General features: G+C 36.3%; 2 protein-coding genes and 1 pseudogene across 2 annotated transcripts; 2 read left to right on the forward strand and 1 right to left on the reverse strand.

Annotated features, from left to right (window-relative positions):
• Positions 1-1,634: 1,634 nt before the first annotated feature.
• LOC109049192 (vesicular, overexpressed in cancer, prosurvival protein 1-like) lies at positions 1,635-35,921 on the reverse strand. Its single transcript, XM_042751880.1, has 5 exons — positions 35,859-35,921; positions 22,155-22,195; positions 11,208-11,285; positions 9,708-9,841; positions 1,635-3,927 (listed from the first exon to the last, which is right to left on the reverse strand). Exons 1-5 carry the CDS (start codon positions 35,919-35,921, stop codon positions 3,719-3,721), a joined length of 525 nt encoding a protein of 174 aa, XP_042607814.1. The 3' UTR covers positions 1,635-3,718.
• A 26,448-nt stretch (positions 35,922-62,369) lies between these two features.
• Positions 62,370-102,729, forward strand: LOC109070793 (annotated as a pseudogene).
• Positions 102,730-104,021: 1,292 nt separating this feature from the next.
• LOC109070792 (C-C chemokine receptor type 1-like) lies at positions 104,022-106,124 on the forward strand. Its single transcript, XM_042752129.1, has 2 exons — positions 104,022-104,158; positions 104,927-106,124. Exon 2 carries the CDS (start codon positions 104,946-104,948, stop codon positions 105,930-105,932), a length of 987 nt encoding a protein of 328 aa, XP_042608063.1. The 5' UTR covers positions 104,022-104,158; positions 104,927-104,945; the 3' UTR covers positions 105,933-106,124.
• Positions 106,125-144,179: the final 38,055 nt, after the last annotated feature.

A 144,179-nucleotide genomic window follows, 5' to 3' on the forward strand; every position in this document is an offset into this window, starting at 1 on the left:
CGTGTAATCATCCACGTCACTCCAAATCCAGAGGCAGATGTCTGACACCGTACAGTTTCACAGCTGGCCTTGACACCCTGAAGCGGGTGTGATTTGAACACCTCTTCAACCACCAGTTCAGGAGAGTAAAACAAAACCCAGACTGATCTGAACAGAAAACAAACTCCAACATTAGCAGATGGGCTCAGTCGCTCTTTGCATAGTTCAGCTTCAAACGAAACCATGAACAATGGACCACAACGACAAAAACAACACTTTCAATGCAGGTCTTGAATGTACTTGAAATGTACCCAAACCTACTGATGCTTTACGTGTTTTTCAGTCAGTATTAGGCCTCACCAGGAGTTAAATAATGTGTGTAAATAATGCAATAAATGTACTTTCTTATCCAGTCTGTGGAGTTTTGTGTTAACATTGTCATCCCAAAGGTTCACAGTCACAACATCAAGAATAGGACACAGCCAGCATTCAATATATTGATCGTACGAATCAAGTATGCAAAATATGTAACTTTAAAGTCAGTTTTTTTCTCTCTCTCTCTTCACACTCTGTTCCAAGCAATTCACATGTTGAATTAATATTAAGCACATTTAAATAAAAACTTCAGGATCACATTCACATTTACTAGAAATGGTCTCCAAATCAGTCTAATTTGATATATATGCCCCCCCCCCCCCCCCCCCCCCCCAAAAAAAAAAGCAATATTGTTCTTGATAATATTATTCATAATGTTCTTAATGGACTTAATTGTAATCACAAAAAAAGGTTCCTTAAAGGGGTCATATGACGTTGCTAAAAATAATATTATTTGGTGAAATGTGTTTATGCAGTTTAAGGTAACTCCCCCCACACACACTATTTTCCACATACTGTACATTATTGTTTCTCCTCTATGCTCCGCCTTCTGAAATGCGTTGATTTTTACAAAGCTCATCAGTCTGAAAAGCGAGGTGTGCTCTGATTGGCCAGCTATCCAGTGCATTGTGATTGGCTGAATACCTCAAGCGTGTGACAGAAATGTTGCCCCTCAACATACTTCAATATGTTGAGGGGCAGAGACGAGACAAAACCAATAACGAGACAAAACCAATAAAACCCATTATAAACGAGGCATTTGCTGCATCCAGTGGGGACATAATTACTGATTATAATGACTTATACTGTGTTTTTACGCGTTGCGTTACGTATCATGCCGCGTAAACATAAAACCATTTCTGCATTTGTGATCTGAGAAAGGACAAACAACAAGCGCTACTCTACAGCTAAAAACTCACGTTTGAATCATCAGTGACAAATTCTTTAAATATGAAAAGTACTTACAGGCTGTGAGTCAGAAGCGGCAGACTGTCCTTGCAAAGTTGGAATTTCCCCACTTTATAGAAACAGACGCCGTATTGTAGTCTACTCTCACAGGAAACAGTCCTCATTCTCTGTAAAATGCGCTGCACACATCTGAATATTTGGGCTGAAGCTGTTCTGGAACAGTGTTGTAAATACAACTTAACCACTGATTCCTATTCTTGAACAACAAAGTAAAAACAAATTCACAAAGAAACACACACACAATGAACAACATAATGCAAAATTTACATCAAGACAAATACAAAATAACTATAATTCACATATGATAAAATCAATTTTTGGCAAATTTTAATTTGCTTTTAGTTTAATTTAATCCAGTGTTTAAATGTGAAACGGACATTAACCAGTGTTGGCAATGTAAATGTGTTTGCTTCACATTTGATCCTTTTCCATGCTAATGAAGAGGCCTGAAACTAGTTAAAGGTCCCCTGAAATGCTTTGAAACACACAGCGTTATTCTATGTGTTGACATCATTTTAACTGAACCAGGAAGACAGGGGGGGACATATCAAGCAGCCACGCCCCTTTTTTAAATAGCCAATAGCGTTCGTTTATACTATAGCTTGGCCCGACCGTTCAGAGCCGTTGAGCTCCGTAAAGCCTCATTTGACAGGGCATGACAGTGGGCGGGCGCTTTGGATTCTAGAGAGCTTTTGATTGGACAGAAGATTGATGAGAAGATGAAGTGCGATGTGATGTCATGAAAATCTGTGATCCGTTTCTGCGGAAGTGAGAGACTGTAAGTTTTGAATGCTTATATCACCTAAATGCGAATTTTGTCATTGTTCTGGGACATACCAGCTTATTCATAACCTTAAGGCTAACACATTAATACTAAAAGCTAAAAAACTTACAGTTTGATTTCATGGGGACTTTAAGAGTTGTTTTCAAGCAGGTGTTGTGGTAAATGCATCACTCCCTCCAAATAACTCCACTGTATTTCTCACTGAGGGTGAATCCTTACTGTTAATCTGCACACATTTCAATGATAATTGTAGTCCAGTAATTCATTTGCACAGATAAATTCAGGAGAAACTAGCAGAGGGCCATTAACAAGAGTGAACTCTCCAACAAAACCAGACATTTAACCCAAAACAAGCTTTTGCAATTTTCTGGCCCATCCACAAAAACGGCACTATGGCTGTAATGAAGCAGAAAAGATGTGAATAAATTTCTCTTTCGCTTGCTGTGAAGAGTTAACATGGCTTCAGTAGACTCAGTCCATGTGAGTTCATCATCTATTTCAGATTAATACCCAGACAAGAGTTTACTGACCCATTAAACCACTCGGACTGGAACAAAAGAACTGCCAAATTCCTGATTGTATGGAAGCCTGTTTCTGCCACAAAAAAAAAAAAAAAAAAAAAAAAAAAATTGCAACAATTCAGACTTTTCAGAACTCAGAATTGTGTGATATGTGAGAAATAAAGTCAGAATTGCAAAATATAAACTCACAAGTCAGACTTTTCTAGCAAGTTGGACTTTTATTTTTTACAGTTGAGAGTTTATATCTCGCAATTCTGGCTTCTTTTCTCATAATTATTAGATATAAACTTGCAATTGCGAGTTATAAAGTCTAATTCAGAGAAAAAAGTATTCTCTTACAATTGTGAGTTTATCTTGTAATTCCGAGTAACATAAAGTCATAATTGTGAAACAAGTCACAATTCTGACTCATTTTGCACTTCTGACACTTTCTAACAATATTGTGAGTTTGTATCACATTTCTGACTTCTTTTCTCAGAATTGTTAGATATAAACTTGCAATTGCGAGTTATCCTGACTAATTCTGACAAAAAAGTATTTTCTTACAAAACTCTTAAAAAAAAGTCGTCAGAATGAAACTTGCAGTTGCAAAATAAAAAGTCAGAATTGCGAGATTATTAAATTACCTTTTCATTTTTATTCAGTGGCTTAAACAGGCTTCCACATGTTTGAGAGGCTCAGGTAACATGATATTCACTGGCTGCAATGTGATAAAACACTCATCTGAGATCAGAATCGGTCTACAGTACGAGACTCCTGCTGTCTGTGTTCTGAAGTGCGGTCGGCCTCAGGATGGATGTCGTGTGTTTCCACGGGCATCTCATCCTGTCCTCTCCTGCCCCTCAAGACCAGCTTCTCAAAGAAAGGAAGTCGAGACTCTCAGTGTCTCCTGCGCTCCGCATCCCGACAGCTTCTTCAAAGCTCTGTCAGGAGAGAAGTCCGTTTCTAATCCCATCAGGACCTTTGCTCTCTTTGTTGCCCCTCCATAGCGCACCAATCAAATGATAAACAAACTGGGAACGGGCAAGAAAGAGCGTCCTGAAAACACACAAACAAAAGCAGAGTTTTGCGAGAGCGTCAGCGGCGTCTCTCACTGTGAGGACTGGCTGTGGCTCTTCTTCTCGGCGTTCCTGAAGACCTGTTCGTAGGAGGGCGGTGGATGATTGCAGTAGGAGGGCGGCGGCGGGTACGAGCTCATCATGTGTGCTGGGGTCGTCTGACCCGGGTAGACCGGGGTCAGGGCCGTCGTCATGGCGCCGTAGGGGTCACCGTAGCTTTGCATGCCCGGCTGCTGGGAGACTGTTGGAGGAACAATAAATGAATTCATCTCAAGGTTTATTGATGTATGAAATGTCAACATGCTGTTACTGGAATACTGCTGGGAAGCTGATATAACACTCATACTGTGTGACAAGCTTATAAAAGTCTAATAAACTAGCAGCATTTAAACTAGAATCTACAGCGTCTTGCTTCATTCATCACACCCAAAGATAAACTGCAGTGCTTTACAACTATAGGACAGGAAGAGCTAAATAAACTTATCACTGCATCTAAACCAACAACATGTTGATTAGATCCTGTACCCACTTAATTACTGAAAGAGTTGTTACCTGTAGCAGAAAAACCGCTTCTCAATATTATTAACTCGTCATTATCTTTAGGTCACGTCCCAAAACCATTCAAGCTGGCGGTTATTAAAGGTCAGCTATTATGCCCCTTTTATCAAGATGTCATTTTGGTCTTGGGTGTCCCCAGAATGTGTCTGTGAAGCCCAAAATACTCAACAGATCATTATTATAACAGCTAGAAAATGTCATTTTTGGGGTGTGTCTAAAAAGAGCTGTTTTGGAGTGTATCGCTTTAAATGCAAATGGGCTGCATATTCCCGCCCCATCTCCAGAAGAGGGTTGTTGGATTTGTAAGTTGCTTTGGTTAAAAGCATCTGCAAAATTAATTATGTTTTAAATATTTTTAATATGCATCATATTTGAAAAGTTTGAGTTTTTTTTTTTTTTTTTTAATAAATAACAACTACCCTACACCAATACAGAATTTATTTATTCAAAAAATATCAACTGTAGTATTGTGAAATATTATTACAACTACCCTATATTTATTATAGACTTATTTTACTTTTGTGACAGATTTATGATTATGTCTGTATTTTCACAGTCCATCTTGATAAAGATGATGGCTTGTGCTAGTCTAATGTTGATGAGATGAAGGAACTGAAGAACAGCCTCAGGACGTCTCCATCAGTGTTTAACCAGATACAGCTCGCTCCTGTGTGCTGGAGGAATACAGGTAAAGGCTTCTGTACCACTGTAGAGTACCAACTTTTCTATTTAATGGCAGATTTACAGAGAACTTTTAGAGCTATTTATTATGTTTTCAAATGAAATATATAATAAAGATTAAGTGCAACTGCAAGAAACTAGACCTCCAGCAGTTCTGGGGACTTTGATTCAGACTCATATTGATGCCAGTTAGGTTTTGTTTTCGTCTTAAAATGGAGCACAATTGAAGCACTTTGTTTTTCAGTTTCACTATCTACTGTAAGATTAATGAGAGGGAGCTTCTCCTTTTGCATGTTAATTTGTCCTCTGAACAAAACTATTTAAGAAATAAAACCCAAGCATTTCCAGTCTTATTCAGATTCTCATTATTCCACTCAAGCAGCAAATATAATGACTCGCTTCATTTTCCCTCAGTACAGAGAGTTTAGAGAGCCAAACTAATGTAATATATTTTCCTATGTTTTAGTGGTTGGAAATAGTTTATTATGAAACTATATAATTGTACAGCAATGTTTTAAAATAAATAATTTGTAAACCTCTTTGCCTTCAATAAGCAACAGGATTGAATTTTTATGATGACTGATGTCAACGGTAAACTATGTACATTATTTAACATGCTGTTTGATTTTGACACATTCATAATAAAAGAAGGAAAGTGTGCAACAATGCAAATAAACTTTTAAATGTGCAACTGTCACATTGTTTACATTGATTATAAAACTCATAAACTTGAGAGCAAATAGAGAAAAACTTTCAGTAGCTAGATTAACAAATAATCACCCTAAATAAATATTCCCTGACAGTTTAATAATAATGACTTTATGAAGTTCTTCACTGATAAAATAGATAACATCAGAAATACAATAACAAATGTAGATTCTACAGCGTCTAATACTTCAGCTTTATCCATCGCACCCAAAGATAAACTGCAGTGCTTTACAACTATAGGACAGGAAGAGCTAAATAAACTTATCACTGCATCTAAACCAACAACATGTTTATTAGATCCTGTACCCACTAAATTACTGAAAAAGTTGTTACCTGTAGCAGAAGAACCGCTTCTCAATATTATTAACTCGTCGTTATCTTTATGTAACATCCCAAAACCATTCAAGCTGGCGGTTATTAAGCCTCTTATTAAGAAACCACAACTAGATCCTAGTGAACTGGCAAATTACAGACCCATTTCAAATCTTCCATTTATGTCTAAAATTGTAGAAAAAGTTGTGTCTGCTCAATTGTGCTCCTACCTGCAAAAAAAATGATCTCTATGAAGTATTTCAGTCGGGTTTCAGGCCCCATCATAGCACAAAATAATGCACTTGTTAAAATTACAAATGACTTGCTTCTTGCGTCAGACAAGGCTGCATCTCATTGCTAGTTTTACTTGATCTTAGTGCTGCGTTCGACACCATAGATCACGACATACTCATAGATCGATTACAAAACTATACAGGTATCCAAGGGCAGGCTTTAAGATGGTTTAGATCCTACCCCTCCGATCGCTACCACTTTGTTTATTTAAATGGGGAGTCATCTCATTTATCACCAGTAAAATATGGAGTGCCACAAGGATCTGTCCTAGGTCCTCTGCTATTTTCAATATACATGTTGCCCCTTGGTAATATCATTAGAAAATACGGGATTAGTTTCCACTGTTATGCTGATGACCTTGACATAGTCACCACTGATAAACTACTAAATGTAATTCAGAAACGTAAATTTTCTGTGAAGCTGCTTTGCAACGACTTGTATTGTAAAAAGCAAAAAATAATTTATTAATCATTTATTAGCCCTCTGTATTAGCCTTTAACTCTATCAAAGCTGCCAACTAAAACCTGGTTAATTTCACTTGGTAGCCATGCCACATCACAGCTCAAGTACCAAGTATGAGCTTGGCATGTCTGCTTTTGACTCTGACGCTTGTCTTCTAGAGTTCTGTGCATTACTGTAAGCTGTTTTTGCAAACTGAGAAAATAACCCTGATTATTCCTTTAAAGATCCAAATTACACCCTTATTTTGCTGCCAACTGAAGCAACAATTGATATGATGGCGTGTGACGCATCGAATGCATGAAAACATCGAGCAGCACCGTGCACCAGCTTACAAAATAGGTTGTTGGAAACACTGTTTACTCCATCTATTGAGAACAGCAGGGCGTTGCTGGCCATATGTTGGCGACATATCTGCTCACACACCAGAATGGCTCATTTGCAATTTTCTGCTGGTTTGGCACAGAGATGGGAAATAAATCAAGTCTGTGGTGAAGTGCCAACCTTGGCTCTGAGCAAGAGCCGACTAATAATAACTGCCTGTTACCGACTGTAATAGTGAGCAAGAATTCGCTCTGTCTTTCCCAACCTTGTTTGGCTCGGTTAAAGGACAAATTGTAAGATGAGGGACATATTTTATAGCAGCAGCAGCATAATCAGGGAGAGGTGTGTCCTGTCACAGCTTCCCAATACAACATCAGGCTCCGTTCCAAACCCACTGATCTGTTTACACGCGCAGCACCCTGACCTCATTATACACTCATCAGAAACACTCTACCATATGTAGCAATTAGAATTAATGATTCAAAAAAACAACAACACTCCTCCACAAGACTCCAAAAACACTCACAGAGGCTGCAGTTAGCAAAAACAAATAAATAAAATAATAATAATAATAATAATAAAAAAAAATAAAAATAAAAAGCTTGCAAAAACTTTTCAAAATATTTTAAAATAATAAAATAATTTTGTAGTCACCATCTTAATTTAGCATTCACAATCAAGGATTCATCAAACCAATCAAACTTTTCATTACAAACTAAACAAAATATTTATAAATCAAACAAAAAATTCACCCAAAAACTTTCCATTTCTAATGTTACAAAATATTTCTATTTCAAATAAATGCTGTTCTTTTGAACTTTCTATTAATCTGTGAATCCTGAAAAATAAAATGTATCACAGTTTCCACAAAAATATTGTGCAGCACAACTGTGTTCAACATTGATAATAATCAGAAATGTTTCTTGAGCAGCAAATCATCATATTAGAATGATTTCTGAAGATCATGTGACACTGAAGACTGGAGTAATGATGCTGAAAATACAGCTGCACATCACAGAAATAAATTACAGTTTAACAGATATTCACACAGAAAACAGCTGTTTTACTTTATAATAATTTTTCACAATTTTATACTGTATTTTTGATCAAATAAAATCATATTGTGTAAAATCAGTATCTTCAATTTAGGTTGTGCTTAATTTCGTTGTCTACTAGAGTAGCCTATGAAGTAAATGTGCACCTTATTTACTGTCTTAATAGAAGTTCCTTATTCTCTTATTATGTATGATTGATCAGTTCACATTTAAAGAAGAAAGATATATTCATCTTGTAGTCTTTCATCTGTAATGTAATAACTTGCTATTCCTCAGAAATGACTTTTTCTTTCGCCTGCTTGAGTTTAACGAGCGCCTGCCTGCTGTTTCAAGAGGAACACCCACTTTTCACAACGCAGGCCATTCCTGCTGGACATAATGAAGTGCCACACTACATTCTTCTCCTGGAATCTCCTGTACTGCTGTAAACTTGTCACATAATGCTGTTTCCTTTCTATCTGAAGCAGTGGTTCCGTGGATAAGTGTATGTCCTGATATCATTTCCCCTCTCTTAGCCCTACTCTTCCTTGACTGCATTATGAATAAAGGCACAAGATCTGCCAAAATGCAGTTCCAGTCTAGGCAGGACTTGCACTCTGTTATAGTAGAGCTGGAACTATTTTTTTTCTTTCTTTTTTATCAGTTAATTTAAATGTAAAACTTCACCATGATTTATATATATATATATATATAGAGAGAGAGAGAGAGAGAGAGAGAGAGAGGGAGGGGAAATGCGGTTTTAAAATCAAGTTATTAGTAAATATTACAATTAGACACACTGACAATATGTCCTTGATAACAGCTGAGAAAACAGTAATCCGAATGCATGAGGAACCGCTCACGTGTGACATACAACATACCGCTTTTCACACAGAATTTTTGCATTAAAAAAACACAAGACGCAGACAGTGTAATAAGAGTTGAGATGCGAGATGAACTTCTTTATCTCAAGCGCCATGTTTGAACGGTGTTTCACGTGCAATGGTCAGACAGGTCCATAAAATGCACTTTTAGACAAAAGCAGTAGAAAGCTGTGCAGATGCAGTGCTGTGTGTCTGATATCTGATGTTTGCGTGAAAGCTGCTGCAGTTTTCATTCTCTGTTAATAATCACTGCTGCTGCTCTTAGACTTTTATACTTTAAATTGCCTTTTGATTTGATCCCTAAAACTGAATGCCTACGTTTTGGCTAAGAAATGTTATTTATATTAATTATAGGATATGTTTGAGACAAGTTTGTGCAATATTTGCCTTCATATTTCATGCATCCTTTCTGCAAACATATTTAACAAGTAATTTGTTTTACGTTTACAGTATGCTGAACTTCATGTGTTCTGCACTTGGAACAAAACTTTCTTCAGTCAGATGGTTTTGTAAGTTTTTAAGAAATCTGCTACTTGAATCATGTTTAAATTACGATAAGACAACTACATAAGCCTTAAAAAAAAGAAGAAGAACAACAGAAAAACATCAGAATCATGATCTTGAATCGGTCAAATCTTCTGGAAAAAGAAGAAGACAGACAATATTTTTGGCCATATTGCTCTGCCCTACACTTAGGCTTTGGCTGATGATGATGATGATGATGGTGATGATGATGGTGATGATGATGATGATGGTGTGACGCTGACCTGGCGAGCTGACCGGGTGTCTGGTGAAGGACACGTTGAAGGCGGGCTCCTCGCTGAGCACTGACGGATACATCCTCCGGCGAATGAAGAAGCCCGCTCCGCAGCAGAAGAGCACGCCCATCATCAGCAGCAGCCTATGAGAGAGCAGACACACACGACTGACACAACCGCCATCCAATCACACGCCAGCTGCTGCACATCACCCACAAACAGCAGATATTACAGTTCTATACTGTTTCATTGAAGTGCTAAATAAGAAGGGGTCAGAGATGAAGTGTCCCAGTTTGCTGTCTTCATCAAATGAAGCTTACAAAAAAAGTAACACATAGCTTCAAACCACTTAAAAAATAAAAATAAAATGTAAAGAATACAGCTGAAATATTACATCATCATTCAGAGTATCAGATATATTTGTGACCCTGGAGCACAAAACCAGTCATAAGGTTAAATTTTATAAAACTGAGATTTCTACATCATCTGAAGCTGAATAAATGATCTCTCCATTGATGTGTGGTTTGTTAGGAGGACAATATTTGTCTGAGATACAACTATTTGAAAAATCTGGAATCTGAGGGTGCAAAAAAAATCTAAATATTGAAAAAATCATCTTTAAAGTTGTTCAAATTAGCAATGCATATTACTAATCAAAAATTAAGTTTTGATATATTTACAGTAGGACATTTAGAAAATATGTTCATGGAACATGATCTTTACTTAATATCCTAATGATTTTTGTCATAAAAGAGAAATGTATAATTGTGACTCATACAATGTATTGTTGTCTATTGCTACCAATATACCTGTGCTACTGATGACTGCTTCTGTGCTGCAGGGACACATTTAAGTAAAAATAAAACTCTTATTCTAGCCTGTATTCTTGCTGTCAAATGGGAAAAACCTGGTGGTTTGAAGGATTTAAAAAGTGGCAAAGATTAAAAATGATAATTCATGAGTATTTTAAGGCTGAACAGTGATTCTTAAAGACAGTATTTTAATCTATTACTAGTCATCTAATGATTCTTGGTATAGTTTTTTGGTATGTGATCTATTATTACACAGACTGACATTTTAGTGGGTGTAAATGCTTTATATCTTTTCATGAATAATTGTAACCTGATTTAAAATGCATTATGTAGGTTTGTTTTTCATGTGCATTATACTTTTTAAAGGTTTAACAACAAGTATTATAATGTATTACAATTGTAGTTACAATTATTCATGAGATCATACAATACATTATAAGGTGCATTACAAGGCATAAGTAATGCACTGAAACTACTTTTATAATGCATTATATATAAAGGCTTGGAGTAGTGTTATAAAAACACTAGTTCAGTTTTTCAACTTCAAAATTTTACATTCAAGTCAGTGTAACTTGCTGTTTTATAATTATTTGAGAAATTCACTGCCAATTTCTGGGTGAAACGAGTAAATCTTACAGTCAATGAAAAATAAAATAAAGTAATAATGTATAAAAGAAGAAGTAAAGGCCATTCTTACCAGAAATACCAGAGTCTCTGGATGGAAAGCGCTCGGACGCAGCAGCGAGTCCCACAGCATTCCTCATACGAGCGACATCTGCGGAGAGAAACCATGAAGAAGAAAAGATGCAATCAGTTCATTTCCAACCATCGATGCCATCTGATTCACAGAAAACATGAACAATGATGAATGAAGCAGCGCTGAACTGGAATGAAAACAGACACAAGATGAACGATCACAGACGACTCTCCACAGCAGCTGCAGTATCTGCAAACCTTTCATACATTTTGTGCAACTTTAAACAGTTCAGAATCCTGCAGCGATCAGAGGCGTCACCTCACAGTTCTTCTGCAATCAAACCACACACCGCTGGTGACACTGAGTGAAGAACAGACTCACATTCATCACAACGCGATCTTTCCAACTGAAGAACAGGGATTTTCATTTTGTGATTGTGTTATAATGAAGAGCAATTAAAAATGAGTTGAGCCGATGTTATTAGTGGCAGAATGTGGCAGTAATGACCAATAAAACATGATTCTACTATATGGAAATGTTATTATAAAATATATATTATCGTTTTTATTACAAGAATTATTTATTGCATTAAACATTATAATACATACATGAAGGCACAATATCTATCTATCTATCTACTTTTAAGTCCCTTTTGCTCATACAAAACTGCATTTATTTGATCAACATATAGTAAAAATTGTGAAATATTATTACAATGTAAAACAGCTGTTTTCTGTGTGAATCTCTGTTAAAGTGTAATTTATTTCTGTGATGCACAGCTGTATTTTCAGCATCATTACTCCAGTCTTCAGTGTCACATGATCATTAGTTGTGTTCCTATAGTTCTGGAGAAAACACAATCTGATCAGCATTATCAGAGCAGCAGGCTGTTCTCCTTCAGGTCCCGTGGCGAAGTACGTGCTACCGGTTTCAGATAACAGGACAGCAAAAGTCATTCCTCTTTGGTGTGAAAACATCAGCGAGTATGAGCACTGAACGGACAGTGATGTCAAAGGATGAATCCAGTATTTGTTTTAATTCTGAGCTTTTCTAAATGGTGTGATTTATGCAGCTTCTGCTAAACAGGGAATCATTTCAGAGCAAACTTAAAGCCCCGCGCATGAGAAGAGACAGAAGTGTGCTGATTTGCAGTTTAATGCCGGTTTCTTCAGTGACTTCTGTCCCGTCACATCAAACAGAGATCAGCTGGAGCTCTTCAGGAAGAATCAAAGGCCACTTTAGCAGAGCTTCAGCTCGACAGCAGCACTAATGACCGAGACTCACTAATCAAAGCAGAGGAAGGACCGTCTCAGCAGATAAAACCCTGCTCATATAGACTTCTGCGAAAGCCAAGAGCAGTCCAAATCCTGAACAAGCACTTCATATGTTCAGCTCTGTATTCTGTGAAGGACAGCATGTTCCTCTAAAGAACACTGAAAGCACTACACCCTTTTTCCAAGCTGTGCCATATTGTGAAACGAGAAATAAATGAGCCCATCAGAACCACTGAGATCTATTAGCATACTTAATGGGCCATTTATGAGGAGCCAGCGGGAGGAGAAGGAGATTATTACCATCAGAGGAGCAGCATCACCTCCGTCTGCAACAATACATCCATCAGAAAAGACACAGTGTTTAATGCCAACCAGGGTAATGTAATTATTGATTTAATGATTTCATACCATACAGGATGAAAGAAAGATCTAATATAATCTCACTTTAAATATATACAAGCCAAACATTCGGGGGAAGTTGTTTTTTTTTTTGGGGGGGGGACAAAATCAAGAATTTTATTCATTAAGGATGCATTAAATTGATCAAAAGTGACACTGAAGACTGGAGTAATGATGCAGTACATCACAGCACTTCATTACATTTGAACATATAAGTGTCTCTGCAGCACAGAAGCAGTCATCAGTAGCACAGGTATATTTGTAGCAATAGACAACAATACATTGTATGAGTCACAATTATACATTTCTCTTTTATGCCAAAAATCATTAGGATATTAAGAAAGATCATGTTCCATGAAGATATTTAGTAAATGTACTACTGTAAATATATCAAAACTTAATTTTTGATTAGTAATATGCATTGCTAAGAACTTCATTTGAACAACTTTAAAGATGATTTTCTCAATATTTAGATTTTTTTGCTCCCTCAGATTCCAGATTTTCAAATAGTTGTATCTCAGACAAATATTGTACTATCATAACAAACCACACATCAATGGAGAGATTATTTATTCAGCTTTCAGATGATGCATGAATCTCAATTTCAAAAAATTGACACTTAAGACTGGTTTTGTGCTCCAGGGTCACATATTCACATAGAAAACTTTTATTACAATTTAAATCTGACAAAGATACTAAATGCATCATCATAAACGTACTATCTTTGTTTAAATCTATATTGTCTGCTAAATATTCTTTTTGTGTGTGTCCTGCGGGTGGGGGGTTAACTTGATAATCTCCTGAATCCCTACATAATGGAATATGATTGTGATTTATATGCTGCAGACATATCATTATTTATTCATTTATTTATCACTATAAAATGGGACTTCATTTCTGGCATGCCATAGCACTGTAATTTCTATTATTCTGTTTCAGTGGTTATCTCATCTGTTCTGTTCTGTGCAGTGAAGGTTCGTCTCGGCTATAATAATACATCACTATTACATCATTCATAACTAATTCATATGAACTGAATCTGTAGCCCGTGTGTTTCTGCATCTGCATATAGTGGCTATTCTGAAAACAGAATAAACAGACTTAAACAGTCTGCTTCAAATACGCCAATACGTGTAAAACAGTTTTATTTATTACATTTAAAATATCGCTGCATCTCAGAGAATTATAAAGGAGTGTATGTGTTAAACAAAAAGAAAACTCTTTAAAAAAAAATGTGTAAACAATCACAAAATACACTAAAACACAAAATTAAAAAATTAATTAAATAAAACATTAAATAAAAAAAAAAAAAAAAAAAAAATATTAATAATTTGTTGTCATACAAAGGTAAAATTATTTGATTTAAGGAAAAAAAATATGTTTAATTTATTTATTTATTTGTATACATGTTTCTGCACATATTTGCCTTGATTTTGGGAGACAACATTTTTTCAAAAATGTTCACATATCACATTTAAAATATTGCTGGCCCTGTTCAAAATAATAGTAGGTTATATTATTATTTTTGTATTTTATTTATTTATTGCTGTAGGTGTTTTGTTACTAATGAATCACACCATGCAAGCTTTGTGTAAATAGAAGCCAATCAAGTCAGAGTCTCAGCCGGCGTCCTGCTGAAAGCATCAATGTAATCTAAATCTAATGTCACAGAGACGTCTTTAACAATGAATTCTCTCAGGGCCTAATGGATTGGAATAGACTGTGATTTACGTAAATTATAGGACTATCTCAGCGTGTGTCAGACAGTTTACCAGAGCGAAATATACCACTTATCAGTCCTGAGGTGAGCAGACGCTGCTCTGTTCTGTGCTGGTATTAACCTTCACCTGTCTGTGAGTCAGGACACTGCAGTGTTGGACAGTTCAGCTTCACAGAAGGCAGTTCTGACCCCAAGCTCTTCATATCTGAGAGAATGACAGGACTTCAAGCACGAGTCGAGATGTCAGAGCTGATTTTCAGCAAACCTCACGCTTTCAGTCACACAAACTGAAAGGATCCTAAATAAATCCTGTAATTTGAATGACTAAGCAACAGCAACAAAACTGCAATTGACTAAATATAGTATAGTTAATATGTAACCACATTTTTGTTTATGATTGAAATGTACACCACCGTTCAAAAGTTTGGGATCAGAATGATTTTTAATGTTTCTTTAGCTGCATTTATTTGATGAAAAATACAGGAAGAAATGTGATATTGTGAAATATTATTATGATGTAAAATAACGTTTTTCTATTTTAATATACATTAAAATCTAATTTGTTCCTGTGATGCAAAGCTGAATTTCCAGCATCATTACAGTGTTATTATGGATTATAGACTCTATGTATTTGAGTTAAAAGCGTCTTAATGCTGGATTTGTTTCATCTTTTGTCTTCTCCAGATGTGAACTGATGGACTGGAGTGCTGTGGATTACTTGTGGATTATTGTGATGTTTTTATCAGCTGTTTGGACTCTCATTCTGACGGCACCCATTCACTGCAGAGCATCCATTGCTGAGACACTGATGCAATGCTACATTTCTACAAACTTGATGAAGAAACAAACTCATCCTGATCTGGGATGAACTGAAGGTGAGCACATTTTTTATCTAGTGTTCATTTCTGGCTGATCTCTTCCTTCAATATTTCAAAGAGATCGTGTAAATAACATAATTCTTCTTGTGAGCAGAGTCCAGTGTTTGATGTAGAGAATGAAAATAACCCTGTCCCCTACAGTTGTCTGAGCTTGAAAGTTGATGCAGTGACAGGTCAATATGTTTCTGTGACTGCAGCGTTACGCTTCAGCGCTTGAACTGTGATGTTGATGGATGGTGTTTGCATTGCTTTGATTAAGATGTTAAAAACCCATTCATCCAAATGGAGAAACACAAGAGTTTAAAAAACAGTTCACCACCAAAACAAGAATTTCACCAAAATTAATTGAGCATAAATCCTTCCTTCAGAGAATGTGCAAACTTCCCTGCGCCACAAAATGATTTGAGCATGAAATTTTCCTTTAGAAATTTGATAAATAAAAATTATAATTAATGCTGCTTGTGCTCGTCTGACATATTCTTACTCAGTAGACTTAAACACATTTAGACAATATATAATCTTGTTTTTGACACTGTAATATAAAATCCGATTCTTGTGACCCATTGGCATGCTGGGTAAATACTACTGCCACAATGGATGCTGAAGCAGATAACTAACCATTGATGATGACCTTTCAACAGAGCATCTGTAATTGAAGGTCCTAATTACCAGCACACTTTAAAAGTGTCTGCCCTTTGATTTAACGAGCGTAACCGTCCGCATTGAGCTTCTGATGTTTACTGCAAGTCTTAGTTCAGTGAGGTGTGAAGCAGCTCTGACAACAGTCACACTGCTCAAACATTAATTATCAGAAGAAACAAACAAACAAAAACATTATAAAATAAGTATTTTTTCAAATGAATAATAAAAAAAAACAAAAACAATAAAAATTACAATAAAAATAAAAAAAAACCAGCACTTCATCAATAAAAAGCTGACTCATAACTTCAGTCATTTCTTAAATCCTCACAGATTCAGTTTTTATGCTTCCACACAGAATCTTTCCTTGTCACACAGTTTCTGAAAGCTGTCACTCAAACAGCAGAAGCACACACCACATCTACAAAACCATACACTAATCATCAGCCTTTGACTCAGTTTTCAATTTAATAAAACACTTTTTGTAAAACACAACACACAGTTCTCTGTGTAACACACACACATCTAACAGGAATTAATATTATGGCAAAGCTGTTCGCAAATGTTTGCTTTTGAGATGTGTTTGTGATATTTTGAAAGCAGTGCTTCATTCTGCAAGAGATGAGAGGCATTTTACATTTTGTGTGCAGTTCTTGGATTTCTGTGTAATGTTTTGAAAAAAGAGGCAACGTTTTGAAAATAGTTTGTGTAAGCGGTTGAAAAAAGCCACTGCTTCAGCTCACAATAACACAAACACTCCATCCCGTACATCCAAGCAGAAAACGCTCGGCTCTGACTCCTCTAGTACTGCCTGTTCTTGTTTGGCAGAACAAGTTAAAGGATGGTAGGTGATTTGGTTCAGAAACAATTTTTGATATGCTGGTTGAAAGTCTCTTCACATCCCTGAATGTATTCATATCGTCTGCGGAAGCCAAGGACCATAAAATGTTCTCCAATCATCGTCATCAGCACCTTCATTACACCATTGCAGAACAAACAAGAATGTTACAAATGTGTTATTATTGTAATATAGTATGCTAGCTTCTCTATTCTTTTTATTGTTTTATATTGTTAAATAACAAAAAGCAAAAAAAGGCATCTAACTCTAGATTGCTCTGTTCTTTTTCTGTTCTGTTTTCTTTTTATTTATTATATAATAAAAAAAACTAGTGCTGTCAAACGATTAATCGCATCCAAAAAATGTTTACATAATATCTGTGTGTGTTCTGTGTATATTTATTATGTATATACAAATACACACAACTACATATTTTGAAAATATTTACATGCATTTAAATGTCTATATTTATATTAATTTAATTTATATTATAAATATATTTAATATATAAAAATAACATATTTTTGAAATATATATTTATATTTACATAATAAATACACACAGTACACATACATATATTAAACAAAGTTATAAAAGTTATAAACAAAAACTTTTATTTTGGATGCGATTAATCACAATTAATTGTTTGACAGCATTAAAAAAAAACGCTGCGTGTACTGCATTAGTCTAACTGAGACTTGTTATAGCACTTGTATATCACTGCTCTTTTGTTGATTTTGATTGCTTCTGTCGTCCTCATTTGAAGTCACTTTGGATAAAAGTATCTGCTAAACGACTAAATGTTAATGTAATATACTGCACTCTGTACTGTAGTGTTTTGTCACCGGTGAAAGAGACATGAGTTAATCTCTCATCGTGTCACTGGTTAGCCTCTGCTCTATCTGTGTGTGGTCATGTGATTTGAGGGGGTGTGGCTTTGGAGAGTGATTAATACGGAGGGTGGGATCTTATGTTTTTTAAGCTGGCTTGTTATTGTTAGCCTCTCTAAATTGCATGATCACACACAAACACTGAGGAGCACAGAAACTTCTTGTCAAAACAGCTCTGCAACTTTACAGCTTCGATACTGAATCACTACATTAAATAAGCTACATTATTTTGAAGCAAATAAACTCACAGTTTTTTTGTTTGTAGATATTGTAGATACACGCAGATGCAGGTAATTCTCTCTCTCTCTCTCGCTCTCTCTCTCAATCAATTATTCAAATTATTGGTATAATTCATTCAAATAAATGTGAAGATCTGCTTCACCTATGTGTCTGATTTGAAGTGTGCAGAATGCCGTACGAGCTGTCACTGATGAAAATAACCATTATTTGTACCCTTCTGGTCAAATATTACAATGCAAACATCATTAACGGATTTTACTTGTCAATGCTGGCAAATGACCATGGTATAGGAGGAATACGCACGGCTAGCTGTGCATTCAACTATTTTAATGCACTCGGTGGTTAATGTCGGTGGTTCTTTGCTTCCACGTTGTGCATTAAAATCATTTAATGTACAGCCAGCCGTGTAATATCCCTTACATTTGATAACAGCACAATTACAATACTAATATGTATATATATAATTTTTTGCTTTCAAACATTAAACCATAGAGCTTTTATTTTTGTGCAAACTGCATAAAAACCTCTCTTTAGAAATGCTTCTGTTTTGTTGGCAACAGATTCATAAACGCATGATACAAACTAGGGAAGAACATATCCAGCATAATTAAAGTGCTCAATCCACATCCTCAAAAACAAGAGCGTTAGATAACGAGCCTTAAAAAAGAGAATAAACCCAGCAGAACTAACTGAACCTGAAGTCAAGTCTTGATTGTGACGGGCAGTGGAGAGCTCTCAGCCGCTGTCTCATGAGCTCCAGTCAACGGTCCGAATCAAGCGCTCAGACTGGCCTTCATTAGCCATTCTTCAACCTCACATAACTGATCCAGCGGATGAGCCAGCTTCCCTCCTGCCTCCATCGGGACATGCTCACTGAAGTGCAGAGAGAAATTAAAATCACCATAACAAATCTACAATGAACAAAAAATAATTGCACTAAAAATAATGACATTTATCTCATTTATAATAATGCACAGTGATATTTCAGAACATTTAGAAACTAAATTAAACTGTATTGCATGAGGTTAGTGTATAGTGAATTTCTAAAGTAATCTGTTGAATTCTACTGTACTGAATTCCCCAATTTAATGTCATCAATAGCAAGTCTAAATGCATGCAATGCCATGTTGACAGGATCGTCTATGAAGCATGCAAGACTGTGTCCAGGCACACTGAAAGTCTTCATAAATAATAAAGAAGGCCATGTCAATATTTACAGCCGCTCAAAGAAAACTTATGATCTATACTTAAAAAGTGGCACGCACCATATAAGCCATATAACGGCTATAAAACAGAGACTGCACGAAATATTGAACACATAGAGTTAGAATTTACTTCTATGAAAGAGCAGCTCAGAGAAGGGTTTCTTTAAGCCTTTAATCTTTCAGGAGGGATGGAGACAGGGACAGAAAGCTGAATCATCAGAAATAACAGTCTGCTTGCCACGATTTGCCTGTAAACATCTACAGCTTGGGAGGAAATACATTCACTGCCTTAAAAACTAAGAAAGAAGTGTGTTTGAAGTTTAATAGCTTAAGGAGAAACGTTTAGAAATTACTTCAGCAACTTAATCAAGGGATTACTTCATTTATAAGGGCAATACACATTAACTGACATTTCTGTAAAGGTGCCAGTATTAGCCAACAGACTAATTTTTAACTGTAGTCCTTTGGCCAGACATTAACGATGCCATAAAAACATTAAAACACCCCCCACTCTTCTGTAATGACAGGAGAGTGAGTAGATAATGCCAACAAAAGTATCTATTTATTTATTTATTTATTTATTTGTAAAATGTCTTTAGAAAATATTTTTGGATGCAAGATATCTGATCATAAATAAAAGATAAATCGATTTAAAATAAAATCTAAATCAAGATGTGTATTCTTTTGTGTATTCTTGTGTGAAGTAAAACAAAGATTAATGGGGTTTTGTTTTAAAAGAATATAGTACTTCAGGCTTTTTTGTTGTTGTTGTTTTTATTCAAAATTTCATGTTTAATTCAATGTGTTACTCATCATTTCTTTGTAATTATTTGTGAAATTCACAAGCAATTTCTCAGTGAAAATGGTTTCACCATCTATTTGTCAGAAGTGTGGTTGTTTACTGTGAAATTACTGTTTGGGGTCAGTAAGATTTTGTTGTTGTCTTTTAAATAAATGAATACATTTATTCATCAAGGATGCAGTAAATTGATCAAATATGACAGTAAAGACTTTCTAATGTTAGAAAAGAGGAATCACAGCATGCAATGGTCAAAGCTGTCAGCTCGAATCAGAATCGTTAGAAAGGCCTGGTCTGTGTAGATTTCCAGTGCATTCTTCTTTCTTAAAGACATTCTTTCAGACAGTGGAATATTGGACTCTTATGTTCTTATAAATGAGTAGAAACCCTTTATTAGATATTTATAACCATTTCACCATTAGAGCTCCTTTGATCTATAGCTGACATTTACATTACATTTACGCATTTAGCAGACGCTTTTATCCAAAGCGACTTACATTGCATTCAGGCTAACAATTTTTACCTAACATGTGTTCCCGGGGAATCGAACCCACAGCCTTTTGCGCTGCTAACGCAATGCTCTACCACTGAGCCTGTATTAAATCCATGACATGTTTAGATGAAACAAAATTTAACAATTTAAATATTTATAAATTACAACACAGAAAGATAACCTGATAAAAAAATATTCAAATTAAACACACTAACAAAAAGAATTACATCACTGTGTGATTACGTAAACAAACTAGTGAACTGAAACACACTGCCCAAAAGAATCAGTCTGAGGCTCTGGATCACAGGTAACAATGTGGTCAGTAATGTTCGGTTTCTTGCACAGACCAATCGTTTCACTTCATAAGACCTCAATATATCATCAGGAGCCATGGGTATTCATTTTGCGTTGCCTGATATGCTTTTTTGACTCTCAAAGGGATGGTGACCATTGACTTGCATTTTATGAATCATCAAGGCCTATGCTTTCAGCTAAATATCTTCTTTACTGTTTTACTGAAGAACAAAAGTCAGCTACATCTTGAATGGTCTGAGGGTGAGTGAATTAACAGCAAATCTTCTTCAATTTTGGGTAAACTATCCCTTTAATCTGAGTTCAAACACAACATGACTAATCTGAGCTCAGCAGGAAACACAAAGGTCACAGCCATCAAACGGCCAAACGACCTTAAGACAGGTTTTCCTCTGCGTTCGCTGTCATTCAAAGGTGCCAATCATTCAACAGAAAACAGACACCCAGTGCAGAAGAACCAGAGAGGAATCAAAATTCAGGCAAAATTTCAGTGTGTCAGGTTATGTGATGGGTTTGCTGTCTCACATGGATGTGCTTTATCTGCACACCACAATGCAAAGCCATGCAGTCACATCCCCAAATGAACACTGCTGCAGGCATTACAGCAGGACACATTCAGAGATGAAAGCAGGCCAACAGGATGTTCCATTTGGCTTGTTACAAACAGAAAGAACATGCAGCATTATAATTGCAGGCCTGCCGATGAACTGCTCACAGACTCCCAATGGGACACAACATCCAGCCCAGAGCTCTTAAAGAGACAGCTCCACATTTATCATCATTCCGTCACTGTTCCAAACCTGTAGGGACTTTCTTGTACTAGCTGCTCTTTTACATGAGTACAATACATGGGACTGGAGCCTTCAAGCTTCAGATTTTGTTTTTATAACTTTCCACTTGATCATTTTCTGTGAGGCACTTTTTCTTGACATTATATAATTATTAAAAATAAAATATTAAATATGAATACAACAATATTTATTATTATTATTATTATTATTATTTGTTTTAATTTATTATTTTCTTAATATCCAATCATACAAATGAAAAAAAAAGAATCAAATTCACATTTAATAATTTGCATAACATTTTAAAAAGCTTAAAAAAGGCATGTAATGACATCTGAGTTGTAATGCATGCTGATGGTGTTGAGTAAACGTTAGAGGTTATAAAAACAGAAAAAAAAAGAAAAAAAGAAAAACACTGTAGGCAGATGTTGAGAAAGTGTCAGAGAAAGAGAAAAAAAGTGATTGTACTTACATGAAATAGATGGGGTATCCTCCTTCAAAATACCAGCAGTACTTCTCACCTCAAAAAAAATACAAAAAAAATAAAAAAAAAAATAAAAAAAAAAAAACAAACAAATACATAAAGATTAAGATACATCTAATTTACAATTATAAATTATCTCTAGACAATGTTCTGAAAAATGTTACAAAATGATTATTATTTTAATCAAATTTACCACATCCTGGGTAAATCAGCTACATATACGCATGTTTTGCATCCGGATTTGCAGTGGCTCTAAAAGGTTCCTGGACACTAAAGTCACACTTAAAAATGTCTGAATGTCATTGTAGCAGATGCAAAATATCAAAGCAGAGGCTGACATTACGACAGACAAGCACACGCTGTAAATCTGGTGTCCTCGGTGAGGCGGTCGCTCTCAGAAGAACCAAAAGAACATCCTCTGGCTTAAGAGCTCATCGATTCAAGAGGCAGGAACTCTTCACAAACAGCACAAATCAAACAAACCGCAGATAAATAAGCTCAAGAGTCGATCGCTAGCTCATGCTCTAGCAGCCCTTACAGATTGAGAGCGTACAAAATGAGAGTTCTTTTGTACATTCAGTGCAATTTACTCATTTCATTGGAAACTTTAGATTTTGCTGAACAATATAAGAAATAGAAAGAAAGAAAAGAACTGTGTTCCGTCCACAGCATCCACAGGTTTTGTATTACTGTGAAATACTCCATTGTTTGCACTGTTTGGTTGTGCACTGACTGAGCCATCACACCAAAATATCTGTTGAGACTCGGTAGATATTGTGCAAAGAAATGTGAAAATCTAATAGAGGCACTGGAGACTTGATGATGAAACCTTCCGGAAATATGAAGGAATTTTCTGTATTTTCTATATATCCAGATAAAGTCCTGCCAGAAAATTATCAGTAGGCAACATTTCCATTTTTCTACTGATTTATTTATTATTATTATTCTTTTTTTTTTTAATAATGTATGTGCCTTTCTGCATTATTTATTCCAGTAAATAAAGGCAAAAAGCTACAATTATATATATTAAAAAGATAAAATACAGTATATAGTAATATTATACATGATAATATCAAATATAATATGAAAAGGCATACTATAAAAAAAAAAAAAAAAAACATTACAAAAAAGATCAAAAATGTTTAAATTACTTTTACCACAAAAATCCATAAAAATATTGTGCAGCACAACTGTTTTCAACATTGATAATAATCAGAAATGTTTCCTGAGCAGCAAATCATCATATTAGAATGATTTCTGAAGATCATGTGACACTGAAGACTGGAGTAATGATGCTGAAAATACAGCTGCACATCACAGAAATAAATTACACTTTAACAGAGATTCACACAGAAAAATTTTAAGACTATTTCACAATTTTTACTGTATTTTTGGTCAAATAAATGCAGACTTGGTAAACAGAAGAGACTTCTTTCAAAAACATTAAAAAAAATCTTACCAACCCCAAACTTTTTAACATTATAAACTTTAAATGCAAAACCCCAAATATTAATTTTCTGGCATGTGACTCATCCTGCAGCATTTGTGCGACAGACATGAATGACATATCACACCCACTTAGAAGATTTCTACTACTTTTCCAGGAGACTGTACTAACAGTATTTAACTGATTGAGAGAAGCAAAACAATCTGTAGTCGAGAGACCAACATATAAGCACACAGAACACATTAGTAATCATATAAAGACGTCCAGACAACCAAACACAAACGGACTTATCCACAATCAAGCCCCAATCATACTGACTTGACATGAATATAATATGATGTATGTGCAGTGTACTGTAAATAACGTAAAAGCTTATATTTATTCTGCAGGTTTCTGGTTGATTTCATTCATTTTACTGCCTGCAACATAAGAGACACAAATACACGGAATGTTTTAAACGTTACTTTTTCATTCAAAGAGTTTTTCCATCATTTGAATAGTGTATTATAATTAGCAGGCTGTAATCTGCTGCTGTCTTTGTGATCTCTGAGGTGCAGCTCCGTTTAGCTTGTGTTTGTTCTGGCTTTAGATAAACAGCAAACTCCCGTATCTCATTACACAGCCATCTTCATCTTCAGCCACACCATCAACACAGCATGTGTCTGTCAGTCAGAGGATGATGGAAACATCCAGAAACAGCAGCGGGAAATCTGAATCCTAGCAGATGCTTCCTACTGACTGAGTACATGAGATGCACAAATCCCAGAGCGTGCAAATCAACCGTACATGCACTTTAATAATTCGTTTTTCAAAGTTGTAACAAAAAAGGATTAAAGAAACAAAAATTACAAACCATTAAAAACCATTATTGGAACATCTTTTTCCATTTAATTCATTGATCAAAATACAGAAAAAACAGTAATATTGTGAAATATTATTATAATTAAATGTGGTACTTGCCGTTACTTTGTAATTGTTTGAGAAATTGACTAGCAATTTCTTAACGTAAAATTCAAATAAATTGACAAATAGAAATTGCAAAATCAAATCAAACTATTTGAATAAACAAAAAAAAAAAAATAAAACAAGACTTTTTGATTATATAAAAAAAAAAAAAAAAAAAATCTTGACTGTGTCCAACAATCATATCATATCATATCATATCATATATATATATATATATATTGTATTATTATACTAAATGTATGTATATAAATAATATAAAAAAAAACTATCTGATTTAATTCTAATTTGATTTAATATAATGTTTAATTGATAATAATATATAAAAGTATGGTGATTAAACACATTTTCTTTTATAGCATGCTGATTTGATGCTATTTGGTTTGTTTGTTTATTTATTTATTGCACACTGGTTTGCTATGATCTGATTTAATGTTTCTCTCTCTGTTAGGCGTTTTGCTATGGGTTGGCTTTTTCATTTCCAAATAACTTTCCAACCCTTGCTATGTACAGCATTTACATTTCAAAGGCGTTTGTGAAGCTAAAGCATCAAGCCTCATCAGAGCTCCTTACTGTACAGCAGATACTGCGTCTGCAGCTACAGTAATATTGTTTCACCTCATCACTGCCATCATTATACTGGCCTTCAAGAGAAGAGAGAGACACTTGGATATAAGCACTTAGACGGCGATAAATCAATATGCCAGCTTATTCCCTCATAAACTGCAACATAACATCAATAAAATCCAGACAGGTAGTGTTGATGGTAGCTCTGATTCTCAGACTGTTTCTCAGTAATGATGTGCTCGTTAGAGCATGGCCTGCTATTACTGGGACACACTCAGAACTCTACACAACTTGAATAGAGTTATGACTGATATCTGCCTGATGTACCTGCATGTTTTATTGCTCGTATCCACTTGTGCCACTGATGCTGATTGTATTGTATGATCTGCAGAAGGCATTTTGAGTAGTGCTATGAATTTATTTGTTGTTGTTTTATAGTCCTATAACTTACTAAATAAGTAATATGACTGGCTTCTTTTTTAGCCAACTGTAAGATTTTGTGAAAGAAAAACTTGCAAATGCTCAAAAATGTGAAACTTGCTTGTAGTTATCCAGGTATGTTGGATCAAACTGGATTGTATAACCAGTGAAAGTAGTTTGTTTAAATTAAACTTTTAGGAAGCCGACATGTGCTGTTGTGATGTGATATACTGCAACTAAAACCATTATAAACAGCATTTCTTTTTTAAATGAATCCTTTTGTATTACAAAAACATATTATTTGTGGGCCATTTGGACTTTTTAAAATTCATTTGTCACACTACAGGACAATAAAATTGTGTAATGAAGGCAAAAGGGTATTAAAAAAGGTAAAAACAAACTTGGTGACAGGACCTGAGATATGCATTGTTAAAAAAAAACAAGAAAAAAAAAGACATTTACAGATGTGAGAAAGATGTCAGAAAGTTGTATGTTTTGATTTAAAGGTCAGAAGATATAGCTTACATGATTAAAAATCACAAGCATGACATTTGTAAATTAAATCATTTTATATATAGCCTAAAAACAAATTATGAGCTCTGAAATATTTCCAAAATGTTTACAACTCTTGCTTTAGACCATCTATGAAATGTTAAATATTTAAATAAAACGTTAAGGTTACCACTGCATCTGTCTGAAAAAAAGTGATTGATTTATAGTTGATTTATAATTATTTTCAAAGCTTTCAATGCACTCTCATTATCAAAGAACTTCATTGTTGTTTATTAAATTCTAACAAATAAGTTTTTGTTAAAAACTAACCAAAATTAAAAATAATTTGTTTAGAATCTCTGCACAGGAGAGACTTGCAAAACATAAAAAAAAAAACCAAATATACCCAAAAACATCAAAAATATCAGCTTATTGGATATCAGCAAAAATCCAATATCATCACCCCTAATTAAAACCAATTCATTTTTTTAAAAACTCTTTCCCTTATATGTAAATTTAAACTTAAATGATGTTGATTACAAGAACTGCATCAACTGCTTCTGTGTAATTGACTGTTCTGTTGTGCACACATCTAATGAGAAGCGTTGTCTCGTGCTGCAGTCAGTGTGTGAGTTACGCTCATATCCAGCATGCTGCTGTGGTCTGGTTCTGTTGAGGAGCGCTTTACCCGCATCGATTCCCGTCACCGCCTTCAGTGACACTGAGCAAAGGCATGAGCTGCAGACTGCAGGATCAGTCAGAAGTTGACAGAAAAATGCAGGGAGTTTAATTCGGCGTTTTGTGTGGATTGTAGAATTAATAAAGGTATTTGCTCACTTGGTCCTGTGAATCTATATTTACCAGAGACAAAGGTTTCAGCCTGATGCCCCGGTTAATTCTCTGTTAACAGCTGCTCTCTCTCACTGAACAGCAGCCAATGTTAAACACGGCTCATGTTAAAGGGCTGAAGTCTGGTGTAGACGGTTAGTGGTCTCTGCGTTTGGACGGATGTGTTTCGTGGAGCCGCCGACCGTAATAAAGCAGCTCTGCTGAGACTCATTCTGACTCCTGCTCAGTAAACAGCCATTAACCTTCAGTCAGGAAAAGGACCTGCTGAAATGAAGAGTTTGCTTACGCCTGTAATTTCAGGAGTTTTTTTTTTTTTTTTCGTATAAGCAATGACATTATTGAAGGATGACAGTGGAGTGAAAACATAAACAGCTTCTTAAAAAGATGTGCAATTTATAGTTTGTTTGACAATGCTTTGTTTTGTTTTGCATCGTCGTCTGTGCTTCATCTGATCCAGTGTGTAAACATTGTTTCCAGGTTGACGTGCTGTCCAAACGAAAATGTAGTTTAAAACTCATTTTCCAAGTTCTTAGAAATGTGGTCTTTGTATTCATATTTATTAATTTTGAAAAACTTGAGAAAAGAATAAGATTTACAGAGCATGACTATACAGAAACATTTCACACTATTTGGCAACCCTTTCTATCATACTTTATATCATGCACCAAAAAAGAAAAAAGGTTACATTTAATGCCTCTTAAAAATGAAGTAAAATGGTGTAACAAGGTAAAAAGCACTGATATTTTATTTACAGTACACTTAAAATACAAGTGACAGTAGTTATCGTAATTGTTATTTATAATATTATATATATATATTAAGTATGGTTCTACCATACTTCTTGTTACAAGTATGGTAGAACCATCACTTCTACCACAAAAGACTGCTTTGTAAGTAATCTTCCTGATGTATCCCAATTCCTTAGCATATCCAAAAACTCAGAACTACTTGATGATGTAACAGAAACTATGGACTCTTTTTGAGTTGCTCCTTTATGCTTAAGGAAGATTAAGGAAAACAGTCTGACACCGTGGTATAATGAGCACACTCACACCCTAAAGACAGCAGCACGGAAAATGTAGCGCAGCTGGAGGAAAACAAAACTAGAGGTATTTCATATTGCTTGGCGGGAAAGTAACCTATCCTACAGAAAAGCATTAAAAACTGCTAGATCTGATTACTTTCTGTCTCTTTTAGAAGAAAACAAACATAACCCCAAGTATTTATTCAATACAGTGACTAAATTAACGAAAAATAAAGCATCAACAAGTGTTGACATTTCCCAACATCACAGCAGTAATGACTTTATGAACTACTTAACTTCTAAGATTGATACTATTAGAGATAAAATTGTAACCATGCAGCTGTCAGCTACAGTATCACATCAGACAGTGCACTATAGATCCCCTGAGGAACAGTTCCACTCAATCTCTACTTAAGGAGAGGAATAATTGTATAAACTTATTAAATCATCTAAACCACACAACATGTATGTTAGACCCTATTCCATCTAAGCTCCTAAAAGAGGTTCTTCCAGAAGTCATAGATCCTCTTCTGACTATTATTAATTCCTCATTGTTATTAGGTATGTCCCCAAAACCTTCAAACTGGCTGTTATTAAGCCCATCATCAAAAAACCACAACTTGACCCCAAAGAACTAGTTAATTACAGACCTATCTCAAATCTCCCTTTTCTGTCAAAGATACTAGAAAAGGTAGTATCCTCACAATTATATTCCTTCTTAGAGAAAAATGGTATCTGTGAGGATTTCCAGTTCGGGAGGCAGACACACTCTTGCAGTATAAATCTAGATTAAAGACCTATCTCTTTAACCTGGCTTACACATAACACACTAATACACTTCTAATATCCAAATCCATTAAAGGATTTTTAGGCTGCATTAATTAGGTAAACTGGAACCGGGAACATTTCCCATAACACCCGATGTACTTGCTACATTGTTAGAAGAATGGCATCTACGCTAACATTAGTCTGTTTCTCTCTTATTTCGAGGTCACCGTAGCCACCAGATCCAGTCTGTATCCAGGTCAGAGGGTCACTGCAGTCACCCGGGTCCAGTATGTATCCAGATCAGATGGTGGATCAGCACCTAGAAAGGACCTCTACAGCCCTGAAAGACAGCGGAGACCAGGACAACTAGAGTCCCAGAGACAGATCCCCTGTAAAGACCTTGTCCCAGACGACCACCGGGACAAGACCACAGGAAACAGATGATTCTTCTGCACAAATCTGACTTTGCTGCAGCCTGGAATTGAACTGCTGGTTTAGTCTGGTCAGAGGAGAACTGTCCCCCCCAACTGAGCCTGGTTTCCCCCAAGGTTTTTTCTCCATTCTGTCACCGATGGAGTTTTGGTTCCGTGCCGCTGTCGCCTCTGGCTTGCTTAGTTGGGGACACTTCATTTACAGCGATATCGTTAACTTGATTGCAAATGATTGCACAGATACTATTTCCTTATGCGTTGTTGGGGACGTTTTCGTCCACTAGGAGGTAAAGTTGAGTCTTATTTGTCATTTGCATTATTGACACACTGTTTTCCTAATTAATATTGTTCAGCTGCTTTGACACAATCTGTTATGGATAAAGCACTATATAAATAAAGGTGACTTAATTCCAGGGTAAAATGTTTTTATACAAATATCATGAATTAAATAAGTAGTGTTATGGTTTGGGGAAGTCGTGGTCTCGAGTCTCGGGCCACGAGTCACTTTGTCACTTTTTGTCACTTTGTTTTGGAATAATAACCACACAAGACATTTTACAGCCTGAACTGGCCTTGCCTTATAAAAAAATATCAAATTATCTGGAATTTTATTGCACTCACAACCGCTTTGTTGGCTGCTTTGAAACAGTATGTAGGACCAGTTATATTTTTTTTTATATGATAATTTTTTACTTCAACCCTTATTTTATAAGAGAATGGGCATAAATTTAAAACTTTAAAACATGATAATCATAGAGGAGGTGTATTTAAGTTATGAAATGGATGCATTTTCTCAGATTTTTTAATAAATGAGTATATGGCGCAAACAGTTAGAGTTTGGTCACTGCCAGCCAGTCAGTGGAAAGCTTGGCAGATTGACAGTTTCTCTGCACAATATGCATCCGTCTGTCCGTGGGCGAAACGTCTGAGAGGATGCTGTCCGTGTTCTGTGAGGAGTCTCCACATTAACTGGAACCATTTCCAACTCATGCTTTAATAGAGCAGAGAGGATTCAGGTCATTATTGTTGAGGAGGAAACGGAACAGGATTGAGACACAACCAAACTTAACCCAGCAAACTCATAGGATATTGGTCCCTGTTGGCCTCGCTTATGAAACTGTTGTTCTTTAGCCAAAAGCAATTAGAGCATTTGCGATTCTGTGTCTGTTTATTCCAGTCCAGATCTGCGTGTTGAATGAGAAGGCTGGCGTTCGTCCCTCTGCTGAAACTGACAATGTTTCTCTAAACAAAACACACAACTCATGCCCTGAACGCTTGCTCACAAACAGCAGACTGAGAGAATGACTCTGCTTCTTCCCGCTAGATTTCCCTGGTGAAAAGAGCTTGAGATTTGATTAGATTTAGCCTTAAAGCTACTACCATTATGCGGCCGTGCATAAGGACTCTTGGGAGAAAGCTGCAGTCTTAGTCATGGCTTGCTGACGTCCTAAATTGTGACCTTTCGGATCTTGAACAGAGACTTCTACTAATTATGGACCGTTGAGATCAGCTTTATTTTTTCTTCATGCGTAGTGGAATAATGTCTGTCATTTAGCACAGTATGACCAAGACTTTATTTTTATCCCAGAGAGACTCAGAAGGTCTGCCGATGCTCTTTTATCTGATGTAGAAATTTATAGCAATATTTGGGAGAAATGGAATATTGGAAAACTTATTTTTTAAAAAATTTTTTTTTTGGTAACACTTTCGATTAGGGAACACTATACACTATTAAAGGGTTAGTTCACCCAAAAATCACAATTAGGCTGTGTTTTACTCACCCCCGAGGCATCCTAGGTGTATTTGACTTTCTTCTTTCAGACGAATCCAGTCGGAGTTATATTAAAAATTGGCTTTAACCTTTAAGCTCTATCATTGCAGTCAGCAGGTGTTGCAGTGCTTCAGTCCAAAAGAAGTGAAATAAAAAGTGCCCTTCAATAAAAAAAAAGTGTCCCACATGGCTCCGGGGGGTGAACAAAGGCCTCCTGTAGCGAATTGATGCATTTTTGTAAGAAAATTGTCCATATTCAAAATGTAATAATCACTTGAATAAACGGAAGCAGTTCCGGGAGCATGACGTATGAGGTCAGCTTTGCGCATGTGCCGCTCAGAAGTGACGCACGCAGAAACACAGCGGAGAGATCAAAACAACGGTCACTAATTAGAAGTACAAGACGATGATTTGTAAAGAAGAATGTCAGAGGATTTCGATATAAGCCAAGAGGAGACTGGTTTTCATTTGCTAACGTAAGGAAACTTTGCTTCTTTTGATCCTGTTGGTTTTCACGAGACTCACCGGCGCATGCACAGCGCTGACTTCCATACGTCATCCTCCCGGAGCTGCTTCTGTGTACAACTGTTGGATTAAAGTGATTATTATGTTTTTAATATGGACATTTTTCTTACAAAAATGCATCGATCAACCACATAATTACTTATTAAATTACGATAGTATTGTGTATCGACGATAGTCAGAGTTATCGATGATAGCAGATGTCCCTGTCGATAGTCAAGACGATATTAGATTCATTCTCCTATTAATGTATTAAATTATAATAATAGTAATTATTATTATTTTTTTTATAGGCGGTGAATTATAATTCAGCTATCAAACTGCCCAGCTATTTTACTTCAGCACCACATTTCACACACACAATGAGGATTAGAGCCTGTAGCCGGTGAAGAAGTCTCCATCCACAAACAGACGTACATCGTCTGCAGATATAAGGTATTTTATTGCACTTTAACAAGTAATCTGAACAGCCTATATATGCTCAATATTTTAAACGAGCCCTCACTAACTGAGCTTAATGCCACAGTTATGTTAAAATGTATCTCATTCTTGTTTCTGTGGCGGTGCGTCGGGCTCGTCATGGGGCGCACGATCCGGAGCGCTGTATGACTGATGCATCAGTTCAGTTGAAGTTTATTGTACTAGTATAGTTTATATATAGTTTATTTACTCAATAGTATTTACTATTGAGTAAATATAGTTTATTGAAGGAAAACTTATTTAAAGCTGCAGTCTAGGAGTGTCGCGATATACCGGTATTGACAATAACCGTGATATTCAAAGCAACAATTATCGATATCGTGTTAATTTAGTGTGTGACGATATACCGGTATTAGCGATAACTGCAATATTTAAAATGAACAGCTCACTTATGATAACACCACATGCAAATACTCCATCGCCAGTACCTGGTTGAGCTCCCAGGTGGCAGTACTGTGCCTTAACGCTGACACTGTCACACAAGAAGATGACGCAGCGCTGGCAGATACTGCGACGAGAGCCGTGTTCAGCAGAGTAAGTTTCCATTATTTTACTTGTCATAGAATAGGAAATGTTATATTAACCTGTTAACAGCAGTTTTCTGTGTTCATATATTTAAGTAAAGGGTGATTATTTAAATTTTATCTTATTTTTGTATTATAAGTACCGTGTTTTTCTTTACTCGTCTTATTTTTGTATTTGCAATCCATACGGCCTGTGTGTAAGTAACACTTTATTTCTTTGTTCAAATCTATTAACAGTTACACAATTAAATCTGATCTTGAAAAAACATGAGGCGAACCACATTGCTAAATTAATCTCTGTAAAATGTTAAGTTGGTCTCAGTGCCATGCACTTAATGCCTCATCTGCATCATTCTTCAGTAAGGTTCATTAGTTAACATTAGTTGATTACATTAGTTAACATATATAACATAATAACGAACAGTATTTCCACAGCATTTATTAATCTTAGTTCATGTTAATTGATACAGCGTTTAATTATTCTTATTAAAATCACAATTTGTGTGTTGTGTAAACATTAATGTGAACTAACATGAACAATGAATGTTCTCTATTTTTATTAACATTAACAAAGATTAATAAAAGTGTGTAATAAATCTATTGTTCATTCATGTTTAGTTAATACATTAATGTTAACAAATGACATCTTATTGTAAAAGTTGTTACCAGTATTTATTCCTCATACTGTTGAAAACTTGACAGTATTTTTCTCTCTTGTTATTTCATAGGCGCTTCAAAAGAAGATGGAGAAAGCCACAGCGCATCAGCGCGGTTGACACAGAAGAGAGCGTACGCCATCTGCATACTGCTCAGGATTGCCAAAATGAGACACAGAGAGGAATTGTTGAATAAAGTCATTATTTTTATTTCTTCGTGTACAAAAAACGTATTCTCGTCACTGCTCATAACGTTACGGTTGATGGAGTATTCTGAAGACGACTTTCATACCTTTCCTGGACCTTGACACTGTTATTTATTTGACAGTCTATGGGACAGTCTCAAGCCTCCCTGTTTTCATCCAAAATATCTTAAATTGTGTTCCGAAGACGAACAAATATTTTACGGGTTTGAAATTCTTTCATTCTGGGATCGAGTATCCCTTTAAGTCCTACATAAGTAGGTGAAAAGCACTCTGAATCTAAGTAATTATATTAAATATACACTTAAACTGTAACACATTTTCATTTAATTGCAGTACACATGCAATTAAGTGCTCAAACACGTTTGCGCTTACTTTTAAAAAGAGCACTTATTACGAAAATAATACACTTAAGTGTTGTGTCAATATTCAATTTAAGTGTTTCTCTAATAAGTGCTCTTTTTTAAATGTGATTGTTTTTTCAGAAGGGTTTATTCTGTTCTCCAATTATTTTATTTAAATGAGGGTGGTTTTAATTGTAATCAGTGTAAATGTATCTGTTTGAGTTTAATGTTAAGAAATCTGACTGTATCAGAATCCAGAAGAGTCATATTTGTGAGGTGTTCAAGTGAGCTCTTTTATGCATGCTTTTCAAAATGTATTTTTACTGTACTGTATATACAACATTTTGACCAGACGAGTTATTCAGCATTGCATACAGTAAGTTTCCACACAAACCAACAAGTCCAAACCAAACAACAAATACCATTTACACTATAGAACAATTTTTCCAGACTTAAGATCAGTTCACCATTTAATAGATGTGTTCACTGAGAAGGCAGATGAAACTGAACAGCTTATACAGTATATCACGTCAGCGCTGAGCTAATGTCATCAACAAAGCGCTTAGCAGGACAGAAACACTCCAGCATTTATTCAGGGTTTCAGCACTCACTTGTGTCCCTTTTTTGTCTTCATTATGCTGCTGCTGCAAATAAGCTCTTCTCATAAGAGCAATAAAATAGAATTCAATCTACATCCAGAATCATTTATACATGTATCTTTCTGAACACTGGAGGGTAGAAAGTGTTGGCGGCTGAGGAATCAAAGGAATCCAATAGCATTCTATCGTCATGCAGATTCAGTCAGACATGTAAGAAATGGTTCGGTTTCTCATGCATATTCATCACAGGCTCGATTGCTTGGCAAACACTCAGAACAGCACTGTAAACAGTCTGTAAACTTTGACTTTGCTGCTGTTCACAGTATTAGCCATTACACAACTAATGCTGATGGAAAATGGCCTTGTTACATTTTCTTAATGTTTGCTTACTGGCACTTTCCACATGTAGATTACAAACTAGGCCTGAAACTTTATTTTTTTGTTAAATATTGCAGTTTTTAAAAATATATATTAGGGACATATTTACAGCTTAATCATAATACACATGTAAATACTACATAATACAGTACATATACAAAGTTTTCGCCCCGCACCCCCCCCGACTATATAGAAAATACTATATATATATATCATATATATCCATATTATATATTATATATATAATATAATATATACATATATATTCATAATATATATAATTTGAAAAATACTTACAATAACAATTTATTTAAACAGGGTTGAATCGCTGAACACCAGCCAACATCAACACTATGATATTACAATGTACAATTAGATTATTTAAAAAAAAAACTATTATTTATTTATTTTGTCCGAGTTTTTTTTACGCTGAACTTCCTCCCAACCCCCCCCCCCCCTTCACACCCCTTACAACACAAACAGTATGGTGTTGAATCGCAGATGACTTTGCAGCCAACACACACACACAATTTTGATCTCATTAAATTCCAATAAATTCCTTTATTTGTTCTTATATATATATATATATATATAGATAAGATATATATATCGTATATAATAAAATAAATCAATAACTCACATATTTTTTAACTGACATTTAGCCACCCATAACATGTGAACTGTCCTGAAGCACAAAACATAAAATAAATCAATAACTCACATATTTTTTAACTGACATTTAGCCACCCATAACTTCCTTAAAGGGTTTTTCATGAACATGCAGGCCTGTGATAATCTCACAGTGAAATTCATGATGCCAACACACACACACACACACACACACACACACACACACACACACACACACACACACACAAGCTAATCATTAAACACAACTAAATACAACACATCTGATTTCATCAACTAAGAGTTCAACAATCCCTAAAACTGTTCTAAAAACAATTCAGGTGAACCATAAAGAACATCACACCTCTGCTTTAACTCTGACCTGAGACAACACAGTGATATTTACAGTATTTCTCCAGTGTGTTTTATTGTAGGAGGAGCGGACAGAGACAAAGGCTCAACTAGCGCTACATTACATATGTACATAAAAAAACACTGTACGCGGGTTACGCGGCTCTTGGAACGCTACAGCTTAAATCTGGCTGTAAACAGCGGGTAATAACGAACCGATGAAGTTGATGAAACGCGTGAGCAAGGCGTTAGTTGTGTGACAGCGGACGGACTCACCTCGAGCACCGCGCACAGCGTCAGCAGCACCGCCGCTCCATGGCGCTTCACTCGCTCCCGCATTCTGCACCGAGGGAACAAACGCTGTCAGGACAGAGCTTTCATAGCATTGAAGTGTGAATGTTCACAGCAGAAGCACGGGCATGCTGGAGGCTCGGTGTGCGTGTGTGTGTGTGTGTGTGTGTGTGTGTGTCGGTGAGGAGAGAACACAACAATCCCCACCCGCGCCAACAAAAAAATGAATTACCACCAACACCAAAAAAAAAGCAAGCAACACGCGATATTAGCACACACAAACAGCTCAATGCTTCTGTCTCATCCTCCAAAATCAAAAATTAGGGCTTTACTAGAACAACCGAGCGCTTGTTACAGTTACTCAACGCGTGAAGCGTTTGCATATCATTGCATAATAACAAAAATAAGAAATCAAATGGCATTTATTTCTATCCCATCGAATCATTCTTAAAACAATGTTTCACTATAGGAAGTTTGTTTTATATAATAAAACGATATATTATATATATAATGTTGGGGCTGTCAGTTTAACATGTTACTAACTTAATTGATTAGTTATGAAAAAATAACGCGATTAAAATATTTTAACGCAGTTAATGCAACTGGCCCCGCCCCCAGACCTGTACGTCATCTTACAGTTCATACAGTTGACTGCTGACAAGATTATGCATGGTAACGACTTCATAAATGCAGTTATGCCCTAAAATTCAAGATATTGGGGCAAAAAATGTTTTGTCTCGTATCATATGATAAGCGATGTCACACCAGCAGCGAGAGCAATATCACACGAAAAACACGATTACAAATGTGATTTTATACAACAGTTCAGTAAATAAGAAGTTAATATTGTGCAATATTTTAAACACAACAGTGTCTGTTTTGCTTAGTTTTGCCAACGAAAATATTACCTTTATAAAGCCACAGCAGAACTGTTGTGAAAGTGAAAGTCGTGACATTTGTCAAGTATGGTAACCCATACTCGAAATTGGTGCTCTGCATTTAACCCATCCAAGTGCACACACACAGAAGTGAGAAGTGAACACACTGTGAACACACACCCGGAGCAGTGGGCAGCTATATATCCAGCGCCCGGGGAGCAACTGGGGGTTCAGTGCCTTCAGTGTTCAACCAAATATTCAGATGTGTGCAGCGCATTTTGTGGAGGACGAGGACTGTTTCCTGAGAGAGTAGCCTACAATGCCGGTGTCTGTTTCTATAAAGTGGTAAATTCCAACTTTGCAAGGATAGTCTGGTGCTTCTGACTCACAGAGCCTGTAAGTAAGTTTTCATATTTAAAGAATTTGCCTCTGATGACTCAAACATGAGTTTTGAGCAGTGTAGAGCAGCACTTATTGTTTGTCGTTTCTCCGATCACAAATGCAAACATGGTTTTTATGTTTACGCTGCACGATACGCAACGCATAAAAAGACAGTATAAGTCATTATAATCAGTAATTATGTCCCCACTGGATGCAGCAAATGCCTTGTTTATAGTGGGTTTTACTGGTTTTGTCTCGTCTCGTGGGGGGACACAGCATCACCGTATGGTAAGGGGCGTAACATTTCCATCACATCATGTTTGAGGTATTCAGCCAATCACAAGGTACTGGATAGCTGGCCAATCAGACCACACCTCACTTTTCAGAACGATGAGCTTTGTAAAAATCAACGCCTTTCAGAAAGGCGGGGCAAAGAGGAGAAACAATAATGTACATTATGTGGAAAATAATGTGTTTTTTCAAACCCCAAAAAAACAAAAACAAATCACATTAAACCAAAAAAACTAAATAAAGTTATATATAAATCAAATAATTTATTTTGTCAAAATAAATTACACTCTGTCTCTTCTGGGAAAATCTACCAAAATATTGATGACTCATCCAGCACTAATAGATTTTTTGACAGATTTTTTTTGTCCAATTAAATGCTCTAGAATGGGAATGTTGTTTCTGCTATTATCTCACCTTCACAGACTGGAGACTCCGAACGCTGGTGATCTGCTATGGCCTCCTACCACATGGGTCAGAAATACAGAACGAGAAGTTTCTGTTAGAAGGAAACTTTTATCCCTTTCCAATGAGAAGGAGACTGGAAGCTGGTGCCTCTCCATTCCAGGAATGTGACTGGCCACTTGTGTCTGAGGTGGCCATGGTGTTGCCCGCCCTAATCTGGAATTCATTTACATATAATAGAGTACAAAGTTAAACCGTGTCTTAAACATTTTACCTATGCAATATTTCTTTACCATATTATGTATAAGAGTAGTAGAACTAGTAGTAGAGTGATATTAGAGAGATATACTGAGTGAGTGTGATTACCTGCATATAATACAGCATTCATTCTTCAGATCAATCTCATATTCACAATAAAACATTAGTTTGAATTTCCACTAAGGAAAGCGATATCTTTGTCGTACTATCCTTTAATCTGTTAATGGTGATTTCTGATGACAGCGCTGCTCAGTGCATTTGTTGTTAAAAGCCGTTGTTAAAAGTAAAAATAACATCATTGTTTACAGCCCTATTTCAGCATCTTTCAGTATTAAAGTCTTTACTGCTGACGCACTCATAAAAACAGTCTTTTGTCGCCATCTAATGGTGGAACAATGTAACTAAAATCACTATCACGAACATATACAGTTCCCCAATACTAAATACTATTAATAAATACCACTATTATTAATATAAATATTAATTATTAAATAAAAATAATTAATAAACAACAACAGCCACTATAAAAGTGGCTAGGCAATTCAGTCAAAAGTACAAAGGCAGCACTCAGAGACATCGGAGCCAGAAGTAAATTCCAGAAGATCTGGCAGGTTCATGAGCACTGAATGGCCGCTGACGCTCTGGAGCTCACATCTCCAAAAATGTTCCTTGACCTAGTTTCTGTCTCTTCTTGATAATGTTAGTTCACATGTGTCTAGTTAATTTAGTCGTAGTTCCTCATTGGTCTGTCTACTTAAAGGGATAGTTCACCCAAAAATGAAAATTATGTCATTAATGACTCACCCTCATGTCGTTCCAAACCCGTAAGACCTCCGTTCATCTTCGGAACACAGTATTAAGATATTTTAGATTTAGTCCGAGAGCTTTCTGTCCCTCCATTGAGAATGGTACGGTATACTGTCCACGCCTGGTAATAAAAACATCTTCAAAGTCTCCATGTGACATCAGAGGGTCATTAGAATTTTTTGAAGCATCGAAAATACATTTTGGTCAAAAATATATCAAAAAACTACGACTTTATTCAGCATTGACTTCTCTCCGGGTCTGTTATGAGCGCGCCGTTCACAGCACATCCGGTTCGCGTCGAAACAATTGTAACCGGATCTTCTTGAACCACACCAAATCGAACTGAATCGTTTGAAATGGTTCGCGTCAACAATAAGCATTAATCCACAAATGACTAAGCTGTTAACTTTTTTAACATGGCTGACACTCCCTCTGAGTTCAAATAAACCAATATCCCGGAGTAATTCATTTACTCAGACAGTATGAAATAGCCAGATAACGAACGAAACATTGACTCGTGTCAAGAACCGTTTCTCTGTCCCGTGGCGATTCGAGAACCGAGGAGCTGATGAACTGCGCATGCGTGATTCAAGACTGAACACAGCGCGTCTGAACCGAAAGCGGAGTGACACTGGACCGATTTCTGTGCTAATGTTATGAGCGCGGGTACCGAGCTTGGCTTGAATCAAGGGCAATCATCGCCAATGAAGTCATTACGTCGAGTGCAAAATAACTGGTGAACCGTTTTCCGGGCAACCTGTTTAAATCACAAACTGTTTAGAAGACAGAACTTCCCATCCCTTTTTTTTTCCTGTCTCGTTTTCCCCAAACCGTCCTTGAAGCAAGAACCGAGTTTTCGGTCTCTTCCGTTGATATGTTCAACCGATCACCGTGTGTCTAGTTAATTTTTGCAAAACCGTCACTCAAGAACGTAGTCAATGTTTCGTTCGTCTGGCTCGGTTCAGTCCAGTGTACGTTTGAGTAATTTCACTCCGGGATATTGGTTTATTTGAACTCAGAGGGAGTGTCAGCCATGTTAAAAAGGTTAACAGCTTAAGTCATTGTGGATTAATGCTTATTGTTGACGCGAACCGTTTCAAAACGATTCAGTTACGATTGGTTGAACTGGTTAAGAAGATCCGTTAACATCGAGTGATTCGTTCGCGAACCGGATGTGCTGTGAACGGCGCGCTCATAACAGACCCGGGAGAGAAGTCAATGCTGAAATAAAGTCGTATTTTTGATGATATTTTTGGACCAAAATGTATTTTGCGATGCTTCAAAAAATTCTAACGGACCCTCTTAATGTCACTAGACTACTTTGAAGATGTTTTTAACCTTTCTGGACGTGGACAGTATACCGTCAGTGTCTCAATGGAGGGACAGAAAGCTTCGGTTTAAAATATCTTATACTGTGTTCCGAAGATGAACGGAGTCTCACGGGTTTGGAACGACCATTAGTCATATCAATTAATCCTTGTCAAATAATTTTAATTTTTGGGTGAACTATCCCTTTAAGTTCTAGTCATTTCAGTTTTACCTTGTCCAGTGTTAACATTGCTTGTGCGTGTGTATCCTGCCTTACTTTTGCAACTTTAGTCAAAAACAATTGAACCCTTTAACAGTATTCATGCTATTATCTGCATCAAGTGTTATAGTAATCCTGAATGAAATGACATATAATCAGTGTCTGTCTGAGGTTTTCTTGCCCTCCCCTTAATCTCCATTGCCATGGCAGCAGTTTTTATCAAAACAAAGAACAGGAAGAGAGAGAGAGAGAGAGAGAGAGAGAGCGAGAGATAGTATTTGTTTCATGGTGTTGTTCTTTCACTTAATTGGGTTGTTTCACTAATGACTAAGGCTCTAATGAGTTGAGATAATTTGCCATGATGACTTGGAAACCACCTCTACTGTCTTATGTTGCCATGAGTTTGTGAAGAGAAACTGGGGGAATCCAATTAGTTCTGTGGGCCGTGACTAAAGCTGAATGTCCTCACTGTCTGTCATCGTCTGTCCATGAAACTCAATCTCACATTCCCTGTTTTGCTTCTCTGAACCGGGGATGATGTAATATGATGGATGGGTTAGTGTAATACTGTCTTTCAAAAAAAGGGTTGACAATGACCCTAAAATTTGATAAACGTTATTAAAAATTTGATAAATGTAATTACAGTTCCTGTATTTGTGTGTAATTTTAATTCTGCATTATTTTCAAAAATGGCTGTATGTAGTCATTAATAGAAAGAAAACGCTAGCTCACATACAAAATTTCCATAATATTCAATACAACAGTATTTTTGCTTGTGAAATACTGTAGTTTTACTATTAAAAGGGTCATGAACTGAGAAACCAAAATTCTCTTGATGTTTTGACATAAGAGGTCATTGTACTATAAAAACATCCTGTAAGTTTCAGAGCTCAAAACTTTCTTGTTAGTCTAAATACAGCTTATATTGAAGCCACTTTGCCAAAACCACAGCTTATGGAATGTTCTACTCTATGATTTAATAGTGTGGATAAACCCTGCCTCCGCAGAAGAAGATCATTGCCTGCTTCAACATCACTGCCTTTTAGCCCGGCCCATCGAATCTACACTGCTACCTGTTTAGCCCCGCCCACCTATTCACGCACACAGGGCGAATTCCAAACGCCTTTTTTGCGCCCTTAAAGGACACTTCGGGAAGGGGATGCTATTTGTAGGGACTTTCTAAATGAAAGTGAACAACTGAAAACCTTCACGAAGGGCCCTTCCGTTAGAGAAGGGAACATGCGATGTTCACTTAACGGAAGTGATTTCCATTTGTGATCATGTGATATTCAATTAGGAGATCTTACGGCATATTTTAAAGCAAAGTTGTGGTTGATTTCAACACAAGCGTAAGCAGAATAGGCTAATTAAATTAGTCTTTATTTTAGTTTAATAAAATATTTTTCATCAGAAATATTATTTAAGATGGTAGTGTAAGCAAGTTTAAACAAGTTTAGTTTGAAAAATCTTAATAGTAAATAAGACACAATTAGACAATATTTGAATAAAATAATAATAATGAGCAGAAATATTTATTTGCAGCAACTGGTGGAGTGCTGAATGCTGCCAATTCAAGGTAACATTTGGTCAGTCATTCCCTTCTCCAAGGGAGTTCCAAACGCTTATACGAGACAGAAATGCCCTACACCCCTCAAAGAACACACCTTCGAAGGGAGTAGGGCATAGGGATGCTCACTTCCATTTGGAATCTGCCCATAGTGTGAATGGACCCTTTCACAAGACTGTGTTTAACGGTCATCAGCATTGTAAATCCTCTAAAGATGTTCATATTTGTACTTTTAAAAAAAATTATATACATTTATATCACTATTCTTTGTATTATATCAGCTTTGCATCAAATTACAAAAAAAAAAAAAAGGTTAACGCTAATGCGTGTGTTTCTAATGCAGCATCTATGGGAGGGACGGTAAATTTGACATCGTTCTCTTTTCTGACTGCCGTTATCAGTCTCTCTAATTTTTTTTCCTTTTATTGAAAGTCATGAAAACACTTTTGTGGCATTTTTCTTTTGCTATTTGAGCAAATAGGAATACAAAAAATATATTTGTGGTACTCTGCCATTCACTGCTCTTCAAGTTAACCCAACTATGACGACTTCCTCTGTGGAGAAACCCGGAAATGTGAAAAAGGTCCATAACAAGATGAATGCAGGTCTATGCAGAAACCAAATGATAAAGATCACTCTGAATACAAAAATACACTGTGCAGTGCCAAGTTGTGCTTCCATTGCTTTCCTTCTGATCCCAACATTAGGAAAGATTAGTTGAATTATATTTTAATGAATATCCAAACTGAGTCAGTAAGAATTTGGTCCTTTGGTCACTTCATTTGTTTACAAACAAGGCACAATTCAATGCAGGATATTCAGAAAGATTGAACCTAAAAGACAATGCTGTGCCGACTATATTGGATCTGACAGTAATGTCGCAACACACAAATAAGTGTAACTGTTTTTATTACGTGGTCACTATTGCTTTGTCTGTTATTACAGATCATTTGATATGTATTGGGTAGCCTATTTATGCATTTTTAACCTAAATCACAGCAGCGTTTGATTTAGGCTGTCAATCATAGCAGTGGGCGTTTACTTCCGAGTCTACAATCCACCAATATTCAAACAGAGGGTGGTTAAAATCAGGACAGAAAATAGCTGATGTAAAAATCTTGATGACATTATAAGGGGACCACAGAGACCAGTACAAAATAATAAAAAAGGCAGTTTAAAGGCATCACTTTAAATATTTAGCAACCATATCAAGCTCTCCACAATTACGCATGCACAGGATTGTGAAAAACAGAGGTGCTTGACATCGGGAAACTCTAGCAGCTGGAGACACTAATCACAGCAGCACAAGAACAAGCACAGCGTGACAGTACACAGCTAACAGCCTGTGGGATTTACAAATCCAGACAGACAACCAAAGACTGGCAACCAAACACTGATCATAAAGGAAATAGCAGTGGTGATAAATGAGACATTCCTAACTTAAAGGGAGAGCTCACCAAAAAAAGCAAAAATTCTGCTTCCCAGATTTCATGCAAAAGGCACCCATGTCCAGTATTGTTTTGGACCCCACACTGTAAAAAAATAATTGCAATTTTAATGGTAAAAGACTGTAAAAATGCTCCAGTAAAAACCCATTAACTGGTTAACAATATATTCCCTTATATAAACTTAACATGTACAATCACAAAATCAGAACACATTTCCATATGTAAAACGTTGTTTTGTAACATTTTCATGGCGTAAATGTGTGAAATCCATGTGACTTACTGCATATTTACAGCATTAAAATTTATTAAAAAACGTGATTGCACACACTAATCTCATGTATTCCAAAATATATATATATATATATATACTATGTGGGAAAGTTTGTGATATTTACTCTGCACATAATATCCTGTCAAAAAACCTGTCAAAATAGAACCAAAAATATATATATATATATATATATAAGGGAAAGTTTGTGATATTTACTCTGCACATAATATCCTGTCAAAATAGAACCAAAAATTCAAATAAACAAACATTTAGGAGACTATAGATACTGTAGACAGTATTCCTTACTGTATTCTGTATTATTGTATTTTTTCATCTGTTCAGCTGGTTTGCTAAAACCCCCTCTACAGTCAGAGCACAGTGTTATTCCACACTGTCAATGCAAGGCAAGGCAAGGCAAGGCAAGTTTATTTATATAGCACATTTCGTACACAATGGTAATTCAAAGTGCTTTACATAAAAGAAGGTAAAATAATCATGAAGAAAAATATTAACAAAAATAAAACAAGCAATTTTAAAAACATAAAACAAGCAATTTTTAAAACATTGGAAATGATTTAAAAATTGACTTATTTAAATGAATTTAAAACAGTTAAAATTAGAAAATGATTTTACATAGAATACAGTGAATATGTAAAATACAGTGCAATCAATTCAGACATCGCACAGTGCTCATTCAACAAATGCACAGCTAAACAGATGAGTTTTGAGTCTAGATTTTTAATGTGACTAATGTTTTAGCACATCTGATCTCTTCTGGAAGCTGAACCCAAGAACAAGTCCTCAAAAGCTACCAGCTCATGTTGAGATGGGAACAATGCAAGAAATTAAAAAATTCAACCTTTGAACAAGTCCTTCACAGCTACCAGCTCATGTTGAGATGGGAACTTGGAACCAAGCTGATGATAAATGAGTATTAAAGTAAAACTGCAAAATGTCACAAAATTACATTACTCAAAGAAAGACCAAGGCTTGACATTTTCTTAAACATCAAATCACCAGGTACAGCACTATTTCTCAGTCACTCTTCCCTCTCTTACGTCTCCTTTCTTGATGCAAGTAATTCTACAGACACTGTGCTCCACTTTAACATACTGTCTAGACAACATCTGTCCTCTCATTCAGGTCACATCCCTGACATCAAACCAAAACGAAAAAAAAAAACCCATCCTGCTATCCTGAGCAGGTATCAACTGCTTGCTTCTTTTTATGCCAAGGTCCCCACTGCAAAAGCATCAACTATCACAAGATCAACAGCACTTCAGACACTCATAAACTGTAGAAGACATTCACCTCTGTCCTCCTCCACCCTCTCTATGACAGCTAATGACCACTTTTTCACAGACCACATCCATAAACAGTCAATTCTCAGCCCCACAGTCTCACAAACACAGACCACCCCACATGAAACTTTTCACTCCCTGAGTATAAGGTCTCTAATTGTCTTCTCTCCCGCCATGCTATCACCTGCCCCCTTGACCCTATTCCTTTCAAGTCATTTCTTCCAGACTCCTACCTGCCCTTACACACATCATCAACACATCACTCCTCACTGGCACTTTTACCACCACAGTCAAGCAGGCTTGGGTAAAAGTAACCAATGGTAAGACATATATTCACAGAAAATTACAGATCAATGTCTCTCCTCTTCTTCATAGCATCAACACTTGTGTGAGTTATTTGCAACCAGAACTTTGCATTCATCTCACAGATCAATCAGCAAGACAACACTCAGTCAGGTTTCAAAAGCTTTTACTCAGCTATAATCTTCTCAGCAGAAATGTGACTGAAGCCCAGCATATCGGCGCCTTGTGGTGCCATCCCAAAGAGGTTCAAAGTCACACTCACGGACCTTTTCCTGGACTGTGCCCAGCCCATCTAATGAAATCACAACCCAAACTCAAACAGAACAGCCTATACTCATTTTAAAAACAAAAAACATCTAAAGACATCTTTTTCACCAGAACTTGACCAACCGATACTAGCACTTACCTTTTCTTTTCTTTTCTTTTCTTGAAAAAACAAACAAACAAACAAACAAAAAAAAACCTAGCTACGTATACAGTACTAGACTAACTGAGACTTGTCATGGCACTTGTATACTGTTGTTGTTCTCTCGCTGTAATCTGTAATCTTATTTGAATGAAATTAACATAGAAGCACAGATGTGTAACGGGGAGAAATCAGCACTAAAAGAAGCCCAGTATAAGGAAAACCAATGTTTGGGTGAATGTTTGAACATGGTTCCATTAATAGACTGGTATTTGACCAGGACATCCCTTATAAGAGGAAACACATTACACAATGACAGAGAGGCCTGGGAATACAGGTACTGGTCAGGAAAACGTCATTACTGCAGCTTTATAATAACAAATGATAATGAACTTTGTATGGCAGCATTATTTGTTTTTACATGCACATACAATGAACCTACTACCAGCCACAATGATCTAGTATCATTCTTGTTTAGGGCACTAAACAAATGAAGCAACAGAAAGTGTTCTAATTGCCCGCCAATATAATTGCACACATGCATCTCTTGTCATAAGGGAATGTGGCGGACATTCTAAAAAGCTGACTCAGGCTCCTCAGGGATACAGAACATTGCGACGGCATGCAGAGAAGCTGATGCAGCGCACTTCGGCTGCGAGTTACAACTAAAAAGCCATTAGTGGAAACAGAAATCTATTTCCAATCCACCTCCACAGGGAAAGAAAACAACCTGCCTACAACCTGTGGCTGCTAATTTATCTCCAACATGTGGAAGGTATTCAGCACACTGAAAGAAACTCCAATATATTCAAAAAACTAATTAATCAATCAAAAAACAAAACACAATAAACACTCATTATTACTCATAATTAAACCCTTTGTTGTTCTGTCTTTTTCCGGAAAAAAAAATGTGGACATGATTACAAAAATCAAAAATCTAAATGGTCATTAAAAAAATAGTCACACTTGTGTTGTTCCCAGTCAAAAAATAAGCAAAAATACAAAAAAAAAAAAAATAATAATCTTCACATTAGTCCCCAACTAATTTGAACATACCAACAATAATATCGCTTCAATAGACCATTCTACTTCGAGTGTAAACTAAACGAGCCAATGCACATTGACATGCATTTATTGCATCCAGCTGCCGCTGATCACAGCGTGAGTATAAGGCAGCAGGCCGTTCAGCGGTGGTACAGCACCGTGGCGACAGCACGTGACGTCTCCGTTACCTCCCATAGTGAACGAGGGTTACCATACATAACCGAGACGTTCCCTTTCAGATTGGGTTCTGAAATTGGGATCCCTACCAAAGCGCCATGGGTGCTGTCCCTTCCAGTGTCCATTGTCAAAGCACTACGCCATGGGGTGAGATTGGGTAACACTGGGAAAACTTACCCGTTCCACTTGGAACAGCGACGGTGCAGAAGCCCCATCCTTCCCGAAGGAGTTTTCGGAAGCAAATACACATAGCATCCGTTTAGGTGTACAGGTATATGGAGAAATTTGAGGTGATTAAAACCCTCTTGGGAAGGCAGAAGTCTGCCGGGGAAACACGGGCTCTAAGGCTATACCATGGACTATACGCATACGAGTACCACTCAGGTCTCAAAATGGAACCCAGCCTTCCACAGTTCTCACGGATTCATCATGAAGGCCTGGCTATGTCCGGCTCGCCGCCAGCTGCCAGCGTAATGCCTAATAGGGTAATACGAGGAGCTGTTTTTAGCAAGCTGACACTATAGGGTACTAACTACCCATTTGAGGTGAGAACACAGGAGGATACCGGCTCTACACGAAGGCTATAGAACCTAGCGAACGTTATATGACAAGCAGGCTGGGGCACTGTGGCCGGCGGATGGGTGGAGGCAGCTTTTCAGTCAATGCAGCCGAGAACTAAGGGTCTGGGTCGCCGAAGAGATCTCGGGACTACGGAGTTCTTTCAGAACTACTGGACCGTGACCACCCTCATGCAGGTCCTTCATTCACTTCCTCGGAGAGCGAGGTCAGTGGTGGTACGGAGTTCTTTCAGAACTACTGGACCGTGACCACCCTCATGCAGGTCCTTCAGTGCCTTGGCCTGGTGCACCTGCAGCAACGCCATAGCGTGTAAGGCGGAAGCAGCTTCCCCGCAAACCATATCGGCACTGCCGGTTAGACCAGACAAATGCCTATAGGCCTGGGAAGGAAGCACCGGGTCTCCCTGCCAGCAGGAGGCAGACTTAGGACACAATTGCATCGATACCACCCGCTCCACTGGGGGAATCACAGAATACACCTTCGCTGCGCCGCCATCGAGGGTGGTGAGGGAGAAGGAGCCAACTGGCCGGTTTCTGGCAGTAAGAGGTGCCATCCACGACCTGGTGAGCTCGTCATGCACTTGCGGGAAGAAAGGCACCGGGGTGGGGTGCTGAGAACCAACGCGAGCCACCTTGAGAAACCAATCATCCTGCCTCGAGGGCTCAGGACGCGGTGGAGATTTCCACTTGAGCCCTACCCTCTCTGCGGCCTGGGAAAGCATAGCTGTCATCTCCGGATCCGATTCAGGCTTTGCCACCGTCCCGGGAGGTGGCAGCACTACCGAATCTTCACTGGACAGCTCTCCCTCCGATGCTGAGATTGACATCCAGGTCGGGGGGAGGCCCACTGGATACTGCTGGTACGCTCTTTGAAGAGGGCCCAGCGCATTCTGTGGGTTGCTCCACTTAATCGGAGGTGCAAGAGGAGTGATGCATGATGAACATGATTCATCCACAAAGGCCACCTCAGCGTGCTTGATGCCCAGACACGTGAGACAGCGATCGTGGCCATCACCAGGTAATGACCGCACCCAGAAACGCACGGGTGAAATGGCATCCTTATAAGGACGATCCGTCATCTTTACAAAGACGCACCCGTGAAGATCTTTTAGAGAAATTTGCTCTTTAGGAAATGCTCTTTTAGTGCTGAGGCGCACAGGGGAATTGGCCGCTTGCAACACGACAGGGGGTAGTGCAGCCTGAAGTGCGCAACCCACTCAACTCGGGAACAACCGCCACTGAAGCGCCATCTCGCCAACACACAAAGCTTCAAGAGCATGCTGAACTCATAGTTCACAGCAGACACAGTTGAGCAGAACGATACTAACGCTCGGCTCCTCAGCGAAAACCTGGTATGCATTGCACCTGCTGCCTTCTTATACTCACGCTGTGATCAGTGGCCGCTGGATGCAATGCTGCATGCCAATGTGCATTGACTCGTTTAGTTTACACTCGAAGTAGATTGGTCTATCGAAGCGATATCCCAATTAGTCGGTCACCGATGTGACGTCGAGAGTGACCGACTAAAAGGGAACTACAAATTAGCCACAATGCAGAAAAAAAGTGCACAGCAATGAAGGGCTGACAAAACTTAAGCAATTATGCCTGAAAACATTGCTCAGTAACTAAGTAATACATAGCACTGAATATATATACTGCCATCTAAAGGCTACACCATGGTGTTACAGATGATTTTCTTTATAATTTTTTTTTCTCCACAGGGTAGAACAAATCTGCCTCAATTCAATGAATTTGAAATACTTTTGCTCTATTTTTAACTTAAAAATTATTTATATATATATATATATATATATATATATATATATATATATATATATATATATATATATATATAAAACTTGCTATAAAAACTTGCTATAATTTATTTTAACATATAATCTATAAAGTATATAATCTAGCTATGAATATTTAATGGAGACATGAAATACACTCAAAATGCAAAATATTAATAAATTTAATAATAATAACAATTATTATAATAAATTAAAGAGCAAAATAAACTGAAATAAAACTTACCCAACAGTGTATTAATGAAAATAAATAAATAAAATAAAATAAAATAAAATAAAATAAAATAAAGGGAATACCATAATGTTTTTTGGTGGAACAAAGAGGTCAGATCGGTATGTAACACCTAATCAGAGCTCTACACACACTGGCGATGCAGGATTTCAGATTCTCAAATCTAACAGGTTGCTTTAGTGGCTTACACAACAGCTGCACTAGGATCCAGCAATCATTTCTGTATAAATCTGACAGCTTAGGCATATGACGTGTCATACGGAATGGAGAAGCATATTTCCATACGTACAGAATTGGCTGATGCAAACACTTTAAAGCAAAAGCATTTTGAGAAGACTCTAAATCTCCATTTAAAAGCATTTCCCCTGCTTCCACTGTAAGCAATCTATCATTTTCATTCGTTCCCAGCGATGTGAGCACCAGTCGCTATACAGCAGCTGTGATGATTCATGTCCTATGATGACAGTAATGTTGTTTTCATTGTAGTCAAAAGCAGTGAAACTAAAATATATATCATATCCCAGTATGCAGAAAGTTAGAATCATTCAACTGAGTCAGAGATTTTACATTGGCTACACCATCAAGTCTTAAAGCTTCTAATAGAGGCAACATGTTAAAAGTTTGTTCTTTGTCAAAAAGCACAGGTACTTCATTTTAAACAACAAAACACCACAACTTTATTCATAGCTAGGCCTAATGAGTATGTTGTAGAGCGTTTTACATTGAAAATTCTTAAGCATAGCACCAGGTTTATTAAGTAAACTAAATTCATAAAGAAACATTTTCTTTGTATGAAATTAAATACATTTTAATTTAAAAAAAATAAATAAAAAAAATAATAATAATAAAAAAAGAGACAAAATTTAAGTACTAAAACTTTTAAAATGACAAAAAAAAAAATAATAATGCAATTGGAAAATATATAAAAAGTAACAATTTAAGTTATTAATAAAAACTGCAATACTATCTCAATGATACTAAAGTGACAAAATGGTAAAATCTAGCAAATGATATGAATAAAAAAAGTTTTGTATCCCATTAAATAGCATATATCAGCGTTCAGTTACAGTGACACAAACAACACCACTTCTGTTTTTACTGTAATTGCAACGCTGGATAATAAATGCATACCATTTGTACTCAGAGGAGATGTGAAGAAGCAGAAAGAGAGCAGTCAGAACACCTGAGGATTCAGGCCTAGTTCTCCCCAGATCAATGATGCTTTAGCCTGTGCTGTCCAGTAAATGAGCTTCTGATGCACTGACCCTGGATCAGTCTCTCTGAAAACAAGCAAAGACTGGATGAGGATGTGCATCATCTGGACCTCACTCTAGGTCAATGACAGAGGCTTCAGCCTTGATTTAATCTTCACCGACTGTTAGACTGAACATGTGAAGCATCTAATGTGTCAAGCGTATAAACCATTCCATAAACCATCTACAGAATGCAGATGCAGTCTGTCTGTGAGCAGTGAACAGTAACACGAGTCCTGTGCAGAAACATCACTTCTTCATTGGCAGTCACAGTGATGCTGATGTAGCGGTTGTCATGGCAATGCAGGATGCATTCCAGAATACGATTTTCCTGTTTAAACCCCTAATTAAGATGAGATGAATTTGGTATCGTCAAGTTCAAAACGTAATGGAGATCTAACACAGGGTGCAATTTCAGAGGATTCTGAATGAAAGCCTGAGACTGGAGCTCACTTTCACCTGCTTTATATGCTAAAAATATTCTGATGCTGTCAGAGAGCGCTGTTCTCATGCAAATACCACCGATCATGTGGAAAAGCATTAGTCTCCCCATCAAAACACTCTAAATATTTACATACCTGACATTTTACTGTTAGGATTTCTTCTCATCATTCAATAAAATGATATAAAAATAAAACAGCATGAGAATGAATCTTATTTCGTGATCAGAAATTCATTCATGCATGATTATGGTGCGCCCTAGTAAAAAAGTAATATATTTAAAATACATTTATTTCATACTAAGAATGGTTCAATTTTATTTGCATATTTACTGACATATCACTCAAGACTTACTGGTATAAAATTATAATAAATTTTTATTTGGAGGACTACTTGTGCACATTGTACATTTCTTAACAGTAAACCTAAAATGTGTTTTAATGTCACTATTGATGAGGATTGTATGATTTTTGAATAATATCGGTCTTTAATGGAAGATTTTTAAAGTGTACCTAAAGTATACTTGCAATAGTTCCACTTTAGCACAATCAAATATACTTCAGTACTTCTTTAGTTGGCTCTCCTTCTGCACAATTAAAGTGCATTAAGCACAAAATTAGTTGTTTCAGTTTAGAAGATTTTAAGTAAACCAGTGTAGTTTACAAAAAGTAGAATTGCAAGGTATTTTTATTAAGTACATCATATTTAAATGTATTTGTTGTATACTAAACGCATTTCAAATACATTTTAGTATATTTATTTTACTAGGGTAATTATGCCATACCATGTCGTTGTTGTTTTTACACAATTAACACTATGTTTTGCATAAAACTGATGTATAATATAAAATCAGAGAACAGAATTAAAAGAATTAAAAATCTTCTAAATTTAACTGCACGCCAGATGCTTTCAATGGTGATCCAGTCACAGAACTCACATATAAATGAATGAAATGTTATTGTATGGAAGAGTCACAGCACTTCAGTAAACAGTGCATTTACAAACAGAAGAGCACTGGCGCCACCTGCTGGTTTAACACAGCAACTGCAGCGCATTTCATGAAGGCCTCTCTCAATGGCAACAGTGATAACACATAAATCTTTCTATCTGTCTATCTATCTATCTGTCTAACCACCTATCTATCTAATTCTATCTATCTGTCTCTCTGTCTATGAAATATGCCACCTAGAGGATGCTATTATTTAATCTGACAGATTTCATGTCCTCAGTAGCTCTATGAATGCAGCTTCAGCACCTGTCTGTGTAATCGTGTCATTTCACACAACAACAGCTAATAATGGGTTGTTTACTTCACTTGATACTTTCAGTATTGAATCCTGAATCCCCTCTAACACAACTTGTGTATAAAGAGACAATGAACAATAGAAAGGAAAAGCAAACTACTGACAGTGCTGCTCTTAACTCAAATCAAATCTACAAAGTCGGAATCAGTATCAGCTGTCAGCCCAGAATGACTACTGGTTTACTGTCAAGATTCAGGACAGAAATCACCCTGCAGCCAAGAGAGAGAAAAAGAGACAACAGCCCTCTAGTGGCCACATTTACTATTGTAATAAAACTCCTGCCTAAGAAAGATGTGGTGCAAGGGAATCTTATAGCAATGGTTCATACTAGAAATGTCATATTTATGTAATTTCAAATATGAATTTATATTTAGAATTTATATGAACTTTAAATTATTTGAATTAAGTCAAATAAAGCGGTGAAATAAACTAAAACAATGTAAAATTAAGAAAATCTTAAAACTGCATGGGCATATATATATATATATAGTCATGCAAATGCGTGGGTTAAAAATAGATGTACCAATCATATTAGCCTATGACTCACACCATTAGAAAAACAAAAACATGACTTTCTTTTCCACTTAATGCATAATTAACCCTCTTCTTCCCTCACCACACTAATGGCATCCAGACAGAGCACAGACGGATCTCTGAGACAGAACCATACAGCAATCTCATTTTCTGTGTGCATTTCAGTCAGAGTTCACTAATGTTTGTTTTTCCATCTTCTTGATTCTCTTCATTCTTCACCTCTGACCTGGACGGATAACATTAGCGCGGGAGAGCAGCTCTAAAAGCACAATAACAACAATCAATATGTGCAGGGCTTTTAACTTCCAAGAATAGATGAGAAACTGCCACAAATGAAGGATTTATGAGAATAACCTTTCAGACAAAGATTTTCTTTAATGACAGAAAATGGACACTTAAGTTTCCTCTTCAAGTACTCTCTACATACTACAAACTTTCCAGCTGAGCGTAGAGAACAGGGTTAGAGTCATCAGACCCAGATGTTTATGATTAGATATGTGCTTGCATATTCCAAAAATTAAACTAAACAAATCTGTCATTTATGTCGCTGACCTTTTCTTTGTTTCTAAACATTTGCACAAGTGCACAAATATACACTGAAAGACAAGTTAGGTTACAATGTTATCACCATTATTTCACCGTCTGCAACATAGGCGCTATAACTATAATTAATAATTAATTAATGCATATACATCAGAACTCTGTTTGCTGTTTGTCACATTTTTACCCGATTCCTGTTTTATTTTTATTTTTATTGTGAGAAGAAGAAGAGTTCTTTAATATAAATGAGGCAGAGGAGATGAATGAAATATACTGTAAATGCTTTCTGTGTGATGATTAAATGATCATTAAGTGATTGTTAATATCTTTTTACTGCATTAATATTAATGTGCATCATTAACACACGTGCAGCAGATCCTGGTCATGCCTGTAGATGGCAGTAAAGCACTGTGCTTGCACTCTGTTGAGGCAGGTGTTTCAGCATCACCTCACCTGAGTGTGTGAGTGTGTGCTCCTGACAAACGCAATGCAGTCTGGATGGTCCGGGCACTGCTGGCCATTTACAGATAAAGAGACTTAGGTTTATCCTCATTCTCATTTTGATTAGCTACCGAACAGCAGAGCATTTTAATTAGAGTGTCAGCATATTTAAATCTGTACATGAATAATTAACTCAGTCCTGTCAGCCCACGCGCCGTGTTAATGCAGTAGAGCTATTACTGTCCTCAGTCAGATAGCACTGACTGATATTTGTAGTGGCACATTTGATCACAAATAGGTTCATTTGGGATTTGTGGTGGATCGTGAATGCAAAAGAGTGTGGAAGCTGTCTTTTTAAAACTGAGGGCGATACGGATGAGGTTCAGCATAGCAAATACAGTCCCAGCATTTCCCTTTCATGTCCCTTCAGTTGTACTGATGCTTTGAAAATCTACACCTTATTTATTCTGCATTAGTGTAGTTTAGTGCAGATTTATCGATTCACAGTCATGTAAAAATACAATTTAGCTGCAATATGGAGAAAACGTGTATGCATTTGGACACACAGCAACAGTAATAACAGTGCAAGAAAGTCATGAATGCATGTTTTTGGCTCAGGGTTATTAGGGGGCGTGTCTCTCTCTGACGTCATCAGGTCTGTCTGTATAAGGAGTGCCTCGCACTATGGCTCCTCCAGTGGACACACAGAGTCATGTAATGAATTATCAAGTCATATTTTCAAATCAGGCCATTAATTTTTCTGGAGGCAGTTTTATTACAGGAGGTAAGAGCCAACATTAATTATTATTGCATGCATTTTTATCTCTGTGTTGGTTTAAACTAATAATTTCTTTAAAATTTTGTCAAAATGTTGTTTTTGTTTTGTTTTATTAATGTTAATTTAAAGTGATGAGATGTTTGATCACTGTGTTTAATATCATATACACTTATCTGAATTGATATACAACTGAACTAATGATTAATTACAGATCTGTATTTAAAATCTACTTATTATAAAGTTATATTATGTTTAAAATATTCAGTGACACAAAGAAGACGCCCTCTATTGGGCAGGTAATCCATTCTGATCAGATCTTCAACACAGCATTGCTGTCTGTTGTCTTGCTTTATTATTATTATTAATATTGTGTAATCAAATGAATGTTCCAATGATAAGAGAGCAGAAACAGTGAACAGGTTTTGTAAAGTAAGAGAGCAGAGAGAGCAGTGCGTTCTTATGCAGCGACCAAACCTAAAAAATCTGTAATTTAACACAGCTCGACCTATTTTAGTTACTTTTCTTTTTATTCTGAGTAAAAATGTCTAAAACCTCTTCTGACTGAAGCCTACATATTCATGCATTTATTTCTGCATTCTTGTCACTATGCAACTGAAACACAGAGCAGAAACACTATTATTCATATATGCATAATGCCACTGAAATATGCTTCTCGTTTAGAAGAATTTGCATTGTCAACACCATTTATTCTGTTCGTTTGATGACTTTATAGCTTCACTGAATGCTGGTGAAATGCTATTTATAAAGGGAGAATGCATGTTAGTGATGCACTTGTGTGGCTTCCTCCTATATGTTGTGGAGCTGAGGTTGAATGGCCTGCTTCTCACAGTCTGTGAATTGGCTGTGGGAGAATATCTACCCGGATGTTGTCCTTAGATGCCAGCCAGGGATGCACGCAAGCGTCTGAGTTCATATGTTTGTGGTAATCCCTGGGGTAAGTGAGTTTGTGGTCAAGCGGTTTGTTTATTGCTTGCTAAAAATTGCACCAGCCATGCTCAGTAGAGTAGAACATACCTTCTTAGCTGGATCAGGACAGCCTCACAGAACATAAATATGCAGAAAGCCAAAAACTGTGTGCCTGACAGCATTTCATCCTTCTGATGCATCAGTGCACTTCATTGATCAGGAGCTGCCTGATGGCCACACAGACTGACAACATCTGATATTATTCCTGAGTACAGCCCAGGGGATTTAATTACTCTTTCAGAACCCAAAATTTCTCAGTTTGGTTTTATTAAAGTATTAGCTTGATTTCAGATGTTTCTCTTAAAATAGGACAACACTATTAATAATATAAAACATGAATAAAAATGAATACAGGTAACTTATTAGACTGGTTACAGGAAATTTCCACCAAGAAATTTAAATTCATGTCATTATTTACTCCTCCTCATGTCTTGCCTAACCCACAGAACACAAAAATGTACCAAAACTTTGGTTACCATTTATTTCCATTGTATGGATGGATAGATAGATAGATAGATAGATAGATAGATAGATAGATAGATAGATAGATAGATAGATAGATAGATTGGGGAAGAAAGGGGATTTAAGTGACTTTGAACGTGGAATGGTTGTTGGTGCTAGACGGGCTGATCTACTGGGATTTTCACAAACAACCATCTCTAGGGTTTACAGAGAATGGTCCTAAAAAAAGAGAAAATATCCAGTGAGCAAAAAAAAATGCCTTGTTGATGCCAGAGGTCAGAGGAGAATGGGCAGACTGGTTTAAGTAGATAGAAAGGATACAGTACCTCAATTAAGCACTTGTTACAACAGAGTTATGCAGAAGAGCATCTCCGAACACACAACACGTCGAACCTTGAAGCAGATGAGCTACAGCAGCAGAAGACCACACCGGGTGCCGCTCCTGTCAGATAAGAACAGGAAACGGAGGCTACAATTCACACAGGCTCACCAAAACTGGACAATAGAAGATTAGAAAAACATTTCAATATTTTATTCAGAATACAACATAGATGACATATCAAATGTTTAATTTGAGAAAATGTATAATTTTAAGGGAAAAAATAAAGTAAAATATTGATTTTTAATTTCATGGCATCAACACATCTCAAAGTACAAAAAAAAAGTTGGGACAAGGCCATGTTTAAAAAACACTGATGTGGAATTTCCCCTCTTTATTCTTTTTATAACAAATGTCTGCAAACGTATCTGGGGACTGAGGATTTTAAATTTCACGGCAGACAAGTCGCTCAAGTTTAGGAATATGAATGTTGTCCCACTTCTTGTCTAATACATAGGCTTCTAGTCTTCTCAATACTGTTCTAGTGGCTTAGGTCTTCTTTGTCGCATCTTCCTCTTTATGATGCGCCAAATGTTTTCTCTGGGTGAAAGATCTGGACTGCAGGCTGGCCATTTCAGTACCCGGATCCTTCTTCTACACAGCCATGATGTTGTAATTGATGCAGTATGTGGTCTGGCATTGTCATGTTGGAAAATGCAAGTTATTCCCTGAAAGACACGACGTCTGGATGGGAGCATATGTTGTTCTAGAACTTGGATATACCTTTCAGCATTGATGGTGCCTTTCCAGATGTGTAAGCTGCCCATGCCACACGCACTCATGCAACCCCATACCATCAGAGATGCAGGCTTCTGAACTGAGCGCTGATAACAACTTGGGTTGTCCTTGTCCTCTTTAGTCCGGATGACATGGCGTCCCAGTTTTCCAAAAAGAACTTCAAATTTTGATTCGTCTGACCACAGAACAGTTTTCCACTTTGCCACAGTCCATTTTAAATGAGCCTTGGCCCAGAGAAAACACCTGCGCTTCTGGATCATGTTTAGATATGGCTTCTTTTATGACCTATAGAGTTTTAGCCGGCAACGGTGAATGGCACTGTGGATTGTGTTCACCGACAATGTTTTCTGGAAGTATTCCTGAGCCCATGTTGTGATTTCCATTACAGTAGCATTCCTGTATGTGATGCAGTGCTTTCTAAGGGCCCGAAGATCACGGGCATCCAGTATGGTTTTCCGTCCTTGACCCTTACGCACAGAGATTGTTCCAGATTCTCTGAATCTTTGGATGATATTATGCACTGTAGATGATGATAACTTCAAACTCTTTGCAATTTTTCTCTGAGAAACTCCTTTCTGATATTGCACCACTATTTTTCGCCGCAGCATTGGGGAATTGGTGATCCTCTACCCATCTTGACTTCTGAGAGATACTCCCACTCTGAGAGGCTCTTTTTATACCCAATCATGTTGCCAATTGACCTAATAAGTAGCAAATTGGTCCTCCAGCTGTTCCTCATATGTACATTTAACTTTTCCGGCCTCTTATTGCTACCTGTCCCAACTCTCACTTTCAAATAGCTCTCATGAAATCCAAAATGAGCCAATATTTGGCATGACATTTCAAAATGTCTCACTTTCAACATTTGATATATTATCTATATTCTATTGTGAATAAAATATAAGTTTATGAGATTTGTAAATTATTCCATTCCTTTTTTACTCACAATTTGTACAGTGTCCCAACTTTTTTTGAATCAGGTTTGTATAAACAGAGCGAGGTTTGGGATACACTTCTATCATGCGTCCTTGTCAAAGCGATGTTGCATCTGTCTTATTGAAGCAATCCTGTAGAAACTGCCTCTTCCACAGTGAACAACATGAAAAGGCTGTTATAGCGCAGCACATCTGGTGCAGGCTAACACCAGGACCGGCCAATCTGTGGCACACTCACACAGTCCAGACTGATAAGGGCACTCGTCAGTGGACTCAGAAGAGTATGATCCAATCCATACAGAAACACGCTCTTTATCCAATCAGTTAACGACTGCTGATGCACTGTTTAGCTCACTGATGCTGTTTGCGGGAAATTAGAGTTCAGACTAATTCGAATGTGAATCTGATAGCAGTTTTTGTTGAGTTTTGGAAATAATGGACTGAACATTAGTACAAACCAAGTGTGTTTGAGAAGACCCAAAACATGTTTAATAGTCAGACCCCAGGGACATAGGAACTTTTTGATCACGATGGCCAATTTACAAGAGATTTCCCACGGCTGGCTTCAAAAAAGAACTGTTTTTGAGATTCTTGACTATTGAGTGAAGGTTTAACTCAGTACCTCAACTCCCACTGAAACCTCAACTTTGCTGGTTTCTTTTTTGCTTAATCCTTAATCCATTAAAGACGTGTCACGAAAGCATGTTTTTGGCTGATTTAGCTTTAACATTCCTCACATGAAGTATCTTCCTTCCTGCTCATGAATTGTCTTTGGATGTTTCATGTTTTGCTTGTCATGTATCCCACTGAGTCATCATATTAAAACCACAGTCAAGCTAAATTTCCTATGCCCTGACAAAGGTCCTCAATGCTTAGTGTCAGTGTCTCTGACATATTGGGGGTAGGGTGGTAATAATCATACTAACGATGGGCAATTTGAGATTTATGAGGGCTGCCTTCAAAATTGAGATGTTTTTGAGATTCTTCAATCCAGTACAACTGTGCCACAAAAGCAAATATTTGGCAGATTTAGCAGTGACATTCCTCACATACTCAATGTCTTTGACTGTCTTGTGTTTTGCTTGTTGGGTCATCATGTTTGTTGTTATTAAAGCCACAGTCAAACAAAATGTTCTCATGCCCTGACAAATGTCCTCAACAGCTAGTGTCAACGTCTCTATCATACTAAGGGTAGAAGTAAACATACTATCGTCTGGCTTCAAAAGGGAGTGGTTTGTATAATATATAATTTTTTTTTTTTTTTTTTGTGATTCTTGACTATTGATTAGGGATGTGCAATACTGACAAAAGAAGATGTCTCAATATTTTGTGGAATTTTTTTATAACAGTAATTAATATTTTGTTGATAGATAAATAAATATTACATTAAAACCGCCAGTAGGTGGCAGTAAGTTTCTGTCTTAATGAGTGATTCATTGAATCATTCACAATGGCTGATTCATTTAAAAAAAAGGAAGCAGCAGGTGACTGTGGGCATGTCCAAATACACACACTTGACCACTTGTATTCTGATGTATTTCCTGCATTTGGTCCAAGTGTTCAAATGAGCATGAATAATACAGGGATATGCAGAACTTTTAATTACCTGATGGGACACACTTAAAGCTCTGTTAACACTTGCATTTTTACAACACTATATTTTAATTTTGAACACATTGCATTTTAAAATAAACATCTAAATGTCTGTTCAGTAGTCCTTATAACAGATAACACCATATCATAATTGTTGTACATCTAAATAAAGTGACAAAAAGCTGTTGCAAATCTTTGCACCAATAAAATGTGCAACACTTTGTTTTACAACCAGATTACATGTAATATCTAATTATTATTAATATTTAACTTGCACTGGAAAGATTTCCACAATCTCTCATGGGATCTCAGCAAAAAGTCTCATGATTTATTTCCAGAACATGATGCATTATGGGATAGTCTATGCTCCGGAGCACTATTCGAGTGGATGTAGTGTGCATTAAAGGCACTGCGCTTTGTGTTTTAAGACCTGGCATAATCTTGTGCACTTACTTCCTGTGGCGTGCACATGCTCTCAAGTGGCCAAGACCGCAAGTGTGAGTATTTGGACGTGCTCTGTCTTTATGAAGGGATCATTGAAACATTGACTCAAATATGTTGTATAATATCAGTATATCATTTGTGATCACACTCACGTGCCAATATTCAGGAAAATGGCACTCTTGCATTATAAATGTAAAAAAACAAAAACCCATACAGGGATATTGTTAGCTTTCGTAACTTGAATTAAAAGGACATTCTAACTATATTCTAAAAGGCTTCATCACGCAGTCTCAAGATGTGTTTTTGTTTGTTTTTTGCATGCTCATACATACTCGATAATGTCAGCTCGTGCATCGTTAAAACAACAATTACACTATTATCGTAGACGATAAATATCACACACCTCTACTACTGAGTGTCAGTTGAACGCAGTTCATCAGCTCCCACTGAACTCAGTGGAAACCTCAACTTCGGGATCTTGACTTCTTCTCTATTTCTTCATCAGTCCAGTAAAATCTTAGCACTAACATTCCTCACATACTCATGAAGTGTGTTTGAATGTCTCATGTTTTGCTTGTCATGTACCCCATTGAGTCATCATGGTTATTGCTATCGAAGCCACAGTCAAATAATAGGTTCCCATGCCCTGACAAATGTTCTCAGCACCTAGTGTCAATGTCTCTAACATTTCATTATAATTTAATGGGACAGCACTCCACTATAGGGAGTGATTCCTTGTGTTCTGTTTGCCATAGACAATGCCATCGCCTTGGTCAAGCGTGCTTTACCCCAGAAAAACCCTCATAAAGTAGACAAACATTTTGTGCAATGTGTGTTTTGAAAGACTGGCTGTTTGACATATTCTAACATGCAATTAAAACTAATCCCAACATGCCATGTTGTACACTTTTTTACTTTTTAGTTTACTTTTACTACTTTTTGCACAAAACTATTAAAGCTAAATAAACATGATTTATGACATTTTTAGGCACTGATGAATGATGCACTACAAAAAGTGTTTTCTGTAAGTACATGTTTGTGTGTAATGTCGGGTATTTTCTCGTAATCCAGTACACGGCCACATGCCATGTTTATTTCCATGTTGTCTTCACCATCTTTTTTTGCTTACACTGTTATTTTCCTTCGCTGCAGCCTGTGGTCTGCTGGGCAGTGTTTTATGCTAAATGAGAGCTTGTAGACATCACTAAAGCAAAGTGAGAAAATAAGACCACATGTCGTTTGGTACCAAGCAAAACCAAAGAGACTTTTATATGATTGACTAAAAGGGAATTGTCGTAGTCTGTAAAGTTATAGAGGGCCTGTTGCTTGGCCAATGAAACCTTAACAAAATAGCCTGACACATGTTGTTTTATTTATATAAATGTATGCATATTATTTAGGGTGTGTCTGGTTGACGTATAAATCTTGCAGGAGTTTATAGCGGAATGTAAAAGTCTGGGTAGGGTTTTGCTTTAAATATGAACACATTTTAATAAAATATGAGTGGTGCAAAAGTGACCAGCAAAATGTTGCATTGCTAGATGGTTGCTGCATTCAAATATGATACTAGAATAATAATAAACCACTAATTATTTGATGATTTTTTTTCAAGATTCTTTTTCTACATCATACAGAAGTCTTTAAGTTACGAAACGAAGCTAGGTTGGCTTTAGGAACATGGGCAAAGGTCTCCTAATGATGCAATGCAATAGGCCTTTCCATTATTCTGTAGTAAATGCTTAATTTCAGAAGTAATTACTTGATTGTTTCTGAGAATGCGTCTTAACACCCCTGTGGACAACTGTGCGCTGATCTGATTAGCTTAAGTGAGTGTGTAACATCAGAGGTATAATCAAATGAAACAGCCATCTTTAAGTAATTATGTAAGCAAACTGATTCTTAACTGTTTAGAATAATTATAGATGTTGCTTTGCATCCAAAACAAACACATTTTAATGTTCTTCATTTAACAGGGATCTGAAGATTGATATTTTAGGGAAAGGACTGGAACTTTGGTTGGGAATGTCGTGGATTCCGAAGTCTTTCCCAGCACTGCTGTTCCTGGTGTACTCGCACGCAGCAGAGGACGATGATATTCGAGCGGGTATAGACAGTTTTTTATTCCTTTTTATTTGACGTGTGTAGATCAACTATGAAAAAGGAGAGTCGATTGCAATTTTGGTTTCATGATGACACAAAGGTTTTAAAAAGTGAGTGAGGTGCCAAAATAGGCAGTATTTTAAGTCATTAGATGTGTTTCAAAACCATAAAGGATGCTACAAAAGGTAGATCCAGTTTTGCTCATAAGTTCATGTACCTCTTGCAGAATATGCAAAAAACCAAGAGGGATCATGAAAATTGCATGTGATTATTATTATTATATATATTTTTTAATTTAGTACTGTCCTGAGTAAGCTATTTCACATGACAGATGTTTATATATACTCTACAAGACAAAATAACTTAATTCATAAAAATGACTCCATTCAAAAGTTTTCATACCCTTGAATCTTAATACTGTGTGTCGTTACTTGGATGATCCACGATTGATTTTTTTTGTGTTTTGTGATAGTCGTTGATTAGTCCGTTGATTGTCTTAAGTAGTTCAACTGCCTGCTGTTCTTCAGAAAAAATCCTCCAGGTCCTGTGAATTCTTTGGTTTTCCAGCATCTTCTGCATATTTGAACCTTTTTGAACATTTAATGTATGATTTTGAGATCAATATATTCACACTGACGACAACTGAGTGACTTACAGCTATTACAAAAGTTGAAAACATTTACTGAGGCTCAAGAAGGCAGGGGGGTGTAAACTTTTGAATCAGATGATCGGGAGTAAATCAAAATATATATATAATATATCATATATAATATATATATATATATATATATATATATTTATATATATATTTCTTCTGAGGTTTTGAAGTATCTCATATAAAACTTAAAAGCACAACAATATTCTCTCCACATATAACATACAACATACAATATACCACCACAATATACACATTTTTTTGGTTCAGTAGGTTTTGACAGAGAATCTAAATTTGAAGTGTAACATTTTGAGCTTTATACAGTCAAACCAAAAACTTTTTAGACACCAGATATTTTTTTTATTTTTTATATATATATATATATATATATATATATATATATATATATATATATATATATATTTAGGGCTGTCAAATGATTAATCACGATTAATCGCATCCAGAATAAAAGTTTTGTTTACATAATATATGTATGTGTACAGGGTATATTTATTATGTATATATATAAATACACAGACACATAAATTATATATTTAGAAAATATTTACATGTATATACATTTATATATTTATATCTCTTATATTTTATATTATATATAAATATATTTAATATATAAACATAACATATTCTTCTTAAATATATACATGCATGTGTGTGTATTTATATATACATAATAAATATACACAGTCTACACCCATATATTATGTAAACAAAACTTTTATTTTGGATGTGATTAATCGTGATTAATCATTTGACAGCCCAGTGAGGATAGCAAAATAAAGTAAACTGTGACATATTATACCCAAAAATCCTTTATTATTAGTGGGTGCAGGACACTCTAGTTAATTTATGTTAGTGAGGATAGCAAAATAAAGTAAACGGTGAAATATTATACCCAAAAATCCTTCATACAGTGGACTATAAGTAAAACTGATGAAAAATTTGGGCTAAAAAATATTTTTAAAAAGTTTTTTTCTTTAATTTCTAATGTGACCTTTTTATACCACAGACTGAACAAAATTAAGCATTGCTTGGTAATTGGTTGAGCTAAATTGGTATTATCTAATTGTGTACTTCAGATTTAACATACCTTTCTATCAAAGTTATCTGATATTATTAGTATGAATTTGTTCTGACACAGTTTAACTCTGAGTTCTTGTCATATTTTATTACCATTTCTAAACAATAGCGAGTAAACCGTAATAATGTGAAAAATGGTGAAGGTGTCTGAATAAATTTTGGTTTGACTGATGATGGATATTTGTCATTCTGTGGTATTTAGTTCTATCCCAGTTCTTGTCCTCGTTCTGCAGGCTGCAGCACTGCTGTCAATGACCTGGTCTACATCATGGACGGCTCCTGGAGTGTGGGAAGTGATGACTTTGAAACAGCCAAGCGCTGGTTGGTCAATGTCACCAGTGGCTTCGACGTGAGTTCACACTACTCGCAGGTGGGTGTAGTACAATACAGTGACACCCAGGTTGGAGATCCCTCTCGGTCTCCACAAGACCACTCAAGATCTCATTAAAGCCATTGAGGACATCAGCTATTTAGGTGGCAACACACAGACGGGCCGTGCCATCAAGTTTGCGGTGGACCACGTCTTTGCATCGTCGCAACGAAGTGAAGTGAAGAACCGCATTGCTGTAGTGGTGACTGATGGAAAGTCGCAGGACGATGTTATGGACGCCAGCGTGGAGGCACGAGCACAAGGGATTAAAGTTTGCGTGTGGCGTCGGGACGGAGATCACCACATCAGAGCTGGTGACCATCGCCAACAAGCCAGAGGGTGAATACGTGCTGTATGCAGAGGACTACACCAAAATCGACCGTATCCGTCATGCTATGGAACAGAAGCTGTGTGAGGGTGAGAGTCGCATGCGTGTGAGCCTACCCATAAACATATGCCACATTAAAACTAGGTTTTGGCATTACCAATCCACTCCTGGATATGCAGTTCTATCAGGATCTTAAAAGAACAGCGAACCGCTAAAACACCACAGTCCATTCATGCCCAGTGACGGGGAAAGCCACAAAGCTCGAGGCCAAACCAGCGGCATGATGCCATGGCAGGGAGGAACTGTAGGGGAGTGGTAACAGGAACCAGATGTGGCTTTACCCAGTGCCAAAGCAGCTGGCAGCTCTGGTTTGGACAGACAGTTGTCGCTAGTGGCAGGCGTGTAGTTTCTCCAACCGAAAGTAATTACAAACATACACCTTGTCATTTGGCACAAAATGAGTCACGGCAAGGTGTCAAAGGTACAAAAGTGGTACTCATGTAGGTAGGTTCCCCCCAAAAATGAAAACAATGTTATGACTTACTCACCATCATTATATGAGAAACCTTTGTATTTGGAACACAAAAGCAGTGTTGGGGGTAACGCATTACAAGTGATGGGAGATACATAATCAGATTACCTTTTTTCAAGTTACTAATAAAGTATCGCATTACTTTTTAATTTACAACAAAATATCTGAGTTACTTTTTCAAAAAATAATGCAAATTACTTTATTTTCCCATGTATTCACTGACAGCTCTCCTGTCCCTGTATTTAGAGATATCGGGAGTTAGTGCAGAGACAGAGGCATTTCCTTCAGCCTGAAGATTGTTCATTACACTTTTGGTGTGAAAGAGCCTTTACAGTAGCCAAAAATAGAACATTTTGGTCTTTTATTATAAAAAAACAAACAAATAAGCAAGGCCATCCCAGGTGACAAAAAGTAATGCAATAGAAATGTAACGCATTACTTTCCATAAAAAAAACAAAAACTAAGTAATGCAGTGTTACTTTATGAAGAAATGCAATACTGTAATGCATTACTTTACATAAAAGGAAATAAGTAAGACTAGTTGTTATAATTTTATGGAGAAACACAATTCTGTAATGCATTACTTTCGATTAGTTACTTTTTAAAGAAGAAACGCATATTCTGTAACGCATTACTTTCCATAAAAAACAACTAAGTAATGCAATTAAATACCTTATGAAGAAATGCAATACTGTTATGCATTATTTTCCATAAGAAGTAACTAAGTAATGCAAGTAGTTACTATTTTATGGAGAAATGCAATAGTGTAATGCATTACTTTTAAAAGTAAATTTCTTAACACTGTGCAAGTGTGCTCATTCATTCAAAATCTCCTGCCTGTAAGTTTCTAGTAATCCTGAAGACCATGGTCCTTATGATGCAATTTGTGTGTGCAATATGTTTGGTAATATGTTTTGATGACCATGTTAAATGTGTTCCTCTGCAGAATCTGTATGCCCCACACGTATTCCTGTGGCTTCTCGTGATGAGAAAGGCTTTGAGCTGATATTGGGCATGAAGATCCATCAGAAAGCGAAGAAGATACAGGGCTCATTAGCGTCAGAGGCAGCGTATCTGCTAGATAAGAGCACTGACATTACTGAAAACACAAGGTTGGTTTTAAGCCTAGTGCTAATTTTGATAATCTTAAAGATTTAGCATGTGTTTACTATGCAATTATTTGGAATTCTGTGGTTTCTAATCACTTTTTAGAGCATCCAAAAATGAATTATTTTATAAAGTAGATGGTTTTGATTATGCAATATGCTGCAGAATTATATACTGCAATATGTCTGACTAATACATGTTTTAAATTTGTTTTAAGAGATTTTTCCCGAAGGTCTTCCTCCCTCCTATGTGTTTGTGTCGACTCTGAGGCTGAAAGGGCCTTCAAGCAGGGAAAAGCTGGACCTGTGGAGGGTCCTGTCTAAAGATGGACAGATTCAGGCGGCTGTCACACTCAACGGACTGCACAAATCTGTCATCTTCACTACCACAAACACGGTTAATGAGGAACAGATTGTTACTTTTGATGCACAAGGCACTGATGTGAGTAAAATCTACCAGCAACTTCTCCTTTTATACAAATGTGAATCGCTGCATTTTGTCATTAACCATCCTTACACTAATGCAACAGATCTACTGTAGCTACTTAAACAGAAGTCGCCTTTCTGAACCAGCAGTGTGTAGAAATAAGCTGCTTTATGACACGTTTCCTTTTAAAACTGTGACTTGGTTGTATTTGTGCAATTTCCTGTTCAAAATCCCATGACGCATTTCCCACTGAAGCTCCTCACTTATACATTTAAAAACTACAAATTCTCAGAAATGTTTTCATGTTCACTATTCCAGCAATTATCATCTTGTACCTGTTCCATGTCTTCTTCTGCTCTTAATGCCAAAAGCAAGTGGTTTTGTGTGATGTTTTGTGCACGATCGAGTCTTGCCAAGAGCCATTTTCCTCCATCACAGCGCCTCATTCATGCAGAACAGCTTGTTCTGGAAATTTCTCAGACTCTTGTGACATTTATGTCAAATTAAATAACTGAGTATTTGTGCACACCTTAGTCTATATTTATCTTTTCAACGTGTCTTCAATCAGCACAAAGCCATTTCTCAGAGTCTGAAATGTCCCGCAGGCTCTCTTTGATGGAAGCTGGCACCAGCTGAAGGTTCTGGTTAGACCCGGACGTGTCTCCTGTTTTCTGGATGACCAGCAGATCCAGGATGAGGCTCTTGATGCTGTCGTGCCCATCTTCATCAACGGGAAGACTCAGATCTCCAAACGCTCTGGCTCTGATGCTACACTTCCTGTTAGTAGCTTCCTGTAGTATAACTGAACACTGGATATTACTGGCAGCCAAAGTAAAGTACCGTATGGATCAGTGCTGGGGGTAACACATTACAAGTAATGCAATTAACAAAAAGCAAAAAAATATATAAACACTTTTGGTGTGAAAGGGATGGCCACAGTCATATCTGTATGGCTGTTTTTAACTACAGCGCAGATGGCTTGTGGCCGTTTGCACCTTTGCCTAAATAAACTACTAATATCACACAGATATAGATTGATAGAGACATTACAGCTCAGTCATCTGTTTGTTAAAATTGCTGTTTAGAGAAACCTAAATGTTTTTTTTTTTTCTCATTTCTCATTGACCACCTCAGACAGAAATCCAGAAACTGAGGCTTTATTGTGACCCACAGCAAAGTGAGCGAGAGACAGCGTGTGAAATCTACTCTGTGGTAAGAAAACAAAACACAACTGAGTCGTATTATAGCTGTGATCTGACTGACTGTGATGTGGGACTTGGCCTTTTTAATGTTATAAGTACTTCTGACCAACAATTCCTTATATACTGAAAAATCTGTTAAATACCTTGAATAGGCTATGCACTTTTGTAATGGTAATCATCAGCAGGTAATACACCTCAGATAAACTATGAGCAATGATATGTTTCTGTAGACTTCGTTTAAAAATTAAGAATTGTAAAAAAAAACAACAAAAAAAAAACAGAGAGAAACCCTCAACAGATTTCCCACTTTCATAAAGCATTTTGCATGTTATAATAAAGTCTAAATAATCCCTACGCCCTTAAACACCTTCACTTTTTAATTTCACAGTTCAGACTTTTTTTTTCTTTCTTACAATTCAGAGAAAAAATAAGTGAAATGTAAAGTCAGAATTGCAAGATATAAACACGCAATTCTGAGAAGAAAATTCTGAAACAAAAAACATATACTTTATGTTTTCTTACCTTGGCATTAAATTACACAAATCTAGTTAGCGCTGCTACGCGAGTGTTTCTAATGTAATGGCTGAGGGAGTGACGGCAAATTTGACATCTTTTTTTTGCTGGATTCTTGTTATTGCAGGAAATGTGAACATGAAAATTATATTTGTTGTAGTTTCTGTTCACAGTTATTGAAGTTTACCCAACTATGATGACTTTCACCCCGAAAATCTGAAGGATTCACACACACACACACACACACACACACACACACACGCAAACCTCTGTAGACAGATAACTCTTCTTATTCTTCTTGTTGTTTTACAGGATGATGAACGGGTAAGTTAGCATTTGATTGTTTCTCTCACAAATTTACTGTCATTTGAAAGGATTTATGTGATATCAGTTTGTGCGGCTCTTTCTAGTGTCCTCTGGATCGTGAGCCCACCAATGACACTGAAGATTCCTGCGACTGCAGCGAAGGCCAGCCAGGACCTCCAGGACCTCCAGGACCCAGGGTCAGTCAGGATCTCCATTCATCATTCCTGTTTAACTGCACACAAATACTTCTTAAATGGTTATTTACAGCCAAAGTCTGATCTCAACAGGGTTTTCGTGGAGAGAAGGGAAGGGAAGGACATCCAGGCCCAGATGGTAAGCCTGTGAGTAAACCCCATATATTCAGGATATGTGTCTTTTCCTGGCTTTTCTGTGTGAATTAGGCTTATTAAATAAGTGCTTTGTCAATAAAGGGACCCCCAGGTTCAAGAGGAGAGCCAGGAGATCCAGGTATATCTGGAGAAAAGGTGAGATGTTCTTTTGGTTTGAATCCATTGCTAGCTCCCTCTGATTTCTTTGATGCAGAAAACATGGACAGAAGTGCATCATCAAGACATAAAAATGGAATTTACTGTATAACGCAGAATGTCATGGAATTTCTGAAATTTTGAATTAATAAATCAAACTAGATCAGTGCAGTTAAATCAAATGGTGTTATGAACTAGTGTCTGTAGATATTACCCCCAAAAAACAAACAAACACACACACACACACACACACACACACACACACACACACACACACACACACACACACACACACACACACACACACACACGACGCTCGCAGTATTTTCAGCATCTGCGTCTCACTAAACGAGGACATTAACACATGAACTTTATCTCCAGAGCTGCTCCGAGAGTCACTTAGTGCCCTAAAAAATTTAATTAGTTAACTTTTTAATAAGTTTCATGAGTTCAATTAATTTGACATTAAAACATTTAAATTAAAATTAAAATTATAACATAACATAAAATTAATTTAACCATTTAAATAATTTCCAGAAATAAAAAAATAAAATAAAATAATAATCCAGAAAAAATAAAATGGAAAACAAATAATGGATTTCATAGGGCCCTACATTGCTAAGCATGCGGCTTTATCTCTTGAAGAAGAAAACGTGTTTTTTGCTTGCTCTCTCTTAGGGTGATGTGGGTGCACCGGGGCCGAGAGGCGATCCAGGACTTCAGGGTTTAAAAGTGAGTCTTGCATTGGGATAAGAAAAAAAAAAAAAAAAAAAACATCCTCACTTCACACCCTTCCCAGCAAAATAATCATTTTTGGAAAGCAGGCAGATGCTTTTAGATGCTCATTCTCAATTTAGATGAAACAACCATTTGGCAGGAATAGAGCCTCTTCCACTTTGGTGGAGCGTGGTGTTCTCAATCTAGCATCCTAATTACCAGTTTTTAGGTGTAATTCAGTGAGCAGACTCTTTCCTTTCCTATACTGCGAGTCACATTCGGTTTATTTCATTTCCAGGGTGAACAAGGAGAACAAGGGTTGCCAGGGAAACCGGGGCTGCCAGGACCCATGGTAAGAGCTGAAATAATTGGAGCCTCTTTCCAAACGCTCTGTCAGGCCTGTGCAAACCAGCGCTTCCCTGTGTAAACGGCTCAATGCTTACTTTATAAGCGTTTGACAGAGGAAGAGTCTGACAATCGCCATCAAACACACTGGCCACAAATGCATTTGTTTATACAAACTACACACAGCAAGTGAAGAAGAGCCAAATGCATTACTGGAGACAAACACAAAGACTTTTGGAAAATCTACTTTTGTGTCAAACACTTTGTGCATTTACATGCACTAGTTATGCTAAATAACTCTAAAACCATTTTCCTTTATTGCCATAAAGTTATAAACAGCTTAGGCATTAGCCGATTGACACAGCTAGATTGTTTTTGTTTTTTATACATTGCCAGGTCATTGGTTTGCATGTAAACCGGTTTATTTCAATAAACTTTTTTTGATAGTTATCAGCACACATGGAAGCTAATTGTCTTTATGTTTCAGGGACCATCTAAACCAAATGTTGGTACAGTTGGATTGCCAGGACAAAAGGTAATAATATTTATAAATAATATTTATATAATATTTCACACTAAAATCAGAGGAAACATAAAATAAATTATGCCCAACTCTAATTCTGACTGTTAAATCAAATGGTTATTGACATCAATTAGTGCATATATTATTGGTAATATGTGTTGTACTTCCTTTTGATTATTGCTTATTCAAATAAGAAATTATTGTATAACATTTTTTTTCCTCCACTGGACTACAGTGTTTTTTTCTGTAGTTCAAATTTACAGTAAAATACTGTAATACGTTATTTGAGTTTACATTACATTTTTTTTTTCTTGATACAGTGATATTACAGTGGGTAATACAATGTTAATATCCTTTTTGAATAATTCAAGAAAATTACTCAGAAGTAAATGTCAAGATGCATTACAGCCATGACATTTTGGGAGAAAGTAAAGGGACATTAAGATTATCAACTGATAGTGACAATTCAAGCAAAAGTCAATTTAAAAATGAAAAGAAGTCAAAGGGAACCAAAACCTTTTGGTTACCATCATTCTTTAAAATATCTTCTGTTATGTTCCACATAATAAAGAAAGGCTGAGTGAATGATGACAGAATTCTCATTTTTGGCTGGACTATGCCTTTAAATGTCATTCTAATATAGATTGTAAATTACTATATACTACTATAAATGAATAAGCAGTGAAAGCCCTTATTCATAAACTGTAAGCTGTCAAAACAAGCATGATATTGAACTTCACATGTATTTTTAAACAGGGAGAGCAGGGCGGGAAAGGAGAACAAGGACCTCCTGGAGAGCCTGGTCCAATGGTAATGTAGTTTGATGTTACATGACATGCTAGAAATGATATTTGACCAGACGGTATCCTCTAAAAATGTATCATCATGGACCTGAGAAACTCTTGTGTTTCTTCAGGGGAAACCAGGGCTCACTGGAAACGATGGAGCGGCTGGCCCTATTGGAGCAAAGGTCAGTCAGAGTGTGTTAATGACATGCAGTAAAGCAACCCAAACGTGTGGAGTGTCTCTGACTCTTGTGACACAGCCGGTGATCGTTACTGTTAAAGGCTTTCTAATTTGATTTAATGCGTATCATGTGATTAATGCAATAGGTCGACATTTGTCAGGCGTGGAAGTTTTGGAGAGGTTAGTCATTATATTTACATGTATAGTATTAGTGTGGAACTACTGTCATGTTCAGTTATTCCGCGTGGCACTTTTCAGCATTAATACACAGAAAAAAGTGAAAGAAAAGAGAAAAAGTTGGCAACAGTGTGTCAGAATAGCCAAGAGTGTGACATGCTAAACTCATTTGTATTTATAGATCTGTATTTTTATATATTCGTGTTTTGTGTTTGTGGCATTTATCCAATTATTTGTTAACAAAGCCCAGCATAAACAAAATAATAATAAATAATAATAATAATAATAATAAATAATTATTCTGCTTTGCAAAAATGCCTAATATAACTTAATTTGATGATGCAATGAGTGAAACGAGTTAAAAATATTAATAAACATCTTCCATCATGTCCTTTTTTTCACAAAACAAAAATGAAGATATTTAAATATCAGCTGTAATGCACTTGTCCGCACAGACAACACATCGGTGATCTCCTACATACATCATCTGGGGGTCTGTGTTTGTGCCCCCTTTACAGACTGGAACACAAAAAAATTCAAATGTCAGAAAGTGTAATTTTTAATGACAAAAATAACTATTTAAAATGATTGTTTAACTTACAATCTGCAAAGGAGAGGAACACTATTTTTAAAAGCAGTAAAAGCTGAAAACATCTGGATCATGTTTGTATTTTCTGTCGTTGGGCCATACAGTAAATCTGACCTAGAAATAAAACAATGACATGCATATGAAAATGGATCAAGAATTGGTCAAAAAGTTGTAATCAGGCTCAGATTCAGACAGGAATCATGCGTTTGTGCGGTTTTCTGCTGATTAAGGGAGCATACGAGACTTTCTTCAGCACACAAATGGTAGTCGAAAGCAGAAATGCTATAAAAAAGCATCATAATTTGGTACTTTTTTTTTTTTTTAAATCAGCACATCATATTTAATAAGAAATAACTGGATTTCATTCAGCAAATATGAGGTCTGTGCATAATTAAACACGTATATATAACTATTTTAGTATTACAATAAAAATATTTTTATATTATTTTTATTCATATTTTGAATTAATTTAATATTTTCAGTTTTCATTTTAATTTTTTATAATTTTTCATTTTAACCATTTATTTATTCTTAATTTTGAAACAATGTCCACAGTACCTAGACACGTATATTAGTCTTTTATTTTTAATGCCTAATAAAAAAAAGTGGGCTGAAAGCTATATTTTTCCCACGAAGTGGCTCAAACTTTTTAGTGAAGGCTGTAAGATGTGCCAGACGGCGTAATGCTATCAAAAACAGTGACTGAAGACTCTTTGCCTTTCTCATTATCACTCTCTGCGGTCAAGTGTATAAAAGACAGATCCAGCCATTTGATCCAGTATGGAATAAAACTCGACAGGAGTGCCGTTACTGTAATGAGTGGATCTGAAGTGTAATTCAGAGAAGAGTCACTGTAGCAGTGACGGCTCTCTTCTGTTGATCCGAAGCGCACAGCTGGTGTTGTTAATGTTAAACCTGCTGCTTCTGTCTGAGGCCATTGAAGTCATGCTGTACATCTCTACAGCATTACATGCATTTATTTCATAATGATTGCCTTGAGTTTTTAAGTATTAAGCATAACCAAAGAGCCCAAGCTTGTTACCCATCATCTGGTCTTGAGGTTCTGCTTAGATGCCTCTGGGATAATAAATAAAGTGCATTTCCCTTGATATAGTTTCAAGGAACATTGCACTGGGTAATAGTTTACAGGAACTAAACAGTCTGTTACAGTCATGTGTGGCTCAAAGTTTGTCTGTAAAGTTAAATGTAATCTTGATTAAGCAAGACTAATGACCGTCTCCTGCAAATTAGACAAAGTGGCCTGAAGTCGTCATCATTTTGTGTAGGAAAGAGGAAATGTATATTTGTTTTTCCAGAACCGAGCCACTGCAGAAAGAAACAAATGTGAAAAATGTTCTTCACATGGTACCATTCAGAAATGAATAAGAAATGATTCGCTAAACCTAAATAATACGCCTGTAAAGCTGTCATTAATCATCTTTAGCATTTTTTTTTTTTTTTGTCCCAGAGCATATTTGTGTCTCATGTACATTGCTATTCAAAAGCTTTAAAATATATATATATATATTTGTTTGTTTTTGAAAGAAGTTAATACTTTTATACAGCAAGGACAAATTGATGAAAATTGACAGTAAAGACACTTGTGATGTTAAAAAAAAAGATTTTTATTTCAAATAAATCTTTAAAAATAAAATCTATTTCCACAGAAATATTGTGCAGCACAACTGTTTTCAACACTGATGATAATTATCAGAAATGTTTCTTGAGCAGCAAATCATCATATTAGAATGATTTCTGAAGATCATGTGACACTGAAGACTGGAGTAATGATGCTGAAAATACAGCTGCGCATCACAGAAATACATTACAGTTTAACAGAGATTCATATAGAAAACAGCTGTTTCAAATTGAAATATAATTTAATTATTTATTTTGATCAAATAAATGCAACCTTGTTGATCATAAGTGACGAAACTATTAAAAAAAAAGACCCCAAACTTTTCAACTGGTAGTCAACACATAGTTAAACTTTCCAAAAATATAAATGAATGAAAAAATAAAACAACTGTACTTCTTAAAAAATGTTACACAGAATGACTTACATCACAATTTAGTGATACATGCACAAAGAGGAGAAAAAATAAAAGAAAAAGAAAGCTTGAACTGATCTGACCTGCTAGTAAAATCCCTTATTCAGGAGTCATTCAATCTGAAATGTTTGGCATTTTTTAAATAATTAATCACATTAAATGAATGCTCTAAATGCGAGCGTTTCAATAATGCAAATAAAGTTTCATGGTCAGTATGTTGAGACTGAAGTGAGTCTGTGGACTGTGCTGGCAGAGTTCATCAGTTCAGACATGAATCAGTCTGACAGAATAAAAACACCCCGCAAACGCTCCAAACCTAATAGTATCTGGACTCTTGTTCGGAAGTCCAGGAATAGATGCATACTTAGACATATACCTGCAGTTATAAATGATCCTTCAGATGTAATGAAACGGCCTCTAAGTGCTCAGATGGATGAGAACAGATGGATGGCCATTGAGGGCTCAAAACACCGACGTCTTGTTTAATTAAAAGCAAAAAGCATTCTGTTATTGAGTTCTGAAAGCATTAATGGCTCGTGTTCATCTTGTCTAACGTGTCCTGCAATCTTAACTACACTCCAGCTAAAAGAGTTTCACACAGAGTCTAACACGTCCAGTGATGACGTAACGCTGGTGTTTGTTCAGCCGCTGCTCTGAATCAGACTTCTGAATCCAGCCTGCTGTCAGCTCGTGTAGATTTCATACACACTATTTTGCTAAAACTGAATCTGTCAACACATTTCCACTGGGCTGACAAATGAATCTAAATATTAGTTCTGGTAGCACAAGCTGGAACGGGTCGGTTAGATGCTGCGAGTGCCGTGGTTTTCACTGGGATGGTTCAAATCGCTCGTTTATTCTCTGTGTGTAAAGTGTCATGTATGTTCTTACGGTCTAAACAGTGCGCAGACATTTAACGTCAGAGCTGTACATCTCAAGGCATTTGATTTTTGTAAACAACAATATGTAAACAATTTGGAAATTGCTTCAAATGTTTGTATAGAACACCTTTTGCAGCGTAGACGTACACTTCATAATGTGACTGATCATTTGGACAGTTTTTGTTCATTTTGTCTTCCAAACCAAATTTCTAAAAGCATAATAATTTTGTAATAACCACACCATTTTAGATTCAGGCAAGAGTCAACGGTATAATAACAGCTGATTTTATCCTAAATATCATGAAAATTTATTATGGATTAACATTATTAACTATCTGAAATCTAGAGCCATCTGACATTTTCAGCTGAAATGAGCATTTTTATCAGGCTGCTATGTTTAGGTCCTTTTCTATGCAATAAAAAAAAAAAAAAAAAAAAATATAAATATATATATATATATATATATATATATATATGTATATGTATATATGTATATATATATTCAGCTGGTTGCAGAGAAAATACAATAACAATTATGTAAAAAAATAATTAATATATCACCTACACCTCAAACAAAAACCATATAAGTTGTACCTAAACCACACCTTAAAATAAATCCCACTCAGTTGTGTTTAGTAGAAACTTAACACATATATCAGCATATATCAAGATTGTCTATATATTTTTTAGTCTTTTAGTGCTTTACCAACAACAAATCATATTTATCAAAAGTAAATCATCTTTTTTTTTTTTTTTTTTAAACTAAATTTAAATTTTAGATTCTCCCAAGATCTCGTCTCTTGTTTTACTTCTGGTACTCCTTTCTTAACTATCTCTCAGAAATATGCAACTTGCTGTTTATTAGACCATTCAAAGAAAACAAGAGTTTACTTGCAAATGTCATTTCTGTGCAGTCAGCATCAGATTGTGTCATTCTGCTTGAGTTTACTGCACTCTGCTATAAAGTTTAATACTCCAGGCTAACAAACACAGGACTTCTCACTTTTTTGATTTTAACGATTATGCTGCGGTGTAACTCTTTAAAACAAGCTCCTAACTTTAGTAGAAGAAGAAGAAGAAGAAGAAGAAGAAAAAAACCTCCCCAGATAACCCCAAATTGGGTCAAAAACCTCTTTTATTCTTTTTCTGGGACTGTTAAAAGACCACAAAAGCCAGATCCATATAAAGCTTTCCTGCGAGGGTCCTGTGCTGCGAGCCGCAGATAACCAGTCCTCTCTGCTGACTTTCATGTGGCCTTTGGGTTTTACTGCTGAGGTTTTACAGATTCAGAGCGTCTCGAGTCAGAATTAAATCACACACCGCACATATGCACACATGTAAACTAACACAAGCGTTCATGCATCGTAAATGTCCCTCAAACATGCTCAGACATTATTCTGAAAGACTCATGACAATTAATAAATCAGTAAATAAATTAGAATAAAATAAATGAATAGATAAAACTAAATAAAGATAAATAAATAAAATAGAATAAAGTAATAAATAAAAATAAATAAATAATTCTCCTTATCAGTACTTTTGTACAAAAAATTATACTGTATATTTAAAATACAGTGTATTTCATACTAGGCATATTTATAACAAATTTGCTGTTTCGATCAAGACTTACTGATATAAAAGTTATAATTAAACTTTATTTGGAGCACAATGCACTTTTCTTAATATTAAGCCTAAAATGTGTTTTAATGTCACGACTGATGGATGAGGATTGTATGATCTACATACACAATATTTAAAGTGTAACTGAAGTATACTTGCAATAGTTCTACTTTAGCACAGTCAAATATTCTTTAGTATACTTCTTTAGTTGGATTTCAGCTCTGCTTCTGCACAATTAAAGTGCATTAAGCACAAAAGTAGTTGTTCCAATTTAGCAGACTATAAGTATACCAGTGTAGTTTACTAAAAGTACAACTGCAGGGTATTTTTATTAAGTACATAAATATTTAAATGTATTTGGAGTATACTTAGCATGAAATAAATGTTTTTGAAATGCATTTTAGTATATTTATATTTCACTAGGGTATACATGTTAAAATTCAAACAGATTAAATTGGCATAAATTTCCTCCTGATTTCTCTCTCTCTCTCTCTCTCTCTCTCACACACACACACACACACACACACACACACACACACACACACACTCGCACACACACACACACACACACACACACACACACACAAACACTCACAAACACTCACTCACACGCACACACACACACACACACTCACACACACTCACACACACACACACACACTCACACTCTACAGCAAACAGTAAAACTTATACAGTTCTGCTTAGTTAAGTCTCTGAAGTGTATTTTTCACAGTAAACTCCCACACAGAGAGCTTCAGAGATGCATTGGCTTTAATGTCAGATCTTTTCTGAACACTCGTTTGTTTGTGTAAATGTCTGACCATCGGCTAATAAACCACAAATGTAGCTCTCGCATTTACTGCTGAAACGTTCCTCTCTACACTCAGACTCAGCGCTGTTAGTGTGCTTATACTAGAGCGATAAATGAGAAAGCATATGTGTGTACAGCTGGGATTGTTTTACAGTAGGAGCTCTGTGTAATATAGTATTGTCCACATGTATGTGTGGGATGTTAATACTGTCTGAATCGTGCAGCAGATTTCACAGATTGCCTGGGCTCAAGAGCTTCAGCTGTGAGAGCGATGCTCTCGTAACTTTTGTCATATGGAATAAACAATGTTTTTGCCACCAATTTTACCACACATCAGCACCGATCAGCAAAGGTTTACAGGAATGTAAGTGATGTTTTGGAAAACAAGGTTTCTGGCACATCATACACCTGAAATTATATGTCTGAGTCAATTATATCAAAACCGACACCTCTGAGACACGAGAGTCTGCAATTCTGCAGTCGCGACGAGACATGGGCCTGTGGTTTTTGACTCAAAGGTCTCCCATAGTCCAGCACAATTGTCATAAGATTTAAAAATATTGTCATCAGATTTAAAAATAAATAAATAAATAAATAATAATAAAATAATATATATTTATATAATATTTATATATTAAACATATTATACAATTTTTTTTTTATTTTTTATTTTATGTACTTTTATATTTTAATTAAGGTTAATTTTAAGTATTATAATTAATTTTATTAATAATAAATAAGTTTGCATCATTCCAACTCATCTTGCATTGGACCGCTGGCTTTGATTGAACAGAACTATCTTGCTCCCATATTTTCCATTGGACATAAAGAGGCAACTCAACCCAGTATAGAAATTAGAGGTATACCTGTAGTTCACTATGAATGTACCATAAAATTGGCCCATGTGACTAGAGTTCTATTTCCTGAAGTTTTTGGTAGTCAAAAGGTTTATTTCTTTGTGTGTGTGTATGTGTCTGTTCTGATATTGTTGTTGGGACCTGATTCAGATTACAGTGAGTTTGGAAAGTTTCTATATCTCCTCATCATTGATAAACCCTTTGCAGAAGTTCCACAGTGGTTCTTTGGATGAATGATGTTATGAAAAACTTTTACCAAAGTTAATATTCTCTAATATGTTCTTCAAATAAATGAATCTTTTCAATTAAAAGTCACAGACAAGCGGAAGGCTTGAAAGGACCCTGATGTACAAACCACTGACTGCAGCGTTGGCCGGAGACCAAATAAACAAACAGCATTCCTTAAAAAGTAGAAAACAAACAGCATTTGTCCAAGGGTGATTTTCCAATTACTGAGGTGGAAAACTTGTTTTAGGATATGTTTGTCTTGTCTATGCTTATGGACGATATTTATGGCATATACTGTCAGTATTTATTATCCTACACGTCAAGCCCAGTCCTTCTGTTGAAGAACAGAAAACATGTTTACAGGAGTACATTTGCAGGCCACAGGGTTTAAGAGCAAATGTGAAGCTTGTTCTTCAGTGAAGCGTTTGTTTTTTAAGCCTGTAATTCAGTCTTAATCTTCATTTTGAGTTGGGACTATACTCTCCAAAGTGGGTGAGCATCAGGTTATGCAGACATTTCAACATAGTAAAACACCAACCTCTTATATTTCTTTTTACACCAATTATAATCACAGATGATTGGTTAATAAAGCCTTATTTTTGTGTGGTTATGCATGCAGAACACTTTTACCGAAGTGCATGATTTGTAAACTAATACATTTCGTGTTTGTATCACATAACCAGCTCCATATGTTTATCTTTTCTGATTTAGTAAACTTGCTCAGTAGTACACCTGGTACAACGTCACACTCGGAATGTGAAGCAATAAAACGTAATAAAACACTACCAAATTCATGTTCACCTGTTTCCAATAAAAATGAATGCACTTTTAGCACCGCTCACTGGACATTTCATTTGGAAAATGTTGCAAAATTTGCAATAAGCAATGTAATATCATTTTGCGGAAACGTTGCATGTTTTCCCAACAAGCCTGGGCCTGACATGCATGATACATCAATAACAGAACGGCAACATTTATACATACTGTAAATGCTTGACAGTTTTTTTCAATTTGACATTTTGTCGTCTAGACATTCTGCATGTGTTAAAACTGGACTTACATGAGTGAGACGGACTGTGTTTATTTTTATATCTGAGACCTCTTTTCCACAAACTGCACGCTTTGAGTGCTTGCTCACCATAGAACATGTTTTATGTATCCAAACACACCTACAGATGTCAGGCCAGAGTCAGAGTAGTTATTGGGTCCAGCTCCACAGGCCACAGTCCACATTTATGTTTTCTCTAACAGACTCGCTGCTCTTCTAATGAAAGGCTTGCTTGCTTAGATGTTTTATGTGTCCTGGAAGCCCAAGCTCTTCAACAAAAAACAAAAAACTAACAAAACAACAACTCTTAGTTTCTGTTTCTCCCGGCCTTTCAAAGCACTCCACAAAGCCCAAGTGTTAGTGAGTGTGCTTGAGCTTTCACGGAGGGCAGACAGTTGTTCCTTGCTGAAGGGCAACGGCTCTTGAACGGGACGCTGTCTCCTCTCCACCTGTGGCTCTGATCAAAGTCTGCTCGAGCGGGACATGAAACTCCAGCCAGTTATCGTCTCCTCCTGTCTCTGAACAGTAGTGTACACATCAACAAATAAGAGGGATAAAAAGCATTTTCTTCAACTAGATTTTGTGCAGTTTTTTTTTCATAAAATACACATAATTAATCTAAACATACCCTTTTTTCAGAGAACAAAATACTTTTTATTACTAATAAATAATTATTATTAATTATAAATAAAAACATCATATATATTTTGCATTTAGTAAAAAAAAATACAATACTAGTGAGTTAGGAAAAAGAAAATTAATAAAAAATCTACTGTATATACAAAAAAAATCCACACCAAATATAAACTAATATTTAGTCCCAAATATACAATTTATTATGATTAAAATTTAGAATAAAATTATAATATAAACCACGTTTGATAGAATAGTAGATAGAATATAGTTTTGATTTTTATCCTGAAAAATAAGACAAAAATAACTATTATTTTATGAAAATAAGACAATTAATTCGACAAGTGTTTGTATGATAGTAGTGTATCCTAGAAGAACATGCTTTCTGACAAGATATCCTGAATTGCATTTACTTTTCAGAGATGTTAAGAAAACCAACTTGCACAGTTTCGCTTAAGTCACACATCTTGTTTTTAGAATGTTTTGATTTGAAATATTTTTGTCATTAAAAAATTTCAAAATAAAAAACATCATTTCATGCATACAAAAAAAAAAAAATCTGCTGTGTTTGTTTGTGCATTTCTGTATCTTTGTAGTGTATCCTAGTAGAACTAAAAACTAAGAAAACAGAAAAGACATACAAAAGTCTATTTTTGGATCTTATGGTTTCTATTGCAGCACTCCCGGCTTGTTTTGCTCTGAAAGGCTGTGGTTTATGTGTCCAGTGAGAGCCGGCGCTCGGCAGCAAAACAAACACAACGCCGCTTTAATTGTCGTAGACTCCTTTCACTGGGAAAATATGCTTCTCGTTTAACTTCAAACCCTTCATGGAGCATTAACTTTATTCTGAGTGTGTCTCTAAAGGTATTTATTTTAAAAGGGATTCTGAGGAAAAGGAGATCTGTTGGTCAGCACTTGTGTGTGTGTTTGTTTGTTTGTTTGTTAGGGAGAGAAAGGAGACACCGGGCTGCCAGGAGCAGATGGACTTCAAGGAGCTCCAGTGAGTCACTTCTGCTCTTCTTCCTCTTCTTTTATAATATTCAACATGAGCTGCATCTGTTCAATTTGTGGCTAAAGGCACATCTAAAATGATTTCAATGATCCCATCTGAACAAACCTCCTCTGCACATGTTGACTGTAAAATGTTGGACTCCTTCATAATTAGCAGTGTCAGAAATCTGACCGTCCCTTCGCAGTGGCTCCATAAAGCAAAGAAACACTAAACAGGGAAGTATATTCTCTAAATGAGAGCGTGTAGAAGCGGTCCAAGTTTTATTTTGAGTGCTTTGAATCTGGAGTGTCTGAGTGTTTTGACATTAAGGTTTAGCATCCTCCAAAGAACTCTCTAAAACCTTTTACTTTCTGAGGTCAGAATTGCTCATACTGTATGTATGGAAGCATATTTCTACCACAGGATAAAAAAAAAAAAAAGGTAACTGTGACTTTATCTCACAATTTTGACTTTTTTCACCTCACAATTCTGGAATCTGAATTTCAACACATAAATGTAGTGCAACTCACAGACTTTTTTTCTTGCAATTCCCAGTTTACATCCCACAATTCCTTTTTTTTTTTTTTCTGTGCCATGGAATAGAAAATAAGGTAATAGGGTAATTGTTACCTTTCAACTCACAATTCATATATCTCTAAATCTCTCAATTCCCATCTTTACATCACTCATAATTCATAATTAAAAAAAAAAAAAAGTCAAAAAGTTGAATTGGAAGAAATAAACTGAAATGAGAGACAAACTCAGAATTGTCTTTTTTCTTGCAATTCCAACTGTACATCTCAACAATTCTGAGTTTATATATTGCTATATAGATTTTCTTTAATGACAGAAAATGGACACTTTTTCAAGGTTCCTCTTCAAGTAGTGTCTACATACTATGTGCTTGCATATTCCAAAAATTAAACTAAACAATGTTTAGTTTTACAATGTTATCGCCATTATTTCACAAAATGAAAATTAAACAATGTTTAGTTTTACAATGTTATCGCCATTATTTCACAAAATGAAAATGTATTTGTACAATACTTTGCATGAAATAAATACATTTTAGTATATACACTCCTGTACAGTGCTTACTTACAGTATTCTTATTATATTACGTAATAAGGGTGAATCTCGCAAAACAACCCCGAAATGAAAAGACAAAACAATAAATTGTATTTTCTATATATTTAGGTTTTTTTTGTGTGTGTGTTCTCAGTGGTGATTCTCATTATGTTTTATCTGTAAAATAAATTACCAACAACAAAAATTTCAAATATCAAAAACAATATAAACAAATTTTAAATTCCTTATAAAGAAATGTATACTTTTATTCATCAAGAACACATTAAATTGATCACAAGTGACAGGAAATACATTTATAATGTTAAAAAATATTTCTGTTTCAAATAAATGGTGTTCTTTGAACTTTCTATTCATCTGTGAATCCTGAAAAAATTAAATGTATCACAGTTTGATAATAATCAGAAATGTTTCTTGAGCAGCAAATCATCATATTAGAATGATTTCTGAAGATCATGTGACACTGAAGACTGGAGTAATGATGCTGAAAATACAGCTGCACATCACAGAAATACATTACACTTTAACAGAGATTCACATAGAAAACAGCTGTTCAAATTTATAATACTATTTCAATATTTTTTTATCAAATAAATGCACCCTTGAGCAGAAGAGTTTTTTTCTTCTCCAGTTAGTCTTTTTAGTGTTAGTAAGAAAGTGCATATTTTTCCTTTAAATAAAAGGCCTCATTTTCTTCATGCAAAGTATAATTTCTTTTGATTAGGTGCAGTGTGACCTCGACATGTTCAGGTTTTGTGAGATTCATCCATATGCCCGCAATGTGCTTACTTCACTCATTCCTGTTTTTAAATAATGATAAATATTCCTTGCCAGTAATGATCTGGTTTGGCTAATATTTAGACACTTTTGCTTTGCACTTGAAAGCCCGACTGTGATTTTTTGTTAATAAGTCATTACCTGCTACTAATCATTACATCTCAACCGGGCAAATTAACACTTGACTCATTTTCGAGTCAGGTATGACACCTTTCATCTTTCATGTAATTGCATTTACAATCTGGCTCTCCTTCCCGCTCTTACATTTTTGCGCCGTGTTTCCTCTCAAATTAATCCTGTGAAAGCTTCAGAAGTTTCTCGTTTTTGATGTAATTCAGTTTTTCTGAAAGAAGAAGAGCCTTTGAGTGAAACACAATCGATGGAGCGGCTCACTATAAAATGACTCATTAACACCAAAAAAATACGCAGGCATCTCCATTTCAAAGCGGTGCGATATTCCCCTGTTTTTCACTGTAATCTCTGAGGATAGTGGACTCAAACGCAGACCTTGATGTTTCTTGCATGTGTCTCTGTTTTCGGTGCTTTGCTAACCTGCGGATGGATCTTGTTGTAGTTCAGGGTCTGATTTCTTGAATGCAAACACTCAGGCAGGTGCTGAGAGATCAGAGTGAGAGTGAAAGTCAGACGTCAGCGTGTTTGCAGCTCTTCATCAGGGCTTCAGACGGCTGCGGGAAGTTATTATTCTGCTTCTGGCAGGAAGGAAGAGGGTGCTTGGTTCTCGTATTTCATTTTTGGAGAAAATAGTGGTATGCTTTAGGTTTTACCGTTACTCATCTGTTAAGATATTTACATTTTCAATGGACAAAGGCACAAAAAGAAGTAATGTAGCTTTATTTCCAAACAGCTGATACAGTTATTGAAATGTGTCAGTTTTCCTTTTGGTTATAATAATAATAATAATAAAAAAATAAAATAAAAAAATATAATCTTTAAAATATGAAGACATTTTTAGGTTTTTGGAGGTACTGTGTAAAAAGTGCCCTGTTTATTTATTTATTTATTGTTTTTGGCTATATCCATTTATTTTCATTGGATTCTCTGAAGATATACAGTAATAATACATACTTTTTTAAAAAAAAAATAGTAAAGGTATATAAATAACATATTTTGCAATGGTAATAATAACATTAATAATAATGAATCTTTAAAAGTAACAGGATCTTACATTTTAAGTATGAGATAATTTGGTACTTTTTAGGTAATTTATATTATTTTCAGTGGTGATTCACATTACTGTAGCAGTATTTTTGATGAATAAATAAATAAATAATAAGAGTACATAAATAATATATGTGTCCCTGCAGCACAGAAGCAGTCATAAGTATCACAGGTATATTTGTAGCAATAGACAACAATACATTGTATGAGTCACAATTATACATTTCTCTTTTATGACAAAAATCATTAGGATATTAAGTAAAGATCATGTTCCATGAAGATATTTAGTAAATGTCCTACCGTAAATATATCAAAACTTAATTTTTGATTAGTAATATGCATTGCTAAGAACTTCATTTGAATAACTTTAAAGATGATTTTCTCAATATTTAGATTTTTTTTTCTTTGCACCCTCAGATTCCAGATTTTTAAATATTTGTATCTCAGCCAAATATTGTCCTTTTCAGATGATGCATAAATCTCAATGTCAAAAAATGTACCCTTATAATAATAATAATAATAATATATAATAATAATAATAATAAAGCACCAACAAAAACAATATATAATAAAAATAATAATAATAATAATAATAATAATAATTTTTAATGTAATTAAAATTTATAAAGTATCATGAAATATGACATATTTTGAGGTTTGTGTGGTATGAGGCAGGGTCTTGGAGTACCAGAGTAAAAGTTATCAGGGTAAAAAGTTCAGGAGACTAAGAAAGAGCAGGACATTCTGCAGTCAGATTTTTGAGGGAAATGGTGCTAACAGAGCGGTTTTTGCTTTTTTAATGTGCTTAATGTTCTTCTGTCACATGAGGTTCATCGCTGCCTCTTACTGGAGCCTCCGAGGAAGCAGATGGATGGAGACAGTTTTTAATGGAGCTCAATTAAAGTCATTTAGCAGGCTAGAAAAACAGACAGTGGAAATGTGTGAAATGTCAGAGAGTCAATTGTGTCCTTTTTCTTGGCAGGCTCCTATTTCAGCAATAGCTTTGCCAGAGCGTAGATTAATTGAGTGGCATCCTGGTAATGCTGTAATAACAGTAACCGGAGAAGAAGAACATGATGAATGATGGAATTACAGCAAGGCCTTGATCCCAAATCTGTTCCAAATACAAGGTCATTAGCTCCGCTTGTCCTGAGCAGCAGAGAGCTAGAAACTGAACCACAGCTGATGTGTGCTTTACAGGGAACCAGAGGACTTCCTGGAGAGGAAGGAGCGAGCGGACCGCAGGTACACACACACACACACACACACACACACACACACACACACACACACACGCGCGCACACACGCGCACACACGCACACACACACACACACACGCACAAACACGCACAACACACGCACACACACACACACAAACATGCGCACGCGCACACGCACACGCACACACACACACACAACACGCACAAACACCACAAACACACACACGCGCACACGCACACAGCACAACGCGCACCACACACACACACGCACACGCACACACACATGCACACACGCACACACACACACACACGCACACACACACACACACACACACACACGCACACACACACGCGCACACACACACACACACACACACACACAGAGACACACACACGCGGCACACACGCACACACACACACACACACACACACACACACACACACACACACACACACACACACACACACACAGAGAGAGGGTATATGAAGAACATAGAATATGTGTTTGCCAATTACTTGGTTTTTGAATATCACCTTTTCATTACATTTTTACTGTTTTATAATTAAATTATATTTAATTATATTAAAATTACATAAACATTATTATTATTATTATTTATTTATTTTTTAAGAAATGTATTGTATATAAATCTATATAATGTATATATATTGCATTTGGGTAATAGTAATAATAATAATAATTATAATATGAATTAATATTTATTTATTTATTTAAACTAGCATGCTCATAACTGTGAGGTTAAGGCAGGTTGTCACATATGGTTTCAGTGTCATACATTTTAGAATAATTGAACCCCCCCCCCCCAAAATAAATTTAAATCAAATAAAGATAATTTTTTGAATATGTATTTATTTTATTTAAAAAATGATGTTTCATAAATAGATGCTTGATTAAATGTTCTATTGAATGTATATACATCCAATGTATAATGTATATTGAATTAATAAATATTAATGTATTTATTTATTTAAATGTACTTATGTCCCAGCAAAACATTAATGGCACCAATACATGTTTCATTCATGCAAAATATTATTTCAATATTTTTTTATTTATTTTTTTTCTGTTGATTTTGAAATGTGACCTGGACATGTTCTTTGTAAAGTTCACCCATGTCCAACCATATATTGCCAATGTAAAATCAATGCGGTTAAAAATGACTAGATATATTTCAAGGCTGTACCTACGGCACAATGGCTGCAGTTGTATGGCAGTAACTACCTGCCTTTAAAACAAATACAGTCACTGCATCTTAATTTGTAACGTGGTGCGTTACAAACCCATGCTATCCATCCTGTGTTTGCTGGAGTTTAGGGTGCGAGAGGAGCACCGGGACAGAAAGGATCAGCCGGGTTAAAAGGAGCTCTGGTGAGTAAACGTCCCGCTGGAGCACATCGGCTTCACCTTTTTACCCTCATTGTGTCAGCTGACCCGCTAAAATAAGACACTTCAGAGAAACTGGATTGGATGGAGTCCCAGGCAGCTGTTGAGCTGCTCATCAGATCAGCAGCCGCAGCCCGAGAGCAAAAACATCAGTCTGGACAGGGGTCAAACACTAACCAATGACCGGTCCGGGACTGAGTAACAGAGCAAACCATGTTAGTGTGACCTCTGATGGCCAGAGCCAAACATTCTCCTGAGTCCGAGCAAACGCTGCTGCCACCTAGTGCTGGATCACATCTGATGCGCCTGATATGGAATTAAATAACTAACTTTTACTGTGCCTTCTCATTGCACTGAAGAAAAAAGAAAAAAGATTAAAAAAAACAAACCCTCCTCCTTCCTCAGTATTTTAAAAAACCTAACATAAGAGAAATGTATCAGAAAAAAAGATTAAATAAAATATTAGTACCACTTTACATCCTAACATAAGAACAGAAAAAAAGATTAAATCAATTCAATTCAACTTTATTTCGCCATGTATACAGATAAAGGAATTTGATTTGGTCTTTATTTTAAAATAATTTTTAAAAATAAAATATTAGTACCACTTTACATAAAGCATTTAAATATAATGCATTTTAAAATAATTTTTAATGCATTAATCATGCCTATAAGTGCACCTTATAATGCACTGAATGATCTCATTGATAATTGTAAGCGCAGTTATAATGCATTATAGTAATACGCATCTATTCATTGTTATATATTTAGAAACTGTAATGCATCACAACATGACAAACAAACCTTCAAACATTATACTGCATTTTAACTTTGTTTACACTTATTTATAAAATATGTAATGCATTGAAAAGCACATTATGAAAACCTTTATAATGTATTACACATAAAGGCTTTAAGTGTCACCCAAATTTACTTTACAAAATGCAATGCTCTCGCAATGCAAAACATGAATATTATCTTCCAGTGCAAAAGTCTAAAGATTATTAACTCAAGATATGTTAACTGGAGTTGCATAAAATGTTCATGATTAAAACATGAACACATCTGTCAATAGGCTCAGAATGTTAACTTATTTCAAAGGGAAACCAAGTTTTATTCCTCATTGACAGATATTTGTTCTTAATATAAGCATAAACTCGTTTCGTTTTATTTCCCAGTAAACAATACTTCATGTCTTCGTTTGGCATCTCCAGTAAATATATCTTGATTTAGGGATGTTTACTGGAAAACAAGACACATTTAATTCATTAATTTGCAGTGCATGCAAAATTGAATGCCATGAATTTAAGACTTTCTGCTCTGATTTAAGACCTTCATTTGTGAAAATGTGACTTTTTATGACCTGCAGAAACCCTGTGCATTAGAACGTGTTTTGCACATCATAATTTCCATTAATTTATGCCATTTCTGACAGTGCTTTTAATTTAAGTGAGTTCATTTCCTATTTTGGTCAAGTAAGAGTCTTCTGTGTGTTATCAGCATTCGGCGTTTCAGTTTAACTCTGAATCCTGTCTGATTAAATCCTTCAGGGTGCACCGGGGCCTTCGGGGCCCCCCGGAGCAGACGGACTCCGCGGCCCCAAGGTTGGTCTGCTCCAAACATCACCTTTAGCAATTATGCTAATACCTCGACTTGAATCAGGTGGGAATAGCCGTGCTAAGATTACATTTATTCTGCTCCTGGATTTGTGCCCTTATCAAATGGATTATAGAAGTACACTGAACAAAACCATTTAGGTTGCCGGTTTTGTAACAGCATTTCATTTAATATTTCAAGTGATTAGTAGTCTTTTATCAGTCTGTGGAAACAAATGGCTTCTTCTAGCCACGTTATAATGGAGGAGTTAGATGTGTGTGTTTGTGGACGTTTACTCACTGTTGTGTGTGTTCAGGGTAACGCAGGAGAAAAGGGAGACGCAGGTATTCCTGGAGCCGCAGGTCAAAAGGTAAGAGTCTCGTCTTTTGTAGCTAAGACTTTGTGCATGAAGTCACGCAAGTCGTGAGGTTCGCTTTCAGAGCTCTCTGGAAAAGTGAGGTGAAGAGTTTATTCTCAGAGGTTTGGTGAATCTCACAGGGTGAGCGGGGCGAGCCGGGACTTCCAGGCCTTCAGGGAGCCACGGGCCCTCCTGGATTTAAAGGACACAAGGTAATGCTGCCGTCCAATAAAACACCATTTAACACCAGCATGCACATTTTATAATCTTTCTGAATGAGTCTCTTCTGCTCAGCAAGGGTGCATTTACTTGATCAAAAATACAGTAAAAAATAAAATATCATTACAAAACAAAACATAAGTTTTCTCTGTGAATCTCTGTTAAAGTGTAATGTATTTCTGTGATGTGCAGCTGTATTTTCAGCATCATTACTCCAGTCTTCAGTGTCACATGATCTTCAAAAAACAATATAATGCTCTCATAAAACACTGAAAAAACATATTTAATAACATTCAAAGATGAATCAAATTTTCAAAACAATATTTTTTAAAAAACTCTTAAACAACACATTTTACAAAATTAACAAATCAATAAAAAATAAAAATATGAAAGCATTTATTTGAAATAGAATCTTTTGCAACATTATATATACATTTAATGAATCCTTGATCAGTATTAATTTCTCTGACCTCCAAAGCTTTGAGTGGCCGTGTATATTAATTAATTAATTAATTAATTAATTTGCATATGCAAATAAACAGGACTTAATATATAAACTGTTTAAAACGTTTAAAAATATAAACATTAGGGATTATTTGACGTTCAAAAGAACAGCATTTATTAGAAATATAAATCTTTTGAAACAGTGTAATGTCGATTTCAATTAATTTAATGCATCCCATCTGAATAAAAGTATTTAGAAAAATAAAATAAAAATCATACTGACCATAACCAATAGTAATATACAGCCCAATACAGAAATGAAGCTATCCATGGCTTTAGCAACAGATTTGATTCCCAGAGACACACATGCTGATAAAACGTCACTCTGGATAAAAGTGTTTGTCAGGTGAATAATTAAGCACCTGAAAGGTTTGATCTCGATAAAGGATTACAATCCTCTAATGCATCACGCTGCCATACCAAATTAACATAGAATAGATACGATATACCATACCAGCCTAAACCAAACCAGCTAAAAAACAAACCACCTCTCCTCAAACAAAACAATTTTCAATCACAAACAGAGAATTTATATATATATATAAATATATGCATTTTCATACTTTAAATGCAGTATTAAGATGTGTAGAGAAGTGCCGGCGCTGCCACTCCCATAAATCTATTGTCATTTGGATAAACACTCAGCTAAATGACTGCTTGTGTGGAAGATATGCCTGATATACTGGCTTCTCAGATCTTTAAATGCAGTTCTTGACTGATATGCTAAAGAACAGGGTTCTCCTGCTGTGCAGAAGTGGAAATAAGTCTGTGTTTCTCTTTTATTTTCAGGGAGAGAGAGGAGAACTGGGACCCAGAGGCATTCAGGTGGATCCCCAGTCATTTCCTTCACACTTTAAAAACACTTTTGACAAATACTGTCTGTGATTCATCAGAGGTTTGCATTTGGCTTCAACACAAATTCAGATTCGTCTCTGATCTCAAATATAACTCTAACCTAGACGGTAGCCGTAGTGTGAAAACTTTATCACTCTTCACAGTGATTTGTGTCAGTTTTTTGGAAGTTAACATCTGTGATGGGCTCATATCTCATCTCATGTGCAGAGATTAGCAGAAATAAGACATTAGAGGCTGGTTTCTCAGAAAAGTGTAAATGCTGGATCGTATTACTGTGTTTGTTTGAGTGTCTGACCAGCAGCTGCTCAACCAATGGTGTGAGTTTGGGGCGGAGCTATGTGCTTCACTGACCAATGGCAGGCAGGGAGATTGTTTGGGAAATACAAAATATAATAGAAAAAAAAATAAAAAAATAAATAAATAAATGTATTAAAATACATTGGCCTTTTTATACATTTAAAAAATCAAAATGTACAAAATGTAAATATTTACAAAATTACAAAATGTAAAAATATAATCACACAATACTTTTTATTTATCCTCCATATAATACATATAAAAAAAAAAAATCTGTCCATTTATATATATAAAACACTTGTATATATATATATGTATTGTATGTATGTATATATTCCAATATACATATATATACTTTACAAAATCTATCCTCCATACATTTGAATTCATGAAAAATACACAATATAAACACTAAAAAAAAAATAAATATATTCTATACTATACTTTATACTATACGATGTTTTATATATATATATATATATATATATATATGTTTGGTCTCTAGTAGGCTATTCTATCCACATTTACATTTAGCCTTAATGTAGGTTACTGTAAGATTGGAAATGCATTTTCTTGCCTCTGAAACTGAATATTTTAAATTTTCAAACATATATATTCATTGAGTTTCACTGTTTACATCATATATTTAATCATATATTTAGCGTATATTTTGAAATATAATTTGGTCAGAGGAAAAAAAATCATATGGGTTTATGAAAACATGGTTACTGAATCATAGAAATACTAATTATAATAATTACTAATTTCTAGTTATTTTTCTCATGCTTACACTACAAGATCAACCTCCACAGTGTGGTTTGTGTGGTTTAGTGTAGCCGTCTCAGTAGGGTGCACCACCCTAAGTGTAGTTGGCTCAGTGTCTCTCAGTTAAATGGATGTGACACCATCTTCTAAAGGTTATAGGGAGCCGCCTGCTGTTATTGAATGCTAATGATAACCTTTCAGAGTTTGAGACCCCTGCTAACAGAGACCTCCTCCCATTCACAGGGTGAAAAAGGCAGCAAAGGCTTCGCTGGGTTGCCTGGCTTTCCAGTAAGTGTGCAAACTCCCCTCATCCAGCAGGGGGCGCATCTCCTTACAGCACCGCACCACTGCATCTACAGTACAGGGGTATCAGGGCTGCAGGGAGACAAAGCCAATGCATAGCACTCAGAATTGAAGAAGGGAAGTACTAAATCAGGAAATTTTAAATTGGAATTACAGGAAGAGAAATTCATATATTCAGTATATATTCTTACATAATTTAAGGAAGACAGATTCATCATTTCAGGTTCCTTAATACTATATACAGTACAGGTCAAAAGTTTGGAAACATTACTATTTTTAATGTTTTTGAAAGAAGTCTCTTCTGCTCATCAAGCCTGCATTTATTTGATCAAAAATACAGAAAAAACAGTAATATTGTGAAATATTATTACAACTTAAAATAATAGTTTTCTATTTGAATATACTTAAAAAAAATAATTTATTCCTGTGATGCAAAGCTGAATTTTCAGCATCACTACTCCAGCCTTCAGTGTCACATGTAACATCCAGTCTATCACATGATCATTTAGAAATCATTCTAATATTCTGATTTATTATGAGTGTTGGAAACAGTTCTGCTGTCTAATATATTTGATGAATAAAAGGTTAAAAAGAACTACATTTATTCAAAATAAAAATAAAAAATCTAATAATATATATTCTAATAATATATTTTCTTTACTATCACTTTTTATCAATTTAACACATCCTTGCTGAATAAAAGTATTGATTTTATTTAAAAAAAAGAAAGAAAAAAAATTACTGACCCCAAATTACTGACCAGTAGTGTATATTGTTATTACAAAATATTATATTTTAAAAACATAGCTTCGTTTTCTTTTACCTTTTATTCATCAAAGTATCCTAAAAAAGTATCACATGTTCTGAAAAAATATTAAGCAGCAGAACTGTTTCCAACTTTGATAATGAATCATCATATTAGAATGATTTCTAAAGGATCATGTGATAATGATCCTAAAAATTCAGCTTTGCATCGCAGAAATAAATGATAATTTAAAGTATAATAAATTTAAAAAACAATTATTTTAAATTGTAATAATATATCACAATATTACATTTTTTTCTGTATTTTTGATCAAATAAATGCAGGCTTGATGAGCAGAAGAAACTTCTTTCAAAAACATTAAAAATAGTAATGTTTCCAAACTTTTGACCTGTACTGTATATATCTCAACAGTTTATTCTTATAATTCATCATTCAGAAGAATGTTTAGTGATTAGTGTAAGTTTAATAATTAAACTCATTTGTATAGAAAGTAAACTGAACTGCCACATTCAAATACTTTTATCTTGTTGCATCAGAAACTCTGATTTCTGTGAAAAAGCTCGATAAATCCCCAGAAACCTTAGTCACAGACACTGACTCACAGTCACCTTAGTGAGAAAACAATGTGTGTCTCTGTCAGTCACACGCTTGAGCAATATTTAGATGGAATAAAGTCCGGTTTTCGAAATAGAAACAGTTATTGGTCCATGCATACTAGCAAGCAGCATTCATCAACATTACCTAGACACAAATATAACACCGTATGAAGTAACTTTGTGTCAAGAGTAGAAAATGACCACATACAGAATCAAAACAGGACTTTATACTTCTGTTATGATGAAACAGCAATTTGCACACATGAAATACACTGTCATTTGAAGTAAAAACATACATGATACCTATTAGAAATGGGAACAATATTAACATATATACCTAACCCATACAAACATGTATATGTACATACAACACATTTTTAGACACGCCATGTATATCATCTTAAACCTGCTTATACAACACAATGCAACTGATTTTATAGAATATATAACATGTATGTTTTATACTTGTACAGTAATTTATTACAAAAACATAAATAAACACATAGTTTATGTTGTTCTGATAAAGTATAAATAAAATATACACTGTTGCCTTTTGGTTCTCTTGGGCAATATATTATTTCCATATGGGCAAAGACATTTAGGAAGCAATATCTTTTTCAATATATAACTAACTGTTTATGTAGCTTACATCTACAATCAGAGTAGTATCTATCTGGCACAAAAATTGCATACACAGTAAAATGTGACTGAAATCAAGAGTTTTGTAACACTTTGTTTCTACTTGTTGAAAAAAGTCGGTTGTTATTAGGAAAACCCTCAAGTGCTTGCTTGTATGAACTCAGTGAACTGTCCAGCTTCTGTTGACGTGTCTTTACGTGATTCGGTCTGCAAACACATGCAGGGCTTGAGAATCATTTGCTGGGGTTTCCCTGGCTGTGGCTTTGAAGAGCTTTTCTTCCATTCGCTGCTGTGAATACTGAGCCTGTCTGTGTGTTTAATACCAGATTTTATTTTCTGTCTCTCTGACTTTATCATAAAAAGTTTCCTCTTTTTCGTTCCTCCTGATCCAGGGTCAAGTGGGACCCAGAGGCAGCAAAGGAGAGGTGTGTAGAATTACACGGCTCACTCACATTTAAACCATTCCTGCCTATTTACACAAGAAACAAGAGCATCTCCGCCTCATGAAGGAAGGAACATGGGGCGGCAGAGCACTTCTGAGCGCTTTGAAGCATGTCGTCCACAAAGTGTTTACATTTGACAGCTTGACACTTATACGAAGCTGGTTTCGGCGCCGCTTGCCCTGTAAACTAGAGGAAATTCCTATGTATATTTATTATTTTGTGTTCGTGGGCAAATCAGTAGCAGACATATGCAAAACAGTTGCTTCCTTTAAAAGAATGTATTATTTCTCCAGAGAGTTTATGAAATATTTCTTTCTCCACTCTAGACTCAGAATGCCATATTGTGATTACTTTGACAAATATTTTGATTTGTGATTTAGTCTTTGATGTGAAAAACATTTAACATTTCATACTGCTGCTCAACAACAACCATTCAAATCTAATTAATTTTTCAGTCTATTTGAATATGGTGGCATATTATCAGATCAAAAGCTTAAAAAAATTAAATGAAAATTACAAAAGCGCCCTTGGCAACTAACTGAAAAAAAATTATATATATATATATATATATGAATGAAAAAAAAAAAATGAAAATATAAAAATAAAAGCAAATTCTTAATACTATTAAATACTATACTAAAAACTGTATATTATAGATAGATTGATTGACGGATAATTCTGTAACGTTTCGGAAGAATTATGCAAATGCATTCACAAATCATGTCATAAACAAACCACATTTAGAGCAAGCGTGCTTAGAGTATGGATAGTACACTACAGAACAGAGCAGCACACAATGCATTTTAATAATACGTTCATTTAATACGCCCCCTTTTCACAATTCAGTTATCAAGCAAGGCCACATCATTATTTTAATTTAATTAATTGTGTCTCACTTGCATGGAGAATATAAATGCAAGCATGCAGTCGACTTTAAGTGTGCTGTTTGGAATCTACTAGAAAGGTACGCTGGGTGAGACCGGGGTCAAAGGTCCTGACGGAAAGAAGGGAGACATGGGACACATGGGTGTAGTCGGACCGCGTGGATTCTCCGGTCAGGATGGGTTACCAGGGCTTCCCGGCGCTCCGGGCTTTCCAGGGAAGCCTGTGAGTATTCTTACATTTCTCACAACTACACGATAGCAATTACAATTTTTGTTACAGCCACCAGGTCTTTCCTTTCACAAGAAATAAACACGTCATAAAGAAAGTATGGCATTATCTGGGGCAATGTCAGGACGCATCATTTGAGCTTCTTCATGAAAGAAACCACAAGGCCTGTTTAATTGAATTCCTTTTTTATGTTTCTTCCTTTGTTATCTGTGAAGCCTTTAATTTCTTTGAAAGCTGTATGTGTTTTTCATGAAGCGACGCCGTCTAATGAGTGACTCAATATGTGTTTCAGGGTAAGCCTCCCTCAGAGGAGTACTTAATAAAACTCTGTGGGGACATTTTGAGAAGTGAGTATCCGACCTTGTTCAAGGTCATTATTCTCTCGAGAACAAAGAGCCCAAGGACTTTTCCTTTTCCCTTTTTTAATACGAACAAGCCTGATACGCAAAAAGCCGAGAATAGCTTGCGGCGTCCAATTAAAGCTGTTAGATAAAAGCAAAGTTCACTAGAAAGGAGCTTTTGTTACGGAAACTTGCTGAGCTATCAGAGTTTTTACAGTTTGCTTTGAATTAAAGGGGTCATATCGTACATTCTGTTAGCATTTTACTTTTTTTCCCTGTGGTCCGCTTATAAATCTAGTGAGCAGCCTCGCTGCATATTGTCTACAAGTGGCCTAACCATCACAGAGACTTAAAACTGACTGATCTGAAATGCTCTACTGTACTTTGACAGCAACTCCAGAGATGTGTTTTTTTATCATGAGGAGTCAACGATCAATTCCAGTCACATGTTTCTCAATAACCAACCATGTTATAGCCTTGACGTCACTGATGTAGATGTATTATAGTTGATTTGTTTGTTGACACCACAGAAATGAATTAGAAACGCTGGAAACAGAATCGTCACTGACTTCTCTTATCAAAGTAAACTCCAAAAATAATTAATCCAAAGTGAATGTTTAATGGCAAACAAGCTGAAGATTAGCTGATGTATGATGTTATAAATCTAATAAAAATAAAAACACCAACATACTTATTGAGAAAACAGGCCTCTACATATTTTCATGCAAAAAAAAAAAAAAACCAAAAAAAACCAAAAAAAAAAACAAACAACACTATCCTCCTTATAAGAACAAACACTAACAACACAACAACAACAACAACCATTACTCCTCACAAAAAAAATTATGAATATGACAACAAATTATCAAGTAATAAAGACTTCTATTTAACACAGTTTCTTCCACAATACCAAACTAAAACATCAAAACTCTTACACCACATACCCAGCTCCAAATGTTTAAAACATTTTAATGCTTGCATCACATACCCAGCTCCAAATGTTTAGCTGTTCTAACAGAGTAAACTTGCTCGGTAGTGCACCCGGTACAGCATTACACTTGTGCCTCCCATGAAATACGAGTCTTGATAAAACAGCTCAAAAGCTTTTATTTTTTTATTTAAAATGTTTTTATCTCATGTTGGCTCTAGTAAACGCTATGGGTTAGGTTTAGCATAGGTTTTATGCTATTTTCAAATGTGACAGAACAATAACCTTTTAGCGACACGCACCAGACTTTTAATTTTTCAAACTGCTGCCATACATACAATGACCATCGCAATAAAACGTTACCAGATTCACTTTTATCTGTTTTTGGATAAAACAAACGTGTTTTTAGCACCACTCACTAGATGTTTCACTTTGTTGCAAAATGTGCAGGAAGCGACAAAATATGATTTATTTATTTATTTATTTTTTACATTAAGTGAACTAATTTTTAATGATGTTTCAATATTGCCTAAATTATATTTTACCACCAACTTTTCTGTTGCTTTGTCTACCATTTTGCATTTATTTTTACTTCACTTGACTCCTGGAACGCAGCAATATTAGTCACATTTCTTTTTTTTGCCACAAAACAGTCTCATGAGTTTATGACCATTATCTTCCCCTTTTTCAACTCTTAGAATTAAACTGGACATGTTTTGGAATTGCTTCATTGATATGTAAATGCAGTTGTATATTCATTAATTTGATGCCAAACATTAATGCAACATAATAAGTGATAGACTCTTTCTTCCACATTACGATGTATAATGGAGAGAAATGTACAAGCAAGAAATAAAAAATGTATATATAAAAAAGAAGGGTGTTGTTCTGTCTGCCAGTCATTGACTGGATGGAGGAAGATCTACTGTAAATGCATGCTTGGAGAACTCCTGCATACATCACCAGAGAGTGTGTTGTTTAAATAGAAGATTGTGATTTGGATTAAAATTTTGATTGCATTTAAATACATGGATGAATCACTTATAGTGCAATAGGATGCATATGAAAATAGATTGGGTGTTTTTATATTACAGTGAGGGTCAAGGAAATGTAGATTTCTCATCATATGGCCCCTTGCACATCCACCAGTGTTCGGTAATCTCCACTGTAATGCCTCTCTATCAGATCAGCTGCCACGGCTACTGCAGACGATGACCCCTCAGCGCTGTGAACCCTGTGAGACCATTAAAGGACCCCCGGGACCCCCTGGAGCTCCAGGGCCTAAAGGGTCCAGCGGGCCCCAGGGATATCCTGGCAGACACGGCGCTCAGGGCTACCCGGGGCCCCCGGGCATCCAAGGACCTCCAGGAGTAAAAGGTAACAGAGATGTCAGGCTGTAACACTTCCAGATTATGTAAATGGATTTGGCTTTGGGTTTGTATTTTAATTGCATAACATGCTTGACTCTCTTGTAGGGGACACAGGCCCACGGGGGTTTAAGGGCAATAAAGGAGAGAGCAGACCAGGATACCCAGGGCCTCCTGGAGACACAGGTACAACGACATTTCTATATTATTAATCCTCATAACACATTCAGGTCCATTTTGATCCAAAATAGATAAATAATAATAAAAAAATAGTTTTTAGTAAGGGAATGAAACTACCCTTTTCAGAATTAGTTTGTTTATTTGTTTGTTTTTTACAAGAGATGTAGCCAAAAAAAAAAAAAAAAAAAAAAAAAACCATTGTGGCATGAAATTTTGACATTTATTTACTTTTTGGCAAGAAATGCATTTGTAGGTTTCAAAATTTGGACAGTTTTTGTGCAATTATAAGTCATAAATTCAAAGGAACTTAATTAAATTCCAAACATTCCAATACTGATATGACATATCTAATGAGACATACTGTATACAATTTCAAAGAATTTCTCTCTTTTTTTGTAATTAAATAAATGAAGTAATAACATGGTCACATTCAAAACTATTTTTTCCCCACATTCACTCATTAATAAGAAGTTACTATATCAGAACAGAAATTAAATACTTAAATATTACATTATAACTGTTTTATAAAATAATGATTCTTCTGGTCCAAACAGACTTAAAATGCGAAAATAGTAAACAGATATTAAATGCACTGTAAGGGTTAATTTATTGGCTGATGTGCAGTGGTGTATAAAGTACCTGAAAGTCATACTCAAGTAAAAGTACAGATATCTTACCAGAAAATGGCTTAGGTAGATATTGAAGTCACCGTTTAGAATATTATTTGAGTAAAAGGCTTAAAGTATGTGATATTTATTGTACTTAAAGAGCAGGTCATATAGTATTTGAAAGTGTCCTAATATTGTGTTGGAGTCCCCTACATCAGGTTTAAATGCATCTAAGGTCAGAAAACATTGTAATTTTCTCAAAATATACATTTAATATTATAGTCATTTGTCATTCGGAGCAAACCCCTCCCTTCCTCAAGCCTACTCTGCTCTGATTGGTCAGCTGGCCAACCCTGTTGTGATTGGCTCAGAGAGGAGTCATTGAGACAGTTAGCCAGCGCTACCATTGACAAAACACCTTTTCATAAAACAGTAATATAGTGCTCCAATCCATTCTTATAATAATGACATAAACTACAAAAACACTTATGCAAGTGAATCGTGCCAACAGCTAAAGTAAATCTGAACAAATTAAAACAGGATATGTTAGCCGAGTGCTAAAGTGACTAACTGATGAACAACATCAGTCTACAATAATCTACACATTTTTAGAAAATAGTGGGTTCACAGTGAATTATCAGAACTACTTCAGTAAGTAATATTATGCTTCACCTGGAAACCTAAAGCTGCACTAGGTATACATCACATACAGTATTACCACAAAAACCTTTTTGAGCACTGAATTGAAAATGTACACAATGTATCAATCATATTTACAGGTTGTGGTTCGGAGAGCTTGTTAGTCCAAATTAAGAAGATTAGAAGCCAACGAAGATAAAAGATTAGAGAAGCAGTCCTTGATAAAATGACATGCACAAAATAAAAGGTTAGAATTGTATTTCTGTGGTATCCCTGAACACCGCGTCTTCTTAAACATGATGTAAACACACTAATAGCGGGAGTGTTTGTGGGCAGGTCAGACTCTGTTAGTATTTCGCGGGGAGGCGGGGATTATGCAAATGTATTCCCCAGTGACGTATAACCGTAACAGGCAAAAGATTCGAAAACATGATGACTCGTTAAGGCGATTCAGAACCGACTCTTTCTTTTATCTTTATTTATCATGCGCTTTTTTGATTAACAACTTAGCAAGTTGTTTTCATTTAAGGATAGCTACATTATAAACTGAAAAAGAGATATTTTTAAAAAACCCATATGACCTGCTTTGTAAGTATGAAAAGTATTTTTTAAATCTTAAATCTACTTAAGTATTGAAAGTAAAAGTACAAGTAAATGCAAAATGGAAACGCAGCATATATATATATATATATATATATATATATATATATATATATATATACATATATGGTTATACACAGCAAGAGTAGCAAGATTGTGTTCAGTTTTAACTATTTCTTCCATATTGTATTTTTAGGAAGAATAAGAAGCACTTCATCCAGTACTTAGTGTCTTTTATTCCAACATAAGAAAACATTTCTGGAATCTGCCTCTGAAATAGCATTTAGCCTACAGTATACTGTATTTCAGCGGGGATATGGATGAATTTAACCTGCAGTTATAGATGCATAAATAGGCTTAATGTTTTGTTTTTAACGTTGAATATATTTGAAATAATTTAAAACATGAAAAAAAAAATGTGAAATTAAAATCCACAGTAGGTGACAGCAAGTGAATGTTAATGAGTGAGTCATTGAGATTTAACAGATTCATTCAAACAACTGATTCATTCAGAAACAAAGTATTTAACCATGCTAATGAGTGAATCACTGAATCATTTATTCAACCGATTCGTTCAAAAAGCTGATTCATTAAATAAGTAAACACCGTTTATTGCTCAGAGATGCAAAACAGTGCTGTGATCTTTGTTTGGAACTATTTTCGTTAGCAAAATTGAGCAAAAACAAGCAATATTATGTCTAAAATGTAAGTCACTTATTGCTTTACTGAACTTGTATAAAATAATTATTAAATGTGTTCATGCATCTGCAGAAAAATGGTACTCTTTGTGTGATATGGATTAAGTTAACTAGGCATACATTAAATTATATAAATATCAAAATCATACAGACGAATTTTTGCTGTCTACAATTTAGAGTGACTGGAATTTAGAGTTTTAATAGACTAATAAAACGAATCAATTTGCATTGCACTCTGTGTGAGATTTGGTGATATAGCCTACTTGATAAAGTCAGATTGCACATCATTACAACAGCACTTACCATGTTATCACAGATGATGCTGTATATCGCACACCCCAGCCTCGACTTGAGTGGAAAATGAAACCATCCATGGTTGTGCGCGACATGCACTTGTTTGCACATGAGCAAAAGTGTTTTTATGAGTCTAACTTGCAAAGACCAGACCACTGATTCGTAAAAAAACCCTGCTTTCCTGAAGTCTGTGTTCTTCTGACTATTTTGTAGTAGGTAACGAATATACTTCGGGGAAATGTATTGAAGTAAAAGTAGACATTTTAATTAGGAAATGTAGTGGGGAAGTCGTGGCCTAATGGTTAGAGAGTTTGACTCCTAGCCCTAAGGTTGTGGGTTCGAGTCTCAGGCCAGCAATACCACGACTGAGGTGTCCTTGAGCAAGGGACACTGACCCCCCAAACTGCTCCCGGCACCGCAGCATAAATGATACACACCTGCTCCGGGTGTGTTTTCACGGTTGGTGTGTGTGTGTTTTGTGTGTGTGTGTTCACTGCAAAAGTTGGCTGAGATATAAAAACTCAAGGTTAAATGCAAAGCACGAATTCTGAGTATGGGTCACCATACTTGGCTGTATGTCACGTCACGTCACTTTCTTTTTTTTAGTGGAGTAAAAGTAAAAGTTGGCTGAGATATAAAAACTCAAGTAGTTACAAGATACTCCCAAAAAATACTTAAATACTCTGACAAAGTATTTGTACTTTGTTACATTACACCACTGCTGATCTGTGGTTTGACAGATGTAAATGCACAGATGTATACGCAGCGTTTGGAATGGAATCTTGTGTAACTGTCAGATTGTGTGTTCCCTCAACACCAACAGGGATCCAGGGTCCTCGCGGCAGTGATGGCATTGGTATTCTGGGTCCTCCGGGAATCCCGGGTAAATCCGGGGCTCCGGGCATCCCAGGGACGCAAGGTCCTCCAGGGCCGGCCGGCGTGTGCGACATGTCCATCTGCTACCAATCCTATAACCTCAGGGATGAGCGCAGGGCCTGATTTCTAACACACCCAACACACGCAAACAAACAAACACATGGGCTCAGCTCTCAGACTGCCAGAAGCGCCGCAGCAAATCCAGAGGAATTTACTCACATGGCTTTGGACGTTGTCTGTGCATTGCTATGGTGCAATGAAACATCAGGGGCCTGTAGATGAATGATGTGAAACTTAAAGACGTGAAACCTGTCTTCCAGTGCATGAAGAGTTGGTGCGTAACACCATTAATGCAAGGGTGCATGCATAAGGTCCTTTGCATAGTAATACTACAAGCATATTAATGTGGATAGATGTTAATGTGTCATAAACATTAATATTTATCACCATTACTTATGAATATTAATTATTAATGAACTATTTTGCTGTCAAACAAGCAACCTTTGCTACATGATATGAGATACAATAATATACGCATTAGTTTGTATGTGGTTTGGTACTAATTAAGATTAAGAATAAATGGATTCATTACTTCAGGGACATACATAAAAGGGAAAAGCTTAATGTTTCTGTTTGTTTTGGGCAAAAAGACAACCTAAGTTTGGATTTCCCCAGTACTTGGCTGAGAATCTTGGATTGGACAGCCTTCTAAGACACAACAGCCATCATATTTTCATATTTAATTGAATTACTAAATGTGCTTTAAATTGCTGGCTAGGTTGATTTAATAAATTGCTATTGTTTTTGCATTATTTACATACTTATGTACTTTTTATTTCTTGCACTGCCTGAAGGGAAGGTAAATTCACACTAACCTCATTAAACATAATCCCATTAAATAAAAGGAGCACAAAGCATTATAATAAAAACTATTCAGTTTTTGTGCGTTCATGAACTCATAATGGATTTTATTCTTCTCTCTTGGCAGTAAAGTATTTAAGCTGTATAAGGTACGAGATAAAAATCTGAAAGATGTAATTATTTTAAATATTGTTTTTGTGAATCCATACAAAATGCTTGTTATATTATCTTCTAATGAAATCTTGGATAAACTGATATCACATTTTTCTTCTATAATCTTTTACTCTGATGTTCAATTCTAATCTGTTATTTTAATCACTCATTGTATTTTCATTTAGTTTCGTATAACTTTTCTTTTTTTTATATGTATAAATCTCTGGGAAATTTTTAAGACATGAGTAATTTACCTTTTAGAGCTCTAGTATTTGCTAAGAATGATTTTGTTGAAATAAAAGGTAATGAACACCCTGTGGTTGGTCTGTGGTTTCATGACAGCGATCATGCATGTTGTCTAGGCTTCAAACGCACGTCCAGTCTTGAGAAAATTCTGAAGTCACATAAAAAGGAAGTAATTTCAAGACTATGATTCAGATTTTTGCAGCTGTAGACTGACACACATCCTCTGCTGCTGCTCCACCTCACAAGACTGCAGTTTCTATTAATAAACCAGCCAGACGAGCTGTGAACAGCACTTTGGGGTAAGTTTACAAATTTCTACTAACTTCTAATCATTTGTGACCCTGGACCACAAAATATTTTTTTTGGATATTGAGATTTAAACATCATCTGACAGCTGAATAAATAAGCTTTCCATTGAATTATGGTTTGTCATGATAGGACAATATTTGAAAATCTGGAATCTGAGGGTACAAATAAATAAATAAATAAATAAATAAAATAAAAACATGAGAAAATCGTCTTTAAAGTTGTCCAAATGAAGTTCTTAGTAATGCATATTACTAATCAAAAATTAAGTTTTGATATATTTACGGTAGGACATTTACAAAATATCTTCATGGAACATGATCTTTACTTAATATCCTAATGATTTTTGTCATAAAAGAAAAAATGATTATTTTGACCCATACAATGTATTGTTGGCTATGGTAACACTTTATTTTGATCATCCACTTTAGACATTCTACTAACAGTAAGTAACTTTGTATCTACATGTCAACTAGCAGTCATTAGAATATTAGTAGACTTTCTGCTTAATATCTTCTAACAATTTATTTTGATGGGTCCACAACATATTGACTATGAGAAATTTTGCAAGTACAGTATATGTCAACTTATTCTACTAACCCTAAACCTCACCTAATAATCTACTCTGAGAGTTAATAGACATGTAGTTGCAAATTAATAAGAATTAGTTGACATTTAGTTGCAAAGTTATTTATATGTTATATGCACCATGGTCATGTTTATCCAGTCTTTAATTCTAATAAACTCACTCAACCCCACAGGTTGTTGGTAACCACCAAGATGGAAACGCCCAACACAACGCCGGACTTTTATGAAGACTATTCTCCGATGACCAGCAGAAACGTTCAGTGCAACACCATCAACATCAACAACTTCATCCAACATTTTCTTCCACCCTTCTACTACGTCATCTTCATCGCCAGCGTACTGGGCAACGGAGTGGTTCTGCTCGTCCTCTACAAGTTTGAAAAGCTCAACACGGTCACAAATATATTCCTCATCAACCTGGTGGCCTCCAACCTCATCGTCACCCTCACGCTCCCGTTTCAAGCCGTTCACCACTCGGACCAGTGGATCTTCGGAGAAGCTCTTTGTAAGCTGGTGAACGGCGCAGACTATCTGGGCTTCTACAGCTCCATCCTCTTCCTCACCCTCATGACGTTCGACCGATATCTGGCCGTGGTGCATTGCGTTGTCGCCAACAAACGACGCAGAAGCTGCTACGCTATCGTGCTGTCTGCAGTCGTCTGGATCATTAGTGTCCTCACTAGCCTCGAACCCTTCATCTATTTCACCGTTGAAGAGTATTCGATTGAAGGACTGGTGTGTGAAGACTCCAGCGATGCTCAGTGGAAGGTCTTCAGTCTCTATAAGCAGTTTGTGTTGTTTTTTATCCTGCCGTTGATTGTATTCGTCTACTGCTACTTCAGGATAACGCTGACCGTCCTGGCCACGCGGATGGTAGGCAAACATCGCACCGTGTGGCTCATATTCATCATCGTCCTGATGTTTTTCGTATTATGGAGCCCGTACAACATCATCACGATGATCTATGAGAATCGGGATCCGAAACAGTGTTATAGCTGGCTTCTGTATGCACAGTACGTCACTAGAAACATTGCACTCTTGTATTTCTGCATTAACCCTTTATTTTACACCTTTCTGGGAAGGAAGTTTCAGAATCATGTACGAGGAGTGTTAGTGAGCCAGGTCCCGTGTTTATCGGATCGGCTCAGCATCAGCGCAAGTAGCAAAACGCTAGCGTAAGACTGAATGATAGTTCTATACGGGTGTGTAAAAAGGCTGCATTACAGTGAGTGTGTTGTAGAATAAAAGCAGGAATAGTCTGAAAGCACATTTATTTAGAGAAAAAGTGCAATAAACTAGCAAAGGAGTTGTTGCTGAAGTTGATGTATATACAGTATAATAAACCAATGTGATTTCATTGATATTCATAAAGATGTGTGTGTTTCACTTATTTACCAATTTACTTGTGTGTGTGTGTGTGTGTGATTCAGGGTTATTATAGTCAACTAAAACTATAACATTTTATTTTAGCTAGTTGCCAAGGCAACATTCTCTAATTTGATGTGCAGTGCTAAACTATACCTAAAGCTAAAACTGAAATAAAAAAAGAATATAAACTATATAGACCAAAAAAAAAATACAAAATTAATAAAAATAAAAATAAAATAAAAACTCAACCAACCAATCAATAAACAATCACAAAAGCTTAAAGTATATATTAATAATAATAATAATAATAAAGGAATAAAAATCACAAAACTATAAAATTACTTAAGCTTTAAAAATTAAAATGAAAAGTAAAAAAACTAATAAAATCTATTATAGTATCCCAGTGATACTTAAATAACACTGGAGTGAGTAGTTTGAACAATTAATGCCGCATTAAAACGTTAACTGCATTAAAATGATTTCTAAAACAGTTGAATCTAAAAGAACGCAGACAGGGTCTTGTGATCTTATTTTAACTGGACATACAAGCCTTGTCATTTGTCAGCCGTATATGTGATCAATGTCTCACTTATTAAAAGTAACCATTATAAAATTGATTGTTATTCCTCTTGAGGCTTAAATTTCTGTGAAGTCCTTCTTTGGAAGAGAGCACTGCAGTGAAGATGTATTTTTGTGGGCCAGTCTGTTTGCATCATGCTGGTTCCTGCAACAAAAACCCAATATTTTCCATTAGCTTTGGATTACTGCAGAAAATATCTGTGATCAACAAAAGTTTATGATTACTACACATTTTGTTCATTATGATAATATTCAGAAATTAACACAATTTTCAGAACACAGTTGGCAGACATAAAAAAGCTAAATTAAGGGAATAAACCAACACTAACAAAAAACCAAAAAATAAATAATAAAAAAAAAATAACAAAACACATACTTTCAATGCAAAACAAGTACTACACTTGTTAGAGTAATAAAAGAGTAATAATAAAAGAGTAATAAAAGTAAAATGTCATAGAATTAAACATGAAAATATCTATTTTGTCATAGAATTAAACATGAAAATATCTTGAGCTTGTGTATTTCAGGCACTGATCTAAAAATCTATTCAACAAACCCATTATCTTCTGAAGACTGACCCGGAAGTGCAAAAATAATAACTTGTCTCTAGGATTTGGCCTAAAACACACATCGTCCATTCACACAGAACTCATTTAAACCATGTATCTTTTACCGTCACACGTCTTTTGTAGCACCTTCATGACAAAGTGTTCAAGAAATGTGCTCAACTTTTAAAAAAATATTGAGATGTGTTTTTTATATTCCATACAGCGCAGAATCTGTTGAATGCATGTTTCAAGGCTGAGTTTTGTATGAACGCTGTACAGCCCACACATGTATTTTAAATCATAAATACATGCTAAGCATTTCAAGGAAATTATAACTACTAAATAATACTACATAGTGAAATAAAGTCAACCTACTGTATGAATTTCATCAATTCTGTGATCCAAATCCATATTGTAAAGCTTCAAATACTCTGGTTTATATGCAGTCCACATTTATAATGTATGTATTCATGTTTTCAAAAAAAAAAAAGTCCTAGAGACATGCTGTGTGATTATTAATTTGTTAATGGATCAAAAATTATTTTCTCAGTTGGTTTGGAGAGTTTGTAGGATCCATCTTTCATCAAGGCGGAGTGAAAAGATGTGCATTAATACTGAATAATGGTAGCATGTCTTTCATATGATTTAGCCATGAATCCTGCTTCATGTGTTACTACACAGCTTGAACGGCATCAACTTTATGTGGTTTTTCCTGTAGCGAATCAGACAATTTATGTTTTGACCAGAACATTGTAGGAGACGAATTCCACAAAGAGGCCCAAGACAACATGCGCCAGCCAGCCTGTAGTAAACCTAACCATCCAACTAGCAGCTTTGACCAGCTTGCAACATTAATGCAAAATAACACTTATTGATAATCCCAACTCAGGAATGAGATCCCCAACTAGCAGACAAAGAACCAAGATTGATGGTCAAAGAGACACACAGCATGACCATCACATGTAAATCCATGAAAGAAATTATGAGTTAAAGACTTCCTCGGGTTGACTTCCACACCTAGCAGACAAAGACCAGACTGAGATTCCTTCTTAACCCTTTTGACCTTTGTTCCTCAAGAACACCTCCTCACGTGCACAGAACGGCACAGAGACTGCCTTTACACATATACAGTTTTATGTGAAAGTTTGGGAACCCCTTGCAGAATCTGTGAAAATGCGAATAATTTTAACAAAATAAGAGAGATCACACAAAATGCATGTTATTTTTTATTTAGTACTGTCCTGAGTAAGATATTTTACATAAAAATGTTTACAAATAATCTACAAGACAAAACAATCGCTGAAATTATTAAAATAACCCTCTTCAAAAGTTTGTGAACCCTTGGTTCTTAATACTGTGTGTGGTTACCTGATGATCCACGACTGTTTTTATGTTTTGTGATGATTGTTAATGAGTCCCTTGTTTGTCCTGAACAGTTAAACTGAGCTCTGTTCTTCAGAAAAATCCTCCATGTCCTGCAGATTCTTCAGTTTTCAAGCATCTTTTGCATATTTGAACCCTTTCCAGCAGTGACTGTATGATTTTGAGATCCATCTTTTCACACTGAGGACAGTTGAGGGACTCAAACACAACTATTAAAAAAAGTTCAAACATTCACTGATGCTCCAGAAGGAAACAAGATGCATGAAAATCCGGGGGTGAAAACTTTTTTGAATTTGAAGATCAAGGTAAATTGTACTTAATTTGTCTTCTGGGAAACATGCAAGTATCATCTGTAAAAAAAATATATATATACAGTATATATTTTAACAAAATAAGAAAAAAGTGGACATCTTCATCCTGTTCAAAAGTTTTCAGCCCCTCCCCCGGATTTGCATAATGCAACCCCTGGTACTGGGAAATAGTTCGCTGATAACAAATTTACAACAAAACACTCCAAATCACTAAGTACTCTCGTTAAATCACCTCAGTGTAAAGTAATTCAATTGGCTTGAAAGCAAAAACACGGGACACAGTGTTGCACTTGAGTGATAAAAAACCCCGTGGAACTAAGGTTCAACAAAACAGTTCAAGTCCTCATAAGGAAGTTAAAATAGCATGACTGCATCAACAAATGCATTTTTATATCACTTTTGCATTTGCTAACACTAACGGGTAGGTTTAGGGCTGGGTTTGGTGTAGGAGGTATTTCCAAACTGATAGAGACTGGGTTGTACTAATAAGATAACATGTTGATTCATGTATTGGGAGGAGACAATGTCTAACTGGTCAAGACACCATTTGGGATGTGTCCAACAGCCAAGTTTAAAAACTCAGGACACCATCAAACTTTATCCAAAGATTTATCCAATAAAGTCTTATTTATATTGAAAAGATCAGTATCGTGTTTTGTGCTTACAAGTTAATGTCTTAAACTGCCGACCTTGTTACTGTGCTAATAAATAGTGTTTTCACTATACTTTGGATATTAATATCCATTGCAGAGTTGATGTTGTACGGCCCATTCATTGAATCGCTGGCTGATTCAGTTGATCAGCCATAAAACAATGATTCTGTCTAAATTCCCTATAAAACATAAATAATTCCCTTTGAGCTGGATTGACCTGGTTCTCTTACATTCCTTCTGACCCATTAGAATTCGAGGTTTGTAATCATGAGAACAAACTGATTAAATGAAGTCATCGTCCTCAAGGCCAAGACTCAAACCACACTCCCATGATGCATTTGTATGTCTGAGATCCGTGTCTGTTCTCAAGTCAGCTGCTTTTACAAATGGTGTATTAAATTTGAAAGCATAATAAATTGCTTTCAACAACTCATCCAATTTAGATATTTATGTTTGCTTTATTTTATGTATGCATTTATTTGACATTGGAGTTTTGTTGCAGTTTTTTTTTTCCTCTGTATCACTGAGATACTATTACAGGTTTTATAGATTTTTTTTATACATTTTCCATTTTCGTTTTAATTTGTGTTAAAGTTTTAGCATTTTATTTGCCATTTTCATTACCTTATATTCATATATATATATATAAATTCCCTAAAAATATCGTTTTTATTACTTAAAAAAATATAGTATGAATATATAAAATCAAGAAAATTTCCCTTAGCATATATATAGATTATATATATATATATATATATTCAGGCTTTTTTTTGAAACCTTTATTTTATCAAAGTTATTGTATGTTTTTGTGTAAATGCATGTGTGTGTGTGTGTGTGTGTGTGTGCATACGTGTGTATATATATATTATATATATATATATATAATATATACATACATATACATATACCCCCCCACAAACAAATAAATAAGTAAATAAATAAAACATTCTTTTATTGTTTTGATAAATACTGTATCTGTATTATAAAATTTATGCATTATGTCAATACTAACATTTAAATAATTTCTATATCAGATTTGCATAAAAACCACCAAAATGTTTAGTATTCTGTATATTTAGAACACATTAATTTCATGGCAGGTGTTAAATGAAAACCACTGTAAATATGACCCAAACTAAGTGCAAGCACATCCCTCATCCAGTGGCACTTGTAATGCAGTGGCTGTGCAGAAGCAATAATGCGATTAGTGCTGGACTCCTCAGGGGCCTCCCACCGACAGCGCTGCTCTGTGTGATTGCATACGGGCCCCCGAGGAGCTTTCGCCTGTTTGTCCAGATCCTCCCCACTTAACGGGAGAGCGTCAGCATGCTGGGAATGCAGCGGAAAGCAGAAGATCAGGGTGAGGCACTGGTCAGAAAAGTGAAGTTTGGGTTAATGACTCATAGTCATGTCCTGTATGAGGCTTCTTCACTGGGAATCAGTGGAGGGTGGGGAACCACGAGCCACCCTTCCAGAAAAACATTTATAAATACTCTTTTCCCCACCAAAGTGTCTCCACTAAAACAGGGCAAATTGAGCCGTTAGTCATATTTTTATGGGCCTAAAAATCAAACTGCAATGGTGAGGCTATTCAACTCTCAGTAAATAAATACTGAGATGCTTCCTCTCTTCATTCCTCCCAGCTTTGTCAGCTGTCTTCTTCAGCACATCTGAAACACACTCCATTCTTTTCTTTGAAACCCAAGGTCTCTTTGCCTTCCTCTTCCAAATTCCTCAAAGAAATCTGGCCTAACCGCCCTCAGATTTCTCAATCAGTTTCCTGCATGCAGTCACACACTTCACTAAAACCACGACAGAATTGTTCCCTTTTCCTCAGAAATTGCATCCTCCTTTATAGTTTTGCAAAATGATATATTGGCAATGTGCATGATAAACATATTCTGATCTGAGTATTTGTGTTGTACTCATTACATAAACTCATTACACTGACGAGGGCATTTTCTTCATCAGGGTGTTAGGGAAAAGCACCATCAAAGTATGAAAGGGAGGGGTTTTTTCCTATCACATTCAACTACACTGTTATGCTTGCTTTTACTGTTCTAGACGCTTTGTTTTGCTGCTGGATATACAGTCCAATCAGCGTCGAGTCACGTTTTGGAGTACTGCCCCTTTTTTAGGTGATTTCGCTCTGGCCGAGAATCACCCAGACAAGGATTTTTTTGTTTTTTTCGAACTGCAGGCACTGCAATGCAATCTCAAGAGTTCCGGGAGGGCTAGCATCATACTTAACCTTAAATTGTGCAGCAATTGGTGGGAATGAACAGACCTCTATTAATATGAAATATGAAGTCAGGACTAGTTGGATTGTAATGGAGGTAAAGACGATTTGTGTTTTGCTCTGATTAATAATTCTGAATGGATGTATTTATTTAGAGTCAGGTTAAGGCGGTATAGTGTTCTGTTGGCATCTCTGTGTGGTCCTGTTTGACATTGCAGCTTGACTTTATTAAAAATGCTTTAAACAAATGTGACATCCCCCCCCCAATAACTATATAACCCTATAAAAGCCGGTGCAGCAAAATAAGCAGCAATTTCACAATGATTATAAAGTCTGTGTGCTACACTACATTCTTTAATTATTAAACAAAGTAATTAGAACAACATCAGTCTACAATAATCAACACATTCTAGGAAACAGTGGGTTCACAGCGAATTATCAGAACTACTTCAGTAATAATATTGTGCTTCACCTGGAAACCTAAAGCTGCACTAGGTATACATCACATATTAGCACAAAAACCTTTTTGAGCACTTAATTGAAAATGTACACAATGTATCGATCATATTTACAGGTCATGGTTCAGAGAGCTTGTTAGTCCAAATTAAGAAGATTAGAAGCCAACGAAGATAAAAGATTAGAAAAGCAGTCCTTGATAAAATGACATGCACAAAACAAAAGGTTAGAATTGTATTTCTGTGGTATACTTGAGCACAGCGTCTTCTTAAACATGATGTAAACACACTAATAGCGGAAGTGTTTGTTGGCAGGTCAGACTCTGTTCGTATTTCGCGGGGAGGCGGGGATTATGCAAATGTATTCCCCAGTGATGTATACGTAAGTGACGCAGGCAAAAGATTCGAAAACATGACGACTCGTTACGGCGATTCAGAACCGACTCTCTCTTTTGAGAGACAAAATCTTTATTTATCATGCACTTTTTTGATTAACAACTTTGCAGATTGTTTTCATTTAAGGAAAGCTACATTATAAACTGCAAAAGAGATATTTTTTCAAAAACCCATATGACCGTTGTTATACTAAGATAAACAACCACCACTGACACTGACCATGTAGAAAATCCCTACCTACCGAATTTTCCACCAGCCACCACTGACACTGACCATGTAGAAAATCTATGTTGACAGGCAAAAATAAATAGTAATAAAATACAAAACAAATGAGATAAATATAAATATAGATATAGATATAAAGATAAATATAAGGTAAATATAAATAAATATGAAGAAAAAATAAAATAATAAAATACATATCACATATTGGAATAAAATAAAATGTATACAATTTATATATAAATAAAATAAAAGAAATCTATAAATCAATACAAAAATAATAAAATAAATGAATAAATGTATACATGTAATAAAAGGAAAGAAAGAAAGAAAGAAAGAAAGAAATGTGTGATGTCTAAAATCATTTTATTAGCACATCATGTCTTTTTCATATATACTGTAGAACTGTTTTCAAAAAAATCAGTAACATTTAATTTGGTAAATTTGTCCATATACCTGTTGTTGCTTCTGGGTCTTTGTAGGTCCTTTGTATGGACCTTAAAACACACACACACACACACACACACACACACACACACACACACACACACACACACACACACACACACACACACACTTGTTGGTAATTGTCATAATGACTTCCAGTGATTATAACAGTCATTACGATGCCAAAATGAATTCCAATGATGTCATAATGCTCTTCATAATGCCATAACTGCCATTATGATATCATAATGACTTCCAACAATTATTAAAAATGATAAATTACAGCTCCAGATTGGTACTCATTAATGAAATGACACATTCAATACAAATTGCATGAAAATATCTGGAGACGGCTTCATCTGTAAATATGCAAACTCCTTCACTGGTGGTGAAAGCTTTATGTGTTTTATTATCATGGGGTATGTCTTTCATAATATGCTGCCAGTGGACCCAACGGCCTTCTGGGACTCCCTGTCCTAGTCCTAGGTGATTGGACCTACCAGCTGCTCCTCGTCAATGTCAAGAGGAACCAGTATTTAAGAAGATCAAGAGCGCAGGGCTGTGAGATGTTCCTTCTTCCATGAGTGTGTTGACATGTTGCCAGTCCTAGAGTGTTGGTGTGTCTTAAGTAGAGATGGGCAGATGAAGCCTTGTGAAGCTTTTGAGGCTTTTTCCTGATTGCACCAAAAAAATAAAAATATCCAAAGCCTCAAAAGACAGACCTTATCAGTAACATCTAGTGGTCAGCTGCAATTGTAGCAGGCACTTTCAAATGATTCACACATCTTGATGATTCCAGTATTAACACAAGCAATACTCAGCAACAGCAGCTGTGTCTTCATTCTGAAAATCATTGTCCACACATGAATGTGTCACTATGAAGCAGGGAGGGAACAGCAAGCAATTTATTTTGAAATTGTTTGCTTTGAGATCTTTTTTTGCACTGTATATATGTCATTATTTGTTTATTGTAAATACATTTACTGGCATCTTACTTTGTGTACTGAGTGCTGGGACTGAGAACGATTCAAACCTTTACTTTAGAACGTTACTTCCCTTTTGCTTCTAGAAATCTAACTGGGAACGTAACATCAGGCTTGGTCATAGAAAACACTGTGAGGAGTTTCTTAGACAGAGAGGGAGACAGTAACGCCACTCTTCCCGTCAAGAGAGAAGCGAGGATCTGACATTAATTGAACATTTCTTTGAAAGGCACTTCCAATTACCAGCCGTGTGCTTTTGTGAGTCAGAAGCCTGATGTGCCCACAACAGATAAAAAGAGGCCAGAAGGGCCAAGAAACCAATACATTTAATAAGCAAGTACAAAAAATATTCAAGGACAGGATCCACAACATACAACGTTGAAACAAAATGCATAGTCATACACAACCAAAGCACACTGACTAACTAATTACATTAGTAAACTAAGACAAAGTTTTGTAGCTTTCCAATAAAACACACTGTATTATGAAACTACCAACCAATTCTTCCAGCCATCATTTGCATTCCTCCAGACGTCTATATCAAAAGAAAAATTGAAGAAAAAAAGCTAAAACAAGCAGTCTAATGTTCCTCTGGTGTGTTCTATTATTAATGTAGTACATTACGTTTTTTTTTTCTTAATTATGGGATTATGGCAGCGTGTACCTTGACGTACCTCTGGCACAGCTCTTGCCAGTGTTTCTTAAACTCTCTCTCCCGCTTGGCTCTCAATTTGGATGTCTTTCCCTCTGAGCTGTTTTTGAGTCAGAGGATTTTTTTTAAAGATTGGGTTCTTGACTTTTAAACATGACTGTGAAATAAGCATGCACCTTGGGGTTTAAAAGCAATTTCCAGGCCGTTGCCTGGCTGTCTGTGTGTATCTGCCTCATCGCCGGCCCGAACCCTTCTCTAACCTTCACAGGTGCGTCTGCCCAACATTTCACCTGCAGAGAGCATGTTTTCTTTGTTCACAGCGTTTCATTTTTCCCATGGTCATTTTTTTCCACACCCAAAAATAGCATGTTCAACACAGACATGGGTTTGGTATTTTGGCTCCATGCCACATCATGTTTCTACTTAAAAATGATAAGAATGATGTTTTACCTACATTAAACAAAATAATGTTTAATAACAATGTTATCATATTACAATAACTACAATTTCATTTTTTTTACTATTTTATCCAACAACACTGACTTGTTGATTCCCAAGAATCAATGGAAGCATGTTACAGTACATGTACTTACTATAATAATAACAGATAATTATGTGCAATAACCCTAAACCAAATCCTAATCCTAACTCTAACACTACGTGAAGAACACGTTGTTTAATATTACTCCACACTGATATATATAATTAAAATAAAGCATATATATATATATATATATATATATATATATATATATATATATATTAAATGTTTATAAAAACAGTTCAACAATATTGAGTCACTTACATTTTAGAAACAATATTGTCAACAAATCACCAAACGAAGTTACATCAGAAATGTTGGGCGTATCTGAGCAGCACATACTGTAGTAGTGTTATTTTGCTCCTGAACGACTCAATCACTGCTCCCAGTTTGCATACTGTCCATCCTAAATAGTATTCTAAATTAAAATCAGTGTCACAAAGGTACCTGGATGGTTTTCTACTTCCTGTGGAAATTCGAAGTGCAGATCTGTGCACGCTCTAATGGCAAATATTGCATTAGACAAAGATTTAAGTAGAACTACAAACGCACTACACACATGGCAGATACGTGGTACTGATGGTTTAGTAGAGATAAAGGGGTTTTAGTGATTAATAATCAATAGGCTATCTACACTGATGTATTTAATGTTATCCTCATTATGTTATCTGCAACAACACTGTGTAAAGATAGGAGTGAACATCAGGAGGAAAATTTAAATGATTAAAAAAAAAAGTACAATACGATTGCTTTAAGGAAGACTACTGTAAATTAAACCCCAACAAACCCTTACTGGATTTAAATAAGGCCCACGTAATGTACCGCCGAATTGGTTCTGACACGAGATGTGCTGAAACGTCTTCTGTAACAGCACATTTAGCACAAAAAATCCAGCTCTATCCTCCAAAGACAAACCCCTTCCCAAGTCTCTCCCGCGGTGCTTTTGTCAGCCATCGTCTTGCCCTCTAGACACGAGCGTCTGGCTTTTCCCCAGGCTGTATGTTGTCAGCGCTAGCATACTGGTGGGGGCGAGAGACATGCTAGATCCTCAGGCAAAGCAATTATTGGCTGGTTTCTTTGTTGACTGTGCTGCTGCCGGAGCCCCGAGAGAGAGGGAGAGAGCACAAGACGACAACTCGCAAAAAAGTTTTCTTCAAATTGGCCACCAGCTGCCTTCCAGTCTCATGTAGATTCCCTCTGTAGGGTAAACAGAGCTGAATAAACTAGAACAAGCTTCCAATCTACAGGCCTAGAACGAGAATGAAAATGAAAAGGAGAAGAAAATGCACCACTCATTCACAAGTTTCCTCTGCCTTCCCTAGTGAAAAATAAATACACTTAAGTGTATTTGAAATACTTTTATTTCATGCTAAGTATACTACAACTGCATTTTCATATTTATGTACTGTACTTACTAGAATACCCTGCAATTGTACTTTTAGTTTACTACACTGGTATACGTAAAGTCTGCTAAATTGGAACAACTCATTTTGTGCTTAATGCACTTTAATTGTGCGAAAGTAGAGCCAACTAAAGAAGTACTGAAGTGTATTTGATTGTGCTAAAGTGGAACTATTGCAAGTAAACTTTAAATATTTTGTTTTAAAGACCGATATTATTCAAAGATCATATAATCCTCATCAAAAGTGACATTAAAACACATTTTAGACTTAATATTAAGAAATGTGCATCATGCAAAAGTAGTACACCAAATAAAGTTAAATTATAAATTATACTTTTTATATCAGTAAGCTAGTATTTAGTCAAAAAAAAAAAAAAAAAAAAACATTGGACCATTTAAAATATGACTAGCAAGCCAATTCTCAAATAACTGCTATGATGGCTTTTGTTCTACCTGCTTAAATGTTAGAAGTACCTGCACTGTCCAATCTATTAAGACCGTGTCTGTTCCCCGAATAGTGAGGTCAAAATATAACTTTAACGTAGGATCCAGAAAATATCTTATCGTGATTAAACCAGAAAAATTTAAAATAAATGAACAAAAACAATTTTTAAAGTTTGGGCTCATAAACATTAGATCACTCACACCCAAAGCAGTTATTGTAAATGAAATGATCACAGATAATAGTTTTGATGTACTCTGCTTGACTGAAACCTGGCTAAAACCAAATGATTATATTGGTCTAAATGATTCTACTCCACCAAACTACTGTTATAAACATGAGCCCCATCAGACTGGTCGCTGGAGAGGTGTTGCAACAATATATAGTGATATTCTCAGTGTTACCCAGAAAACAGGATACAGATTTAACTCATTCGAAATACTTCTGCTTAATGTTACACTGTCAGATATGCAAAAGAAATCTATCGTATCTCTTTCTCTGGCTACTGTGTATAGTCCACCAGGGCCATATACAGAATCCCTAAAAGAATTTGCAGATTTCCTCTCAGACCTGTTGGTTACCGTTGATAAAGCACTAATTGTCAGAGATTTTATCATTCACGTTGATAATACAAATGATGCATTAGAACTTGCGTTTACTGACCTAATAAACTCTTTTGGAGTCAAGCAAATGTCACCGGGCCCACTCAACATTTTAATCATACACTAGATTTAATTATATCGCATGGAATCGATCTTACTGATATAGATATCGTACCTCAAAGTGATGATGTTACTGACCATTTCCTTGTATCGTGCATTTTGCGTATTGATGATAATAACTACATAGCTTCGCGTTATCGTCCGTGCAGAACTATTGTTCCCAGCCACCAAAAGACAGATTCACAAATAACCTGCCTGACTTATCTCAACTGCTCTGTGTACCCATAAATACACATGAACTAGACGAAATGACTGGCAACATGGGCACTATCTTCTCTAATACATTAGAAGCTGTTTCCCCCATCAAACTGAAAAAGGTTAGAGAAAAACGTACTGTGCCATGGTACAACAGTAATACCCACGCTCTCAAGAAAGAAACTCGTAGTCTTGAGCGCAAATGGAGAAAAACTAACTTGGAAGTTTTTTGGAATTGCATGGAAAAACAGTATGTCCAGCTATAGACAGGCTCTAAAAAACTGCAAGGGCCGAGCATATCCACAAACTCATAGAAAACAACCAAAACAATCCAAGGTTTTTATTTAGCACGGTGGCTAGATTAACAAATAACCAGACGCCTCCCGATCTAAATATTCCCTCACAGTTTAATAGTAATGACTTTATGAATTTCTACACTGATAAAATAGATAACATCAGAAATACAATAACAAATGTAGATTCTACAGCGTCTAATACTTCAGATACATCCATCGCACCCAAAGATAAACTGCAGTGCTTTACAACTATAGGACAGGAAGAGCTAAATAAACTTATCACTGTATCTAAACCAACAACATGTTTATTAGATCCTGTACCCACTAAATTACTGAAAGAGTTGTTACCTGTAGCAGAAAAAAAACCGCTTCTCAATATTATTAACTAGTCATTATCTTTAGGTCACGTCCCAAAACCATTCATGCTGGCGGTTATTAAGCCTCTTATTAAGAAACCACAACTAGATCCTAATGAACTAGCAAATTACAGACCCATTTCAAATCTTCCGCTTGTCTAAAATTTTAGAAAAAGTTGTGTCTGCTCAATTGAGCTTCTTCCTGCAAAAAAAAAAAAAAAAAATCTCTATGAAGATTTTCAGTCAGGTTTCAGGCCCCATCATAGCACAGAAACTGCTAAAATTACAAATGACTTGCTTCTTGCGTCAGACCAAGGCTGCATCTCATTGCTAGTTTTACTTGATCTTAGTGCTGCGTTTGACACCATAGATCACGACATACTCATAGATCGATTACAAAACTATACAGGTATCCAAGGGCAGGCCTTAAGATGGTTTAGATCCTACCTGTCTGATCGCTACCACTTTGTTTATTAAATGGGGAGTCATCTCATTTATCACCAGTAAAATATGGAGTGCCACAAGGATCTGTCCTAGGTCCTCTGCAATTTTTAATATACATGTTGCCCCTTGGTAATATAATTAGAAAATACGGGATTAGTTTCCACTGTTATGCTGATGATACTAAACTATATATCTCAACAAGGCCAGGTGAAACCTCTAAATTATCTAAGCTAACAGAGTGTGTTAAAAATTTAAAAGATTGGATGACCAATAATTTTCTCCTATTAAATTCAGATAAGACAGAGATATTACTTATTGGACCAGAAAACATTACACAGAATCTCGTAGATTACAGTTTGCAACTAGACGGATGTACTGTTACTTCTTCTACAGTCAAAAATCTGGGTGTTATATTAGACAGCAACTAGTCTTTTGAAAACCATATTTCCCATGTTACAAAAACAGCATTTTTCCATCTTAGAAACATTGTCAAGCTACAAAGCATGTTACCTGTTCCTGATGCAGAAAAGCTAGTTCATGCGTTCATGACCTCTAGACTGGACTATTGTAATGCACTGCTAGGTGATTGTCCTGCATCCTCGATAAACAAGCTACAGGTAGTCCAAAATGCAGCGGCTAGAGTCCTTACAGGTCAAGAAAATATGATCATATTACCCCAATACTACAGTCTCTGCACTGGCTACCTATTAATTCCGTATTAGTTACAAAATATTATTACTTACTTATAAGGCCCTTAATGGTTTATCTCCTGCGTACCTAACTAGTCTTCTACCACGCTACAATCCACCACGCTCCCTAAGGTCACAAAATGCTGGACTTTTGGTAGTACCTATAGCAAAGTCCACTAAAGGAGGTAGAGCTTTTTCGCATTTGGCTCCCAAACTCTGGAATAGCCTTTCTGATAATGTTCGGGCCTCAGACACACTCTCTCTGTTTAAATCTAGATTAAAAACACACCTCTTTGGCCAAGCATTCAAATAATGCATCCCATAATTTTGGACTGCAGTTATATCTGATCAAATGCGAATTATTATTCTTTAGCTTGGTTTAAACTAATTAATTTTACTTGGCTGGAACAGCAGCTATGCTAATTATGTCTCAATTTGTCTCTCTGTTTCTTCTGGATTCACATCCCGTGGTAACTAGGATTTACACAAGCTCCAGTCTGGATCCAGAACACCTGAGAAGAGATGATGCCAACCCCTCAGAGGACCTCAGATGATGCTAACCCTGAAACAACATACAGAACTACCATATTACGCTATAAGTTCGATTGCATCATATAATAATTGCTGTTAATAGTGTTCATCGTCTGTTTGTTTACGTCTTTAATTTCTTACATCATCGTCTTACATTTCTGCCATATGCACATAAACAGACAGTCATCACTGATAAGCTACTGCAAAATATTGTATTAAAGTTGCTTTGCAATTATTTGTATCATAAAAAGCACTATACAGATAAACTTGAATTGTATTGAATTGAATTAAAATAAGTTTTATTGCATGTCATGTGACCATTAACTAACATCAACAACATCAAAGAACAGTGAAAGATGACTTCAAGAAAATGTTGTATGGTTCAGAAGACCAAAAAACCGTGGCTTACTTTTTCGACCGTTTCTGGAGGATCTGTTTCGTGCTGACTGGTCGGTGCCTGGAGCCTGCTTACCTGTTGGATCTCGAGTTCAGACTTGTCACTGAGTTTGATTGGCTGATCTCTTCATGATGAAGGAAAGTGCTTTTTTCCTTGTTCTTACTGCTGGTTTTTGAGATGTAGCCTGATGTTTTAGAGGTGGCTGGCCTTGATTTGAACTTTTTTACTTGCAGCATTGCACAACACGCAACACCACCTGTCTCACGAATAGAATCGTATACTTCGTACTGGATCTTTCCGTTGCTGACCTGGATTTTGTTATCATACCTAGACCTCTGTGGTTCCTATTCTGAGAATCGCATACATCTTACTATAACACCCAGTCCTCCATAACGTCTGGATGATGCGATGGGCATGGAGAGAAAGAAGTCGTTGCTCCTTGCCTTTTTCTGTTTTATTTTCTCTTTGAACCTATTAATCTCTGTCACAACCTTTTAATAGCTATTCCACTCCAGTGCTCCCAATACAGTGTGAATCATATAAAGGCGCATTTGGCTCTTTACTTAATGTCACATTTGTTTTAATTTTTAAAAATGGCACGTCATTTTTTACCCCCCCCCCCCATACTGAACACCACTGCATATGTGTGTGTGAGACAAGGCTAATGGATTAAAACCGTTCAGTTTAATCACTGTTCTATTAATGCTCTGTATTAATTGATGCGCGCATGCGCACACACACACACACCACACACACACAGAGATCTGAGATCGATGTGCAAAAAGTAACATTCAAAGGTCAGAAACTTATTGTCAGCGCTGCCACATGACTTTTATTAATCGATACTGAATCGCTACATTATATTTCTCAGCAACGAGGGGGGTAAAATCGCTGTTTTAAGTAACTAAACTCAGTTGTATTGTTTGTAGAGAGAGAGAGACAGACGCAGACAATTTATACATCTCTCTCTCTCTCTCTCTCTCTCTCTCTCTTTCTCAAAATGGCCATATTTCAAAAAATTTTGCATCACTGGATATAGTTGTCGGTCATTTAACTTTCTATCGTAAAACGTATCGTTAAAAGTTGACTAATATTAAATGATTTGCACCTTCATCTTACCTCGCTCTCTTTAACATTAAGCTGACGCTTCGCGCTCTGCTTCTGTCAACAGTAAACCACACCTACTTTGATCTGATTGGCCATCTCAGTCATTTTGACACTGACGAGTGCTGTTAGACCGCTGAGGCTTTGATTTGAGCCGGCTAGTATGTGCAGCGGTCACACGCGCATCCGTAGACTAGCGCAAGTTAATTCTCACACTTTAATAGTATTCATAGCTCCTAACAGGCTGTGTCACCATGATAAATTATTACCTCAAAATGTACGTCAGTATGTAGTTTTCCCTATTGCTCGGGTGCCAGCACTTATCCCTCTGTGTGCCACTGTTGGTTACCGACCTCTGGCTTAAATGTTTAATCGCTTTATTATTGTTGATGTCAGGAAATGTGCAACCAAACCCAGGCCCAGACACCCCTATAGGCTTTAACACCCTGGGAGACTTTAAAGAAAGGTCTGGTCTTGGTTTCTTTTATTTGAATGTATGAAGTCTTGTTCCTAAAATGGACATGCTGCACATCTGGACTCACACTACAGATACTGATGTAATTGTCTTGTCTGAAACCTGGTTAAGTAAATCGGTTTCAGATAAAGAAATCAATATAAGTGGTAATAATGTTTTTAGGACTGACTGGTGTGGGGTGTAACAATCTACATCAAAAACCAGTATCAAGTTAATATATTGCTGTCAATATCGTTAGTTAAACAGTTTGAATTTTTAGCCTTGGAGCTGAAAGTCTCTAAATCACTTTGAATAACGGTCATTGGTTGTTATAAGACACCTTCAGCTGTTAGCGGTGCTCTGCCCTCCTTAATGCAACTCCTTTCTGATTTTAACTGTAAGGAATTAGTAGCCTTCAGAGACCTATATTGGAACTGGTTACAACCAGTATCTGATGATTTCAGAGCTTATTGTGATTCATTAAATCTCTTTCAGGTTGTTGACAGTCTCACACTGCTAAACTTTAAAAACCCGGAAAAATCATCACTAATAGATGTGATTCAAACTAACGTTCCTCATAAGTACTCAACTGCTTCCATATTTGCAAACGACATTGGTGACCACTGTGTCGTAGCAACTGTTAGAAATACTAAAATACCTAAAATCAAACCATGCATTATAGTCAAGCGTAATCTCAGAACCAGAATTTCTTCACTGTTTATCTAATTATGACTGGGAAAAAATTAATACTAGTGCAGATGTTGATGGTGCCCGGAAGCTCTTTCATGAGGGGTTTGCCAATATAATTAATAGGTATGCTCCACTAAAGAAATACAGAGTTAAAGGCCGAAACAATGCTTGGTTTTCTCCTGATTTAGCAAATATCCTCCATGAGCACAACGTGACATGGGCAAAAGCCAGAAAATCAAATCAGAAATCTGACTGGCTGGTTTTCAGACAACTGCTTAATGCATGTACTCAAAAAATTTGAAAAGCCAAAGCTGATCATTTTCTTTCTCAAACCACTCATAACCTGAATAATCCATCTAAATTTTGGAAAATTATCAAATCATTATCAGAAAACATTAAAGGCCAGGAGTTTCCTTCAAGCATTATGATAGACTCTCAAAAACCTACGGATAAGACCAAAATACTTGACTGTTTCAATGAGCATTTCATAGCCTCAGGATTTTTATTTGAGTCACTCAATACCCAGCATGAGTGTTCCTCTACAGTGGAGACTGTTGGTTTGGATCCTTCTTGTCAGTCTTTTAATTTCAGTCCTATTAAAGTTTCAGATGTAAATAAAGCCCTCAAGCATTTGGACATGACAAAATCTGCAGGCCCGGATAAAAATCTGCAGTACAACATTGGCAACTCTTAAGGTTTTAAACAACTTTATTGAATCTATAGATAACAAGCAGCAATGTGCAGCCCTTTTTATCGACCTCTCTAAGGCATTTGATACAGTGGACCACACAGTGCTTAATCACAGACTGTGTAGGGCTGGACTTTCTGAATAAACTGTCAGCTGGTTTGATAATTATCTTACAGACAGAACTCAGTGTGTGCAGGTGGAGGGCAACAACTCTCGCTATCTCAAAATAACAAAAGGCGTGCCTCAGGGGTCAGTCTTGGGGCCACTGCTTTTTAGCCTCTATATAAATAATATTCATAGTAACGTGTCTAAAGGAATATTTTATTTTTATGCAGATGACACTGTACTGTATTGCTCAGCACCCACCGCAGACCAGGCTTTCTCCCAATTACAATGAGATTTTAACACGCTTCAACAGAATCTTTATGATTTAAAACTTGTTTTTAAATACTGAAAAAACAAAAGTCATGTTTTTTTCAAATTTGGAATCCAAATCAAATCTGCCTTCAATCCTCACTTCCCAGGGTACAAAGATTGAATGTGTTTCTAAATACAGATATCTTGGTATTTTAATAGATGAATCTCTTTCTTTTACCTTAAATATTCAGCAGCTAGCAAAAAAGATTAAAACTTAAACTAGGGTTTTATTTCAGAATTAAATCCTGCCTTTCGTTCGAATCTAGAAAGAGGCTGGTTGCTGCAACTTTTATGTCTATACTTGACTATGGTGATGTTTTATACATGCATGCTTCGTCTCAAAGTTTGTATGCACTGGACACTGTATATCATGGAGCTCTGAGGTTCATCACTGGTCTTAAAGTCCTCACTCACCATTGTGAATTGTATGAACGTGTTGGATGGTCTTCTCTATCTATGCGGAGACTTCAACACTGGTAGATCTTCATATACACAGCTATTTTAGGTCTTCTTCCATCTTACCTTCTTACCTACATCAGTGTAAATAATGTCGGGACTTACAATCTTCGTTCGAAGGATCTTTTCCTTATGTATGTTCCAAAGCTTAGAACTGAGCTGGGAAAAAAAAGTGTTTAAGTATGCTGCTCCCTCTACATGGAACAAGTTACAGAAATCTATGAAACTTAAGCTGGTCTCATTGGTCGCTTTTAAGAGGATGTTAACTGACTTGGAGGCAGCTACATCTGGCTATAGATGTTTTGCCTGATGTGTTATGGATTGTGGTTGACTTTTAAGGACTTGTTATTTCAGTTGTTTTATGTTATTATTATTTTAGTGTATTTGTGCCTGTATATATGTATGGTTGTACTGCTGCCTATTTTTGCCAGGACACTCTTGAAAAAGAGATTTTTAATCTCAGTGAGTCTCTTTCTGGTTAAATAAAGGTTATAAAAAAAAAAGTAAAAAAAAAAACAAACTGATATAGTTGCAGTTGATCTTACAGTCGTTCACATGCCAGAATAGTTTGCGTTTCAACGCTGCAGGCTGCCATTGAAATGACTGCGATGGATTTCTCAGTGATAGCACACTCTCCTCTCCTCTCATAATGTAATTTACAGACATGTGTTTTTTAACGGGAGCCCGAGCCGTATTTCTCATTGTCCGTGCTTGTATTTATGAGCGTTGGTATATTTTGCACTGTTGCTCATTTGTTAATTGAGGCCTGACACACACCGACACATTTCACTTGCTTCACAAAGGGTCAGAGCTCATCTATAGAGCACTTTTTTAAATTAGCTACTTAATTTACAGTGTAGTTTCTGCTTTAATAAAGCTAACTCTACATTTCCATAATGGACTGAACGAAGTACTTACAAAGTAGTTTGAAAACAACGTTGAAAATCACTAAAACTTCATAAAGGACAACAAAATCTTGATATATTTCCTTCCTTTTATACTGATGTCTCCCTTCATTAATTTAAACCCTTCCTTAATTTTGTTAATTGTGACACCTACAGGGCTAAACAAGCCAATTAATGTTCCCTGCTAAGGCCTATGTAATGTATAGCCTTAATTATATGCATGGACTGAATATGAATCAACACAGCTCTGTCAAGGCAACTTAAATCAAAATAAATATCTTTAATTAAATCATAACATTTTACATTAGGAAACGAAAAATACTAAACGCATCAAGTCACACAAATATTAAGCCACATGGAAAACAAAATAAAACAAAACTAAATATATGTTGCATTTAGTCAAACTAAATGAAATATTTCTAAAATAGCAAAATATTTAGTTTCAACCTTCAAACACAAATGCAAATGGCCTATTAGAGATCGAAACTAGATTTGTAATAATTTAATACTGTTTATACATTTATATTGCTTATTATTTTTTTTGAGCATTTAAAATTATGCTCCTTGCTAAAGTTGAGGCAAATTTGTTATATGTTCACACATGTTATAGACGATACATTTTCTTCAAATGTGACATATGTGAATGTATTTTCTTGGACTGAAATATGGAGAGCAAAAATATTTCAACATGCTTTAAACGTGCATTATATATTTTCAAAAAAGATACAAAAAATGGACAAAAATGTACTGGTAGAAAATATGTTCATGTAAATATATTTTAAAACATTTTAGCAAATATACTGTATGTTTTTGACACAAGTACATTTGAATATATAAATATATATTGCTGTATGGGAGATGCTACAGTGTTATTTTACACACAAACACAGCTGAAAGTGGACCATCACTTAAGGAATGCTCTGCTCTGTGGTGAAACCTAAATCTAGCATGTTTTTAACGCAGTGGCTTCCCAAGGTCATCTTGTAGCTGTGTTTGTGCACACAGCTGGTGGTTCTTGCAGCGGTCTTGAACTGCTTTCTGACGGCGTGACACCCTGAACTCCTGCTGTTCTCCACACTCGGCTTTAGCTCTACAACAAGAGTGGGAATGCACTTTCAACTCCCAGGTTTACACTCCAACTCCAATTACGATGCACCGGTGCATCCGTCTCTTAGCTTTTATGGCACTTTACCACGTTTTTGAGCTTTCATTTTCTGACTCACAAAAGTGAATGGACTTTCTTGCGAGCAGGCAAAAAGCTAAAAAAAAGTTACATTAGCAATAAATGCATCCATATGACTGATCTTGAAAAAATACCACTGCTACATTTCTGTTTTACTGACAAGCACTTCAAAAATACAAGTAAAAAATAAAAAAAAAAACATACATTTAAAAAAAAAAAAAAAAAAACATAATGCATTAAATTTATCAAAAGTGACAGTAAATGCATTTATAATGTAACAAAATATTTCCATTTCAAGTAGATGCTGTTCTTTTGAACTTTCTATTCATCTGCAAATCCTGAAAAATAAAATGTATAACAGTTTCCACAAAAATATATGTGCAGCACACCTGTTTTCAGAAATAATCAGAAATGTTTCTTGAGCAGCAAATCATCATATTAGAATGATTTCTGAAGATCATGTGACACTGAAGACTGGAGTAATGATCACAGAAATACATTACAATTTAACAGAGATTCATACAGAAAACAGCTGTTTGAAATTGTAATAATATTTCAGTTTTTACTTTATTTTTAATCAAATAAATGCAGCATGAAACACAATTTTTCAAACACATTGAATGTCTAACTGACCTCAGACTTTTGAACAGTTAGTATAAATGCTTAATAAACAGTCATTTTTCCCTGGCAGCTGAACAACTGCAACCCAAACTAGAAGAGCACATACAGCTGAACAGTCAGTTAAGGCTGGCTCAATAGTTGAGAAAAACTTGTTGAGGTAAACCAACTCAAAATCCAGGATAAAGTCAAAAGGGAAGTAATACTACAGTAAAGAGCCTGTCAGTCACTCACATCATTACTGAATGGTTTTCACTGGGATCGAGGCTTCAGCTAGAGGTCATCTTGCTTTCATATGAGCGGCTGGGGAAATGTGCATCATGTCAGTTTAAAATTTAAAGTTTACAAAGACTAAAGAGTAGACCTTTTAGTAGCTGGACGATGTATTTGAAAGCATGTGACCTATTTGTGGTACATGAAAATGAGTTAAAAGATGATGTACTTGAGATGTAACAAAATCATTCTTTTCTTAATTCCTATGTTGATTTGTGTTTGTGCAGGTATTTGTTCTCTGATGAGCTGATGAACACAGCTGCTGAATGAAACTGGACTCATGATTACATGGAAAACACATTTCATCACTCCTGTGCAGTTAAAGCTCTTTCACATTATGATGATGTACATCTCAATTTGTTTCTTTGGTAATGTTTTTAAAAAGGAAATTATGCAATGTGGCAGATATTTCACATGTTTATTTAAAGGAAGGATATTTCATCACTTACAGTGAAAAAAGCTTTTCATTTAAAAATTACTTTACATTCATTCCTGATGGTCACTGAGGCTGTCTTAGATGCACACTGACCTGTTCATCTCCACGAAACTACTGACAATGTTTTTTTATACTTTTTTTTTTTTTTTTTAACGAGATGGAGATTTTTTCTTTTAATTAAAAACATAGCTCATTGTTCATTGAATGATTTAAAAAAAAGAAAGAAATCACATTGTGAACATACTATTGCCACAACAAAGTGTTATAATTTTTTTCCTTGCAATTCTGAGATAATTTCTGAGAAAATTCTGTTTATATCTTGCAATTCTGACTTTTACAATTGCAAGAAACTTAATCTGAATTGTGAGAAAAGTCACACCAAACTGCTCACTCACAAGCTGCATGCACAATTAAAAAGTTCTGTCAGAACTGCTATTGTCAAAGATGATTGACAAGCCCCTTACCAAAAAGTAGTATACTTAAAGTTTATTTTAAGTATACTTAAGTAAAGTTCAAGTAAATTTTTTAAGTATACTTTATGTAGCAAGTATACAAATATCAGTGTTCTATTAGTATACTTGTATGTGTACTGTTTCAATACTCCTTGGGACTAAATTGGCCCACTTTCTAGTATATATAGAAGTATACTTTTAAGTGTAACAGTAGCAAACTTTGAGTACACCTCTATGTTTGTAGTTTTTAAATAAATACTTAAATACTTACTAATTAAGTACTTTGTACACTTTGAAGTATAGTCTAAGTAAACTACAAGTTTAGTAGTTTTATACTGCAAGTATACTCAGTTTTCTTTAAGTGAACTTTACATCATACTTTAAGTATGCTACTATGTCCCTATTTAGGTTTTAATTTGTATATATATTGTGATATGAATATCTAAACATACAAAACATCCAAAGAACAGGGTATCTGCTTGTAAACAAAAACATTTTAATCTAGCTTCATGCATTCTTTAAAAAAAAAACACTTTAATGTGGGTAAGTTTCATAAAAAAAGATAGAAATAATTTTTTTTACAAAAAGCTGAAAAAAGACTATGAATTGGATTCAGAATGATAATCAAATTGTAGATGGAGTTGATCAACAACCCAAAGCTTGACTGTAATTATTACCTCCTCATCGGTCGACATTTTATTTCATAACATTACAGTTTTGATGCTGTTTCATGTCAGATGATCGTGTTAGATTATACGTCTTAGTATCTGTTGTTTCTTTTTCTTCTTCACCTGGGTTTTTTTATTTTTTTTTGGTCAATTCTGTACAGAAAATGTGTACTAGCGCCCTCTACCATATAACAATGAAAACACGGATTCTAGGAGCACAAGTATAGCTCAAATATATTTAGACTATTTGTTAGTATAAGTCAAGTATGCTTAAATGTCATTTTAAGTATTTTTCTGAGGAGTACATAACGCCCATTTCTGAAAAGTACATAAAAAGTAAACTACAAGCATACTTTTCTAATTTTAGTTTAAAAGAAGTATACTAATAGCACACTTGAATAAATTTCTTTTTTGTAAGGGGTGACCCAGAAGCTTAAGCAAGGAGCATGTTGCAAACATTATCTGGAAAGCCTTAAGCAACAAGCATGTTGCTGACTTAAACACATCATGTTGGCAGATAGCCTTGAGTGTCTTGCTGGGACCCTGATAAGCTCATCACAGCATGTCGCAACAATAACCAAACCTAAAGCAACAAGCATGGATAAGCCTACTGCAACAAACATATCTGTCAATAACCTGAGAGCATTTAAGCAATGTATAAAAGAGAAAAATATAGCTTAGCTTGGTGAAGATTCAGTGATGAATAGAGCCAGCTGTGACGTGGATGCTTGACTCTCTTCTTGATATGCCTCTCCTTCATAAGTCTAAACTTAACAACTTCAGCGATGATTAGCAGGCAGAGAGGTAATATGAATAATGTAAGGATGCAGTGCACACTCAGATAATTTCCAAATCAAGCAGTTTATATGCAACAAATTCACATTCAACCTGACAAACGTTAATCAGTAGTGAAATCCATGTGGTGAACGAATCCCTCTCGATTGCATAACTCTAATCAACTCCTGAGAAAAGCTATAATTAAACTGCTGGATAATACTGAATAGGCCTTATATAGGGATGCGGTGATTTTCATCATATTCCTATAGGTGGATTTGGATCAGGACATTTAACAGTGACTATCAACATAAACACAATGCACCTCAAACTACTTAAGATGTTTCTTGTTTTGATGAGATAAGCTGAAGATGAGATGAAAAGGCGCACCATGCTAATTTTTAATTAAATTATATTTTAATATTAACAAAAATATAACCATAATGTAGCCCAAGTTGCCTTTTGAATACACCATTGCACATAATATACAACATACATAATACAACATAATACAATATCTTTATCGTAGAGGTGAAACATTTAGCCTCATCAATTCTAATTAAAAATAAACAAGCTAATAATAATAATAATAAAGTATAATAATAATAATAATAATAATAAAACTAACAACTGTAAGATATAAACTCACAATTGTGAGAATTAAGTCTTAATTACCTTTTTTAATTTTTTACCCCCCCCCCCAAAAAAAAAAAAAAAAAAAAAAAAAACAACAAACAACAACAACAAAAATATACTATTATGACATGAATTTGGAATTAGGCAAATTTATATATATTTATAGTTTATTTCTCACAATTCTGAGTTTATTTCTTGCAGTTAACTTGTTTAGCCAAACTTGTTTAGCATTTAGTTTGATTCTAAACAGCTGATAGAAAACACACATAGCATGATTGTTATGATTGTTAAAATATTATTATAAAAATGATTCTCAGGTTAGTATATCTTAATCTCTATTATCAGGGAAAGGTTTAGCTCTAATATTCATGGGTGTTGGGATATACTTTCCCTTTCAGTCAGTCACTCTCAACGTCACATCGGTGACCGATGAATTGGGATTTCACTTTGATAGACTGATCTACTTCAAGTGTAAACTAAACGAGACAATGCACATCACTGGAGCTGAACACAGCGTGAGTATAAGAAGGCAGCAGGTGCAATGCATACCAGCTTTTCGCTTTGGAGCCAAGCGACAACATCGTTCTGCTCCATCCAGTGTCTTCAAGTGAGCTACAAGTTTGACACACTCTTGGAAGCTTCTGGTGTTGGCGGTATGGCCCTTCAGCGGTGGTGGTTCTGTGTCGAGCGGGTTCCGCACTTTAGGCTGCACTACCCCACTGTTGTGCTGCAAGCAGCCAATTCCCCGGTGTACCTCAGCACTAAAAGAGCATTTCCCTAAAATAGCCTATTTCCAAAAGATCTATTTTCTAAAAGAGCTTCATCGTCTTTATCGTCCTTTATCGTGGATGCAGTGGTTACCTGGCACCAGGTGATGGTTACGATCGCTGCCTCTTGTGTCTTAGCATTAAACACGCTGAGGTGGTTTTCATGGATGACTCTTGTTCCCACTGCGGGAAGATGACCATCTTGGAGCTGCCGACCATTTTTCGCTACCTCCAGGGGGGTGCGGAGTTCCATTGCCTCTGCCGCGATCTAAGGCTCGTCCTGGTGGCTGCCAGGCGAGAACTACTTCCAGCAGTAGCACGGGCGCTCTGAGGGTCACAGTAGTGGCAAACCCTTCAGGGAACCAACCCTCGGGGCCCTACAACTCCTCCATCACCTATGATCCAGTTGTGCAGCCCGCGGAACACACTGGGCCCTCTTCAAAGGGCGTACCAGCGGGGCCCCTCCTGATGACGGATGTCGATCATTGCATCGGAAGGAGAGCTGTCTGAGAAGATTCGCCTGCCCTGCCGCTCTCTGGGATGGTGACAATGCCTGAATTGAATCCAGATATGGCAGCTATTCTTCCCTAGTCGCCGAAAAGGTAGGGCTCGAGTTGAAACCTCCACCGTGTCCCGAGCCTTCCAGGCTGGACGATTGGTTACTTGGGGTGGCCCGCGCTGGTTCTCAGCACCCCGCCCTGGTGCCTTACTTCCTGAAATGCATGAGGAGCTCACCAGGTCGTGGACAGCACCTTTTACTGCCAGAAACCGGCCTGCTGCAGTGGAGGGGTATTCGCCGATCCCCCAGTGGAGCAATCAGTAGCGATGCTATTGTGTCCTAAGTCCGCCTCCTCCTGGTGGGGAGACCCATCACTCCCTTCCTGGGCCTGTAGGCATTCGTCTGGTCTAACTGGCAGTGCCTGTATGACTTGTGGGGAAGCTGTTTCCGCCTTACACGCTATGGCGTTACTGCAGGTGCACAAGGCCAAGGCACTGAAAAGGACCTGCACGAGGGTGGTCACGATCCGGAAGTTCTGAAAGAACTCAGAACCGCTACTAATCTCGCGCTTTGAGTGGTGAAGGTCACCGCGAGTTCTCTGGGGTCATTTGATGTCCACACTTGTGGTCCAGGAATGCCATCTCTGGCTGTGTCTGGCTGACATGAGGAACACCGACAAGGTACGGTTCCTCAACGCCCCTGTGTCCCAGACCGGCCTCTTCGGCGACGCGGTCGAGAGCTTTGCCCAGCAGTTCTCGGCTGCACAGAAGCAGATGGAGGCGATCTGACACATCCTGCCCGGGCAGGCAGCTGCAGGTTCCCAATTTCTCAACAAAAGAGCAGTTTTCACTATCTCTGGGTCCCAGGAGGGCATGCGGGAGAGTTGCGGATGGCACAACACCGGATCCCACTCATCCTCCTCCATTGCCAGGTTGCAGCAGCGTTACAGCCAATCATGGACCTGCGAGTTACTGTTCAAGATGTTGACGCAGAAGGGCATCTTCGGGTGCGTCCGTCCCCGAGATTGGTTTGCAGCGATCGACCTGAAGGATGCGTACTTTCATGTGTCGAACCTTCTGCACCACAGACCATTTCTGCGGTTTGCGTTTGAAGGACGTGCATATCAGTACAAGGTCCTGCCCTTTGGGCTGTCCCTGTCTCCCCGTGTCTTCACGAAAGTCACGGAGGTGGCTCTTGTTCCCCTCAGAGAGAAGAGTCCTTCTTATCCTCAACTATCTAGATGATTGGCTTATACTAGCACAGTCTCGGGATGAGTTGTACAAGCACAGGGACCTGGTGCTCCGGCACCTCAGCCTGTTGGGTTTTCGGGTCAACCGGGAAAAAGTCTCAGTAGGGAGTTGAAACAGAGGATCTCTTTTCTCAGTAGGGAGTTGGAGTTGGTCGAACAGACAGCATGCCTCAAAGAGAACATTCATTCTAGGGCAGGACGGCGGTCTCACTGAAACTATTTCAGAGGCTCCTGGGGCATATGGCAGCTGCAGCGGCACTTACACCGCTAGGGCTATTGCATATGAGACGGCTTCAGCACTGGCTTCATCGCCGAGTCCTGAGGTGGGCGTGGAAGCGCGGCACTCACCGGGTCCAAGTTACACCCGCCTGTCACCAAACCTTCACCCAGGGGTCAGATCTTACGTTTCTCTAAGCAGGAATGCCCCTGGAACAGGTCTCCAGGCATGCTGTGGTCTACACGGATGCCTCCACCACTGGCTGGGTGGCCACGTACAATGGGCATGCAGTGTCCGGGGTATGGACGGGCCCCCATCTGCACTGGCATATCAATTGCCTAGAGTTGTTAGCAGTACGCCTTGCCTTGGACTGTCTCAAAGGGTGATTATGAGGCAAGCACGTGCTGGTCACTTCATGCCATTCACATTCTGGGCCTGCATAACCATACGGCTGATGAGTTGTCTCGAGCTATGCTCCCGGGAGAGTGACGACTCCATCGCCGCATGGTCCAGCTAAATTGGAGACGTTTTGGAGCCGCTCAGGTAGACCTGTTTGACTCTCCAGAGACCTCTCACTGCCAGTTGTTCTACACTCAGCATAGCACGGATGCACTGGCACACAGCTGGGTGCGGGGTCTGCGCAAGTATGCATTTCCACCAGTGAGCCTTCTCGCACAGACGCTGTGCAAGGTCAGGGAGGACGAGGAGCAGGTCTTGCTTGTGGTGCCGTATTGGCCCACTTGGACATGGTTCCCTGAACTAGTGCTCCTCGCGACAGCCCCTCCCTGGCAGATTCCTCTTAGGAAGGATCTACTGACTCAGAGATGGGGCACCCTACAGCACCCACGTCCAGACCTCTGGAAACTTCATGTCTGGTCCCTGGATGGGACGCAGAGGTTCTAGGTGACCTACTCCAAGAGAAGTGAACAACATCACTTTGACAAGAGCACCATCTACGAGACGTCTTGAAGCAGAACCTGTTCGTCGAGTGGTGTTCTTCTTGTCGAGAAGACCCCCAGAGATGCCTGATCAGGGTTGTGCTTTCCTTTTTGCAGCAGAGGCTGGAGCAAAGGCTGTCTCCCTCCACCCTAAAATACCAGGTTGCTGCGATTGCTGCGTACCATGACCCCATGGAAGGGAAGTCGGTGGGTAAGCATGACCTGGTCATCAGGTTCCTTAGAAGGGCCAGGAGGTTGAATACTTCTCGGCCCCCCTCCTTACCCTCTTGGGACTTGTCTCTAGTGCTTAAATCACTACAGCAGGGCCCATTTGAGCCTTTGCAGGCAGTCAAGCTTAAGTCCATCAAGAGGATAGGGGAAGGGGACCTGCATGCATTTTTGGTTGATAATTTGTGCCTAGAGTTTGGGCCGGCTGACTCCCAGGTAATCCTAAGGCCCCGTCCCGGCTATGTGCCTAAGGTTCCCACTAATCCTTGACCTAAGACCAAACCATACCTGCACGTGCTGCCCCTGGAGGAGGCAGACCCACCCCTAACTTTGCTTTATCCCGTCCGAGCCCTCAGATGCTACATAGACTGGACACAAAGCTTTAGGACCTCAGACCCCCAACACGTTAGCTAGATTCTTTAGCCTTCGTGTGGAGCCGGTATCCTCCTGTGTTCTCACCTCAAATGGGTAGTGGCACTGAGAGACCCCGGTTAGTGTCGGCTTGCTAAAACCTCTCCAGATAGTCCATTTCATAGACCCTGTCTAGCTCCTCCATCCCCTCAGTAGCCAGACGTGGTGGAGCATCCGGCGCCAGGCCTTCACTCGCTGAATCCTTGAGAACCAGTAGAAGGCCGGGGTCCATATGTGAGACCTAAGTGGATCCCATATGTGTAAAGTCCATGGTATAGCCTCAGAGCCCGTGCTTCCCCGACAGACTTCTGCCATTTCCAAGAGGGTTACAATCACCTCCAATTTTCTATATGTTCCTAAACAGATGAAAGTGACTGACTGAAAGAGAACGTCTCGGTTACGTATGGTAACCCTCGTCCCCTGAAGGAGAGAACGTAGACGTCACGTCCCATCGCCATGGCTGCTGTACCACCACTGAGTGGCCAGGTCACCGGCTCCTCAGTGAAAACCTGGTATGCATTGCACCTGCTGCCGCCTTATACTCATGCTGTGATCAGCTGCAGCTAGATGCAATAATTGCATGCCAATGTGCATTTGCTTGTTTAGTTTACACTCAAAGTAGATTGGTCTATCCAAGCGATATCCCAATTAGTCTCCATTACCTCCTTCAGGGAATGAGGGTTACCATACATAACCGAAACGTTTTCAGGAGAGTACTTTATTCAAACGGTTATAAAAAAAAAAAAAAACACTTTTGAATAATAAATCTATGGCTAAAACAAACAAAGTTTCAATAATAACACAAAAGCCAAAACGAGATGAGATTCTCTCTGTGTCAGGCAGTTTGAGTTGTGCAACACAGGGGCAATATATCCTGACCTTCAGAGATCATTCCTCTATGATCTCTGCAGTGCTTTTATGTGCCGGTCAAGCCTCGAGTGCTGAGGTGTGAAGCCCTGATGCAAGTCATGTGAAAGGCCATTCAGAAGCCTATTATCATTGCCTCTCCTCTGCTTATGGCTTATGTCACAGAGCGACCCTGTTAAATACTGGCCTCACAGCCTAATCTAGATAGTTTCTGAGGGTTTGGGGCACTTTTGTTGCCATTGTTTATGATCTGCAAGAAAGACCCACCTTTGTTCCTCTGTAGTCGTCAACTGCACACAAAAGGTCCTCCTGTTAAATATATCTGACCATAAAGATCAGGCATCTAGAAGACCCATCTTACCCTGCAAGAAAGTGCCATTCGGTTATGCCTCCGATCTTAATGGAATTATGTTTAGCATATTTCTTTGCTTTATGGTATCTCACAATTCACTCCTCTGATCAGTCCAATGAAAATGAAGGATAATTGAAAACATAAATCAGCACATGCAGAGCGAGGCACTTTCTCTTGCTGTGGTCTGGATGCATTCATTCAAGACAAACATTCATTTTGCTGTGCAGCCTAAAGTCAACGTGAAATGCATTGGTGAAATAATGTGAAAAACAACTTATTATTCTTATAATGTGGCATAATTCCGGTTAAATCAAGATATTTAACAAAATATATATTGACAACTTAAAAAAGAACCACCTGAAAACAAAGTTCATTTTGATATATATGTGTGTGTGTGTGTGTGTGTGTGTGTGTGTGTGTGTGTGTGCGCGGACGTGCAATATTGATTAGTAACCCATACACAAATGTATGTAAATTTAACATATGAATATGTATACATGTATATAAGTATATGTAACATAAGTCTAGCATATGCAAATATGTATGTTTATGTTTGTGTAATATAGATTTGACATATATGTTGTTATTCTATTAGTAAATATAAAATATAGACATTTTTTATACAATTTATTATAAACACACACACACACACAATATATACAGTGGCATGCGAACGTTTGGGAACCCTGTGAAAATATGAATAATTTGAACAAAATAAGAGAGATCATACAAAACACAAGTAATTTAATATCAATTAATTCTAATTTATAAATAATCTAATCTAATCAAATTTACATTTAGTCCACAAGACACACCAAAAAAAAAAAAAAAATGCTGAAATTCTTAAAATAACCCCACTCAAAAGTTTGTGAACCCTTGGTTCTTAATACTGTGTGTGGCTACCTGATGATCCACGACTGTTTTTTTTTTTTTTTTTTTTGATGGTTGTTCATGAGTCCTTTGTTTGTTCTGAACAGTTAATTGAGCTCTGTTCTTCAGAAAAATACTTCATGTCCTGCAGAGTCTTCAGTTTTCCAGCATTTTTTGCATATTTGAACCCTTTCCATCAATCACTTTGAGATCCATATATCCATCTTTTCACAATGAGGACAATTGAGGGACTCCAACACAACTGCATTAAAGGGTACATAACATACACAGTTTCACCTAATCTCATGTTAATCTTGAGTACCTATAGAGTAGTACTGCATCCTTCATATCTCCAAAAAGTCTTTAATTTTATCATATTTATAAAAGAAAAATACAGCTTCCGATTCTCTCCGTAAAAAGCCGAGCTCCTGGAGGCGTGCCGTGGGCGGAGCTATAATACTGATGTTTCGTGTTGTTTCCATTAACATATATTGACTTATGTGCTGATTTCCAACAAAAGAAAGAAATCTGATGCAGTTGTACTTACATGAATGGGGTCTTTTATCACTGGGACTGCTCCATGTTTTAATAGCAAACCATGTGCAAATCCAACTCCGACCCTGGACTCAATTATAAAAAAAACAACTTCCTTTGGCTTTTTCTGTCAAAACAGACTTCAGTTAATGCCCTCCTGTGCCCCGGAAAAAAAAAACAAACTGCATCCACTGTTCGTTCGGTTGTAACGCTGGGTTCTTTGGGAAGCTGAACACAGTAATCTTTTCCTCCTCACATCCAAAAACACACTTATTTGGAGACATTCTCGAACAAATCATATGCATCACTGCAAAGGATTTCCCGATGAAGCGCGTTGATGAGCGCGGTCTCACTCTCCTCTGGTCGACGCGTGCGCATGCATACTTTTCTGAGAGAAATGCTCATATAAGGAGTTCCACCATTGTCTACGTCATTAAATCCACAATCAAAAAAAAAAAAAACAGCTGAAACTTGTACCAACCCGGAAGTAAGATTTTCGGCACAGAAATTCTCCGTCATTCGTTCAAATAATTTTTTAAACTTTGGCCATGTTTAGCATGAGAATCCATCTCTTTAACACTGTGAACAACTCTGAATACATGAAACACCATTGTAGCCCCCCTTTAAGAAACACGATGCATTAAGAGCCGGGGGTGAAAACTTTTGAACAGGATGAAGATATCCAAATTTTTCATATTTTGTTGAAAAATCTTTTTTTTTTTTTTCTTTTCTCATTTAGTACTACCCTTCGTAAGCAACAGAAGATACTTGCATGTTTTCCAGAACACAAATTAAGTACAATTTACCTTAGGTTTTCACCCCCTGGCTCTTAATGCATCATGTTTCCTTCTTCTTCATGCACCAAGAGTTTGTAACACTCCAAAGAGAAAGGGAAAATTTCAATTGCATCATATGACCCCTTTAAGGGTGATTTTGCTGCTCAGTGCATTGGTTTGCTGCATCAAGCTGTTGTTGAAACTAAAAAATAACTTCCATTAGCGTTTGTGTTTTTCAATATAAAAGTCTTTACTGCTGACTCACTCATAAAATAAAAAAAAAAAAACTTTTCTTGTCGCCATATTACGGCGGAACCTAAAATCACCACCACAAACACAGACTGTTTCTCAACGTTAAACACTTATTAAATACTATTATTTATATAAAATTATATTTATATAAAATATAATGTATTGAATAATAATATTTAATAAACAACAACAACAGCCATCATAAAAGATGCTAGGCAATTCAGTCAAAAGTACTAAGGCAGCGCTCTGATATACAGATTTTGTCAAAACTATTTTCTCTGGAACAAATAATAGATTAATGAGACCAAAGACTGTCCGTTAGTTTTCCCCAAAACTAAATATTTCTCATGTTTAACCACTACAGAGACATCAGAGCCAGGGGTAAATTCCAGAAGATCTGGCTGAGCTCCCAAAACATTGAAGCAAATTTTCAAATAGACGTTATCTTTATTAACAAACTGCATATTTGAACTTTAAACAAGTACATTCTAGCCTGAAAACCTCTTAAAACTGCATTCCGTGACACAAAAACAGTCATATTTATAAAATGATACTGGATATGGGTGTCGCCATGACACTCGCTGTATAAGAAGTACCGCAAGCGAAGTGATGCGATTACAAACAGTTTAACTGCTGTTGGAGTTCTGATATCACTCTAATATCACACTCTTGTATATATATATACAATAATCATGCTGTCTAATCATGCTGTCTAATCAGCATCTTGATATGCCACACCTGTGAGGTGGATGGATTATCTCAGCAAAGGCGAAGTGCTCACCAATACAGATTTGGACAGATTTGTTGACAGTATTTGAGAAAAATAGGCCTTTTGTGTACATAAAGTAGGCCATATAATACATTTCATACTCAGGGGGGTATACAGTATAATTTCATGCTGACTTAAAAAAATATAATAATGATGATAATAATTTCCTCCTTTCCTGCTGGGACTTTAGTGAATCTCTTTCTATAGGATGTACAATGAAACATTCACCTCAAATTGAAGGTAATGATTTGCATAACAACTTCCTTTGGCTTTTTCTGTCAAAACAGACTTCAGTTAATGCCCTCCTGTTTCAGAGACCTTCATGGCCTAATACGCTTGGCTCAATGTATCTTCTCATAGCTTCGAGAAGCGAGCAGCGAATCAAACGGAGCCCTCTTTGCACCTCAGCTCCTCACTCAACACTCCTGCAGACTGTGAGAAATAAAAATGTCACATGGGAGTGAACTCCATCTTACTGCTAAAGGTTAGCCCTTGAATATCAATGAAAATCCATGACGAGCCAAAACAAGTGACAAAACTTTCTTCGTGTGTCACTTGTAGCCGTCAACAGCAATAAATCAAGGTCGTCATTAGCATCCTAACAAATGAGAAGATTCCAATGGCTTTTCTGCCATTAGCTAATCGATCATCTTTTTTCTGTGCTTCGGCTCAAACCCATGAGGCTGCGCTCTTTGACAGTATGATGAAGCGAGCGGCTTTGAATTAAAGTGAAGATTGATCGCCTTCAGGTCCTGTTGCTTTCCACCAGTAATGCATCATAGCTGTCACACATCTCGTCTTTAGAGTTAACTGGGATATGCCTCCGTCCCCTGTTGCGTCTCAGATGCTAATCTACAGTAGCATCTCTCAACTCCTATTTATTTAGTTTTCTCTCTGTTTACTCCTGCTCTGCCTTAAGACTCAAATTCAAGCCTCAGAAACAGACAGACAGACAGACAGACAAATACATAAAGATAGAAAAAAAGATAGATAGATTTAAAAACATAAATATAAAGAAACACAAATACATAAAAAAAAAAAGAAAAAAAATTAAATAAAAGAAAAACACAAATAAAAAAATATAGATAGATAGATAGATAGATAGACAGACAGAGAGATAGATAGATAGATAGATAGATAGATAGACAGAGACAGACATATAGATAGATAGATAGATAGATAGATAGATAGATAGATAGATAGATAGATAGACATGAACCGATAGACAGACAGATAGACAGACAGATATACAAATAGATAGATAGATAGATAGATAGATAGATAGATAGATAGATAGATAGAGATATAGATATGGCTGATCAGCATTGAATGCCATCTCTGTCATTTCAATATAATTGACTCACTGCAGAAAATAGAATTTGAAAATTCTAGTTCTGTCTGCTATGCATTCTCAAACACCGTCTGAAATACTGCCTGATGCCACAGAATGAACAAGACTGACCCGGGTTTTTAATGACAGCAGACCTGGTCTCTCATCATTGCCATTCCTCTGACATGATGTAATTAAACACAAACAATTAGTTACGTCTGGTGTAATAGCCCGAATCTCATTAGCAGTGCTGAATATGGCAATTCACTGGGCTGTTAAGAGTTTTCAATTAAGAGCAAAGGTTAAATGTTGAAAGCATTTGATGTTAGGCAGATAATCAGAGAATGTGAGCATCTAATAAATCAAGTCTGCTTTGAACACAATCAACAATTTCTGAGACCAAGAAAACTGTTGAGTGCATCAGGAAGTTTAGTGGGCTTTCTCTGCTATTCCATAATGCAATGATATTGCTTCCACTTTTCTAACTTGTTCTCTAGATCATTTCACATTTAGATTTGCAAGCTTAATGTTGCACTCAAAAGCAAAAATAGCAACCATTTGGTGCCCTGATGGAAGTTATGAAGTGTATATATTTAAATTATTTTAGGAGTCTTAAGTGCTACTGTAAGTTGGCTATTTCTGTACTGAAATAAGAACTGATTGCAGATTTAAAAAGTTTGAAATATTTAGTCAAATGTAGATGATTTTAATAATAAATATCAAACTAAAGCCACAATCATAATTTTTACAATTTAATTTTTAAAATTTAATTTAATTTTATTTAATTTCATTTTTAAATTACAAATTTAATTTTAATTTTAATTTTAATTTTAATTTAATTTATTTTAATTTATTTTATTTTATTTTATTTTATTTTTTTGGCATGGGGTCAAGTTTGGCTTGTTAGCGAATGAATGAATGAATGAATGAATAAATAAATAAATAAATAAATAAATAGTAGATGTTGTGACCATAATTTAAGGCCTATAAATGCATGAAAAAACAACAACAACAACAACAAACGTGCTCAGTTCTTTTTGTTATGGAGCTCCAATGCTTCCATGCCAGTGACAGAAAGCATTGCTAAAACAAAATTGGCAGAGAGAGAGAGAGCTGCGGGGTTAATTTAAGGGAACTAAATAGCAAAAATGCGTCTCACATGAGAGTGGTAATTTATGAGTCATTTTTAATTTGCTGGTAAATTTGGAATACTCTTGTTCAGCAGTGATTCCAGTAAACACAATTAGTGTACTTAAGGAAGCGGGCCAGAATACTCATACACTTATTTAACAGTTCACATGCTAATTGGTGCAAACATTTTTATACCTTTTATGGGGGGGAAATACCTGTTTCTTATCTACATCTGCACCCATATCTCTAAATATTTTTAATTAGATAGATAATAGATATTAGGAAATAATATTGTAATATTATAGTGAGCACAAATCTTTTGTTAAATGACTACACATCTCCAGATAAACAAGAATACAAAGACATCTCTGAAGAATAATTAACTGACAAAAGATCTTAAAATAGAGACACATTAAATGTCACTAAATATGATATCTATGATGTAATAAAAAGTAGCTAGATTGCAAATTATTAGAAAAAAAATGAATTAAAAAATCATTACATTTATTCATTGCATATTATAATATAAAATGTAACAAAAAAAATAAAATACATAAAAAATACAAATAAATAAAAAATATTATAATATATAAATAAAATAATGTAAAATCCATTCACTCTCCATCATAGCTCATGTCATTTTCTATTGAAAAATGCCTCTGAAATGTTTCTGTGCACTAAAAAATGTCTTGAAAGTGGTGTGAGGAGGAGGTGAGACGGAGGGACTCTGGCAGGCCTCTGCTGTGATGTTAATGTGTTTGCTCAGCCCTGACATTCATCTAATGTGTGAGGTGGAATCCCAAATTTAAAAGTAAACCTTGGGGCTTAAGTGTGCACTGGTGCCAGAGTAGGCCACTCAGTAGGGAACGGCGTTTAAGGCATCCATGCATACGAGGCAAAGGAGAGGGCACAGGTTAAAACTCTTTGCAAGAGAAGTGGGAAAGAAGAAATCCTTTTGCAAGTCAGCGTAAAGCTGGAATTTAAAGGAAGGCTGAACAAATGGAAAGAAAATGAGAAAATGGAAAATTAAACTGAGTAAGATCCTTTAAAAAATAAAGAGCAAATCATTAGGTTTTTATAATGATTTGAATAATTTAATAAAGCGTACATATGACTTTATATGGTCTGCTTTCGTGATACATTTATGGTGACTTTTAATGGAATTTGACATCTTCTTGTATCTGCATATAAATCAGAGATAGCAATTATTAATGCAGAAAAAAAATTAAATACACACCACTTTAATGAGTTCTTCTGCCCCATTAATTGTCCTTGGGCTTGTTGTTTTGGCATCTTTTGTGCTTAATACAGATCAAAATGTCTTGGCTGGTTAGATCTCTGAAATAGAGTGTGGAAAAATGAAATCCCTAATAATATTCAGGTATTACAAAGACCCTAAAACACAGAGATTATTTACTTTTTTTGGCCGTACAGTATGACCCATGAAGGGTATTGTGTGACTCTTTGAATTAACTGCATTCACCAGCTCTTGGTTTTTCAGCTAATAAATTTGATCGGGTACACAAGGCACTGTACAAAATCAGTACTTAATTTATGCTAAAACATTTCTCAATGGAGTATACAGAGCGAACCCAAAGAGAACGTTTAAAATAATGTAAATATGACCATCCTTAATAATAGTTACTGGTAGGCCTACAGCTCCTGACCAATTACAGCAGCTAGCTGTTATTCAGACAGAAAGCATTTTTGCAATGCTTTTTTATTATTTTTAATTCATGTAAACATGCACTAGATGGGCACATTCTGACTTTTTTTCACGTAACTGCAAGTTTTACAAGACTATGGAAGCTTGTTTCCACTACAGTATAACATACGTACTGTACATACATGCACAAATAAATAAATAAACAAATGAATGAATGAATGAATGAATAAGGTAATTGCAACTATTGATCACTATTCATTTAATTATTAGTGGACACAAGCGTCCATAGTCTCCTGAATGACACTGTATTAAGGTGAGATTATTAAAAAGATGTTTTCATTGATGGTGCAAAAATAGACAAAACTGATTCACATTTGTGCATCTCTAACACACAGTAGTAGTTTTCATAGATTAGTCACTATTTTTAATGATTTGGTTGAGTAAATGATTCAAAGACTCACGCATCCAATGACTTAATCCACTTTGGCTGGTGTATTACAGTATGAGTCTTTTTTTATGTAAATGTATAATACTCTTGTTCAGCAGTGATTCACACAATTAGTGT

This window comes from Cyprinus carpio, chromosome B24 (genome assembly GCF_018340385.1).
Source record: "Cyprinus carpio isolate SPL01 chromosome B24, ASM1834038v1, whole genome shotgun sequence".
Taxonomy (NCBI): Eukaryota; Metazoa; Chordata; class Actinopteri; order Cypriniformes; family Cyprinidae; genus Cyprinus; species Cyprinus carpio.

Bases quoted from the DNA above. Each gene is read 5' to 3' on its own strand.
- LOC109049192 (XM_042751880.1), bottom strand. From the start codon at position 35,921: ATGCGGGAGCGAGTGAAGCGCCATGGAGCGGCGGTGCTGCTGACGCTG. The intron at 9,842-11,207 runs GTAAGAATGGCC...GCTCTCTCATAG, and splicing joins CAGAGACTCTGGTATTTCTG to GCTGCTGCTGATGATGGGCG. The intron at 3,928-9,707 runs GTCAGCGTCACA...TTCCTCCAACAG, and splicing joins ACACCCGGTCAGCTCGCCAG to TCTCCCAGCAGCCGGGCATG.
- LOC109070792 (XM_042752129.1), top strand. From the start codon at position 104,946: ATGGAAACGCCCAACACAACGCCGGACTTTTATGAAGACTATTCTCCG.